The 144179-nt window shown below is 37.5% G+C and overlaps 4 protein-coding genes, 1 non-coding gene and 3 pseudogenes across 7 annotated transcripts; 4 read left to right on the forward strand and 4 right to left on the reverse strand.

Moving 5' to 3' along the window:
* The first annotated feature begins 839 nt into the window (after window positions 1-839).
* On the forward strand, window positions 840-8177 carry LOC149847229 (RNA binding (RRM/RBD/RNP motifs) family protein). The gene is made up of 4 exons (XM_089998348.1): window positions 840-1016; window positions 6718-6786; window positions 6876-6982; window positions 7861-8177. The coding sequence occupies exons 1-4, from the start codon at window positions 887-889 to the stop codon at window positions 7960-7962; spliced, it is 408 nt and encodes a 135-aa protein (XP_089854474.1). The 5' UTR covers window positions 840-886; the 3' UTR covers window positions 7963-8177.
* Window positions 8178-20244: 12067 nt separating this feature from the next.
* TRNAL-UAG (transfer RNA leucine (anticodon UAG)) lies at window positions 20245-20324 on the forward strand. The gene has a single exon. It is a non-coding gene; the product is annotated as a tRNA-Leu (tRNA).
* Window positions 20325-20467: 143 nt separating this feature from the next.
* On the forward strand, window positions 20468-52300 carry LOC149847231 (alpha/beta-Hydrolases superfamily protein). Its single transcript, XM_089993662.1, has 5 exons — window positions 20468-20729; window positions 23405-23643; window positions 50669-50781; window positions 50907-51056; window positions 51679-52300. Exons 1-5 carry the CDS (start codon window positions 20468-20470, stop codon window positions 51953-51955), a joined length of 1041 nt encoding a protein of 346 aa, XP_089849788.1. The 3' UTR covers window positions 51956-52300.
* A 3778-nt stretch (window positions 52301-56078) lies between these two features.
* Window positions 56079-58621, reverse strand: LOC149847232 (large ribosomal subunit protein eL42-like). The gene is made up of 4 exons (XM_089998349.1): window positions 58582-58621; window positions 56652-56831; window positions 56490-56564; window positions 56079-56397 (listed from the first exon to the last, which is right to left on the reverse strand). The coding sequence occupies exons 1-4, from the start codon at window positions 58582-58584 to the stop codon at window positions 56338-56340; spliced, it is 318 nt and encodes a 105-aa protein (XP_089854475.1). The 5' UTR covers window positions 58585-58621; the 3' UTR covers window positions 56079-56337.
* An 8610-nt stretch (window positions 58622-67231) lies between these two features.
* On the forward strand, window positions 67232-69778 carry LOC149847233 (senescence-specific cysteine protease SAG12 pseudogene; annotated as a pseudogene).
* A 27986-nt stretch (window positions 69779-97764) lies between these two features.
* LOC149847234 (alpha carbonic anhydrase 1, chloroplastic-like) lies at window positions 97765-104667 on the reverse strand. The gene is made up of 7 exons (XM_089993685.1): window positions 104604-104667; window positions 102687-102898; window positions 101473-101582; window positions 99846-99948; window positions 99303-99485; window positions 98916-99014; window positions 97765-97899 (listed from the first exon to the last, which is right to left on the reverse strand). Exons 1-7 carry the CDS (start codon window positions 104665-104667, stop codon window positions 97765-97767), a joined length of 906 nt encoding a protein of 301 aa, XP_089849811.1.
* A 23160-nt stretch (window positions 104668-127827) lies between these two features.
* On the reverse strand, window positions 127828-130347 carry LOC149847235 (subtilisin-like protease SBT3 pseudogene; annotated as a pseudogene). The gene has a single exon (XR_016430365.1). The product of XR_016430365.1 is annotated as a subtilisin-like protease SBT3 pseudogene (transcript).
* A 9471-nt stretch (window positions 130348-139818) lies between these two features.
* Window positions 139819-142575, reverse strand: LOC149847236 (subtilisin-like protease SBT3 pseudogene; annotated as a pseudogene). The gene has a single exon (XR_016430366.1). The product of XR_016430366.1 is annotated as a subtilisin-like protease SBT3 pseudogene (transcript).
* Between the last annotated feature and the right edge of the window lie 1604 nt (window positions 142576-144179).

Here is a 144179-nt window from a genome sequence, read left to right on the forward strand (position 1 = left end):
GATAATCCAACCTAATCTGATTCAAAGTTGGATAAGATTCAGATGGAAAAGGTGGTATCAAATCCGGATCGGTTAGCTTAAAACAGCTAATTGAATATACATCTACACATAATTGGATTTAGATGTAAAGCCCTAATCCAAATCTGATTGCTAATCGGTTGCCCTTTACTCTACCGAGTCAACTAAATGGATTTGGACTCAGTCAGGTATCTGTAGCAAATCTAAACCGTTGGCATCCCTACTTTTCATGACCGCAATGCATGGTCCAGTGGATCGATGGCTCCATGGACTGGACCCACTTCCAGAAACTCGCAAGTCCCTAACCTTGAGCATGGATAGAACAAACATGCAGAATTTGGATAAGGATCCAGATATACTCAGCACAGAACAAAGTCCAACAACCCATTCACAGGCCTTGTATCTACAAATACACCATCCTTGCTTTCATTTAAGGGTGCACACGGATCGGATATAGTAAGATATCTGATCCAATGTGCATTCAGATTGGATTCAAAGTCTCTTACTCAGATTATTTTCATATTCGAACCGATCTTCTAAGTGGGATATATTTCAGGTTCGGACCAAAACTTTTTCTGATTTCGTTTTTCACGTGTAAAAAACTAATTTTTAAATGATTTTTACCAGATTCAGTTTTATCAGGTTGAGGTTCAGCCCTACCCGATTGGATATGTTTCGGATCCGAACTCGATTCAAATCCAACTATTTGTTTTCCGGATATGGGTCTGGATATGATATGATCCACAACATATCCGATTCGTTTGCACCCAATAAGAAGTAAGAAGTCCTAGTGTCCTAGTAAACCCCCTTAACTTTGAAAGCCTCTCCCGGAGCAAAACGTGCAACGTTCTCCCGTCAAAGCGCGCCGATGGCGGCGGTACTGCGAGGATTTGGGCGTCTTCTTCGAAACCCATCTTCGTTTAACGCCTCCCACCGTCACCATTCGCCTCTGCAACTCAGTTTCCGCAGGGGGATTGCCTCCAAGTTGTTCGTTGGAGGTACACCATCCTCTTCTTTCTTTCTTCCTCTTTTCCTTTTCTTTTAGAGATGTGTTCTTTTGTTGTTCTGCTTTGGTCGTTTATATGGGGTGTTGTATGTTTTGTTATTGGATTTATGTGTAATGATCACTGGATTTGAATTGCTCCTTGAGTGGACCGAAAGGGTTGAATGAAAGTAGTGTGCTTCGGATTGTAGAACTAGAAAATTAATGGTGGTTGCTATTGATATCCAACGGCTTGTTTGTCTTGTTGTTTTTTCAAGAATTGGAAAGATTGGAGTTTGGTGATGCTTGTTCAATATTAGGATTTTTTTTTCTTTTCTGGTTCTTAATCATGAATTCAAGTGAATTTCCTTGTTTTGCTAGAAATTATTAGATGGGTGTCTTTTAAAATTCATCTTCATGGTTAATAAGTGTCATGCCTTTCAGTGTTTCTAGTGTTTTTTTTTTGGTAGACCTCCTGTGTTTAAAAGAAGCAATCCTGGTAGCGTTGAATATTGTTTGGATGGTTCAACTATGAACCGTCAAGATTGTAGCTTGGTGAACACTTGTGGTCCAGGCCTTTTGAGGTGATTGCTCACCTCCTGTTTTGTGTTGATATAGTAATATTTTTCCTTCATTACAAAAGATGAAAAAAAACTATGAACCGTCAAAGATTGTAGCTTTATTGCCGTTTGTCAATCTGGTCGGTATTGTCTTAAGAGTTTCTGTTTGAAACCTTAATGCCTTGTAATGTGAGAATCCTTATCTCATAAACCAAATGAATGTACATGGGAAATGTTACAGCTGGATGTAACAGTGGCACTATCGTAACCAAGAGATCACAGGTTCCGATCCAACAGGGGCTAACCCCCAGCTTGGTTAAAAGGGGAAAAAAGATGTATGTAGTCCTATTTAAGGTCGGATACTGTTGTTGGGAGATTGCTGGCATCGATTCAATAGTTGAGAAGATATTTGGATTTCAAGAAGGGTGTTTTTAGGAGTGGAAAGTAAGTGCCAGAGATGGCAAATTTTGATATAGAAGCTGGAAATTGCAAAGATTGTGTTAACCCAAAGGCTTCCTGTAAAAGTCTGAGATTTGTTAAGGTTTATTATTGCCTCTTTTGTAGGATGTTCGTTTGAGCTTATTACTCTACAATATGCATGACAGATGATGAGATATTGATTTGCATTGTTTCACCACTAAATGTGAGTTTGGAGCTTTTAAAGTGATTCTCTTGTGTGTTTTACTTACTTTGGTTTAGATATAGGAAAAAAAGATAGAAAAGTGGAGAGCAATTGGGCTATGATGCAAAAGCTGTCATTATCCCTACTTGTATTCATTCTTTCAGTAGGTGCTTATTCCTTGTTTCAGGATAGCAAATTCAGGTAGGGTAGTTATGTGCTTTCAAAAGGATCCATCATATTCTACTTGTGGTCATATTTTGATATTTCTAATTCTCCAAGAGAAAATAACCTAGAATGAGTTGGGAACTTGGGTGTCATATATCGTGAGGCCTGAGCAAGTAGGATGTTTGTATGTGTATGTATGCCAGTCCTCTTTAGTAGGTGAGCCACTTGAAAAGTGATTTGATTGACTTATGGCAGCTCATGTTGCTAAAAGAAAGCATCTTAAGTCTTTCTAATATGCCCACAACCTGGTTGCATACTGGGATTATGGGCCAATAGATGCAAAGTTGGGATATGTAAGATGGTGTTCTATGAAACTTATTATTTGTAGATCTCTGTTGAAATGAGATATAGGCATAAGACCTTCCATGTACCAACTTTATAAAACACATACGGATTTTAGAGGACTAATGTGTAGTATATTCAGTTTGGGGTGTAGTTCATGCAGTTTGTTATATATGCTTTGTGATGCCAAGGTTTTACAATTGTGATATTTGGCAAACTTTGATATGCTTGCACGAAAGTGAGGGTTATGTTCTTAAAAGGCTCTTCAGGATATATGTGTGTGTATTAAGCACAATAGTGAATGTGTAGTCATTACAGATAGTTTCTTAATATTTGAATAATAAAAGGAGAGATTATTGATTTTAGTTCCTATATTTATGATTTCAATCCATTGGTTTACAATTGTAATTGAAGCCAAGCTCCAAGTTGCTTTCACACATAAGATCTTAGTATGCTAGTGATGTCCATATAGTTTGTGTTTATTATCCCGTGAGAAATGGAATAAGATAAGGTGACTAAAATCACTGAATCTATTTTTAGGAAATAATTTGTCTTTTTCATTGTACCTTTCTTCCTTTTCTATCACAAGGGACAAGAGGATGTGCAGGTAAGAGAAGTGGGAGACTAGGGATGGCAGTGGACCGGGGCGGGGGACAAGGTCTCCACCCCTGCCCCGTCTCAAAATTCAGACCTCCATCCCCGCATAGGTTTGAATTTTAACCTCCATCCCTGTTTCGTGTCCTCCATCCCCGGTCCAAATAGGGCGAGGTGGGGCGGGGCAGGCATCGGGATGGGGACGCGGTGGGGCGGGGATCGGGATGGGGACGGGGTGAGGCGGGGGAAAGCGTAAGTCCATCCCCACCTTCATCCCTACACGGGTTTTTGATTTTAACCTTCATTCCCGCCTCCATCCCTACACGGGTTTTGATTTTAACCTTCATCCCCGCCACCATCCCTGTTTCATGTCCTCCATCCCCGATCCAAACGGGGCGAGGCGGGACAGGGCCCCATTTCCCCTTGGTCCATTGCCATCCCTATGGGAGACTTGTTACAAGAGAGAGAATTTGCCTAGCACGAGAGTGAGGAGTCTTAAATCAAGAAGGTTCTATTGGTTCAAGGTCTCAAATAACTACTAGGGTGAACTGAGGAGGTTCTACTAGTTTAAGTATCTCATTGCCTACCATTCCTTTTCATCTCCTGTGCTTGTGGGATTAGCAATAATTGGTTTTCTGTATCTATGGACCTATGATCTTTCACATATTTCAATAAAGCGTTGAGGCTGGGCTTAGTTATATCTTGAAGACAATGTTGGTGATCACCTTTACGTTTTATAGGTTCATAGCTTAAACTAAGGGCATATGTTGTCTTAAAGAACTATATAATCATGTCTTTTAACTTCTGTTGTGGAAGAATGCTTCATTGCATCATATTAACAAGGAGATCTTTGAATCCTCAATAGGGATGGTAGTGGACGGGGGTGGGGGCGGGGACGGGGGCAGGGGACAAGGTCTCCACCCCGGCCCCATCTCAAAATCCAGACCTCCATTCCCGCACGAGTTTGGATTTTAACCTCCATCCCCGTTTCATGTCCTCTATCTCCGGTCCAAACGGGGTGAGGCGGGACCCCATTTCCCCTCGGTCCATTGCCATCCCTTGAAGGATTTTGGATGGGGCGGGGCGGGGGAAGGCAAGGCAAGGATAGAGGGGGGGGGAAGCATAAGTCTATCCCTGCCTCCATCCTCGCACGGGTTTTGATTTTAACCTTCGTCCCCGCCTCCATTCCTGGTCCAAACGGGGTGAGGCGGGGCGGGGGCCCATTTCCCCCCGGTCCACTGCCATCCTTATTCTTCAAGAATGTATCTTCTCTAACACTTGTTTGTGTCTTGGACAAATCATTCTATTAACCTATTCAGTTTGTGCAGTATTTATAGAGGCTTTAGATGGTGTAGAGTACGAGATGGATTTTAGAATTTGAAGTTTAATCGGCTTCCTTTTTTCTGTTTTCCTCAGTTGAATGGTCATCACGGTGGCATATCCTAGATTTGGCAACAAGGAGTAAAGCTAGGTCAACATCTCTTCTGCGTTACATGCTAGATTTTCCATGGCATGGAGTGGATGCATGTTTGAGCTGACATAATCTCACAATCCTCTTTCCTTTTTTTTTTTTTGGTTTTTGTGATGGCTCAGGTTGTGCAATTTTTTCTCTGTTGTTAGATAAGGTGTTATGACATTTTTTGCCCAACATGATTTGGGTTAGGATTAGTATCCATAGAAGCACTTTCTGGCTGGAATAGGATATTTGGCAAACTATTAGCTTGGTTTGGTCTGATGAATTTAGGTGTCACATTTTAATGCATATTTTACTGTCCTTGGTTGTACAACACCATTGTATCTGCCAAAGCTTTATTTATTCCTTTAGCTGCCTTTGATGGTTTCGGTCATTTTGGTGTATGTTTCTTGTCACTGATGGCATCTTATGATGATGACTTGTTTGGGACTTTGGACCCTCTGGCCTGGTGATTGATGTAGATGATTGCTGGTAAGGCTATTGCATAAGTTGGTTTCCTTTTCGGGGATTCAAATCAAGGAGGTGGATTTTGGATCACTCAGTATTGAAAAAGGATCATTTGAATTAGATGGCTTGCTGTCATCATCTTTGTTATTCAGAAAGGGTCAAAGGGGCTTATCATCTCTCTTGTTCATAGAAAAGGGGATTTTTCCTTTCTTGTGGAATTAGACCTTCTTAGAATACACATGTTCATTGTATATCGTTCTTCAAGTAACTTGACAAAGAAACTTAGCGAATTGGAGGATATTGAATCACATCTGGGAGGAGGTAAACATCAGTATGGAGGGGGCTATCGTCAACTCCTTAGATTACTTGCTTAGGACTGAAGGTTGGCATGGATGAGCACTTGAGGTATGGAACAACTTTTCATAATCTGAGTGCAATTTGCCAGGAGGCATGTGCAGAGTAGGAAAGGACTGTTGGAGCTCCCATGCTCTAGGGAAGTCATGTTTTCACTTAAAGTGTCACATCAGGCATGTGGATGGAGAGTCTGGAGACCTCAATCATTTCTAGCATAGGGATTTTCCGTAGAACCTTAGTTGTTTATTATGGGGCATTAGTGAGGCTGTGGGCTATTTGGCTTTGCACAAGCTTTCTTCATGCATCAATTTGTTTGTTTGAAGTGAATGGGTATGTTATGGACCAATTTGTGTGCTACTAAAAGGATTCTTGTTCTTCTAATAATTTTATGGCACAAGTGCGAGAAATCCATTAGTGGCTTGGGCTTCTATAGATAATGTTATCTAAATGAGCAAGGAATGAATCTTGGTATCAGCTAGAGTAAGATGTTCCAATGTTTTGCTGTCGATATTCTCGTATATCAGTGCGCTATCAGTGCACTGTTGAATTTAGCCAAAATTGAAGGCATTGTGAATCTGGTGGAGAAGCATCGGGAGTAAGCATCAGAGAGTCATTGATACAACAAGATGAGGAATCAGGCAATTCTTACCTTCAAGCGCTATATTTGCAGTTTTGAGAACCAAAAGATTATTGGATGAAAGAACATTAATGATGAAGGTGATTCTAAAATTTTCCTGCATATTGTCAAAGTTAGGCCATCCCAATCTCTTCTTGGATTCATGTGTCTGTACTTCATTTCCCTACTCCCTTATATTTGCCTGAAAGTACTTCTATTGGCTGGACTTGCAGCATTATACAGATCATCTTATTAGGTCTTTGTCATCTTTTTGCCTTTTAAGTACTGTTTTTTTCTCTTAGAAAAGGAAATGACGTGAGTTTTATAAACCAAAATTCAATCTTAATGTACATAAATCAGTTTTTTTCCTGTTTGAGCACCGTACTAAATTCTGGGGAATTATTGAGTTAATAAAAAGGTAGAGGTGACGTTTGGGTGGCAGCAGTCAGCCATTGAGACTCTCTCTCTCTCTCTCCTGCAAACCTACAATTGGTGAAATAAACTATTATTCACTTTTATTTCCTTTGTTGGAATATTTTTCAGGGCTGTCTTTCTATACAACGGAGAAGACGTTATCTGAAGCTTTTTCACAGTTTGGTCAAGTTATAGAAGGTACTTATTTTCATTAATTTTTTTTCTAAATGTTTGTTTAGTCTTATATCTTAAACTCGGATTCACATAGTTAACATGTTGTATTGCAGCCAATATAATAATGGACAAGATATCTGACAGATCCAAAGGCTACGGGTTTGTAACATTTGCCTCAGAAGAGGAAGCCGAAAAAGCTGTCACAGAAATGAATGGCAAGGTGAATGACAACTCCATTATCTTTCTCCCTCATACACGGCAGTGGGCATTAGTCTTGAGTGCCCTGTCCTGGATGGACCAGGCTTGACCGCTGCACATGAGCCAAGCTTGAGTGAACCTGGGTTGTTCAAGCTCAACTCATTCTTAAAAAGAGTATGTTTGAGCTCAGCTCAAGCTCAAGCTCAAGCTCAATCAGGGCTTGAACAGCCTTGCTCAAGCTCGAAGTTCAAACTTCGCTTGTGTCAAGTTTGAGTAAACTGAGTCAGGCCCAGCCAGACTCGAGTTAGTTGACTTTATTTAAAAAAAAAGTGAACTGAGAATTCGAGGGGTTGGGATTCAAATTTCAAACCTGCCATCTCTCTAACAGCTGCCCAACGTCCTGATCTTTGAGGAAATTATTTATTTATTTATTTTACTTTCATGCAACAAAAGTTGCACAACTCATTAATATGCGGGTAATATGCGGGTATGCACATTTAATGAGCCTAAACTAGCCTACTTGAGCTTAATTGAGCTAATTAGGCTTGGCTTGTTTACATAAACGAGCTTGGACCTATGTTTGAGCTCAGCTTAGTTATATACACGAACTAGTGCAAGCCAAGCTCGGGTAGCTCGACTCTTTTGTGCACCCTTAGGCCTAACAAATAATAGTGTTGCGCTTGGACATGGAATCCACCTTTTTAAATGAGCTTGCTTAGCGTGGCTCAAGCTTGGTTAGTAGTCAAACCTAGCTAAACATGTTAATACCTAGCCAGCTCCAACTTTTTTCTGGTTTTCCTCCAAGCCTATTCGCTTGAATGAGTCCAAATGAAACCTGTAGGAAATAAGTCCTTACTCGTATACGTAAATCATTGTTTGACTCTGTATTTGGATTCGCAGATCTTGAGCGGTAGAGTGATCTTTGTGGATATTGCAAAACCCAAACCACGGTTCGATGATGCTATGCCAATAGCCCGAGGACCGCCATCAAGTGATGATTGATCGCTCCATACATATTTCGTTAGGTCGCAAAGATGATGCTGTTACACGTTACAGACAATTCTTACGAAACTCTGAATTCGTGATCTTATATTGCAAACATATTCCCCCCAAAAGTTATGTCCATCTTTGGCATTGGAACACATATTCCCCCCCCCCAAAAGTTATGTCCTAGTAGTAATTATTACCTAATTGAAGATTGGTATCAAAAGGACAAAGTATGATCTATTTGCAAGAGAGGGACATAAACTAGTACCTGATATATGTGAAGTTTGGCGATGATTAAGTCATACAAACAGAACATCCCATCAAGCAACTCGTGATGCATATTTACTTCAGTAGTGTGGTCTGAGAGTTCTTGGAAGGAAGGAAAAAAAAGTAATTGCCTCTTAATGAAGCATAAAAGCAGTATATAGATCACATAAAAAAACCAATATATTGTTTCAGTATGTCACAGAAACATAAAAGATGAGTCAGTTTACAAACAAATGAGCAGAAACTTTATGCAGTTTTTGCAGCTCCACAGCTTAACATCTTTGAATGCCCTAGTAAGAATTGGGGCAGGCATTGCTGAGATAGTAGACAGTTTCACCTATCCCTGTTCATCCAAGCTATTAACATATATCATGGCAAGCCAGTCAAAAGTTTGAAGTGAAGGAAGACAGAAACATAGATAAGTGGCCTTCTCTGAGATGGTTACACAGATTCTGGGAACCACCTCTGGTTCAGGTACCCCTGACCAATCGCGGGATGCTTTGCGTCTGACTGGTCTTCCTAAGTAGGAGTCTTGTGTCATCCAGTTGTAACTGGCTTCCCTTTGATAACCCAGCAGCAAGAGGACGAGGAGGTCGTGACCCAACCGTGCCAGTAGCACCCAAGGCAATTCTTACTGGGGCAACTCTAACTTATTCGTGAGCTCATTGGTTTATCAACATGTCTATCGTCAATTTCCTTGTCTACAATCATGCATAAGTAGATGTGTATCTCCCTTTGTATTTGTCTCAATGAGTTTTTTACAAAAAAAAAAAAACAGACATCAAAAATTAAAATGGACTTTCAAGGCAAAAATGAGAGCATTATACCTCTTGTGCTACCCTTGCCTTAAGCCCAACTTTTTTCAGCTTTTGTATAACTAAAAGGGTTAAGGTTGTAAGTTAATAATATAGATGAATCTTCATGAGACAATGCAACCTACATAACAACCTTCAAAGTCACTAGCTCCTTCTCTTTAGAAAAGTCAAGATCAATACCCAATTGTTTTCAAACTGACTTGACCTTGTTCGGCAATACCCAAATGGTCTCAACAATCCAGTTCTTTTTCAAAAGTTGACTTTACCTCATTTGACGAGAATCAAACGATTTTAACAACTCATTTTCTTTTCAAACTAGCTCGACCTCATTCAATGAGACCCAAACAATCTTGATAACCCAACTCTTGTTTTCAAATTGGTCTGATCTCATTCGGTGAGACCAAAATGGTATTGACAACCCAGTTCTCACTTTTAAATTGTCTTAACCTCATTCGCGAGATCCAAACGATCTAACAATCCAGTTTTCATTTTCAAACTGGTTTGACCTCATTCGGCGGGTCTTAGCAACCCATTTGTTTTCAAACTGGCCCAACTTTGTTTGATGGTACCCAAATGGTGTTGACAACTCAGACCTCATTTTTAAATTGGTTTGACCTAGTTCAGTGAGACTCAAATAGTCTCAACAAGTCAGATCTCATTTTCAAATTGGCCTAACCTCATTCGGTGAGACCTAAATGGTCTCAACAACCTAGTTCCTTTTTTCAAATTGGCTAAATCTTGTTCAGCGATACCCAAACGGTCTTGACATGTCAATTGTTTTCAAAATTGGGCTGACCTTGTTCAGTAAGACCCAAATGGTCTCGATAACCCAATTCCTCTTTTCAAATTGTCCTGACCATGTTTGTGAGACCCAAATGGTATCAACAAACAAGTTTTTATTTTCAAACTGGTCTGACCTTGTTCGACAAGATCCAAACGGCCATGACAACCCATTTGTGTTCAAATCGGCCTAACTTTGTTCAACTAGATCCAATCTATTGGTCCGATCTCATTTGGCAAAGATCTGGGTGTCTATTTCTTTGCCATAAATCTAATCATGTTTGATTAATGACAAAGAGGGGCATCTGTAGACACCCAATTTTTTATGATGTCTGAGTTCTAATATTTTATGTAAATAATGTTTTCCCAGGTTCGAAGAGATATCCCCAAAATCTTAGGTTATTTCACACACCCTAGCTTAGAAAAATTCTAGAATTTTAGAGAAAACCCATAATTCCCCCAAAACTTGACAAATTTTTAAACAACAAAATCATTTTTTCACTTATATCAGGATATAAAAACAATTTTGTTGTCCAGTCTTGAAATGGAAAAATGTTTTGTCATTCGGTCTTGGGACGACAAAATTACTTTGTTGTCTGATCTTTAGACGATAAACCACTTTACCATCCAGTTTTCGGACAACAAACCATTTTGTCATCCGACCTTAGGATGGCAAAACCACCACTTTTTTGTTCGGTCTTGAGAAGGCAAACTACTTTGTCATCTGGTCTTGGGTCGAAAAACCATTTTGCAGACCCACTTTAAGACAACAAAACCACTTTGCATTTGCTCTTGGGATGACAAAATATTTTGTCGTTCGGTCTTGTGAAGACAAAACTACTTCACAGCCCAGTGTTGGGATAGCAAAATCATCTTATTATCCGGATTTGGGATGGCTAATCTTTATGCCGTTCATAGCGGGATGACAACATACTTTTTCCATCCCCTTTGATTTTTCTTCTTTTAGTCTAGACAACAAAATATTTTGTCTTTCCAATGACAAAATATTTTGTTTTCTATTATGGGAAGGCAAAATCATTTTGCCGTCTAATACTCAAAATGTAGGGATAAGCCTATTCTTATCATATCCTAACAATCCTAAATGTGTTTCTTGTGCAAAACTCTCCATGGGATAAGCACAAATCCATTTGGGTTGGACCTAAATACAAAACTCCTTGTCTCGTATCTTATCCTCAACTCCTATAAATAGGGTTTGATCCCTAGAACTTGATTATCTAGAAATTTTTTGTCTGAGTGTTGTTCTTAGAGAGAACGAACCCCTGATCTTGCCCTCACTATATTCCTCTTTTGTCTTGAGTCTTAGGCTACCATACCTAAGTAAAGGTGTTGTTGGACCAAGAGGAAACTACTCTTAAGTCATCATACATGCCCCAAGAGGGGGCTTTGTCTGGGAGAAGTCTGCTAGTTAATGTCTAAATAACCAACAAACCTCTAAGTTTTAAAAAGGTAGTTTTTTGATCTATTTGATAATTTATTCATTTACATCAATTTTATATGTATTTTTTATTGTTTATTGTATAAGTGCTTATACATTTTCTTAATCTAAATTGCTTATTTTATTTTGTGGGTAGCTTGGATCTTGCACCTAGATTTTCCTGATAATGGACTTTTAACTACAAAAATCGAACTTGCTTCCGCTTCACTTTCTCGTAGAGAATGATGGTTGAGACTTGAAATAAATATCTCATATCTTTTAAATGATTTTTGAAAAGGGTTTTGAGAAATCAAGGTGAGTACATTTTTTTTGTCACAAATATATTTTTTAACATAAGCTGAAGCTTATGCTGAAGATTCAAGCTCCTTGTGTGGTTGATCCCTGCTCAACATAGGAGGAAAGACATACAACTTAAAGAGTGAAATTCACAAACTCTCAAGTTTGGGTTCAAATTTTTTTATCCAAATTAAAAATTTCTTTTGAAAAATCCTTTTTTGTTGTTTTCAAAATTTGGGATCCACAATAGTTGATATTTCAACCCTTGAAAAGAGAATCTTATATATCACATTGCATTGCTGAAAAAATTCTTTCAACAAGATTTTGAAATATTTTGAAAATGTTTTTAGAAAAAAAAATTTATAAACCTACCTCCACTTTCAAGTGATGGGATCAGGTTGCTCGATATGAGATCAAGTCGTTCATTTTCAAATGGCAAGATGTAACTTGATCAAGGTTGAGATCTTTACTTGAGAAAGTCTTTCACTTGGTTTTCTTGAATGCCTTTATGTACCTATGAGGTAAGCTTGGATGGTGGACCCACCCAAGCAAGACCCAAGACAAAAGAATGTATGTTTGACTTAGAGAAAGTTTGTAAATAATTAAGGTTTTTAAGAAAATTCACGAAGGCAAGATTTTTAAAGAAAATGCAAGAAAAAAAATGTGAAAGTAGGATAGAAAACTTACTAGGGTTTCTTGGAAACCCTAGCTCCTTCTTCTCATTGATCTAGCCTGGTGACTATGTCTTGAGCCTTAGATGATAATGATCTAGTGGGAAAATGGGCTTTCTCATGTAAAAAAATGAATATTGTGTTAAAGATTTCAAGAAAGAAGGTTTATTGGAAAAAAGAACCCCAAAAAACCCAAATCTTAGAAACAAAATTCCAACAAAGCAAAAAAATCAAATGAAAATTTGAAAAAAATTAGAGATTACCTCGAGGTCCCCTCGATAGTAAAGCTTGATATTCGATCCGGGCTTCAAAGGAGTTTCAAGGTAGTAAGATGGGGAGAGAAAACATTTTAAAGAGTGCGAGAGGTTTGGGAACCCAAGGAAAAAGTTCCCCCAAAAACCTCAAAAGGAACCCACAAGAGTGCTCTCAAGAGAGGAAGCTTGAGAGAGGAGATGAGATAGAGAAAATGGGGGAGAGGAGAACCTATTTATAGGCATGGGAGACCCCCTCTGCGGCAAGACCTAGTCTTGCTGCCGATGACTAGTGACAAGACCTAGTCTTGCAACCATATTGACTGGCGACAGACAAGGTCTTGCCACTAGTCCAACTAGCGGCGTGTGATCCATCCTTGATACTTTGGCCATATCTCTGCAACTGTTCAATGGATCAATGCATGGTTTGATGTATTGAAAATCTAACATCCTCCTATCGGAAAGCTTTTTTGGGTGCAAAATCAAATTCAAAAGTTTTGAGGATTAAAAATGCAATTGAATTAGGCCTTACTTTCCAGACAAATTTTTCTAAAAAAGACTAACTTGTTTCGGTTGGAAACCTTCAAACCTCTAATTTTTTATATAAATGTTGGAAGGATGTTGTTTTACAGCCAAATATGGCAAAAAAAAAACTAATTTTTGGTTGTAATATGCTGAAATACCTTTGAAATGTAGGTTGTATGGAAATGGTTTTGTGCTTCTTAAGGGTTTTGGAAAATGTAAAAGTCTCTCACAACTTTTCAAAACATTTTTAATGAAATTTATACCCTGATAATTGATTTTTAACCCATACAAGACATGCTTTTGTGTAAAAAACAGATGATTCAAAGGTCTATCCCTACTAATTTGATTGTGTAGAACAGATCTACATAAGCCAAAAAAAAAAAACATTAGCAAAAAATTGAGTGCATTTTGTGCTCTCACATATGGTCACACACACCTATAACTCTCTCCCTCCCTATATATATATATATAGTAATTTATAAGTGGACAAACACTTTGTCCAACGTTAGTCGTGATTGTAAAAACTACTTTTTCACCCAAAGAATTAGTAGTGTTAATTCCTATTTTTTGTGCAAAACCAACACGTGGAGTGCGTTCGACAATACACTGGTCCAATGTTACAGGTTTTCAAGTGTTTGCTATCCTCGTGGGTAAGGAAGCCTCTAGTTGTGGCCGTTGGGTAGTAAACAAGACTTACTAACGCCATTTATCCAGTGAGAGGTCATAGGCATGAGTTCTATTTGCTCCATGTGACCCTTAAATGTGTTCTCAATGGTTAATTTAGCAATCCTTATTATTGTATCATAAACTTTCAGTGTTTTTTTAGAGCCATTGATTTTTGAAGCTCTTCAAAAAGCCGTTTATGCATTGCCATCCCATGACTCAAAATATGTTTATCACTAAACAATGCGTAAGCAGTGGAGGCCTCTTTTCATATTCTTTGGTCCTGCCAGTTTTTCCAACGACTGTTCTGGCATGTCCTGGTGTTTGTGCAATATTAAGGTGCAAGAGCTTTTATTCTCAAGGGATCTCATTCTATGTCAAGGTTTTTCTCGGCTTCCTAAGCGTTGGTACTTTGTCTGGCAGTGTTGGCTCCTAAATGTTTGGTGGGCGATTTATAGGGAACATAATGCCAGAACATTCAAAGATACATCTTGTTAGGCCGTATCTTTGTAAGGATTCAATATGCATGGGACCAGTTTTGCAGCGAGATGAAGACTTCGCAGTTATGCTTGAAATCGCCAGGAAGTTCGAACTCTCCATTCATTCACAAAGCAAAATGCTTTCTCACTTTAACCGTGAATGCTTGTATGACTTCTTGTATTTCAACACACTGTTAATCATATCATTTTCACTGCATTTTATAGATTGTGAAGAGTTCAAGTCTTTGGACATAATCCCTGGGAGAAATCCCTTCATATCTCAAGAGACACGTCTCTTGCATTTCAATATTGTGATTGTTGGAAAGCCCCCAACAGTCACCTTATGGCCACACGATCTTACATCTCTCACTTGGCCATAAGGGATTTCTTATGTTTATATGCTTGTTCTCAACCAGAACCTTGCATACACACTTTTCGAGTAATCTTTACTCACCCTGTATTTATATACTTGTTCTTAACAGAAACCTTACATACACACTTTTTGAGTAATCTTTACTCACTCACCACTTAGACATATCTGAGTCCCATTTGACTCACATGTCTAGTGAAAACATCTTCAGTGATTGCCTTGGTTGGCGAATCTGCTACCATGTCACTTGAAAGTATATAGTCCACTGCTATTTCATTTTTCATAAGTATATCATGAATATATTGATATTTAACTTCAATATGCTTACTTTTAGAGCTATCAACTCCTGTTTGCATTATTCTTATAGCAGCTTTATTGTCATAATAAAGTTGAACTGAATCTTTTGAAACGTCTAATTTTAACTCATTTAAGAAATAATTTATCCACACTCCAAATATGACTGTCATGTTACAAGCAATATACTCAGCTTCCTGAGTATGTTGTGGTACACACCCTTACTTCTTGCATGACTATGCATTTGCCCCACCTCCTAATATAAATACATAACCAGAGGCGGACTTTGCTTCACCTTTATCACTAGCAAAGTCAGAATCTGAGTAGCCTACAAGCTTTAAACTATCTTACTGATAGCATAGCTTAAGTTCCTTAGTTTCCTTTAGATATCAACAAATTTTCTTCACTGCTTCCTAGTGAGAGAGCCCATGATTACTTTGATATCTACTTACTAGACTTACAACAAAACTTAAATCAGGTCAAGTACAAAGCATTGCATACATCAGACTTCCGATTGCCCGAGCATAGAGAACATTCAATTTTTCTTGTCCTTCTTTTTGATAGTCATTCTTACTTAGCTTTTGGCCTTTTACTACAGGAGTACCCTTTGCCTTGGTACTTTTCATTCTAAATTTCTTTAGATTTTGGTCAAGATATTTTCCTTGACTTAGACATAACAATCTTGAATTTTAATTCTAAAGATATATGAAGCTTCACTCATATCCTTCATTTTAAATCAAGAACTTAACCATGATTTAGTCATATTTATCATGTTTGTGTCATTACCTTTTATTAATATATTATTAATATAGAGGGATAGTATAGTAAACTTACTCCTACTATTCTTAGAATATACACAGTGATCCAGACTATTTTCCTCATAACCCAATTTGGTTATAACATTATGAAAAGTTAAATACCACTGTCTTGGTGATTGCTTAAGTCCATACAAGGATTTATTTAACTTGTATACTTTATCCTCTTAACCTTCAATTTCAAAAATCTTCTGGTTGCTGCATGAAAATAATTTTATTTAATTCTCCATTTAAGAATGTCATTTTCACATCCATTTGATGTAGGTCAATATCAAAATAAGCTACCAATGCCAATATAATATGAATAGATGTCAGTTTTGCTACAGGAGAGTAAGTTTCTTCATAATCAATCTCTTCTCATTGAGTATAACCTTTTGCTACTAATCTTACCTTGAATCTATCAATAGATCCATCTATCTTGAGTTTTTTCTTGAGAACTCACTTGCTATCAATTGCCCTACATCCATTAGACAAAGTAGCTAGTTCCGAAACTTCATTCTTTTCTATAGAGTCCAACTCATTTTTCATTGCTTCCTTCCATAGTTCAGACTCATTAAAAGCAATTGCATCTTCAAAACTTAAGTTACCAAGAGTTTCATCTAAATCAATGGAGTAACATAATTCCTCACTCAAGAATGTATAATAATCATTCAAATAAGATGAAGGAGTTCTTGTTCTTTTCTGTCTAATTACTGATTGTCAATTTTGTTCGTTATTCACAACTGAATCGTTATACGCTAACTCTTGAATGGGTATCCTAAGATCATTTATGATATTAAAAAAGACATCATCATCTTCAAGATAAAAAATGTTTTCTTGACTTTTGAAGAATTTCACCTCTCTATTCTCTATAAATCTTTTTTCAAGATTATATTGTCGATATTCTTTTGATCCCTTTGGGTATCCCATGAAGATACATTTGATAGTTTTGTTATCTAACTTATTTCTCATTTGACTAGGAATCAACGTATGAGCAGGTGACCCTCACTTTCGTAAATGACTCAAATCTAGTTTCTTACCAGTTCATAATCCATGGGGAGTAAGCTCTACAACCTTAGAAGGAACCTTATTCAAAATATACATCACAGTGCAAATTGCTTCTCTATAAAATTTCTTGAAAAGATTTGCATGTGCCAAAATGGATCTTATCATATTCATTAAGGTTCTATTCCTTCGTTCTAATATACCATTCTATTATGGTGTATAAGGCATAGTTGCATGAGGAGTTATATTATTATCAAAGTAGAAGGTCTTAAATTCATCAAAATTATATTCACCCCCTCTACCAGTTATAATAACTTGGATTTTTCTTCTTAATAATCCTTCAACTTCATGTTTGTATGCCTTAAACTTTTCTAGAGTTTCAATTTTTTTAGAAATTAGGTATATGTATTCATACCTTAAGTAATCATCTATAAATGTAATGAAGTTTAACCTTCATCCCTGCCTCCATCCCGGTTTCATGCCCTCCATCCCCGATCCAAACAGGGTGAGGAGGGGCCCCGCTTTCCCCCGGTCCACTACCATCCACTTTTATGTCTAATGCTATTAATCCTCATTTCTCTTCTCACAATGGGATGCACATTCAGAAGCATCTTGTTGGTGCACTATTGGGAGGAATCCTAGCCGCCACCATCACCTTGGAGGAGCGCAGGTGCATCTCCACAACTCAAAAGCATGACCCGCCTCCAGCCCTTGAGGTACACACTTACGATACTCCCAATGCCCTCTTTCCGATTCACATTTCTACATTTTTTTTGGATTCATGCTATAGATATTACTTTTTGGGCAAAACCAAGTTTCTCTACCAATACATCTGATTGCCGCGTAGTTTCAAGATGAAGAAATAAATTCCCTCCAAATTTGCAATGACATCACTATGTGTGTCCGTGCATCTTCTTCTTCTTCCATGGGAGCATTGTTCCCGTTGATCACGGTTATGCTAAAAAATTTGTGAAGACAATGGGCTTAGGAACGAGATTAGTTCTCCTCATGATGAGCCAGTTAATCACATAAAGAGGTTGAAAAAATTGCAACTTCTACCTAGCACATTGTTCTCTTTTGCTGTCTCTTAACGCTTTAAATAAAATGATCGTCCTCTGGGATGGGGACGGGGATGGGGGGGGCAAGGCTGGGATGAGGGACGAGGCGGGGGCAGGGGTGGGGACAGGGATTAGTATTTTGAGATGGTGAGGGGGTGGAGGTCCAAAGTCTCCCCCGCCACGGGGGTGGACCGGGGATGAAGGTTACATTTTAGAGACGGGGCAGGGGTGGAGACCTTGTCCCCCGCCCTGCCCCGGTCCACTGCCATCCCTAGGTTCTGTGTAAACAAAAATCACATAAACTTGTTTTTGCAACTTTTTGGGTTTATCAGAAAAGATAAACCTCTTTTCTGTAATTTTCAAAAAATAAAAGCCTTTTTAAGCAAAAACATAAACAAATACCTCAAATTTTTTTTTGAGTTAAATAGAAATATTTAACCCGATTTCTATAATTTCAAAAAAGATCAATGCCTTTCCATAATTATGATTTTTTTTGAGTTTAACAAAAAAAGAAAGGAACCACTTTTCTGTAATTTCAGAAAAGTTGGATACTATTTTCTGTTTTTCAAGAAAAATTAACACCTTTTCAAATTTGCAAGAAATTTAAGGTTTAATCTGTTTTTTTTAAGATTTATACGTTAAACGAAGGGGAAACCGATTATGGTTCCTTTTCGTTAAAAAAAATTCTTTTGTTTTGAGAAAAGAGGGGAGCCCACCACTGCCCACCAGAGCAGCGCTGGTTTTTCCGACAAGGGTTCCTCCAGCTCGTCCGTCGATACCCAGGTACCCAAAAGCCTTTCCTTTTTTTCATTTTTGTCTGCCACTGCAAACAGAACAAGGCATCAGTTAGGCGACAACTCACTATGCCCACCTCCGACGACTTGCTCCGACCTGTCCGACGATGCCCAGGTACGCAAAACCATTTTCCCCTTCTTCTTCCTTTTTTTTGGTTTTGTTGTCTGCCTATCATTGTAGGTGAAAAACTCGGTGTCAGTCTGATGACTACATACTACACCTGGCTATCAGTCAGCGACAGGATGCCATAACAGACTGGGTGATCGACAACGTGTTAGAACAACTTTTTATTATATTTTTATATTTTTGCAATTTTCTCTTAGTTTTATGTATGGTTTTATTTATTTTTAATTCTTTATATGTGCCAATGTTTTCTACGGATCCTCTCAAGAAAATTGACTTTTTTAATTTATCAAGAGATTTTTCCAAAAATGAGATTTGTGAAATGAGTCAAAATCTGTATTAGACCATGCAGTTTGGTCTTTGCGGTCGTGTTTTTGGAAAACATAAATGCAACGGATCCGGATTGCTCTAGTTGGATATGGAAGAAGGTATGGATCGAGTTAGATGTCAAAATCCAAACCGTTTATATCACTCTAAGTCTCAGCCTGATTTTTGTAAACCTAGTCATATCCACTCATTAGATTTTTCCAATATGATAGGTAAGTGGATAATAGCCCTTGGTCTCTAATGATCCAAAGTATGCAACATCATGAAAGGTGACTTGTAGTGATATGAAAGGTTTGGATTTGGTTCGGATATAAGCATTACTGGACATGGCACATCTGGATATTGCCTAACTGAATTTGGAGTTCGATTCAGATTCAAAATAAAAACGCTAATATTGAATTTGAATCAGATTCATAAGCATGAAGATGGTTATAACATGGCTCAAAACATCATATTTGAGTCAACTTTAACAAATTAAAATAGTAAATGGAGCATGCTAAACATGATCCAATGGTTAGTTTTTGCCTTTAGAGACCAAATTTATGTAAATCAAGTGGTTTAATACCACAATAGACGCACCATATCTTAAACAAAAAGGATCCCGTCCTTTGACATAGGATGCATTCCATCCTATGTTGATCCTAACCGTCCATCTGAAGCATCTATACAGCTGGGATCAGTCCACATTCAGGTGAAAATGTGGGATAATCCTAGCCATTGACTGGACGACTAAGATTGAATGTAGAATGGTACCATGTCAAAAGTTGGGATCCGTACTCTATCTTAAATAACCAAACACACCTTTTGCATGTAATTAGATTTGAATATCCCTTAGATTCAGATTCAAATTGATTTCAGATGCATTTGGGAAAATCTCATCTAGGGTCTTACCTTTTGCCCCTAATATAAAAAATGTGACACTTTTTTGAAATTCTTTATATAGTCACAGGTTTTCTGGAAAATGTCCAATAAAGCCTCATGTTAACATCCATCATCTTGCAAAATGTAATTTTTCTGTTGGTTTCTTGTATTGTCCTTTGATATTGAAAATTATTCGTTCATTCTCAAAAGAAAAAGGAAAAGGGCTAATCATTTTATTATGAAGGTTGTCATTGTAATTTCACTTAAAATTTAATGTGAGTCAATAGATAATAATAATAAAAGTAGGCTGTTGTTTTGCAGGTTTTAGGGAAATAGAGGCCCATATGAGGAAATTCAGAAATGCAAGGCTTATTTTTAAGATTCAAAGCAAAAAGTTGGCCCCGGAATGAAGTTTTCCTATGCTTGTGGAATCACGATATGATTACTAACCAGCTATTTAAATCGCTATGATCGATTTTTCACAAGTGACAGTTTGGCCGAGTGGTCTAAGGCGCCAGATTTAGGCTCTGGTCCGAAAGGGCGTGGGTTCAAATCCCACAGCTGTCATGTTACTGTATTTTCATTTTTTACGCATGCTACTCCTCTTCTCCCTTTTTTTCCTCCCACAAGAAGTCGGGAGACATCGATCGATCCGTTTTATTTTATTTTTTAACAGAAAAAAAAACGAAGAAGGAAGAGAAGGAAAAACCATGCGTGCAGCAGGGATGATGAGACTGTTGCTGAGGAGCACCAGATCCAAGCACCACCCCACTTCTCCACTGCTTTGGGGTGGTGTTGGAAGTAGAGGGTTGGGCACGCTTGCTTTTGAAGTGGTTGAGGCAGCAGCAGCAGAAGCATCACCACCCACCACCACCTCAACAGCGTTTATTCTGCATGGGCTGCTGGGCTCCGGCAGGAACTGGAGGGCCTTCTCACGCCAATTGGTTTCTTCTCTGCTCACCCCATCTTCTGGTAAGAGGTTTCTTCTCTTGGTTTCATATCTATTGAAATAATTCTTATGTTGGGTTTTGTTTCTGCAAATGGGGGTGGTCTGTTTGTATCGTTTAATGGCATTAGGCATCTAATCTTTTTCACTTTTTCCTCTTCTTTTCACTTGGGTGGTACTTTTTTTTCCTTTGTTGTTTTGTGTAATTATTTTTCTTTGGGGTCTTCAAATTCTTGCTTGAATTCTGATTTCTTATTTGGCCTTTTTTTATTTTTTTTATTTGCTTTTGAATGTAAACAAGAATTATGACTTTGACTTCTCTATGTTTGTAATAATGGGCATGACGTTTGTAGGTCTGTTTCGTGCTATTTTATCGAATTTTTGGCAATCCTGGGAAGAAGGGTGCAGCTAGATTGTTATTAGCTATGATGCTTTTTGTGTTGGATGAAGGATTTGCGTTGGTGGTATTTGAACCACTTGTGGGATTGAAGTTGATCTGCTATTGTTGAGTTGACTAGATGTAAGAAAGCATCTGCAGGCTTGATTTTCTGTGGATTGCATTTGAATTTCTGTACGAGGTCTAATTAAAAGTATAGTATTCGCATAAAAGGAAATGAAACAGGCATTTTTTAAGAGCTTTAAGAATCGCTCGTACGAGTCCTTTTGAATTAGAAAAACTAGTTATGAGAGCTCTCCAATACCGTGCAGCCTATGACTAACACCTCCCGAAAACCTTTCATGTCTTGACTTCATGAAGGCTTGCTTCTGAAAACGCATTGTTATTTGTGCAGATGACCCATTAATCCCCATCATTATGGTCCCAATGGAAACGAATTCCCAATTGCAGAGAGATGTGAAAACTAGACACTGCGTTAGATGAAATGGGGATACTCTTCTTTATTAAGGTTGTCAATCCTTCTTCCCTTCCTTGTTCTTAGTCATATTTTCTTCCCTTGCTTCCTTTATTTCTTCCCTTCCTTTTCCTTTCTTCCTACCTCTCCTCCTTTTCTTTCTTTTTCCCTTTCTTTCTTTTCTTTCCCCCTGTTCTCCTCCTTTTCTTTCTTCCTCTATTCCTACGACTGTGCACTGACATCATTACTGAGTCAACAATCAGTACTCTCTAATGTTAGCAGTCAACCTTTATTGACATCAACAATTCTTTATTGCCGACTTCAGGTCTGATCTATGTCCCTGTTGTGACTGGCTTATTAGTTTTATTTTTATATACTTTGTATTGGATTTCTTGATCAAAGGATTTCATTTATGGACCCAAATATGTCTTCTAATATACCATTTCCTAATTTCTTTATATAGGGGTTAAATCAATCCCATCTAATAATTTCAGATGGAAAATGATCATTGTCTCTTGCATTCAATACATGAAAGCTTTTTTATCGTATAGATGGTACAGGTCTTCCATTATAATTTATCCCAAAGGAAGAGACAATTCAAGGAAAACAACCAAAACAAGTACAAGTCTCAAGTCAAGTATACAAATGTTGGATAACGAAGGACCAAGGACTTATTGGTTAGATCAACTCAATGTTGCCAGGAAAGGTACTTACCTACCTGGGTGATAGATCATACATTTACCATAGATCTTTGGAAAGAAGTGAAAACTTATATAAAGTTTCCTTAGGGATGATTGCCAAAATCAAGAACATATGCAATCAATTGGATTTGATTCAACATCCTATTTAGAATGGTGATCAAGTTTAGTATATCCTTTGTAGTATGGATGATGGTTATGAAAAGTTTGTTACCAGTGTAACCATGAAACCTTCATATTGTGCAATATAGAAGCATTACTCACTAGTAATAATAACAAGAATTATTTAGGGTATGGAGGAAGAGGAAGAGGAAGAGGAAGAGGAAGAGGAAGAGGAAGAGGAAGAGGTAAAACCAATCTCGATGGTCAGTTCGAAAGTTAATAATTTTAATTGTTTGTGTGTCCAAGATGCTGGAAATAATTATATTAATGCTGGTTGCCAAATAGGCAATGCTGAAACAAGCTATGGTGGTGGCCCATACAATAATAATGTTGTTAAGCTTGAACAACCAAAATCAAGTTTGTCTCAATTGAGCTTAATAACAAAATGTACAGGCACGCACACACACACAAGTGCACATGTGTGCGCGTGCATGATGCATGCATGCACAAAGTTAACATGCTTGCCAAACTCTTAACCAACTCTGTTAAATGTTTGAGTTTGTGTCATTCAGCAAACAAGCTCCATTTTGAGTTCAAGACTTCAAGTTCGTTTGTATTTAATCTGGCGAGCTTGAACCAAACTAGGTCAGTTCACAAACTTCTTGATTCATTGCTCAACCTTTATATGTGCAGAGAATGTTAGTTATTTCTCTACCGTCCTTGGTAGTACGAAAGGCATTCTCTCTTGAAGTGGAACCTTGAATACTTCTGGTTGAATTGGTCTTTAGTTTGATCATGTTCATTTTTCTTTCCAACTTTTAATGTGCTTTGGGATCTTGAAATGTTTCTTTAATTGGTTTTGTTTGTGTGTATTTCTTTACTTGAATTTTTTTGTCATCATGATCATGAAACTTATAGGGTTTCTAAGTGTTTTTTTGTTTTACCGTTTAATAAATGACACTTGATTATGCTTTAGGGCTATTTTCTTGGCTCAAGGAAGTGTGGGTTTTGCTACTTCTTACTGGCCTCTGGATGTTTTATTTTATTTAGCTTGGAGAATTGTTCTTGTGGATTTAAGAAACCATGGGAAATCAGATGGAGTCCAAGGTTTGAATTCTCCCCATGATATGGTGAATTCTGCTAGAGATTTAGCTAATCTGGTGGAGGTTCATAAATGGGCTTGGCCAAATGTTGTGATTGGTCATTCCATGGGTGGGAAAGTTGGCTTAGACTTTGTGGCTAGCTGTGCTCGTGGTGATTATGGTGAATCGTCTGTCTTGCCCAAACAGGTACTGATCCAATTTATGGTTTCAACCAAAATTATCTTCTTGCATGTTTGTTTTGATTCTTGATCAGAATAGTAAAGTTCAGTTGTCTAAATAATAAATTGTTGTTCTGGGCATCTTGTTTTTTGAAAATGTCAAGTTATAGTTTTGTGGTTGTATTTCTTCTAATCATTGTGTACACGGTCCAATGAATGGACAAGCACAAACCCACGAAGGGGAATATAGACATAGTCCACTAAGGGACAACACAAGAAGCCTTCAAATAGGCAACACATAAAAAATATATAAAATTTATTGAATAAGGGCTTAAAAATCCATATGTTACATAGGGGATTACCCCTCTATTTATAAGCAAAGGAGTGAGTGAGAGAGTGAGAAAAGAGTGTGAGAGAGAGGGCATTGGGAGGCCCAACAAGGACTCGTTGGGCCCCCATTTGTGACCGTTGGGGGTCCAACGACTCTTAGTTGGGACCCCCAATGCAATGCATTTAATGCATTTACAATCAAGAAAAAGAAAAATAAAAAATAAGAAAAAAAGCGAAAAAGAAAATAAAAAAATAAAAAGACTAAAATGCCCCTATTTGACAGAATTACAGAAATACCCTTTATCAAGTATGATGTGATATATATGTTTATATATATACATGATTATATATATTTTAACACCTCCCCTCAAACTTTACGTGGGGATAACGAAAAGTTTGAAGATACAAAAGGAGGATTCCAAGTCTTCAAAAGTCTTCAATGGAAGCCATCATCTTTATAGCACATGAAAGAACTTTGCAAATGCCAGCCTTTAACTATCTTTAATGATCATCTCCAAGCTCCTTCCATGATGTATCATAGGTACTTCTTTCATCTCATCTTGAAAATCCTATGGAACAAGCAAAAAAGTTCCAAGTATCTCAATCAAATAAAAAATATCAAATAAAATGAATCAAGAGACCATAACATTGATCAAGAAGAACATATGATTCATACCACGCATTTTAATGAATTAAACTTAAATACAATATTGATAAAACTCACTATGTTCTTGAAGAAAGATATGTGCACAAATGCCCAATAAATACTTATAAAGGAATTTATCAATACTTGGAAGTAAGGAGTATGTGCACAAAAGAACACGGAGAACACTCACAAGTGCACAAAGACACACAAAATATGAAAGTTGTATTAAAATCAAGTAAGACTCTTTTAGAAAAGTTTCATGTATTAGAAATATCTTTAGGAAGACAATGTTCACACAAGAACTAATTGCTCCCAAGGGAATGCGTATAAGAGCACACGAAAGAAAGCATGTTTAACACACAAAAATCAATAATAGGGAGACATTTTATCAACAAAAGATGAGTTAATGATTTCTCACACATCTTAGAGAGAAGAAAGTCTATGCCAACAAATGTCATGTGTGAACTTGCAAGAACATGATTTGATTAAGTATAATAAAGATATCCACCCAAGAGTCAAGAATGAATGTTATTTGAGTAGAGAACTTTACACATCGAGGAATTTCTTACTCAAATATTTGCAAATACAAAGCTTACTAGGTGGCCGAAAACCATAAACACTTAATATGCAAAGTACCTGGATTCTCTATAGGGTAAATGCCAAAATGTAAAATTGATTTGCATTATCAATGATATGATCTTTTTATCGATAAATATTTTTCTTTGCAAGTAGTAAAGATTAAGGAAAAACTCATTTAGAAGGAAATCCCATATGATATATGTAAATAAAAAACAAATTAAGAATGAGATTTTGAAGATTTCAACAATAGTTCATCCACTACAAGCAACCACCTCATTAGTCCTCCAAAACCCATAAATCAAGTGTATAAGCTGCTAGAACAAGAACATAAACATAATGCTACTAAAGGACAAAGACACACAAATGTGTATATAAACATCTCTTGTCTACATATAATAATATTTGAAATGAGTGTATCAACGACTAGAACAAGAGTACAAAGCTAACCATGGGCTAAAACACACATAAAAATGTGAATAAACATCTCTTGTCTACATACAATAACACTCTAAATCAAGTATGTTCAGCTACTAGAACAAGAGTACAAAGCCAACCGTGGGCTAAAACACACACGAAGATGTGACTACACATCTCTTGTTTAAATACAATGACACTTGAAATAAGTGTATCAACGACTAGAACAAGGACACAAAAGCCAACCATGGGCTAACATCACACAATGATGTGAAACAACAAGCCTTGTTTACATATAATGACGCTCAAAACAAGTGTGTTCAGCTACTAGATCAAGAGAACAAAGTCAACAATGGGCTAACAACACACACGAAGGTGCGAACAACATTTCTTGTCTACATATGATGACACTTAGATAAAAGGCATAACAGGAGAAAACACTTGAGGCAAGAAAGCTCGTAATGAAAATAGAATTAAAAACAAATATCAATTTTTCAATATATCTAGAAACACTATGGTTTCAAAAAGTCAGACATCCATCACAAGTACACATAATTAAGAGCATCCATAACAAAATCAATGACCAAAGAACAAACGAGTGATGCCACACACTCATAATCAGAGATCACATAACATGTCATTTAGAGTCAAACTACAAGTTGACAATCTAAAATGACATAACACGAGGTGTACATAACTCACCTCAATAAACATCTCTGATTCAATAATAACAAAGCCAAGAAGATTGATGTATTATATAAAGTTTGTGATGGGCTATACAAATGCCATAAGAAGGCACCAAATATTTATGGAAGTTATTTTCCAAGCAAAATATCGATTTGAAGAAACATGGTTTCAAATCAAATAATGGTAGGTGGAAAAACTTGGAATTATATGCTCATGTAATTATAAGTATTGTTAATATAAGCAAGTTATAAACAACTAACTTGATCTAGTTTATAAAAGGAACCGATTGGTACATATAAAGTTCCAAAAAATTTCCTATGATAATTTTGGCAATGTAAGAAGATAGAACTTACAAACAAAAAGATTCTTCATCTCTCACAAGCACCATATAGGTTCACACACAAAGCTTTTTCACACAAACCACTAGCATTCACACATAAGAACAATAAAGAGAAAGCAAAATATAAAAGAGGAATGAGTTTCATTCAAGTGGGATAAAACTTCACAACTAATCAATTTTTAAGAACCCCAAACGGAACTTCAAAAAGAAGCTCACAAGAGATCTTTCTCAATGAACACAAAGATTCATTCAACACACTCACAAGAACCGAAACACTCAAAAGAGTGCACATACCAAGAGAGAAAAATATATCTCATTAAAGTGGGATGAACCCACACAAAAAAGTAAGTTTTAATAAGAATCATGCTTATTAGAAGCAATTCTTCAAAAAGAGTTCATGAGTACATCAATCAAGAGATAAATGCAATAAGGCATATCATATGCAAGGAATCCAATGATTCTAAAAATAATGTAAATGATATCGAAAAATACTATTTAGATTTTGCTCACAACATGATTATGAGACAATTAATATCATTAAAGAGAGTTAAATAAAAGAAATATAGAAATAATTAAGGCCACATATCTTACACAAAGGACATGTTTACAACCAACTAAATGCAAGTGATAGGATTTATATAAAATTTTACATTTTAAGCATATAATGAGTCAAAAAAGTTTTAAACATGAACACGCATGTCTATCAAGGATGAAATATAAATTGTATTTGACGATTATCATGTATATATATATATGTGAAATACAAGTTTATATTTATATAAAATAGGACATCATTATCAAATCATTAAGATAAGACAATGATTGACGAAACATTTAGAATTAATAATTCATTATTATATATATAAATATATTAGAGTTATTTTTCAAAAAAGGCTTCAAGATTCAAACATGATACATATATCTAGTTTCCTTAAAACACGTTCAATGATGGTTAAAATACTATTTTAGAATTTAAAAAAAAACATACATTTCGTTTTTATTTTAATCATGCAAAATATATGTATATATATATGTTTACATATATATATATATATATATATATATATATATATACTATGGTAAAGAAAAAACAAGTGCTTTTCTCATGCGTAATGCATGGGCTAAATACTTGAAAAGTGTAAGAATACATGCCAAGTAATTTCAAGCAGAAGAAAGAGAGAAAAGAGGTAACAAATACTTCACTACTTTTTTGAATTTTTGAATATCACGCTCCCCGATGCACTAAAGGACTAGCTTGATTATAACCGAGCTCTGATACCATGTAAGAAAGTATGCGAAAAAGAATAACAAGAATTATTAATGCATTTACATGGTCCAATGAATGGACTGTAATGAAATGGTGGTCTTCAACAAATGCACAAATAACTCACAAACAAGTGTCTATTGGAGACACTACAAGCATGACCCTTGAAAGGGTATAAAAGGAAGAATACTTGAAAAATAAATAATACTTTATTCATGAACAAAATGCTTAAGAAGCATGGTTATTTACATTGAAGGGGTTCACCCCTATATATAAAAAAAAGTGGGAGAGAGGAGAGCTCATTTTGAGCTCTCCAAAAGAGACGTTGGATTCCAACGTCTCTTAATATAGCTGTTGGACTACAGTCCAACAACATTTATTATTATAGCTGTTGGACTGTAGTCCAACAACATTTATTATAGCTGTTGGACTACAGTCCAACAGCTATTTGCACAGTCAAGTTCCAACAGGAACTTGACTGGATCAAATATCTAGTTTCTATTGAACTAGATGCTAAAAAAATAAAATAAAAAAAGAAAATAATAAAAGAAAATATAATAATATTAAATAATATATATATATATATATATATATATATATATATATATATATATATATTACAGATTACATTTTAACACTCCCCCCTCAAACTTACGGTACAATGAGCGAAAGTTTGTCTAAGAGGAAGTGAAATCTGGGAGCAGCGAGAGGCTTGGTGAAGAAGTCTGCTAATTGATATTCTGATGTAACATATGGCAGATCAATGGTTCCATGTAAGTATTCCTCTCTGACATAGTGACAGTCCATCTCAATGTGTTTAGTGCGCTCATGGAATGTCCGGTTGCTTGCATTGTAGATCGCACTTTTGTTGTCACAGCACATCTTTGAAGCTTGCGTTGCTTTAGCTCCCATATCCGCTAGCAATCGTCTGAGCCAAACAACCTCCATAGTGGTAGTTGCCATGGCTCTGTGGTTGATATTTTGGGATGCTCTTTTTAAAACAATTATTTTCAATAAAACTTTTGGAAAATCGTCAACCAAAAATTTAAAACCGACTTTCCACAAAGTGGTAAGTACGGGTCGAATCCACAGGGAACAGGAATTAAACACAATATTTCTATAAAATTCAATTTATTAATAACAAATGTCAACCTACAATTATAAAGTTAATACAACTGCAAATAATCACTAAAAGAAAAGTAATCAAGCAATCAGTCTTCTGCTCCACGCCAAGGGTATTTCCGTCTTTTTGCCACGTAAAGAATCTTCTCACTTGGTCAATAACCCTGGACACTAAATATGCTTTTCAACCTAAAAATGCAGAAAAATACAAAGTTAGTTTTCTATTCTAACAATTAAAACAATAACTAAAACTATTTCTAATTGTACGAAAATTACAAAACAAATGCTATTTATCAAACAAAAATTAAATAAAATACTAAATTAATTCTAAAATTAACCAATTTCACTCTACTAATGCTGTATGATGATGATGCAAATCCTAAAATGCAGAAATTATGGAAAACAAGTCTAAATTACCGAAACTACGAAAATTACGAAACTGCCCCTAACTAGTGTAAAATAGCATTCTGACAGGTTATCGGAAAACCACTGTTTGACAGAGCAAACGAAGTCCGATTTTTCCGAAATTTGTTCTGTTCTGCAACTGACAGATTAAACAATCTGACAGTTTTTACAGAATTGAAAAACAGTATCTGGAACTCCAGATATAAGCGTTTCAAATCTGGGAAAAATCAGGATATCGACAGTCCTGTAATTTGAAATCCAGAAAAAGCAGTTTTCGCAAAACGCTTAAAAATCAGACCAAATCAACTCCGAATGAGCTGAAATTTGGTCTGCAGTTAAATAACACGTCAATAAAGTGAATAGAAGAAAAAAAATTGGAAAACACAGAATTTTTGCACAGAAAATAATGCTGTTGCGACAGGGCAAAAATCTGGTTTTTATTTGAGTGCACTATTCACTTTATGAACCTATGTAAACACTATCAAATGCAATCTACACCTAATGCAATCTAAATGACACTGTATAACAGTGTATATGCAGATGATAATTATGAATACACTAAATGCACGACGAACAAAACACGACAAGCAATTTATGACTAGAACTAAGTTAACTAACAATGGAAATGCAACTATGCTAAATAATAAAATACAATCTAACTACTAAGTTAACTAATATCTAACTATCATTCAAACCACAATAAAACACGTTTCACACATACTAAACAAATACACTATACGTACACACACTTCTACACAAAAACTAAATTAGATAAATAAACTAATTAGGATAGAAATCAAAAGAAATAATACTAAATGAACTTACTTCACTAAAGAACGAAGGTTAAGGTTAGGGTTCACTCGGTTGACTCGACTATGATCGGTTTTGGCTTGAGTAGGTTCGGATTGAGTTTGGATGCACTCGGATGGGATTAGATAGGCTCGAGTTTGACTAGGTTGAAAGAGATAGGCTCGAGCTAAGGTTGACTCACTAATTGGGTTCGGTTTTGAGTTACCTTAGTCAACTAGGTTCGGTTGACTTAGGTGGACTCGGTTTGACCTTAGTTAAGGTTGGGTTGGGTTTGGCTAAGGTTGACTCGACCTCGGGTTGGGCTTGACTTTGACTTAGACTAGGTTAGGGTTTGACTTAGTCTTGACTAGGGCTAGGTCTAGGTCTTGGACTTAGGCTTATTAGGACTAGGTTGAACTCGGTTTATGGTTGACTTAGTCAACTAGGTTCGAGTTGACTTAGGTCCAACTAAGCTTGACTCAACTTAGATTTGACTAGGCTCGAATGGGGTAAGGTAAGCTCGGTTGACTCAAACTAAGGTTGACTTGACTAGGCTCAAGTGAGTTGAACTAGGTTCGACTCGATCTAGGGGTTGGGTTGACTCCACTAAGCTTGACTAACGTCGACCTAGGAGTGGTTTAGGCTTTGACTTAGGCTAGACTAGGTTTTGACTAGACTCAAAGGGAATGTAGACTAGGGTTTGACTCGACCTAGGTTCAGTTTGACTAGGTTAGGTCTAGACTAAAGTAGTAACCTATTAATTCCTACAATTAATTCAAGGTTAACGATTTTAATGGAGAGGGTTGGAAAAGGAATATAATAATTACCAAATTCCAAACTTTGAAATGCTTTGAATTCTCAAAAATCGCCCCATTTAAAGAGGAGGTTACACTCCTTAATTGCTTTTAAAGCTCCTTTTGGAAAATGGAAAGGTCTAATATAGAAATCCATGATTTTTGCTTTTCAAGATGGAATTGAATGCCTTTAATTCTTTATGAAAATCGTGGAGCCTAAATTAGAATTTTTATGTAAATTCAAAACACTTTCCAAAATGGAAGAGTAACTCCTTCTTTAATGCATATGCCAAATCCAAATCTCCATTAAATGCCTCACACGATTTTTGATGAACCTCCTATTTCCAAAAGATTTCCAAGTTTCAATTACTTTAATTATCTCCCTTCTCAAAAATCGCCAACTTCTAAAAATCCTACTTTCTAAATAAAAGAATTAAATTTACCTAGGGAATAAAAGGAACTAAATAAAAAAAAACGATTTCCTAGGAGTTAATGTTAACCTAATTCCCAAAACTTAACTTAAATAACCCCTAAAAACGGCTAAGACACTAAGCCCTAATACATTGAACCTAGACAACCTAATCACACCTACTTAACTCCATTAAAACTTACTAAAAATTCGACCAAGAGCTCAAGGAGAGCTCTAATGGCTGCCGCCCCACCTAGGGGAAGAAGAAGAACCACACGAAAATAAAAAAATAAAATTTGTAAACTAGCAAAAAACAATAAACGAAATAACCACTATTTTGATAAAACTAACTTAGAAAATAATTCAAATGATTCCTAATTACACAAAAGCTAACAAGAACAACACTATGCTGGAATTAAAAACATGAGAGAAAACAAAAACTTGATTTTTGTAATTTTCTACTATAGACTCAAAACATAAAAACGAAAAATGATTAATACAATTAATTAAACCAATCCTAAAACAATGAAATGACAAACACCAATTTGTACTATTGTTAACATACAAAAACACAGCAAACTCCACGGTGTATCCACATCAACACAAACATTTAACCAAGATACAAAGATCGGCTAGAATATCTCTAGCCGATTTTTTTGTTTTTTTCAAAAAAAAAAAAATAAAATCAAAACGAAACACCAACACAACCCACGACTTAGAATAAATTAAAATGAAATTTCCTAATGAGATTTTCAGCAACACAATACAAGACACATGCTGGACAAAACAAAAATATCAAAACAGAAAAATATTTTTGGTAAAAATCAAGAATCGGCTAGAATAAGTCTAGCCGATTTTTGAATTTTTATTTTCAATTAAAATCAAATGCAACCCACACACAAAACCGACTAAGATGAATCAAAATAAACACTTTCTTTATTGGATTTTCTGTAAAACAACACCAAGAACACTTATGACAAACTTGAAGAATCGGCTAGATGAAGATCTAGCCGATTTTTATAAAAAGGATGAAAAAGCAATAAAAACTGATTCCAACGAATCAACCAAACACATAAACCTAATCTAACGTGCTGGTCTATGCACGAATGCTACTCTAAGGTTGAAACAAAAAGAAAACTAAGAAACATACAGAAAATAACAAAACAAAATCCACACACACAAATCGGTTTTATCTAGAAGAGAATAAAGAAGAAGACCTACCTTTTGGAAGATCCGACGACCGGGGGGATGAAGAAGAGCGGACCGTGGCTGGAGATGGACGTCCTCTACAGTTCGAGGATGCTGTACTTCACCAAAAAACGACACCTATTGCAGCTGCTACACGTTGGAGATCCACCGACGATGGAGTGTGAGCCGATCCTTGATCGGAGGGTGTAGAAAGCCGGATGGAGGTAGGGCCGGCTCACCTTGGTGGTGTGTTGCGCACTCCCGCCCAAGGTTAATGGTCTCCACCTCTGCTACACCTGCAAAAGTACAGAAAAATGGTGAAAAGACAGCAAGGAACAAGAAAGAAATGAAAAGAAACAAAAGAAAGCTCGAAAATATGCTTGAAAATCAAGCATAGGTCGATCTTCAATGGCCAACACGTGGGGGAGATGGAGAGGAAGGAGCTGCTGCTGTAGAGTCACTGTAGGGGGCGTCCAAACACAGCCAAAGACGCCTAGGGCTTCTCTAAAAAGTATATTTATACTTTTTGGAATTTGCAAAAACAATGTTATAAAAAAAATATTTTCTAGGCGCCTCTTTCTGGGGGGTTTTTAGAAAAACTTTTTGAAATGGATCTGGATGGGCGTGTGGGTTGGGTTTTGGACTTTTAAAGAGTTGATCCAAGGTCCAATTAACCTAATTGGGTCGGATATGGATCCGACCCACCTCGAAATCCGTGCCCAAACACTGAAATAGCCATAACTCTCTCATTTTAACTCCGATTTGTCTGAAATTCGAACCATATCCCCTTACTATCAAAACACATCTAAACATGGGTTTAAAACCTTAAACTTGATACAAAATGCATGAAAAACTTGTTTACATGATGTGCATTTCATGCATCATCACTTTGTATTCAGCTTCGGTGGAGGAAAGAGAGACTTTCTGCTGCTTCTTACACCTCCACGAAATTAAGGTTTCACCTAGGAACACACAAAAACTAGTAGTTGAGTGTCTATTATTGGGATCACCTCCCCAGTCAGCATCAGTATATGCAATTAAATTTAATGAAGATGAAGCAGACAAGAAGAGTCCTCGTGAAATAGAGGATTTTAAGTATCTAATAATACGCAAAATCGCTCCCATGTGCACGGAGGTGGGAGCATGCTGAAACTGACTGACTGTATGAACCGCATGAGTTATATCTGGCCTAGTAATGGAAATATAAGAAAGAGCTCCAACAAGCTGTCTATAAGGAGTGGGATCATCAAGAAGTTCTCCATCATCAATTTTCATTTTAACATTGACAACTTCTGGAGTGTCTACTTTCTTATCATCTGTAATTCTAGACCTGAAAACGATATCAAGAGCAAATTTAGATTGAGATATCAAATACCCCCGAGGGGAATAAGCAACTTCAATGCCTAAAAAATATCTTAATAAACCTAAGTCAGTCATTTCAAAGTGAGTTTTAAGAAGAGATTTGATATTTGCAACTTCCTGTTTGTCGCCTCCGGTGATGATCATATCGTCCACATAGAGAAGAAGAATAATGATGCCTGCATCAGATTTCTTAACAAACAAAGCAGTATCAGTTAAACAAGGTTGAAAACCAATATCAAGCATAACATGACTAAATCGGTCATACCAGGCTTTTGGAGCCTGTTTAAGACCATAAAGAGCTTTTTCTAGACGAAGAGCTTTACCCTTAGGGATACTAATACCAGGTGGGGCTTTCATGTATACTTCTTCAACGAGATTCCCATTCAGGAAAGCATTTTTGACATCTAATTGAAAGATAGGCCATGTTCTAATGGAGGCCAAGGCTATTAAAGTTCTAACAGTGGTCATACGGGCCACAAGAGCAAATGTTTCTTCATAATCGATGCCATACTCTTGGGCATATCCTTTTGCTACTAAACGGGCCTTATATCTTTCAAGGGTCCCATCACTTTTGGTTTTGACTTTGTATACCCACCTACAACCTATAGGTTTCTTACTGTTAAAATGTACCCATCAATTGTTGTAATTAGATATATTTTATATATATAAAAGATGATACATATACATATATGGTATATATGTATATGTATCCTCCTATTTATATATATAAAATATATATTTTCCTTTTGTTTAGCCGTAGGGGTATTTTAGTCTTTTCCTCTGTTTTACGCACATTCACTTTATGAATGTGATTGTAATTTATTTTATTTTTCTTTTTCTTTTATTTTTTATTTCTTTTTCTCAAGTACCAAAAGGTACCTTGGGGGGCCCACTCAAATAGACGTTGGGCCCCTTCCAACGGTCACATTTGTGACCATTGGAGGGGCTCCAACGTCTATGAGTGGAGCCCCTCCAAGGCTCCTTTTTGTTGTTATAAATAGGGGCTCTCCCCTTTGTATTTCTTAATTCTTGAGGGAGCTTATGCTCCATTGTAATGGGGTTTTTACCCCTTGTCCATTGTTTCTTCAATTATATGCAACTTATGACTTTATGTCATATTTTTCCCTTTTTATGGGTTAGCACATTATGTGCTTGTGTTGTTTCCCTTTAATGGGTATATTTGCACTTCACGTGCATATGTATGGGTTCATTATTGAACCCAATGTATTCCAACTCACTTTCTAACATGGTATCAGAGCAAGGTTGAGATCGAGTTGCTCTTTGGTGCATCGGGAAGCGTGGTTTTCAAGAATTTGTTAAAGAAAAATGGTGAAGTATTCATTTCTCTCTATTGTCTTTCTTATAGTTATTCGGTATGCATTCTATTTCTTTGAGTATTGTATGAAGAATGTAATATGTTCTTTTCTTTATGTGTGCTTTTTGTCATTATGTCTTTTTTGAGTTTCTTGCTACTCCATTGAATCGTTTTCGTATGTTTTTCTTTGAAAAACTTTAAATGATAACTTCTTTGGCGAAAAATTAGATATATGATTGCTCAAAACTTGCTTTAATGGGTCGGTAAAAATTTATGACCGTTGGAACTTTGAATTTACATTTTAAACCTAACCTTGTTTATGAAAATACCTTTATATGAATGTTTAGTCTTTAAAGAAAGGTATGTTAAGATTAAAATGCTTGTGAAAAATGTTTGGCATATATGAAAAATTCCATATTATGTGTCCGTTTTATATGAGCAACATTTAATTAAGAAAGTTTTTTTTTAATACCGGTTGAATTAAGTTTTAAAATGGTCTTATGGAATATGGTGATTTTCTTTCCATCTTTACACTCTTAAGGATGTTTTCAACATTTAGAGAGTTCTCTCTCTTTTCAATAAGAGACATTTATATTTTTATGTTGTGATTGTCTCTTGTGGGTTTTGGTGTTTGCCCTTTTGTTTGTTCATTAGTGAATGTTGTAAGTGCTTAATGCACTCTTTTGCTTTTCCGCATATTTCATTACAAAAGTTATGGTCTTCACTAATGTTTATTGTGTACTTATTTCATTAGGAGTAGGTAATAATCTATTAAGTCATGTTTTTTGATAAAACTTAAGAATGTTAAATTTTTCCTCAATAAATGTTTACTTTTTATTTAAGCCATAGTACAATCTTATTTATCATAAGGTTTTGTTAATGAATCTATTTTGTTGGGATTTCTTCCACTTTAATGGAGTTTTCTCTTTCTTTGGGAGTTGTATATGTTTTTTGTTCAAACTCTCCTTAAGGAGCCTTTCGGTCCTTATAATCTTCTTGTGAGTATATACTCTTTTATGAAGATTTCATGATTGTTTATCATTTTTAAGTTGCAATAGTAGATTTCATAAGTTTTTCGAAATTCACCATCTTTATGAATGCCTATATTGGCCTAAGTTTGTTATTTTTGAACTTCACCAACTTCACCGTTTAATTGCACCTTATGTCTTTCATAGTTAAGGCTTGTTTGTTCCAAATCGGTTCATACACATGATGTTGCTTAATATTTCATGTTATGTTGCATAGTAAGCCTTTTTTGGTGTACAAGACTTCTTTTGAAGATTAAGCATAATTCGTGTTTATGCAAAATTGTTTTGATGGATTATATTGGACCTTTGATTCAATTTGTTAATCGGTCTTCTTTGTAAAAACTTTTTTTTGGAAAATGATTCCTTATGTGTTTATTGCTCTTTTGTGGCATTTATGTTTGTCCATCACATGTTATTTAATGCATCATTTATTTGGCCTTAGTATTGTTATATTAGAGATGTTTGTCGAGGTGAGTTATGGGCACCTCGTGTTGTATCATTTTTAGATTGTCCACCTTTCATATTATAGATGGTTGTTAAGGTGAGTTATGGGCACCTTGGGACTCTAAAATGATTTGTTATTTGATCTCTAATTATGAGTGTGACACTCATTTTTTCTCTTGTGCCATTGATATTATGGATGCTTCTATGTAAATGTGATGGACATATGGTATTTGAAACCTTAAATGTTTTAAGGTACATTTAAAATCAAGATGTTTTGGGATTATAGCCCAACCTTTTATTTGTTTATGAATCTTATGAGTGCATTTGCACATTTGTGATTCCGTATGTTGTGCTCGTTGTGCACATGTGTTCTTGTGTTTTTTCACAAGTGTTCTTGGTGTGTATGTTCACACATTTGTTCTAAAGAATATTATTTTATCGGTTGTAGTATCTTGTTGAAGATACGTTTTACTTGCATTTATTCCAAAATGTTATTATGAGTATTCTTTTTTTAAAAGGAATATTGTTTCATTCGAGGTTTATTTTCATTACAAGTTTATTGCCTCAAAAGTCTTTTCCTTTTATGCCCATTATCTAAGTGTCATCATATGTAGACAAGAATTTTATTACACCTTCGTGTATTTTTAGCCCTTTGTTGGCTTTTGCTCTCTTGGTCTAGTAGCTGAACACACTTGTCTTGAGTGATCTTATATGTAGACAAGACACGTTGATTCACACCATCGTGTGTGATCTTAGTCCATGTTGGCGTTTGTGTTCTTGTTCTAGTCGCTTAGATGTATGCCCATGGTTGGCTTATTTCACTCATTTCAAGTGCCATCTTATGTAGACAAGAGATGTATTTTGTTTTAGCCCATGGTTGACTTATTACTCTTGTTCTAGTAGCTGAACATACTTGGTTTTAAGTGTATTTTTACGTAGACAAGAGATACTTTTTAGTCCATGTTGGCATGTATTCTCTTGCTCTTGTCGTAGATGCACTTATTTCAAGTATTATTATATGTAGACAAGAGGTTCGTTTACACACCTTTGTGTGTGTCTTTGGCCTTTAATGGCTTTATATTCTTGATTTAGTAGCTTATACACTTGATTTATGGGTTTTGGAGGACTAATGAGGAAGTTGTTTGTAATGAATAAACTATTATTGAAATTTGCAAAATTCCATTCATGACTTGTATTTCTCAAGAAAATCATCTTTTTGATATGCATATCAAGTTGATTTCTTAGCATTTAATCTATATATTAAGTGCTTATGGTTTTTGCCACCCTTATATGTAAAATGTGTTTTTCAATTAAGTGTGACTTTCATAAATGTTAAAAAAAAAAAAAAAAAAACCTTGTGAACTCTTGGGTTTATTCTGCCTAATGTATGCTTGGAAACTTCGTTTCTCTTATTTGGAACTTCACTACATGTTTGAAGCATGTTTTAGTTCTTTGAGTATTAATTCATATAATGATTCGTATATGCATATGCTCTTTATGGCCTTTTTTTTTGGGCTCTCATTCAATAAAGCATATGTATGTTTTGCCTCTTCGTAGGCTTCTTGTGGTATCCCTTAGTGGATCATTTTGTTATTCCCCATTATGGGGTTATATTTGTCCAATGGTGGACCTTATGAATGCATTATGCATTCTTGCAATTTTTGCATAATTTGCTTCCGCTCATTTTGTTTTAACATAATGTATGATTTAGAAACTTCGGTTTTCTAAATTTTTTGTTTCATACTAAAGTAACTATCATATTATGCATAAATTTTGCACCTTGTTAGGAATGTTCCTTTTTGAGTAAAGTGCAAAGATATTGTTTACTTGTTCTTTGTTGTTTTCTTTTCTCAGGATCTTGGAGATAGGACAAAGGGAAGTACCCTGGATGGTTCGGGAAATGGGTTCATCATTTGAAGGCAATTGGAGGAAGGCTATTTCAAGTTTCATTGCATCCTTGCCGAAGCCTCGTGGAGTTTTGCCCTTTTTTCAATCTTTTCGTTTTCCTGCAAAGCTTGAGGGGGGGTGTTAAAATGTACCCATCAATTGTTGTAATTAGATATATTTTATATATATAAAAGATGATACATATACATATATGGTATATATGTATATGTATCCTCCTATTTATATATATAAAATATATATTTTCCTTTTGTTTAGCCGTAGGGGTAGTTTAGTCTTTTCCTCTGTTTTACGCACATTCACTTTATGAATGTGATTGTAATTTATTTTATTTTTCTTTTTCTTTTATTTTTTATTTCTTTTTCTCAAGTACCAAAAGGTACCTTGGGGGCCCCACTCAAATAGACGTTGGGCCCCTTCCAACGGTCACATTTGTGACCGTTGGAGGGGCTCCAACGTCTATGAGTGGAGCCCCTCCAAGGCTCCTTTTTGTTGTTATAAATAGGGGCTCTCTCCTTTGTATTTCTCAATTCTTGAGGGAGCTTATGCTCCATTGTAATGGGGTTTTTACCCCTTGTCCATTGTTTCTTCAATTATATGCAACTTATGACTTTATGTCATATTTTTCCCTTTTTATGGGTTAGCACATTATGTGCTTGTGTTGTTTCCCTTTAATGGGTATATTTGCACTTCACGTGCATATGTATGGGTTCATTATTGAACCCAATGTATTCCAACTCACTTTCTAACACTTACCCGGAGGAATATCTTGTATCGTCCAAGTATTGGCCTTTTCTAGTGCATCCAATTCTATTTTCATGGCTTCTATCCATTCTATATGATTTTTTGCTTGAGAATAGGATGATGGTTCAACATATGATTGTATTAATGTAATGGCGGCCCTATACGTGGGTGAAAAAGATTCATAAGACACAAATTTTTCTGGAGGTTTAGAGATTCTAGACGTTCTTCTAGGTGAGACTTCAGAGTATTTTTGTAATGCACATGGAAGATTTTGCTCTCTACGTCTTGAATATTGTAGACTAACATCCCTATGGATTTGCTCTTCATTATCATCATTTTCAACAGCAATAGGACTTTGATCATTGTCAAGGTCACATCCAACATCACATTCATTGGATTTTGAAATTTGATCAATTAAAAACGAGTATTCAGTGACATCCTTGGATTTTTCAAATTCAAAGAAGCTTTCTTTTTCCAAAAAAGATACATTTCTTGACACATATAATTTGTCATTTTGAAAATCGAAACACCTGTAGCCTTTTTGATTATCAGCATATCCTAAAAAGGCACATGGGATTGCACGAGGAGAGAGTTTGTCATTTCTGTTGGTGAAAACAAAACATTTGCATCCAAAGACTCTTAATCTAGAATAATCTGGAGTTAAGTTAACAAGCTTTTCTATTGGAGTTGTATTCTTTAATGAGGAAGATGGCATCCTATTAATGAGGTAGGTGGCAGTTAGGACCGCTTCAGCCAAAAAACTTTTTGGAACTTGATTTGCAATTAGCAATGTCCTAGTAGTTTCCATAATGTGCCGATGTTTGCGTTCGGCTAGGCCATTCTGTTGTGGAGTGTGTGGACATGATCTTTGATGTGTAATACCATGTAAATTGAGATAGTCTTTGAATTCGTTGGACATAAATTCTCCTCCTGAATCAGTGCGAAAAATAGAAATATCATTTTGAAACTTATTTTTAACCATTTTATGAAATATTTGGAAGTTAGCAAAGACATCAGATTTATGTTTAAGAAAATAAATCCAAGTATGTCTAGAAAAGTCATCAACAAAAATGACATAATATGTATAACCACCTTTGGAAATTACTGGTGCGGGGCCCCAAACATCCGAATGTATTAACTCAAGTGGTCGTGAGGAAACAAAAGTTCTACTAAGAAATGGTAACCTTTTCATTTTGCCAAGAATGCAGTCTTTACAAGAAAAATTTTCAGAATTACAAAATTTTTCCAAACTTGGAAAATATTGAATTTTAGACATATGAGGATGGCCAAGCCTTTTGTGCCATAAATCCAATTCTAATTTCTGAATATTATAACAAAATGCATTCTTGGGTAATTCCAAAAAGTCCATGTAATAAAGTCCTCCTTCTCTATGGCCTTCCCCAATCAGCTTCCCTGACTGGCGATCCTGTACCCAACAACCATGAGAAGAGAAGGGGATATTACATCCATAATCAGATATTTGCGAGACAGATAAGAGATTCAAATTAAGTTTAGGGATATATCTAACTTCTCGGATAAAAAATCTTTTGGATTTTTGAAGATTTTCAAAACATCCTATTCCTTTTACTTCGAGAGATGTGCCATCGGCTGTAAAAACCTTTGACACACTTGAGTTATTTTTAAGACATTCGGATAGACTATTAATATTTGGGGTCATATGAAAAGAAGCACCAGAATCTAAAAGCCAAGGAAAGTTACCTGGATCGGAGAAAGATGCAACTGCCGCTCCAGTTGAGGCTTCGGTTGAGGAGGATACCCCTTTGAGAAGAGGTTGAAGGATTTCCATCAGTTGAGCCATAGACACAGGTGCATCTTGATCTTTTGACTCAGATTCAACATATGCAACTCTTTTTTCTTCTCTTCTTTTTAACTTTGGACATTGAGGCCTATAGTGCCCCGGTTCATGACAATGATGACAAATAACTTTTCTTTTATCAAAGTCGCCGTTTTGCCTTCCAAAATGAGGCGGCTTGTAAGTACGAGTATGATTCCCCGGTCTAGATACAGCTAAAACGGAGTCATCATCAACTTTTGGAGTACCTTTTCTAAGTCTATTTTCCTCCATAGTGAGCTCTTCTATAGTATCAACAATAGAAGGAATTTTTCCACGATGTAAAAGGGCCGATTTGGTGGATTCAAACTCCTTAGACCATTCACAAATTGATAGAAATGTTCCATATCGAGTTGCTTTTGGCGAAGCTCGATGTCTTCGGCACAATGCCATTTGGGCTCAAGAAGAGCCAACTCTTCCCAAAGTTCGGACAACTCATTATAATATTCTCGAATAGTTTTATCTTTTTGAGTCATTGTCCGAACTTTATCTTGTAAATTGCATACATGTGCAATATCTTTAAGGGAATACATGTTTTTGAGGTATTCCCAAGCCTTATCGGCATGCTCAAACTTAGCTAGACTAGAGCATTTTTTAATGTCTATGATATTGATGAGCCATGACATAATTTTTGCATGCCCTATCCTCCATTCTTTCCATTTCTTTTCATAAGTGGCTAACGCCTTACTCTTCTCTTCTTCCGTTAGAGGAACCTCTTTATCACCCTCTTTCTTGGTAAGAGATAGTTTAGGTTCCAAATCGGAACCTCTTTATCACCCTGATACCATGTAATGAAATGGTGGTCTTCAACAAATGCACAAATAACTCACAAACAAGTGTATTGGAGACACTACAAGCATGACCCTTGAAAGGGTATAAAAGGAAGAACACTTGAAAAATAAATAATACTTTATTCATGAACAAAATGCTTAAGAAGCATGGTTATTTACATTGAAGGGGTTCACCCCTATATATACAAAAAAGTGGGAGAGAGGAGAGCTCATTTTGAGCTCTCCAAAAGAGACGTTGGATTCCAACGTCTCTTAATATAGCTGTTGGACTACAGTCCAACAACATTTATTATTATAGCTGTTGGACTGTAGTCCAACAGCATTTATTATAGCTGTTGGACTACAGTCCAACAGCTATTTGCACAGTCAAGTTCCAACAGGAACTTGACTGGATCAAATATCTAGTTTCTATTGAACTAGATGCTAAAAAAATAAAATAAAAAAAGAAAATAATAAAAGAAAATATAATAATATTAAATAATATATATATATATATATATATATTACAGATTACATTTTAACATGGACAAGCATAAACCCACGAAGGGGAATATAAAAATAGTCCACTAAGGGACAACACAAGAAGCCTCCAAGAGGCAACACATACAAAATATATGAAATTTATTGAATAAGGGCTTAAAAAGCCATATGTTACAGAGGGGATTACCCCTCTATTTATAAGCAAAGGAGTGAGTGAGAGAGTGAGAAAAGAGTGAGAGAGAGAGAGGGCATTGGGAGGCCCAACAAGGACTCGTTGGGGCCCTAACGGTCACATTTGTGACCGTTGGGGGTCCATCGACTCTTTGTTGGGACCCCCAATGCAATGCATTTACAATCAAGAAAAAGGAAAATAAAAAATAAGAAAAAGAGAAAATAAAAATAAAAAGACTAAAATGCCCCTATTTGACAAAATTACAGAAATACCCTTTATCAGGTATGATGTGATATATATATATATATATATGTTTAATTATATACATGATTACATATATTTTAACAGAAATAACAAAAACATCTCTAGCAAATGAAGAATAGCATGAGATATGTATGTTCAAGGTGACCAAGTATTTTTTGGAACAGAACATCCGGGCATGCCTGCATAAATATTACCTAACAAACATCATATATCATATTACAAATATTGTTATCAGCAATTCCTTGTGAATGTAATCTGTCGAGAGTAATTAAAAAATAGATCACAAACCAAATTAGTGGTAACATTTATATCAGGTTGTGTTTTTCTAGAACCCACCAGTTGCACACCCAGGGGTGCCACTGGCACATCCCGCGCTGGCGTGTTATAATGCGTCACATGGGACACTGTTTGTTCGGCGTCCCAGCATTTGTCTTGTGTGTATCAAACACAGGACACCCCCTGCAGGGCTGCTTTATCCCAGCAGCAGGATTTGTCAAACACACCCTTAAGGTTTCTTTGAATACCAAATAATTTATGTAAATTTACTACATGATCTGGAATTTACTTTAGTAGTTCTAACTCGTACGATACGTATATTACTTTTGAGTTTTGCGATCGTGATATGAGTGTGTATCGTACGATACACACTCGACACGCTTTAAAAAGGCTGAAAATTATTTTTTTCATTTTGGGTTTTAAATACCTTTTGAGGGCCGACTTTTTCATTTGTCTAGAGGTCATTAGATGCACATTTCTACTGTTTTTTCACTTAAGAAAATGAGTTAAGGTAAAAGATCTTTATTATGAGTAAAATTACAAAATTACTTAAAAAAAATCAAGGTATAAATTAGGTTTCACTCTCCTCCAACAAAGATGGCATAAGATGATCCAGCATGGTAATGGGGCACTCAAGTAATGAGTGGAAAGCGATTGAAAATCGAGTGCAACGATTGCCATAATATTTTTGTTTATGTAAATTAAAGTATGAGTCTTGTGACATGTTCTTAATTGCAAGATATTTAATATTTTGTATTGTTCTTGTGAGATAGTTGACGTTTGATGATGTTATGGTTATATTATGTGCAATTCATCATTGTTTCATGTGATGATTTTTTAGAATTTTTGCTGTTTTTTCTGATTTTTCATGATTTATTTGGATTTTTTGAATTTTTTTATTAAAAATTTCTGATATTTTACGATACGGTGTTACTTTGGGTCGGACCGATACAGGTAACGATACGATACTTACAACCTTCGTTTCAACGTCATCACACCTATAGCCTTTTGTTGGGGACTAATAACATTGCTATATCCATATCTCCTATCCATCCAAGACAGAATTGCTGAACTCACGGCAGATATGTGCATATTAATGAGACAACTATTCTAATGTTCCATAGGATGACGTGAATGAGTTTCGGCTGGTGAGATGTTTGTTTGTATTGTATGCATTGTGACAAATATCGGCTATATTTTGAAAATATCACAAAAAAGGATATATTATTTCACCATTTTAAACTTCAAAATACCGTGATAATTTCAAAATATCATGGTATTTTCGTCAAAATCTAAATATCACTATTTGTCTTGATATTTACGTTTACGTTTTAGTCGCGAGATCTAAAAAAACATAGTTAACTGCTTTAAATTTAAATTTTTTGAAGAAAGATTACTTTAAATTTAATAAAAATGCACTAACAGCGTTATCTTTGGGTGAATAAAATCTCATTAAACTGTTGTTTAATGCATCTCTCTCTCATTCAGTACTGTTAAACTGTCCTCTCATCTACCAATAACACCAAGCGAGTTTTCAAACATGCATGCATGAAAATTAAAAGTATTGAATTATTTTAACTAGAAGCTTGAATTTTCAGGCTGACTGGACGCCGATCTGAGTGAGCCATTGAAAAAAATTCAAATTAGTGTGACCCTCAGATCACTGTAATGAGATATTGCGGAAATATAAAGAGTGCATACAAGCACATACAACAATGAATAAAAGAGAAAATATCACAAGTCCACGAAGGGACAATACAAGCACAAGCCTTTAAGAAGGCAACAATATACAAAGCCTCTTATTGAAAAGAGAGAGGAGCTCTCCAAGATGAAAATACACAAGGGGATCACCCCTATTTATACAAGAGAAGGAGGAGGAAAAAGGAGGGCCAAAGGGCCTCAAAAGGAGAGCCAAAAGGGGGCTCCCATAGAGTCGTTGGGAGCCCCCAACGGTCACATTTGTGACCGTTGGGGGCTCCAACGACTTCTATGTTGGAGCCCCTTTTGGTCCTCAAAAATAATAAAAATAAAAATAAAAAAATAAATAATAAAATTACATTTGATCAAAAAAGGAAAAAATAGTTGTTTTCTAAAACAACTGTGAAATTACAAAAATACCCCTATCGGGTATTGATGTAATAAACAGAATATATATATATATATGTATATATATATATATATAATAGGTACATTTTAACACCCCCCCTCAAACTTTACGGGGGAAGGACGGAAAGTTTGCCGAGAAGAAACATGAACCGAGGAGCTGGAAGAGCTTTGGTGAAGAAGTCTGCCAACTGATATTCTGAAGTGACATATGGCAGAGCAATAGTTCCTCGTAAAAATTCATCACGAACATAGTGGCAATCCATTTCGATATGCTTCGTACGTTCATGAAAAGTATGATTGCTTGCGATATAGATGGCACTCTTATTGTCGCAACACAGCTTGGAGGCTTCAGTAATATCAACTCCCATATCTTTAAGCAAACTGCGAAGCCATACAAGTTCCATTGTTGTGGTTGCCATTGCCCGGTACTCAGCTTCAGTGGATGAGAGTGAAACTTTCTGCTGCTTCTTGCATCGCCAGGCAATCAATGAGTCCCCTAAAAAGACACAAAAACCAGTAGTTGAGACTCGATCATTGGGATTACCTCCCCAATCTGCATCAGTATAAGCAAGAAGATTCAAAGGTGAAGAGGAGGATAGAAATAGCCCTTTATTGATGGTATTCCGAATGTAGCGAATGATTCGGAGAACCGCACTCATATGCACGGTTGTAGGAGCATGCTGAAATTGACTGACTGAGTGAACCGCATGAGTGATATCTGGTCTGGTGATGGTTAAATATGTAAGAGACCCAATGAGTTGTCGGTACGGTGTAGGATCTTCCAGAAGAACCCCATCTTCTAACCGTAACTTGGCATTAATAACCTCGGGAGTCTCTACCTTCTTATCATCAGAAATCCCAGACTTAGAACATATATCTGCAGCAAGCTTCATCTGTGACAAAATATATCCTCTAGGAGAATATGCAACCTCAATTCCAAGAAAATATCTGAGAAAACCTAAATCAGACATATCAAAATTATCTTTTAACATATTTTTAACATTAATAATACTACTTTGATCATTTCCAGTGATAATCATATCATCAACATAAAGCAACAAAATTACGATACTAGAACCTGCATTTTTAACAAAAAGAGCAGTGTCAGTATAACAAGAATGAAATCCTAATTTTATCATGATATCACTAAAACGATCATACCAAGCCTTAGGAGCTTGTTTAAGACCATATAATGCCTTTAAAAGCCGAAGTGTTTGACCTTGCTTAATATTTATTCCGGGTGGTGGATCCATATAAACTTCTTCACTTAAACTTCCATTTAAAAAAGCATTTTTTACGTCAAGTTGATAAATAGGCCATTTTTTTGTTGATGCGACAGCTATTAAGGTTCTGACACTTGTCATACGAGCTACGGGGGCGAATGTTTCTTCGTAATCAATACCATATTCTTGGGAGTAGCCCTTAGCAACCAATCTTGCTTTATATCGTTCCAACGAGCCATCGCTTTTAGTTTTAACTTTAAAGACCCAGCGACAACCAATAGGTTTTTTGTGTGAGGGTAGATCAACTACTTCCCAAGTATTGGCCTTTTTTAAAGCATTTAGTTCAACTTGCATTGCTTCAACCCAATGAGGTATAGATTTAGCTTGATTATAGTGGGTTGGTTCAAAATAAGAGTGTAGAGTTATCAAACATGCCCGATAGTTGGGAGTTAAAGAGTCATAGGAGACAAACCTATTTGGGGGTATTGATATTCTAGAAGAATGCCTAACTTGTGGTTCCTCAATGGATTCGGAAATTTGAGAGTATTTTTCGAGGGCACTAATAGGTTTTTCTTGATTTCTTCTTGAGTAAACATTTATATTGGCATTGCTATCATGAACATTTGTATTGGCATTATTATCATTTGAGAGTGTTATGTCAAGAGGGGATACCTCGTGAGTGTCATCTATGTTTTCAAGAGAATCTTCTTGTATGTCATCAATAAGATCATATAAGAATACATAATCAATTTCATTTGTCTCTTCTATTTTATCAAAACCGTTTTCGTCTTCGAGAAATGTTACATCTTTTGAAACATATAGTTTATCATTCTTAAAATCATAACATCTATACCCTTTTTGATTTTCACCATATCCAAAAAATACACATTCAATTGCTTTGGGAGATAACTTATCCCTTTTATGTAGTAGGACAAAACATTTGCAACAAAAAATACGAAGTCGATTAAAATCGGGTGAAAACTTAAAGAGTTTCTTATAGGGAGAAGCATTTTTTAACTTAGAAGAGGGCATTCTATTGATTAGATAGGTTGAGGTAAGAATGGCTTCCGCCCAAAATTTTTTTGGAATATTTCTAGACACAAGCAATGTTCTAGCGGTTTCTATAATGTGCCTATGTTTCCTTTCCGCTAGGCCATTTTGTTGAGGAGTCCTAGGACATGACTTTTGATGACAAATGCCATTTTGGCTTAAATAGTTTTGGAATTCGTGAGATAAGTATTCACCACCAGAATCGGATCTTAAAATAGATATGTTACTTTGAAATTGATTTTGAACCTTTTTATGAAAATCTTTAAAGAAAGTAAATACTTCCGACTTATGACTAAGGAAATAAATCCAAACATACCGAGTAAAGTCATCAACAAACGTAACATAATATGAATAACCCCCTTTAGACATAACCGAAGAAGGACCCCAAACATCCGAATGCACCAATTCAAAAGGCCTTGATGAGAAAAAAGATCTAGTTGGAAAAGGAATAGACTTCATTTTTCCAAAAATGCAATCTTTGCAATTAATTTCTTTTTCCTTACAAAAATTGTTTCCAAAAGGAAAGAGATACATTTTGGAATAACTTGGATGACCAAGTCTTTTATGCCAAGTTTCCATTTTTTTTTCTTGGACATAAGAACAAAAAAAGTTTGTAGGGAGATCAAGATGGTCCATATAATAGAGGTCTCCCTTTCTATGGCCTTGCCCAATCCGCTTCCCGGACCGGAGATCCTGCACAAAGCAACCATTAGATGAGAAAGATATTTCACATCCATGGTCGGCAATTTGAGAAACCGAAAAAAGGTTTAAATTTAATTTGGGAACAACTCTTACTTTTGAAACACAAAAATTTTGAGAATCTTTAAAAGAGCCAATACTTGAAATTTTCAAAAAAGTTCCATCGGCCGTTGAGACACAAGAGTCCTTTGAATTGATGCAAACATCACTAAGTGCATTCTCATGAGGGGTCATATGAAAAGAAGCTCCGGAATCAAGGATCCAAGAATACGTACCGGGTGATGATGTCGAAGCAATGGCCGCACCCGATGTGGAGGAAGAAACTTTAAGCATTTGTTGGAGAGCCATAGATATTTGTCCAAGAGTTTCTTTAATGTCATTGTTTTTGCCTTCATCTTCTTTGGAGGTGGTTTCTTCAAGAGAGGCTACTTTAGGCTTGAAGGCTCCCATAAGCTTTGGACAAACGGGTCTAATGTGACCCGGCTCATTGCAATAATGACAAACAATAATTTTTCTTCCTCCATTGTAGTTCCCTTGTTTCCCAAAATGAGGAGGCTTATAGGTTCTAACATTGTTACCCGGTTTGGATACGGCAAGGACTTCATCAACATGCTTACTCATGCCAAGCCTTGTCTCCTCTTGAGTGATTTCGGCAATAGCATCCTCAATAGGAGGAAAAATAGATCTATGGAGAAGTGAGGATCTCACTTGCTCAAATTCGGGGCGTAGCCCAAAAAGAAATTGAAACAATCGCTCTTGTTCCATTTGTTTTTGTCTTAAATCAACATCTTCCATAGAAACCCACTTTGGCTCTAAAAGAGCCAATTCATCCCATAGTGGGTTAAGGGCACTATAGTAGTCTTGAATGCTAGAATCACCTTGCTTGGTGGTTCTAACTTTTTCTTGCAAGAAGTATGCTCTTGCAAGATCCTTTTGGGTATACATACCCCTCATAAAGGACCAAGCCTCATTGGCTCGACGAAATTTAGCTATATTAGCACATACCTTAAGCTCCACATTGTTCATAAACCACGCAAGGATTTTTGCGTGATTGCTTTCCCAATCTTCTACTTCCTTTTGATGATTTTCAATGGCCTTGAGACGAGCATCTCCCTCAAGAGCTTTTTCTTGATCTTCTTCCATTTTTGTGAGCATAAGCTTCGGTTCCGGAACGGTCCCCATGACATAACCCCAAAGCTTCTTCCCTTTGAGATTATTCTCCATTGCCGATGCCCACATCATATAGTTCTTTCCATTGAGTTTGAAAGAAAGATCAATCTTTGTCTCCATGATGTTGCCAAGAAGTGAGAAGATGTCCACCAAAATAAGAGATACACGAACCACACCTTTCCTTCAAGAATCGAGTGGCTCTGATACCATGTAATGAGATATTGCGGAAATATAAAGAGTGCATACAAGCACATACAACAATGAATAAAAGAGAAAATATCACAAGTCCACGAAGGGACAATACAAGCACAAGCCTTTAAGAAGGCAACAATATACAAAGCCTCTTATTGAAAAGAGAGAGAAGCTCTCCAAGATGAAAATACACAAGGGGATCACCCCTATTTATACAAGAGAAGGAGGAGGAAAAAGGAGGGCCAAAGGGCCTCAAAAGGAGAGCCAAAAGGGGGCTCCCATAGAGTCGTTGGGAGCCCCCAACGGTCACATTTGTGACCGTTGGGGGCTCCAACGACTTCTATGTTGGAGCCCCTTTTGGTCCTCAAAAATAATAAAAAGAAAAATAAAAAAATAAATAATAAAAATTACATTTGATCAAAAAAAGAAAAAATAGTTGTTTTCTAAAACAACTGTGAAATTACAAAAATACCCCTATCGGGTATTGATGTAATAAACAGAATATATATATATATATATGTATATATATATATATATATATAATAGGTACATTTTAACAATCACGCCCGTAGTTTCTGCATAATTTTGTTACAGATCTGGCGCTAAGTTGACCTGATCATAATCCTTCACTAACGTGATTTGCGTGATTCTTAAATCACGAAGATCAGCATGAAGTGCTGATCTCACACAAACAAAATATTTATTTTTGCAAGACCGACTTTAGAATCCAGTATGTGCTGCAGCGTGTAGTTAGACTTAAATTCTTAAGGTATAGCGTCAATTAGTTCTTGTCTTTCTTTTTCATTCACGTCGATTTCCAAGTAGAAATCATATTAATTATTATTTTTACATTCATGCCAAAAAATCCGAGATAAATAATTTCTTTTTCAAAATCATGAGAAAAATAAATTGCCGTTTTAAACTTTTTCACCATAATTGTATGGTCATGGAACCATGCATCAATATTGGATCACACTGTCCTTGAGCATCAGTAATTTCTTGATGCAGAGCAGTTGTGGGTGCTGGATTCTGTTCCTGGAGAGGTGAACTCAGATAACAGCGATGGAGAAGTAGAAAAAGTCCTTTGTACTCTCCAAAGCCTATCCACTCCAGTGCCTTCAAGAAGGTACTTTACTGAACTGAATTTCAGTTTGGTATTGCCTTTTTTTTTCCCTTCGTCCTGTTCATGCTATCTGGAATCGCCATATGATGAGAGCAAGCATAGGAAAATTAATGCTTTTGGAACATCAGGTGGCTTGTTGAATACATGACTAAGCAGGGATTTTCCAAATCATTGTCTGAATGGATTGGAAGCAATTTAAAGAAGACGAATACCACAGGAGAGCAAATGACATGGGCTTTTAATCTAAGTGGCTGCGTGGAAATGTTTGAGTCTTACAGGTATACTCTCTCTCTCTCTCTCGTGCACTCACTCACCCGCACACATGCAAGGAAAGTCCTTCAGGCTTTTTATCGCTTCATGGACCTCAAAAGACAGAATTCTTGGGACATGCTTGATCTTCTTGTTACTTTCATGAAACTTAGATTGAAGTAACAGCATGCACATGTGTATACCACATGTAGTGGCCATGACCATGAGATATAATCTTCATCATAGTTTTAACACATGGCTAGACTTTTTTTTTTATTGAAAGCCAAGCTGGAGTTAGGCAGACCCCTACCAGATATCTCTTAAGATCCATGTGGCAGAGGGATTCGAACCTGGGCCTTCAGCTTGGCACAGGACCCCGCTTACCACATGGGATACCACCTCCGTGGTATGGCTAGACTTTTGAACTAATGGTATTATGCCTCAATTTCTCTGTAAAGTTGGTTTGGAGAAATCAGTGCCATTTTCTATTAGTTTTATTTCAGCCAGGATTTTTTGGTTTGCATGGCCGATATTGAAAAAGAATAGCTTAAAACATTTATAGAATTGTTGAGTTTCAAAATAAAAAAACTGCTATCATGCTGAAGGCACTTCTATTTATACCTATTCTTCATTGACCGGAAAATGTTGTAGGCAGACGAATTACTGGCCCATTTTGGAGAAACCACCAAAAGGCTTAGATGTTGCAGTTGTTCGCGCAGAGAAGAGTGACAGATGGACGCTGCAGGTTTTACAAAAGCTTGAAAGTCTAGCAAGCAAGCAGGGGACAGGAGAGGCTGATCAGGGGAGAGTGCTATATCGCCTGCTCCCAAATGCAGGACATTGGGTGCATGTTGACAATCCAAAAGGGTTGCTTGATATAATGGTCCCTCATATGAAGTCTCTGTCTCCTTCCAATCCTCCAAGATAAGCATGGTCTCAGCAGCTAATTGATCTACATTCCTATGACATCCTACACAGTTCACACATTGAAGGTGAGCTTAAAATAAGCAGTCATGTTTGGATACAACAATTTGGTTTGTCATACATGTGTACATGTTTTCCTTTTCTTGTTTTTTCTCAAATTACCCAAATTTTAAACATTTTTTGGTTTTTAGATTCAACCGGAGATCCATATCCGGAGCTAAAATCCATAATAAACATGTTAAAACACTCATGTGGTGGGGATTGATAAAGCATGATTCTGTTGTATACTGCTTTTAAACTCTTAAACCTGCAATATAATTTGCAAATGACAGAACTGATTAAGATTCCAGATGACATCACCAAGAAATAGTGGGTGAATAATGTTTCCACATAATAATGTGGGAAAAAACAGAAAAAATGACTTGTCTTATCATGTTGAGTTCTTTGTTCCTGAATATCATTTGCAGATACTTTGGATAGATTTAAGGCCAAAAGTTCCCTAATTGATATTAAAAATTAATTCATTCACAATAGATGCCATATATTTTTGCAAACTGCAAAATTTCTGATGCATACCATTTATTAGGAAGCATTCGCAATTTACATATCCTAGTCTATATGACACAGTCTAGATTCTTGATCTTATAACCTCATTAGAAAGAGCAGAATATGTTATTCAGGGTTCTTATTGATGGTTGAAGTAGAGTGGAATAAGTCCCAGCTCAAGTGTCAACACCTCTTTTGACAAGAATTGAAATTTTTAGGCATGTGAGGACAGGTTTTACATGGCATCATGATGCCTTGCTAGGATCTATAATAATTGTTCAATATGTTACTAACAGCCTATAAAATGTCATGGGTTTGTATTTCAAAATGTGGACCTTACCAAGAAAATGGTGACCACTGATTGCTGTAATCAGCCTCATCTCTCTACCAAGTTAGATTAATAAGCTGCCTGCCTGCCACTCGTATCCTTTTCTAATGAGAGTTTTTAAGTTCTTGAAGATTCTATATGCAATTCTATGATGCAAAACCAAGCAAAATGCTTGATTAAAAATGAATTGGAAATATCGTGGATATGATCATACCATTTAACAACAAAATTGCACTATCGAAAGGTGTACAAGCTGTGGATCTTGCAGTATGCGTATGATGTAATTGGGGACTGCCAAATTCAAAACTGCAGTTCCTTTTCTTGAATCAATAGGGGAACTTGTATTATTGAAGAGGACAACATTAAGAATAGGATGTCTCAGGCATTTTTGTCTAAGCCTGATCTGCTCCGATCTGGTTCTTGAAAATGCCAGCCCAGGCCCTGGCCAAACGGGCTGAGCTACAGGTGGCTCTGCTGGATCCCCCACCAATACCAACTTTGATTATGTTTGTGTCTAAATATTGTGTTTTTGTGTAATTCTTGTTGATGACTATAGTAGGCCACCTGAGTTTTCTTTCCTAAACCTAAAGATCAAGTCCTTTCTACCTTTCAAATGTTCAAAACTATGTAGAAACTTAATTTTCCTGTCAAATATTTAACTCTATGTAATGGTGTGGTGAATACATATTTGATGCATTCACTCGCAACAAGTTGCAAGTGGCTGTCTAATAGTAGGATCTCTTTCCCTTTTGACATTTGAAATGTCACAACCGCTAGAGGATTTTTTTATCTATGCACCATGGATCTTGTACATATAAGGTCATTTGTAACCCTTGCATATTCAAAATATTCTTTTAATGCCTTACATATGCTTTACAACCAGAAGAACTCATACTAATAACATGTTGAAAAACAAAACTTCATTTATATAGAACGAAATTTCACAAGAAAAAAGAATTTTGCAATACCCCTATAATACTAGTTTGAAATTTCGCAATACCCCTTGTGATACTCGTCACAGTTTTTACTAGTGTTTTAGAATCTTGCAATTTCTTTTTGGAATATCGCAACCTCCGATGCGATCTTGTTGACAAGTTTCGTGGGTCTCTCCACTTTCAACATCGTGACATGCAAAAATAAAAAATTCAAAAGGGTTTAAAAAAAGTGAACCTACATAATTATTCATTTAATGGATTTGGTAAATCATGGGCATTTTTTTAAATGCATCATTTTTGTCATACAATTAACTCTTGATTGAGCAATCTGAAGACTTGCATGAAATTGTACACATCTATGCGCAGCTCTTCAAAGCACACCAACAACCAACTTTTTTTTATATTTACAAGGAGAAACTGCCTACAGGATCAGAGACCTAATTGTGCGCCATACTTACGGTCAATGTCCTGGCAGCATAAAACCCCTTGCCACCATAGAGTCATGCTTCAACTTGTGCAAGTGGAGATGCCCATGAGATTGAGATTTGAACACAACAACCAACTTGACGTGTAAGTTTCAGGAGTTATCAGCTTGAGGTCAGCTGCACCTGCCCAAGTCTACAACGACCTGGATATTGTGAGAAATCACAAACGGGTGATCAGCAACTACTCTCAATACTCAAACCAAACCGGCCAAATATACCAATTGCCAAGTGGGGTGGGGGGGCTCCGCATAGTTGGAAGGAGCTGTTAGTGCACGTCTCCTTGTGGTGGGATGTTGCAAGTTCAAAACCTAATGGTACATTGAATAGCAACTGGTGGGGGTCTGCCTAACCCCAGCTTGCCTTTTAAAAAAAGAATTTTGGGAGGCTGGTGTTGGAGAGGAGACAAAAAAGGTGATGAGAGAGGAGGAAAATGGAAAATGAGGTCGGAGCCTTTTTTATGATGTTGAAAATGACCCATCTCCACTCAATTCCTTCTCATCTCCCAAAATAAGGTTTCCAAACACCATGGTTGTAGTATTAATTACACCCTCGTTAAATACCATCTTCACAGCCATATAGGCCGTGTAATTTGACACTAAGGGTACCGGCTGGTCCTTTCAAAAAACAAAGAATCACATGAGGTCTCATGTGATTCTGAATCTCAAGCAAATTAAAAAGTAACTCATTTGCGAAGGCAAATGGGATTAACTACATCACAGCTTTACTTTTTATCTTCTGCTGCTTACGCAAATCAGATTCACTTTCTCATTCAAACGAGAAAGTAAATCAGAATGATCCAACCGAAAAGGCTCTGATGAAAATTTATACAATTGGTAAAAACTTGGTCAAACTACCTTCGTGGTGGACGTTAGAAACTGGTAGCTGGGATAGGCATTTATGCATTTGAGATGGAATTTATCTTTTGTATTTACACTAATTGATAGCTACTAGCAAAAATCTGTAGAACACCACGGTGAAGGTCCCTGTACATGAGAGATTAGCTGCAAGGATCGTGAATCAAGAGACCAGTAACCCCCCACCAAGGATCGTGAATCAAGTAAGAGATCAGAATAGTAAAGTAACCTCCAACCGTGACCCAGTTGGCAACCTAACCGAAGTGAAAGAGAAAGAAAGACCCCTTAAGCCAGAACACAGGCACCGACCTCTCCGCCACCAGAACAAGTGAATAAGAACAGATCCCATCTCTTAAGGCGGCGGTATCACCGTCTACAGGTTGAGTCATGAGATCTCAAGTACGATGCCATGAATCAAGAAATTTGGGTGATAGACGCGGTGCCTGGGGGGCAATCATCTGCACCAGTGTATAAAAAGACAGCCTAATCCAGGATTTGGCACCTGCCATTTCTCCAAATGCATAATCCCCATCAGACCACCAGTTTCCAGAACCTAAAATGTTTCTCATAAGACCACAATAAAAAAGCCAAGTCCAAAACTCAAGGTATTAGTCTAAAAAACCAATCAGCCACCAGGTTGCACCAGGGAGAGTTTTTGCAGCACACGAGCATGCACGCACCAATGCAATTAGGTGCACGGGTGGACCACAGGCGGGTGTGACATGTACCAGTATTTTCTCAATCTTGGGTTAACAGCCCTAGTTATTGCCATAAAATTAAAATACCTGGAAATGGTACTAAAACTTGAAGACAACAGTTTCAAAGCAAAGCGACCAATGATGATAAGCCAATTACACGAGGAATGAAACATGCAAGCCAAGGAGATCCGTCAATGCCCCTATTTATCTAGCATAGTCCGCCAGACACCAATCTGAACTAAGAGAAACATTAACACTAATACTAAACCAAGTTCAACATGGCCAGAAAAAAAATATGATAAAGAAAATCATAGTGAACAAAAATTCACATAAGTGGGCATTCCACTATGTTTAGTTCATGAGGTCAAACACAAAAAGAAAAGCCCCTGAAATGCTTTTCTTTGGTACTTGCATCAAAAACAATTAACACAGGATTAAAATCCTACGTAACCATGATAATTCTAAGTCCTACTCCCATCATTGACCAGAACCACAATGTCCAGGACAATGCCTATCTTCAATCTAAAGCAAACAATCCAACTAGAAGAGAGAGGTTCCTTTTCCCTTCTTATCTCCACCAATTTCAAAGTGCTTGCAGCGCTGCAGAAAAAACATCCCAAATCAAATGTTAAAGAATATGGATAGCTAAGTAGGGAAGACAGACCAAACAGAAACATAGACAAATGATACACCTTAATTGGATGCTGTGATACATGCTTGCAGCTTTGGCATTGCAACCTCAACACGATTTTCTTTGTTGTTTTGGCCTGCAAGAATCAAACACATCTAGTGAATGAAGAGGGGCTGTAACTTTAATTTTCTAAAATTCTCCTTAGCTGGGGGGGATGACATACCTTCTTGTGAAATACAGGTTTGGTTTGGCCACCATATCCAGACTGCTTCCGATCATAACGTCGCTTCCCTTGAACAGCCAAACTATCCTTGCCCTTCTTGTACTGAGTAACTTTATGCAAGGTATGCTTCCTGCATTCCTTGCGCTTGCAATAAGTTTTCTTAGTTTTGGGGACGTTAACCTGCGTATACCAGAAAATGGATGATAAATCCTCCAATAGATATGAACGTTAAAGCATAATAAGCACATCATTTTGACTGTTACATTAAATTAGATTAGAAGTGACCATAAAATGTGATGTGTAGTCAACTTGAGAACTGTATCAGAATTTAACTTAGGATCAAGATCATTTTCTCAGAGTAATAGTTGCACGACTATAACTGGATAAAAAATATGTAATACCAACATAGAAGAATTATTGGAAAGACTCCATTAATTTCTGAACCACTTTAATGATTTGTCAATGGATTTGTCCAGATTAGAGAACACACACACACAACAGAAGCAAAGAGCCTATTTTGAAGCAAAAGCCATCATGAATAACTAACCAAATCACTACAATTATCTCAAAAATCAAGGCAACGCAGTGTTATATCAGGTTATCTGTTTCAGCAAAGAAACCAACAGTCTGAAACATATACTTGAGGGTTCAGAAGATAAAACATGGCATCATTTCAGTTATTTTGAACAACAATGTTAAGAATCCACGCATAAAAAAGTAAGCGATCAAGGTACAAGTCATCCCGGAATTGCAATAATGAAACTCATTCGTAACCAACCCACTTCCTGAATGTCAACCACACCATGCTAAAGCCAACAGGTAAAGAAGTATCACCACATACGGCAGTATACTACATAACATGATTCTGCCCACGAAGCTTCCAGGCATCATAAATGTCATTTTTTTCAGAAAAACAGAGGACTACAGTACTTCGAGAGTTCGTTTGTACAGGTAAAGAGGCATCATCACATATGGCAGTATGGCACATAGAACAATTTTGACCACCAATCTTCCAGTCATCATAAATGCCATTTTCTCCCAGCAAAACAAAGATTGGCTTCGGTAATTCTAGAGTCCAGTTGTTGTTATCATACACAATGTGTCTAATGGCCCTAAAAGATTGCAACAAGGAAAAAGATATACGATGGATGAAAAGGGGACGCCAACATGATTGGTAAGAAATTAGGAATCCAAAGGGAAGTTGCCATCTTCAAAAAAAAATTCGACAAGACTACCACGCTCAATTTGGTTTACATTAACTAAATCACTTGCGTTATAACATGATCTCATAAACAGATCAACCGAAAATATCATGTAATCTTCGTCTTAGGTCCCAAGGACGAGCCATGTTCTTCCCAAATACTTGCACAATGACATTTGCATCAATATCCATCTCTTATTTATCACCATTAATTAGCATAGAATGACACTCAACAATCAAACTAAAGGGAGGAAAGTACAGTTTTTGCATGTCATCCGCAACAGACGAACTGCGGAAGGGACAAAGGCGAAGATACCCAAACGAAAGATCACCTCTCTCTCTCTCTGAACAAGCACAAACCGTTTCTACTCAACCGTTTGATCCGACAAACGTACAGACCCTACAGATCTATCCCTACCCCAACAAAAGTAACAAGCCAAACACCGAACAAAAGACCAAACGAACGAAAGTACCAAAAAGGAAAAACGATATCCAGTCATTCACCAAGTGAAGGAAAAGCGGTGACCATTGCTTCAACCAGCAACACTCGAATCCAAAAAGAAGAAAATCTCAGGTAACACCAGCAGCATATAGCAAAATAACGGCCTCCAATTCCAGATTTTCAAGAGCGAAAGCGCTAATTTAGGAACCATTCATTCAAGCACAGGATTTAACATTTCAAATCGATCGATGGAGCATGAAGAAAGAGAGAGAGAGAGAGAGACGTACCATGGCGGCGGGTGAGGCGAACACAGTAAACTTTAGGGTTTTGGCAGGGCGGTAGGGGGAAAAGGAAGCCCTAAAATAAGGTGTCAATGGATCGGGTTTGACCTGGATCCAATCCGTACCATATCAGACCTGGGCCCGACCCGAGTTCTGATTAAGATCTGTAATTTTTCAATGTAAAAAAGATAACAAATATTATTTTATCGGGTATGGTGCTGATCTGTTTCATGGAATCCTGAATCCGGGTATGCTTTATCTTATGGTGAGTCTGATAAGACTTGGGTCTAGACTCAGTACCATCATCTGGATTTGATTTCACGTGTCTGAACAAATTCGATCCCTGGACACCCCCTATTTTTAAGGAATCGTAAAAATATCATACAAGTCCCTCATGTACTTTTTTCTGTAGACCTACGAAATTTTTGATTTAGCAATCAACACCTTAAAATTTTTTTTTTTACGATTAACCTTCGCTAAGTACCGGATCACTTAATGGGCTCACCAATACCCAAACCCTTACGGACTCACTAGTTAAAGTCGTCTGAGAGTCGAACTAAGGACAAAGGGGTCAGTGCTTTCTCCTCATACTCGTTGCTGCTTGGGTGAATTAATACATCAAATTTAATCATCTATATTCTTGGTTTTAGAGGGCCTGACTCTTGAATCATCTAATTGTGATGCATAAGTCACATTTTTTAAACATTGAAAATCAAAACTTTAGAATTTTGATAAATATTTAAGTATCCAAAAATCATGTTTTTTAGTTGAAAAGGTATGGTCTAACAATTGATTTATAGCAAATGAACCATGTTGAACACATCAAAAATATTGGATATGCAAAAAAATATCTGAACCGCCTAACTCACACTTTAGTTTCTGATTCTCATATTCTACTTCGTAACATTGGAGTTATGTGAGCTTTGCATGAGCTCATCATTTACCATGGCCGTAGATATGGCTGCTCTCAGGAAACGATGATGCCACCAAGTGTGTTTAGGGTTTTGGTAGTGCGGTGGAGGGAGAAGTGGAGCCATGAAATAGGGGTGTCAATGGATTGGGTTTGGCCCGGACCCGACCTGTACCATACCTTATAGGGTAAAGGTTTGGTGATAAGTAAATTAAGGTTCCATTAGAATATAAGTCGGACCCCAAGGATCGGATTAATATATAGAGCTAAGTATGGTTTGTAGAATTTTATACCAGACTTGGGCCTGACCAGAGTTTTGACTAAGATCTGCAAAATTTCAATGTAAAAAAGATAAGAAGTATTATTTTACTATACAAAATTTTAGAATTTTAAATAAAAACTATATATTGTGAGCAATGTGAAAAAAAATCACTATTCCCTGTGTTATTAACCTATGTGTTTGATTGTTTTTAACTTCAGCTTAATATTGACACAATGGCAATTAGGAGCTAACTGATAAATAAAGTAAGAAAGTTGATTAGTTAACAACTAAACTAAGCTATTAAATTATTTGATTGAATTAATTAACTCGATGTTTAATTTTTCTCATAAACCATAACTAAGTCTGAAATAAATAAAACTATTAATTATTCTTTTGGATGGCAAATTAAATTGGTACTTAGCTAACAATATTAGTAACTTAGTAAGAGTTTTTGGTAATTAGGATTTATTAGTATATAATTGTTATATATTAAGCATTTATTCATTAAATTATGAGTTAGTGATGGTTTGCTAATTAACAAGTATAAAATGTAAATTATGCTTAAGATATTAAGTAAATTCCTAAATTTGATTTATAAACATAATTATTTTGAAATTATGTCCTAAGATGTAGATGATTAACAAAAAAAAATAAAGAAAATTAAAAAATTAAAAATGTTAATATCCTTGTGGGTTTGAACTCACATCAGTTTTGGATTTGGACCCAAACTGGTTGAAAAATCCTAGGAGGGAACTTAGGAGAATTTGAATTTTTGTGGAAATATGTGCGGTCCACACGATGGGGACATCCCATCTCTCCCCCCTCCCAAGCCTTAGGCTTTACTAGGAGGTCGCAAGCTTGCCTTTCAAGGATAGATAAGGGTGACATGGGAGTTTACCTTTTCTCTTTTTAACATTTTTGTGAAAGAAGGGAAAAGGGTCTTGGAAGAGGGAAAATTAAGTGGTTGTTGACTTTTGTCAACCCTCAATCTCCCTTTAACCTCTCTCAACCCTCCATCCTCACATTGTAACATTTGCAATTTTTCTCTAATTCTTAATAGAATAAATCAGTACTTTTATATTAAATTAATGTGTGATCGTATTACATCGTATGTGTAATTAGGTCTTAGATATAATAAATAGTGAATTTCAGACATGACAAATACATATCTAAACTTCAATGTTTAGATCCAATAGATATTTGAATTTAACTTATGGATTTTTGGATATATCGGAGACGGATCTAAATTCAAGTATTTGGATCCAATATGGATCTTGGATTAATTAATGGGTTTGAACCCTTAATAAAGGTTAATTGGATCCAACCTAATTGGAATTGGATATGACATGATATTTGGATCCAATCTTATTAGATTAGACCATAGAGTGGGACACTACCTATATGGGCCCACATGAATTCTATTGCCTTGGTGGCAATTGACATTAAATTAATTAATAAGAAACTATAAGAATGTGGATGTCTCCACCTCTCCCTCTTAATTATAGAAACAAAAAAATAAAAGGCTAATAAGAAGGAAACTTTGTGATGTTTTTTGTTTAAAAAGAAGGCTCTCTAGGGTGGGACGTCCCATCCTAGTTAGCCCTCCTTGTGTGGCTGGAATTCTATCTCTCAAAAATAAATACAAAATTTAAAAGTTCCTAAATAAATCAATATAGGCTAGTGTCTTAAAAGCTAAGGTTTCTAAATTGTATTTTTTTTGGAAAGTATGGGGAACAAGAGGGGACGTCCCATGTTAGGGTGCCCTCTTGTGCTGGTTGAAACCTCTCTAAGAGGTAAGTCGATATGCTACATAATTCTGTTATATACAGTGGCGTAGCTAGGATTCATGTGAGGGGGGGCAAACAGGGGTGTAGGAAAAAAAATGGTGTGATAGTCGGGGGTTGGGGGCAGCGGCCCTGAAAAAAATTTGTTTGAGACAAAATAAAAAATGGCTACAATTATTAATAAAAATCTATTTCATATAGACAAATCAAACTATTTGCTGCAGTCAGGGCTGTGCTAGGACTGAGCTAAAAAAATGGATAAAAATCTATTTCATATGGAATCAGGGCTGGGCTAGGACTGGGCTTTAAAAAAAAAAATTAACTGTTTCGAGAGGCAGGACTGCCCCCCCCCCGCTCTGCCTCTGATTATATAGTTTACATAAAATATGTTTTAAAACTTAGATAAAACCATAGCTAGTTGAAATAAGAGATTTACAAAGGATTTAATTTTGGAGTTTACAAAATGGGTTTTAGAAACATTGTGCTAGAATTGAGAAAGATTTTGAAAGGTTAAGAGGTTGAAAGAAAAAAAAATGCCTAACGAGGAGCTCATGCCTCCATATTCTACCCACTTCTCTCTCTCTCTCTTTACCTTTTTCCTTAGGTTTTGTTTAAGTGTCTTCTCTCTTCCTTCCTCCTCACTCATGTTCATTGGGAGAGGGTCAGATTCGGTAATGTGACAACCATTGTAGCCGCAACATGAAGGGGGAGGAGAAACAACCCGAAGCCCGATGTTTTTTCAAAAATTTTGCAAATTTTCAAGGTCTATTCGATACTCGTAGATCATGACTTGTATGTACAAGCATACTCCGAGGTTGAATAGATTTGAATTCATACATCAATTAATATTAAGTGTGAATGTTGATGTCGGTTCAGACCTATATTGAGCATCGAATCAATTGCAAAACCGTTAATCGTATGCATGAACTGATCCATACTTGGATCAGTCATGCACATGAGCAAACAATCAAATCCAGATAAGCCCCTGGCTAGGTCGAGATTGATCAATGGCTTTAAAATAAAATTGTTTTTTTTATAATCTGGACATCCCATGTATTTGTAAGGGAGTCGGGTAGGTGTGTTAGTTGGATCTTCTTGATATCGATAATGAGAAGGTTCATAGAACTGATCCACATGTGGATTAGTTCTGAACCATCCTGGATGTAGACCAGACCAATCCCTAATTGGGCTGAGTCTAATACGTTTCAGGGTAAAAATAATAATAATAATAAAAATAAAAGTGTGTGTATATGGGGACATGAGTTCATTTATCTCCATCATAGGCTAACATAAACTAACAAATTGGATAGCTATATATTGCACTCATGTATTATGAATGAATCATTACATTAATGGATTTTTGCTCAATAGAAGAAGGTTCTAAAATCTTTGTTGGACGTCTGATCATATTTGGAGGATTAGGCTATTATAGTTGCTGTCATGTATGAATCTTTTGAACTTATTTGTGTATATACTTTTGAGGTCCACCATATTTCTGGTGCAATATGTGAAGCGGTATGTTAGATGCATTTTCAGGTATCTGCATTCATTTTAGCACGTACGTGATATTGTAGATGGGTAATCAACTTATGAGAAAGGTTCCTATGTCTTATTTTCGACATCTCTATCAAGTACAAGTAATTGTTCTTTGAGAAAAATGACTGAAAAAAATATAGGAATTACAGTTCAGCCCTAAACAGGCTGGGCCTGTATATGATTTGAAAAAAATTGCAGAAACCATTGGGCTTTTGAAATTATGGGTCAGATGGGTTTTTTTGGTCGAGTAGGTGTCCTACGTGCTTCAGCTCATTGAGCACATGTGACTATTTTTGGAGTCTTCAAATCTGAAGGTATTAATTCTAGTCAAATACTTAACATTGTTTAGGAAATAAGCTTGTTAATATAATTCACCAACTTTTTCACCTTTCTATGGGGGCATAGAAGAAAAGAAATCTTGCATGTGTCCTTTTTGGGTGTCGGTTTTAGAAAGTTCTTTTGCTGGCTTCTAATCGATTTATATGTTTTTTTTTCACAATAAACTCTGTTGTCTATGTTGCCTTAAATTTTCATGTGTCACATATTTTTGCAATGGAATAAAAATATTTTAAATGTTTAAACTAAAAATAAAATAACCCTAATAGTTCAAAAATGGAATTTCAGACTCCTCACCATGGCGTGAGCTGGGATCGGGTGACCGGATCTCGAGTCTGCCCCGATGTAGCATCAATCCGACTGCTTTTACTGTTCCTCTCATTTCACTCAATTCACCCATATCATCTCCTACTGCTTTTACTGCTCCTCTCAATTCACCCATATCATATCCAATTTCCAAGTAAAATTAAGGGACAAAAGAATATGCCTGCTGAGGTTAGATGGTCACAGCTAGTTAGCTCTAGACCAGATCCATACTCATCCCCATCACATGCAGTTCAATGTGGACCATATCTAGGTTTTGGTAAGCAACAGTAAAGGTGCGTAGAGTATGATTTGCCTAGACCGCATGTACAGACCAAGCATGGCTGACCCGCAAATCTGATCTGGACCTCAGCATGATCCAGCCCTAGGTAGATGACCAAGGTTAGAATCAGATCCTGATAAGGTAGGGTACAATAAGGGCTGGTAAACAAGCCGAACAAGCAGGGCTTGAAGTGTTTAAGCTTGGTTCATTCTTGTGACAAGCCGAGACCAGTTCAAGCACATAATTATGAGCTTAGATTAAACAAGATGAGCAACTCACCAAAACACACACACATTGTTACAGAGCTGGAAGCAATATTATTGAAAGAAATACAATATTTCAGAACTAGAATCTAGCGCTAATATTTTATATCTATTGCTTTCAAACTAAATACTTCAATAATTTATTATAGACAATATGATGATTTAAACTAAAAACATATTTATTACGACTTGATAATCTTATACAAGTCAATCCAATCCGTGTACCTAATGTTTATGTTCGGCTTGCTGAGCCTATTTTACAAGTTCAAATAAACTGTTTATGAGCATAACACATGGCTTATTTCTGAGTCCTAGGTACAGTAAGTTTGGTGTTTGTCACATTAAAGGCCAAGTAGAGTTGGACTTGACACCATGTCCATATGGAAAAGCCTACAGTAGGTAAAACCCTTGAGGCCCTATTAGGGATGGCAGTGGACGGGAGGGGGGGGGGGGCAGGGGACAAGGTCTCCACCCCCACTCTGTCTCAAAATTCTGCCCTCTATCTCTGCATGGGCTTTGATTTTAACCTCCATCCCTGCCTCTATTTCTGTTTCATGTACTTCAACCCATATTCAAATGGGGCAAGGCGGGGTAGGGCCCCGTTACTCCCCGATCCACTGCCATCCTTAAAGGCATTTTAGTTATTTTACTAACAAGGATCGGGGGCGGGGAGGGGGAAAGCATAAGTCCATCCCGGCCTCCATCCTTGCATGGGTTTTGATTTTAACCTTCATCCCCGTTTCATGTCCTCCACCCCCGATCCAAACGAGGCGAGGCGGGGTGGGGCCCTGTTTTCCCCTGGTCCACTGCCATCCCTAGGCCCTATCCATTGGTTAGTACATTCAGTTTTGACTTTGCCTCCACTGTATCGAGCAGCGGTCATTCCATCTTAGGTGACAAACTACAACGGCCTCCAACCAGGAAGGTAGAGCCTTTGTGGGTTATTCTTTATCACATTTGAACTCCATTTAGATCAACATTATGGATGCAACGGCTATGCAAAATCTTTAAGAAAGTGCCAGAGGCAGCAAATGTTAGTCCATTTGGGCTTGATTCATTTACAGACCTAGTTAGTTCCACCCTTCCAATTTTGGTGTGAATCATTCTTACATTATATTTTTTTAGAAGGCAAACTGTTTTTTATTTATTTACTTTCAGTTTACATTGGTTGATATTACAATCATTCATCGTTCACACATTGTTGACTTTTGAGCTTTTTAAAATGCAAATCGGATGGCCACGATGTCAGCATGAGCAAAAACCCTCATGTTCAGCATGACCATGCTTCCATTTTCTCTTGCCTTACCGCCCATACCTCTACAAATTCGAAACTGGTCCGGGTATCTTTGCTTCAGAAGTAGGGATGGCAGTGGACCGGGGCAGGGGTGGGGGACAAGGTCTCTACCCCCGCCCCATTTCAAAATCCAAACCTTCATCCTCGCCTCCATCCCCGCACGAGGATGGATTTCAACCTCCACCCTCGCCTCCATACCCGGTCCAAACGGGAGTGAGGTGGGGCGGAGCCCCCTTTCCCCTTAGTCTATAGTCATCCCTTAAAGGATTGGGACGGGGCGGGGCAGGGAAAAACTTAACTCCATCCCCCCCTCCATCCCCGTTTCATGCCCTTCATCCCCGGTCCAAACGGGGCGAGGTGGGGAAGAGCCCCGTTGTCCCCCGGTCCACTGCCATCCCTACTCAGAAGAACCTCATGAAGTCATACATCTCTCCAAAAAGAGGTCTTGCTACCATCTCCCACCTTCACCTTAATACTGGATATAAAAATGTCCAAGACCTTTAATATCCCATTCCAAAAACCTGACCTGAACTTCCACTTCAAATTTTCCACCCAACTCTATGGCCAATCATGCAGCGCATATTCCCACCCCCTCTCCTCATTGGTTATCACAATGTATTATTGAAGCACATTAAGTCTTTAATTCTCAAGCCACCCTGCAACGTATGAGCTCCAATGCCTTCTTATCACATTTTCCTCCCAATAAGAATACTCTAAGAACCTTGTTTATCCTTTCAAGAACCAACTTGGGCATAGAGAAAAGTCCCATGATAGAATATTACTTAGTGTACTTATTATTCATGTTCGGTTTGACGAGCCTATTTTATGAGTTGAACAAGCTTTCTATGCGCCAAACATGCGGCTCAGCATGGCTTATTCCCAGCCTTAGCTACACAAAAGTCCAGGGTTCGGCACATTAAAGTCCATCTGGGCTCAACCCATTTTCAGACCTAGCTAATTTCATCTGCATGTCAGCTGTTCTTTGCTACTTCTTTTGTGGCTAGGCCAAGGGAAAAGACCCTCATCCCGGACCACAAATTGGCAGGAATTTAACTGGTAAACTCCTTGAGGTCCCCTTTGCCCATCGGAGAGTGCACCCAGCTTCTACCTTGCGGCACGAGACGCCCTCTGGCCTCTCCATGTCAGGTGACAACCACCGTCATTCCCAGCTGGCAGGACTGCAAAGACTTTCTTGGCATTCTTTCATCACTCTTGAACTCCATTTGGCCCTGCATTATACTCCCCAATGTATTGGGGGGTGGGGGTTGTGCTCACTGTGGAGGGAAGGACGGTTACAACATTTATATTGGTTAATTGGACTATTCCAAACTATTGTTACACTTGGCACATAACATATCCATCCTCACAAGCTGTAAACAGCTGCATCCAACTGGACCTGCAAGCAAGGAACCACGAGTGGAATATGGACTATTAGTTACTGCATTTACACTAGGCAATTTCCTCAATATCCTGAAAGTAATGAATGGCTGCACTAGCAGTGAGCAACAAGTGGAACCTAGACTGTTTCAAGCTACGGTTACACTTCTCGTGTTGCCAACGATGGACAATAAGTCAAGTCAATTGACTGCATGGCGGGGCCCAATGAAAGCTATAAGTAGATACCAAGGGCTAGGTTTCATGGGCACAGCAAAATTCAGTATTGTGCTAGCTCACCAGAGAGTAGAATGGCTTCAAGGAGCTACATGGTGTTGATGGCATTCTTCATTGTAGCTCTATGGGTCCCTTCGGTCACGTCTGGCTTGCTTGATGCAACTGCCATGGATGACAATGCGATGCTTGAGAGGTATCACCAGTGGTTGAATAAGTATAATCGAGCAGACGAGAACCCTAAAGAAGTGTTGCGCCGCTTCCCAATCTTCAAAAAGAAGGTCGAATACATCGATTTCGTTAACAGCCAGAACCGGTCGTATAAGCTTAGTGCAAACCGGTTCGCGGACCAGACAATTGAGGAGTTCATGGCTACACATGGTGGATATAAACCCTCCAAGGCAGCTAGGCCGGCTTCGGCACCCTTCATATATGCCAATGTACAAAATGTGTCTGTGAGTGTCGATTGGAGGAAGAAGGGAGCAGTCACTCCCGTTCATAATCAAGGTCAATGTGGTGAGTCTCTCACTCTCTCTCTCTAGGTGAGAAATCTGTTGTGTACATCCAGATCTAAGTATGGTTTGTTATTGGGAGACATAACTATAAGATCCGGAACTCATTGCTTCTAAAAACATTAGAGTTCCATGATCATGGTTGCAATTCATAAGGTGCAACTCATTTGGAGTTGAAAATTGGACTGCATGAGAACAAGAAACGAAAAATCGGAAGGTCTAGTGTTGTTTTAGTATGCGATATTTTTCCATGCATAGTGATCAATGTTGGTGATATTTCAAAAATACTACAAAAAAATTTTAGCCGTAATCTTAGATTACCTAAATATCATGATATTTCCAAAATATCGTGACATTATCATTTAACAAAAATATTGCAATTTTACTGCAATATATATATATATATATATATATATATATATATATATATATATATATATATATATATATATAAAATCGGCTGTATATCAGTAAAAGACGAGTTGCACACATTTATGTATTTATAGTTTGCAGTTTTTTACATATTTTTGTTCCTAAAATTTTTAAATTTACTTATTCATGCTGATATCTTTTATAAAGTGCAAGAAAAAAATTAATTTCTCATGAGAAATTGGCTGGTGTGTTTTTTGCCGTTTTAAACATTTGTCAGTTTGCTTACTTGCATGCATGTATTGTAAAAACCAGAAATAGCCTTGTTTTCAATAGTGTAAGATACACATGGGCACATATTTTTTCGTCCATAAGGGCTCCGACTTCTTGGCTAGGGATGGTTGTGATTTGTCATCTGACATGCTACAGCCATGGTACGAAACCCACGGTAGACATACCTTTCCATAAGGTTGGAGCCGGTTGTAATCCCCTATATATGTGCCGGGAGGATTGCAAGAGTTCTACTAACTAGACGTTTACCAATGTGCGGCAAGTGACAGGAGGTTTTTAATTAGCCTAGCTTATTTTTTCTTTTTTATTTGAAAGAAATATAAGCTAAAAACATATACTTTGAATTAAGTTTTTAGAAACTCATACGGATTGTTTTATAAATCCTATCAATGTCTATTAGAAGCTCATATCTGTATTTTTCAGAACCGTATAAATATGCGTTTCAAATAAAAAATGCACCCAAACCTTTTTAAGCTCTCAAGCAATCAGAATCATCAGTCCCTGCGTTTGGGTAGGGAGTACACGCAAGATTGGTTCCTGCTGGGCGTTTCTTTTACCTGACTGTGTTTACATATGGGTTTTATCTGTAGTTTTTATGTCGTTCTTTCTGCTTTTTTTTCTTCTTTCTTAGTTCCTGCAGATTTATTCTTGCAGCAGTTACTTTCTCTTGTTCTGTTATCATGTACTGTTTTGACATTCAAATGATACCTCATCATTTGGTTGCTTCTTAATGAGAATATTTTTCTTTGGAAAAAAGCCTTTTTTAATCTTTCATGCACCCGTACCCGTACCTGTTTCTGGCAACTATGAGTTAAAATAACTTGAGATCTTACTAAGTTGATGTTGCGGGTAGGTTGCTGCTGGGCCTTCTCTGCTGTAGCAGCCATGGAGGGCATCATCCAGATCAAGCAAGGTGTACTGTTTGATCTATCAGAGCAGCAACTGGTGGACTGCGACTCCTTTGATTACGGCTGCAATGGTGGGGAAATGACCAACGCCTTCAAGTTCATCAAATTGCACCGTGGCTTGGCCTCAGAGAAAGCCTATCCTTACGTGGGCGTTAATAACTCATGCAACAAAGTCAAGATGATCAATGGGACTATATCTGGATACGAGTCTGTGCCGACTAACGACGAGAAGGCACTGCTCCAGGCCGTCGTGAACCAGCCGGTCTCTGTTGCCATCGATGCCTCGTCACAAGACTTCCAGTTCTACATGTCTGGCATCTTCACCGGCGACTGCGACACTAGTCTTAACCATGGAGTTACAGCTGTAGGCTATGGGGTTGGTGAGGATGGCACCAAGTACTGGATAGTGAAGAACTCATGGGGCACAGACTGGGGTGAGGATGGATACATTAGAATGAAACGTGATGTAGACCAGGTTGAAGGCCTATGTGGTATTGCTATGGATGCATCCTACCCTACTATTAGCAAGGGGTCACTTGTCTAAGGGGTTGGGATCAGTTTATTTATTTGAATTTCCAGTAACATTGAATTTGTGCACCTTCTTACTGTCCTAATACATTGTTCTAGTTGTTTGAATCATTGTTACAAATCTCGTTCAAATCTCTTGGAAGACAAGCCCCATAATAATTTAAATGAGTTTTCTCGGGAAAATCATGAGAAAAAACATCATATATAAAAGTATAAATTATACATAAAATATAACTAAATTTCCATCATATCTCAAATAGGACATTTGAGAATTTATTAATCAACTTTTTCTTTCTTCTGTTCAGAAGTTTATTCTCTCTTTCCCACGAGTTGAAACAATTTGTTATGGCATGGGGACAATGGTCATTTAAAGCTGAATACATTTTACGGATAAATGAAGACTGTGAAATGTAAAATTGAAAGAGGAAAATATCAAATCGATATCCTCCAAATTCATCAGCCTCCCAAACCAAGGTTGGCTTATAAACCAAGGGTATCCTAATTGTTGGATGGTTAAAAGTTTGGTATAATTTAACTAACACAAGATATGTTAGTAGTAGCTGCAATTAATTTTAGATTAGTTTGTTTCTATGTCACATAGGTGTTAGGTGTGGGTGCGAGTGCGGGTGCAGCGATGTGGCACTTAAAAAAACTTAGGTGCAGGGGTGTGGGAGTGTGTGTATATATATATTTTAACAGTTAATATAACACTAATGAAATAAAAAATAATTATCATATCATAAATTCATCTTGTATGCAATAAATCAAATTAACAATCTATAATTCTATTATTCATTGTAAAAACTAACACCACAATTAAATCAACCTAAATATATTATCAAAACAATCAAACAAGTAAAATATAAAAGAAGTAAATTATACAGTATACTAATACAAGAAGCATACAATGCATAATTATATACCAAAAGTATATTCTACATAATATATATGACAATGAGGTAATGATCATAATAATTTTTTGCTTCATTATCAAATTCATCATAAAAAGAAAGAGTAGGCTCAGATAAATTCATGTTTATAATGTTGAAATCGTACTCTTCCTCTAAGTCACACACTTTTTGGGTTTACATCCCAAAATTTGGATGATCTTTGTCTGCATTACAAACCTAATTTGCAAATATTAAATACTTGCATATTTAATTAAATAAAAAATTAAAAAATAGTCAAATAACTAAGAGAGCAATTAGTACTTGTATTTCTCATTAGTTCGCAAAAGTAATAGAAGATTAGAATGAACATAAACTAAATCCTCTTCATGCTTGCTAAAGTTTATTTATCTTCATGTTGTAGATTTAAGAATATGTGCTCCAATTTCTTTCACAACAAGATGAACTAGTAGGTTGTGATAACAATCTCAATACAAGATGTTGAAAAATAAGTATTTTTGATCCATATAATGACCACCATGTGATAGAATCTATATTCTCTTCCTCTCTCACTATTAATACATATCCATATAACCACGAAGATGAATTTTTTTTAAACTCGTGTGTGACTTGATTTAGAATATGCAATTCTTGATAAAGTTTTACCAGACACATATTTTAATGCCTTGATAGCTCTGAGTCTAAATTTGGAGAGACATGACCAATGCTACATTTCTGTCACTTCTTTGCATAATGTTTGGGATTGAGAGAATGTGTCATGCAATGCACATGAGTGTTGCTCTTATCCCATCTTCTAACTAAAATTAAATGAATATGATTAAAAAAATTTTAGCAGGATTTTTTCTCTCACGCTTGAAAACTACTTGTATTTTTTCAATCATATTATCTCATATTTCATAAACTTTGTGAAGTATAAACTCATCCTTATCAACTTCTCTCAGCATTTTTCAAATAGGTTGCATAAACTTAAGAAAGTATATGACTCTATCCCAAAACTCATCATCAACAATGAATTTCTTAATTTCTTGAGCCTTGACAATATTATCAACATGATAGAATGCCTAATTCTCATCAGTCGCCATGTTAACTAAAGCATTCTTGACTTTCTTAATTCTTTTCACCATTACAATGATGAACACAACATGTATTTCAACAACCTTCAATAATTTCATATCAGAATGCCTATTAAATATGACATTACCATGATGGTGGTTGATAACAAATTTCCTAATGCTTTTGACATTTTTTTTAATTCATCAATTCATGAACATAGAGCATATGCTAGTATTTTTTCTTCTTCTTTAGAGTTACAGATGCTCTTGAGGGTCATATTCAACCTGTGTGCTACACAAGGAATCTAAAAAATATGAGAATACTCACTATCTAAACTCAATGCTACACTTTTCCAAACTAGAGTATTTCTATGATGATTTACACTACTTTCTGATCACCCACTTCTTTTATTACTTCTACAAACAACCCCTTCAAATACTCAGTATTTTTATATTGCCCAGATGCATCAACTGCTTTCAAGAATACTGACCCACTAAGCAAAGAAACAATGAAATTAATCAGTGAACAACCTTTGAATATCTGTCCATTCATTAAAAACAATGAAAACTTTATTTTTTTCTCATAAAAAATTCTTAATCTCTAACAATCTCTCAATATTTGCCCTCTCTTCTGCAAAAATTATTGTTTGTAGTTTTTCTGTGTTTGGAGGTACATAATCACTTAAGTTACAATTTGCCAATGAAGTAACTAAATCCTTTCAATAAAAATTTTTAGCTGCATTAAATGAAAGTGAACTAGAATAAAAATACCTCCTTATTTTTTTATCCATCTTTTCACTTACATATCTATTGAATAATGCTTGTATCGTTCCTCTTCTTGTACCTCCTACACCCACATTTTTTTTTGCATCTTCTTGGTGGCTTAAAAAGAGTACACTAATTGCACAAGAATCACTCATTGTCTTTCTCTTCTCATATTCATCTTGTATTTTTTGTATTGCCTCATCAACTCTTTTGCATCCTGAAATGCTATGTCCGGATATCTTCAACAAATGAGTCTTAACTCTTGTGTAAGATCCAACATAATCTCTCTCACAAAGCTTGCATCAAAATCTCTTATTTTTACCACCTCCTCAAGCTTTTTCAAGCTTATCTACATATGCCCATAGTGGTCCCCTATCATAACTGGGGATGAGGATGATACAATCCCTTTCTCTTCATTCATCCTTAAAAAAAATATTATATTAAAATAAAATTAATATCAAAAGGGCAAAGTTCGACAACCTAGGGATAAGAGCCAAACCTAGCCTAGGGTGCTTAGAGCTGAACCTAGCCTAGGGTGCTGAGAGCTGAACCTAGCCTAACAAGGCTAGGTTCAACAACCCAGGGTGTTGGAAGCCAAACCCAGCCCAACAGAACTGGGTTCGAGAGTGCATATCCCACCCTTGCAGGGTTGGGTTCCACAGCGCAGAACCCACCCCTACAGGGTTGGGTTCCACAATGCAGAACCAAGATGGGTTCGACAACAAGCAAAACCTAGTTGGGCTACGTTTGTCGGCGTATAACCTAGCCTGTTGGGCTAGGTTGCCGACTTGCGCAGAACCTAGAGAGAGAGATTGAAAAAGAAATTGAAGGAGAGATTGAGAGAGAGACATACCTTGCATGTGCAGTTGCCGGTAGCAACCAGGATTATGCGATAGACACTTTTCATCGCTAAACACGTTAGCGACAGATGAGCAATGAAAAGTGTCGGTCGCTAATCCGCATTTTTCTTGTAGTGGTCGATCGAGAAATAAGTATAGAACTTAGTAATTAAAATACAAATTATGTGTTAATCTACCATTGAGAATTGCCTTGAACCTCAGAAACTTTACCTATTTTTTAGTATGTGTGGGTTTTTAAGAAAATAAAAATAAAAATTTGTGTGCATTAAATAGGGACATGCATGAAAAAAAATATTGATAATTGAACTTAAAATGTTATTTATGCATGTTGCATTGATTCATGCATCTTTAGATGTTTGATTTAGCATGAAAATTATTAGTTATTTGCATGAACTACTTAAATTATAAGTTGTTTCGAATATGTGTTGTTTGTAAAGCTCTTTTAAACTTATGTTTGATTTAATCTATGTTAAATTCTTTACTGTTAGATTTCAAAAGGTTCTCGTACGATAACTTCTTTACCCAGTTTTTAAAAATCTTTTTCAGATACTGAGGCATCATGATAGAGAGATTAGCTGGCTGGAGGGTACAAGTGTTATGATTTGCTAGCCCAGGTTCTAACGTGTATGAGATAGTTTGTTTTTGTTTTGGAAAGTCTGTGAACCTTCATTGAGATTATTTGATTAAGTCAATTCAATTTTAGTTCATGGATTAAATTTTTATTTTATGTCTAAATGCTTGTTAGGATTGTGTATATTAAATCTGTAATGTGCCCTGGATCCTTGGAATGTTTTCCGCAATGTTTAAAAAAAAATTGCATTTTTTGAGGATCAGTTTGAGGTCACTACACTTCTCGTCATCACTATGTTTGTTGCACTATGCTTCATAATTTTTCCATGCTTTAATGAATTAGTCCTTCTCTAAAAAACAAGTATAAATTATACATAAACTTTAGGTAAGAACCAAATAATATAAAAGGTAGCTTAAAAAAGTGTTTTCTCACGTTAATGTCTTGAGTGTAGCCAATGTTTTCTCTATATATTCGGCGTACTGCCTCGCTCAATTAGGCCTAGGGCCAACTAGTTGCCTACTCCTACCTTGTTTTTATGAAAACTACAAGGGGGTGTGATGCCGTCCTTTGCAGACCTAATATGCTCTCTAAACAACATAATTAAACAAAAACTCAACACTCACATTCAAGTTTAATAGTAAACCAGGGATGTTAACACAAATAAATTTTGTTCAAGTTCAAGCGTAACATGTTACATTTGTCACAAAAAATATTCAGTCTATGTTTCTACAGACACAACATTGTTCAGCGTAAAAAGAACCAACATGGATAGGCAGTGAATAGAGTGAATAACAGAGCTTGTGAAGAATAGGAAACATGCACAGATTCATTGTCAACTTAAGAATTTGTTGCACAACTAAGGTAAACAAACAACATTCACAAAAGCCCAACTGACAGGCATCAAACTGAACCCAAGTGGGTTAGCTTGGACGTTTGCTCCAAATGCTCAATCATGCAATAGTAAATATCTAAACATAATAGGGATTTTGAAATTGTATTAATTTCTAGAGTTGCAATGAAGAGCAGGACTCCAATGACTAACAAATGAAGATAACGAAAGTGAGAACATAATAGTTCAATGATATTTATCTAGTTGGGACGACAACATCAGTCTGGCAAGTGATTCAAAGGACATCAAAGCTGAACCAGAGATGGGTTTGACGTCAAATTGCAGGGGACGATGAAGAATGTGCAATCCTGTTTTTAAAAGGTGGAAAATCAAAGAGGGGAAATAATTCAGATTCAACTCAAATGTCATTTAAACAGGGTCCAAACACAAATACAAAATTTTGCTCTTAAGATTCAGTTTTAGCAACATAGAAATATATATTTCAACCAAGAAAATAATTTAGCAGATTTCACTGATAAATCAAATCACAGAGCAAATGGTTTATTTATGCACATAAATCAATTCTAGCCTAAACACCCAATAATAGAATTGTCCTTATCTTACTTCAATCAAATAAACAATTATAAATTTGTGCTTTCTTCAAACAAATAAATAAATTTAGAACTAAATCATGTAGCACCCAACAAGAAAAAAAACATAGAAGGGGGGTTCAAATCTCTTAGCTCTGACAAGAAGTTGGCCAACGTTGAATGCACTGTTAGTGAAAGAGCCACTTACTGGATGCGGCCATGGACGATCCAAACGACGCTTTGGTAGATGCAGGTTGTTAGTCAGCATTCTCCTCAACCAGTTGACACTCACAATGAACCCAAACCAGAATGTCGAAAGGTGAGTAGTACCCATGAACCCAGAGTGAGAAATCACACAAGAATGTGACACTAATGTAATACTCAACAACCACATATGCCCTTATCAAGCATCCAAGAAGGTCTCCTATTTATAGGGAGATTTGTTGAAGGTCCATAATGAGCACTAGTGGAGGTCTCTAATGGGCATAAATGGACAATTATGAGACTTCATAATTGTCTTGTAACCTCTAAAACCCAAGAGCCACACCCATATATGTCCCTTGATGTGCCCATGTTAATATGAGTCATATCTAGGTTGGATTCGATCTGATCCAAAATCCAACATGCATGTCCTTCCGCTGGGTCTTAGAACACACACAAACCCTCCATGGTTGATGTCCGGACAAGGTGCACTCCATGAAACACATGCCCCTTGACGACCACAATTAGAGCACATTAGAGAAAGGAGGAGGTCTCCATGCTCCACCACAATTCTTCTTCTTTTCTCCAAACAAAACTTCCTTTCCTTTGGTTTAGGGTTTCTTTTCGAAAAGAAGACCCCAATGTTTATCAAGGAAGAAGGAGTCTAGGGTTGCCGTCTCCTAGACCTAATGGGTATGATCCACAATTCATTGGCTCAATAGCAGGACACTAGACCCAAGCACCTCCATTTTGGGATAATGGGTCTCCTTGGTTCCTAATAGCTACATTTGGGAACTCAAGAAGATCCAGTTTTTTAAATTTAAAAGCTCCAAATTTAAATTTAAATTTAAAAGATTCAGACCCAAATAACAAAACTACCCAAAAAATCCCATACACCCTCTAAGAGCCTTAAAGAGGCCTTAACAGGTTATCAAACCAAAATCTGGATATGATTATATAATCAAATTAAGAAAATCCTAAAAATAAAAATAAAAAACAGAATAATTCTTACATTCTCATGAATCACATTTTTGGGTAAAAATTAAAACCAATTTTTTTTCTTAAGCTCAAAAATACCAAAATTGTCCATCTGATATATGAGATGAACTGATTTTGCATATTCGGGTTTGATAAAATATTTTCCCTCAACACGTCCTCTAGATGCGTTGCATAAGTTTTTTCGAAGGTCAAAAGACTTCATCTTTTAGCCTTGCCATGTTAGTTGAATTACCATAATACCTAGAAAATATTTAACAATACATAATTTAGATGGCAAATTCAACTTGGAAGCAAATTCATTAAAACTATAAGGGGAACAAAATAACAATGATTCAACATTTTTTTGAGATAATATAACTTTTAATGAAATAATCCAAAACCTTGTTGTACCTTCATAAAAGTTTAGAGTTACCTGTTCTAAAATTTCAAGAGAATTTGGGATTCACAAAAGTTTTTTTTTACACAATATGTCATCAAGAAGAGATTATTTAGCACTTTTACCTTGTGATAATGCTATCAAAACCTTAGAAAAATCCAGATCATCAACAGGTAAGAGTTATTAACTAACATAACAAGTAGACAAAACAAGTCTTGTGGAGAACATTGCATGATAATTCAATTTTTATCTCAATAAAACACAATATAAAAATTAACATTTCAAAATATTTATTTGCCAAGAATATGTACTTATCAGGGGTAGAATCATACTCAGGAGAGAAGGGAGTTTCACCACTCATGAGGGGCTTGTCATACCGGGCTTTCCCTTGGTCCTCACCATCTTTGAACTCATCAAAGATTGGTTCACCATGGATCTTGTGGAGAGGTTAATCATGAGGCCCTTTCACAAAGATCATAGGAGCTTAATCAACCATTTTTTAATTGCCATATTCATCAAAGATGGGTTCACCTTTAATTTCATACAGGAGTTCTTCGTGAACCACATCTATAAATAGGGCATCGATGACATGCTTAACATTTTCTATGCATTCAATGTGCAGATCACATCTACATTACTCTCTAGACATCCTAATTCATCAACTTGTATCAAATTAAGAAACCCAACAAGTCATGCACTGATACCAAATTGACAAAAACTACAAGGGGTGTGATGTCATATCCTTTGTGGACATAATATCTTGTCCAAACAACGTATGTAAACAAGAACTTAGCATTTGCATTCAACTCTAATAGTAAACCAAAGATGTTAACATGAGTAAATTTTGTTCGGGTTCAGGCGATAACATGTTATATTTGTCACACAAAAAATATTCAGCATGTGTTTCAGCAGACACAACGTTGTTCAATGTTGAAAGAACCAACATGGACATGCAATAAACAAGGTGAATAACAAATCTTGTGCATAACAGAAAATGTACATAGATTCATTGTCAGCCCGAGAATTCGTCGCAAGCTAAGGTAAACAAACAACATTCACAATGGCCCAACCGATGGGCATCAAACAAAACCTAGTTGGGTCAGCTTGGATGTCTGCTGTAAATAATCAATCATACAACAATAAATATCTAAACACAATAGGGATTATGAAACTGTATTAATTTCTAGAGTGGCTATGAGGTGAAAGACTCCAATGATTAACAAAAATGAAGATAACGAAAATGAGAACAAAATAGTTCAATGATATTTATCCTGTTGGGGCAGCAACATCAGTCTCGCAAGTGATTAAGAGGGCGTCAAAGCTGAACCAGAGAAGGTCCGTTTTGAGGCCAAAATTGTAGGGGATGATGAAGAACGTCTAATCCTATTTTTTAAATGATGGCAAATTGAACAAGGAAAACAATGCAAATTCAACTCAAATATCATTTAAATAAGGTTCATATGCAAATACAAATTTCTGCTCTTAAGATTTATTTTTTAGCAACATAGAAATATATATATTACAACCAAGAAAATGATTTAGCATATTTCAATAATAAACCAAGTCATAGCAAATGGTTCATTTATGCACATGAATCAATTCTAGCCTAAACACCCAATAAGAGAATCATCCTTATCTTCCTTCAATCAAACAGTCTATAGTAAAATTGTGCTTCCTTCAAACAAATAAACAGTTTCAGAACTAATTCATGCAACACCCAACAAGAAAAAAAACATAGAAGGGGGGTTCAAATATGTTAACTTCAGCAAGAAGCTGCCCAACTGAGAGCACGTCCTTCCACTGGGTCTTAGCACACACGCAATCCCTCCAGGGCAACATATGCCCATTGATGACCACAATTAGAGCATAGTAGAAAGGGGATCGGAGGGCTCCATGCTCTACCATGGTTCTTCTTTTCTCCAAACAAAACTTTCTTTCCTTTGGTTAAGGGTTTTCTTTTGAGAAGGAGACCCCAACGTTTATCAAGGGGGGAGGGGTCTAGGGTTGCCACACCCTAGGCCTAATGGGTAGGATCCACCGTCCATTGGCTCATTAGCAGCACACTAGACCCATGCCTAATGGGCTATCAAATCTAAATCTAGATCTAATTATATAATCAGATTAGGGAAATCCTAAAAAATCAAAATCAAAATCAAAATAATTCTTGCATTCTAATGAATCACATTTTTGATTAAAAATTAATACCAAAAATTTTCTAAATGCTCAAAAATATGAAAATTGTCCATTTGATATCTGAGAAGGATCGAGTTTGCTCATTCAGGTCGGATGAAATATTTTTTTGAATGCATCCTCTAGATATGCTGCATCATTTTTTTCAAGATGAAAGAAAAATTAGTTTTTATATATATATATATATATATATATATATATATATATGTGTGTGTGTGTGTGTGTGTGTGTGTGTGTGTGTGTGTTATAGAGCTTTCAAAGTACATAGTGAGAAAATACATTGTGATAATTGTTATAGGCCCAAAACAGATGACGAGTTCCCTCGGGGCCCATGAATTTATTCCTGCTAAAACTACATAACCTAAGGCAAGACACTGTCTTGGCTGGTTCTGGATTTTAGCAGCTTTCACTCACTACACTTTCAACTGATTTTGAGTTGGACAAGATCCAGGTTTGGGGCATTGCCATCGAAGATAACTTTATTCCTATGCCGCCTATATCTGCCTCCACATGGTGATGACCCAACACCTCCATTCATAGTTGCCTTCACCCTTTTCTCTGCATTGTCGAACATATAGGAATAGATAAGTGGGTTGCAAATGTGCGTAGACAGGTCATGGTTCCAAAACACCCTATGTAGTTCCTTAATCTACTTACATTCAATGAACACTACAAGAAAATTGTTAATTAGCGACGGAAATTTGCGACGGATTTTTTCCGTCGCTAATTAGCGACAGATTAGCTAGAGAAACCTTTCTTCATGAATCTGTCGCTAATTCGCGACGGATTAGCGAGGAAACAACTTTCATCGCTAATTTGTCGCTAATTAGCAACGGATTAGCGACATCAATTTTTGTCGCTAATTCTTAATACAAGAAAACCATTTTAGCGAAGGATTTAGAGAGGGAATTTCGCCGTCGCTAATCCGTCCCTAATTAGCGACGGCTTAGCGACAGAATATATTTCGTCGCTATTTTGGTATTTTGATTTACGATGGCTTAGCGACGGAATTATTCCGTCGCTAAGCCGTCACTAAATGTCGCGTAAATCCCTAATCCCATCCCTCTTTCTCTTTTCCTGTTTTGCTGTCTTGCTCCCGCCCGCCGCCCTCTCCCTCCTGCTGCCCGTCGGCCTCTATCCGGCCCCCACCGTCCACTGCTCGCCAGCCGTCGCTCCCCGTCAGCCTCCCGCCACCGCCCGACGATGCGTAGGTAATCGCTTCTGTCGGCAGGGGGTCGACCCCCCCGCGTTTCCGGAAGGGGGTCGACCCCCTTACATTTCCGGCAGGCAGGGGGTCACCCCCCCTGCGTTTTCGGCAGGCAGAGGGTCGCCCCCCCTGTGTTTTCGGCAGAGGGTCGCCCCCCCTGCATTTCTAGCAGCAGGGGGACGACCCCCCTGCATTTTCGACAGCAGAGGGTCGACCCCCCTGCGTTTTCGGCAGGGGGTCGACCCCCCTGCATGTCCGACAGCAGGGGGTCGACCCCCCTGCGTTTCCGGCAGCAGGGGGTCGCCCCCCCTGTGTTTTCGGCAGGGGGTCGACCCCCTGCATTTTCGGTAGGGGGTCGCCCCCTCTGCATTTTTGATAGAGGGTCGACCCCTTGCATTTCCGGCAGCAGGGCGCAGGGGGTCGCTCCCCCTACATTTCCGGCAGGGGGTCGACCCCCTGTGTTTTCGGCAGCAGGGGGTCGCATCGCCCCCCTGCATTTCTGATAGGGGGTCGCCCGTCTGCGTTTTCGGTAGCACGTCGCAGGGGGTCGGCCCCTCTGCATTTCCGACAGGCAGAGGGTTGCCCCCTCTGCATTTCCGGCAGGGGGTCGCCCCCCTGCGTTTTCGGCAAAGGGGTCGCCCCCTGCGTTCTGTGAAACTGCATCTGCCTCTTGTTTTTTTTCGGCAGGTGGTGACTTCATTTTAACACAATGTTTTCGCTTGTGCCCCGCCACCCGTGGTAAGTAAGTGACAAAAACAATGCAAATCGGGTAAATACCCGTGGTGAGTAAGTGATGCAAGCGCATCACATGTTATTTAATTTTTTGAATGTAACACTTTATTGTTCACACACTCACTTTGTTGTTGATATCTAGGACTGCTTTGTTGGAGTTCGGAGATCATGCTGAGCATGATTTTAATGTATGAATATAGAAGTGTTCTTATTTTGGAGTACGAAGTCCATGCTAGGCATGGTAGTAGTTAGTGGGATATTGAAGTGAGTTTGCTGCAGGTACATGTTTGACATTTGTTTGATATGAATGATTTCGATGTATTGCAATGTTTGATGTGATTGTATCCATGCTTGCATGTAGTTACTTTCAATTTGATTATGTCTTCCATGTGAAATTGTATACTGAAAGCATGCTTCAAATGAATGTATCGTGTCATGAATAGTTTACACATGAAAATATTAAGTTATCAATGTATGCATCATAATTCTTGTGATTGTATGACATCATATATTGCATGATAAATTTGATATTTTCTTCATCATAGCATTCTGATGGTTCTCTTTTAACTGGTTAGGATACTATTCGTAACATCATACGACAAAATGACTGCAAACCGTGAATGGATGTATCGTAGGATAGTGGACAATGAGTTATCGCATGAATATATGGATGGTGTTGACAGTTTTATTGAATTTGCAACGGCAAGTGTCAGTACAGTGGATCCCACAGGTCGGATTAGGTGTCTCTGCAAGATTTGTAAGAATAATCGATTTGTAGAACCTCATGGCGTTAGACATCACTTATACAGGAAGGGTTTTGTGAGTGATTATCAGAACTGGACGTTTCATGAAGAAGAATTTAGAAACGATTTTGATGCACGGGTGAATGTGGTGCACAATAATCCATATACGAATTTGATATTTGATACCGCAGGAACAGAACTGGGTTCTGCTATGAGTTCTAGTGATGTAAGAACTGCCGTAGATGAAGAATCACCAAACGATGCAGCTAGTAGATTTTATGATTTACTTAGAGATGCTGATGAGCCACTTTGGAACGGTTGTGAGAGTCACACTATCTTGTCTGCAGTTCTTTGACTAATGAATTTGAAGTCCGAGTATAATTTGAGTCAATCATGTTTTGACCGTTTGTGCATGATTGTGAAGAGTATGTTGCCCAAAGATGAGAAATTGCCAAAAAATTTCTATCGTGCGAAAGTTATGGTCAACACTCTAGGTATGGGTTACAAAAAGATTGATGCTTGTCCAAATCACTACATGTTGTATTTCAATGAGCAAGAAAACAACATATCATGCCCGTCAAGTGGTCTTCCTCGGTTCAAGCCAAAGACAAGAGGCAATGGTAGCACGAGATCAAAGGAAATTTCATACAAGTCGCTCCGCTACTTTCCTATCACTCCTAGATTGCAGCGATTGTATATGTCTTCAAGGACAACTAAACACATAAGATGACATGCTAATAAAGTTCGACACGATGAAAACAAGATCACACATCCTATTGATGCTGAAGCTTGGAAACACTTTGATCGTACTCATCAAAACTTCGCAATGGAAGTAAGAAATGTTAGACTCGGTCTATGTACAGATGGATTTAATCCATTTGGAGGTAGATCAACTTCATACTCATGCTGGCCAGTATTTGTAACTCCATACAACCTTCCACCAAGCTTGTGTATGAAACGTCCAAATCTTTTCTTGTCTCTGTTGATCCCTGGTCCGACCTCACCTGGCCAAAATCTTGATGTATATCTAAGGTCACTGATTGATGAACTAAAAGTACTGTGGGATGACGGTGTTACTACATATGATGCCCACAAAAAACAAAATTTCAACATGAAGGCCGTTAATCTATGGGCAATAAGTGACTTTCCTGTATATGGTATGCTATCTGGTTGGAGCACACATGGGAGGTTGGCTTGTCTGTACTGCATGAAGGATTCCAAAGCTTTTAGATTGAGGCATGGAAGGAAGCCTTGCTGGTTTGAGTGCCATCGTCGATTTCTACCCAGCGATCATCCGTTCCGACGACAAAAGAATGCGTTTAAAGCAGGCACAACTGAAACGGAAGGTCCATCCTCAAGATTGTCCGGCATAGAGATTCTAAGAAGATTGCGATACTTTCCAGATGTATTAACAAATGTCTGCAGTCCTACACCCTTCCGTGGATTTGGGAAGGATCATAATTGGACGAAGAAATCTATTTTTTGGGAACTACCGTATTGGCCGACCCTATTGATACGACATAATTTGGATGTGATGCATGTAGAGAAAAATGTGTTTGATAATGTGTTAAATACAGTAATGAATATTAAAGGAAAAACGAAGGATAATCTGAAGGCTCGTATGGATTTAAAATTAATATGTAAAAGACCAGAATTGAAACTCAAAGAGTATGACAAAGTACTGAAACCAAAGGCAAAGTACGTGCTCAGACCTGATCAAATAAAACATGTATGTCAATGGTTGAGACAACTAAGATTTCTAGATGGATATGTCTCTAACATTGCTCGGGCTGTGAAGATTGACGATGAACAGTTATATGGGTTGAAGAGCCATGATTGTCATATCTTTATGCAACGATTGATATCCCTAGCATTCCATGATATGTTAGACAAACCCATATGGGGGGTATTGTCTGAGTTGAGCGGATTTTTCAGAACGTTGTGCGCATCGGAGGTCGTTGTATCAGATATAAAGAATCTCGAGGACTCTGTCATCACCACTGTTTGTCTGCTAGAAAAGATATTTCCGCCAGCATTTTTCGATGTTATGGAACATTTGATCATACATTTGCCATATGAACTAAGGGTTGGTGGCCCTGTGCAATATCGATGGATGTACCCATTTGAAAGGTATATGTTTTTTTATATTTGTATCTTTAATGACAGATATTTAAAATTTGAAATATATATTCTTGTCAGATGCATGTTCGATCTAAAAAAAAAAGGTTCGTAATAAAGCAAGAGTAGAAGACTCTATTTGTGAGGCGTACACTTTAGAAGAGATTTCAAATTTCTCATCTATGTACTTCAAACCTCATATTCCAACACGTTACACATGCCCGTCCCGTAACGATGATGGAGAACAAGTAACTGTAGCTGACAAGCTGTCGATATTTCAACCACTTGGGCATGCATTTGGTAGTTGCCGATCAAGGCTATTGACAGATCGAGAGAAAGATGTAGCACACATCTATATTCTTTTTAATTGCTCAGCGATCGACCCATACATCGAGTAAGTATATGTATATGCAACTCAATTATAAATCCTTTTATGTTCTATATGTGGATACATGGCTCGGTAATATAAGTATTTGTGGTTTGCAGATGATTTGATCTAGAGTTGCAAAGCGAAGTTTCACATCTCACTGATGCAGAAGTACAAAAAGAATGTGAAACTAAGTTTGTGGAGTGGTTGAAACAGTTGGTAAAGAAGCTAACATAAATTTTGTACTTATAAACAACACTAAGTTACTTAATTGATCGTGATCACAATCATTGTTTATGTCTGTGCGTAGGTTCGCCATGGTGATGTTAAAGATCAAGGAACATGTGATTTAGAAAATGGTCCGACCAAAGTTGTGCAATGCTATAACAGGTATATCGTAAATGGTTATCGATTCCATACAAAAGACTACGGTATAAATAATTCAACGATAAATAGTGGCGTGTGTGTCAAGGGTAGCAGCTACGGTGAAAATGAACATGATTACTACGGTGTTATAGAGGAAATAATAGAGTTGACTTACTTATGTAAACACCCCAAATTTTCACCCTCATCCAATGTTTGTCTATTTCATGTGTCATTGCATATCATTGCATGCATTCAGCATATCATTTCATGGCATTGCATAGCATTGCATGCCATTACATCTCATTCTCGAGATCCAGCACTCCTGTTTTCAAAACATTCAATCCAGATTTGAATTTTAAAAGCTTTTATTTCAAAATCAATTTCAAAACCTGAGTTTTTTCCAACCCCAGGACTTTATATTTCGAAATATTTTCTCAAGGAAACAATCTGGATTCATTTCAAATTCAAATTTGAATCAATTTCAATTCACAGATGAGACCCATTGAGGTGGCGTCGCTTCTGAATTCCTCTATTCATCAAATTTCTCAAAATTTTGAAAGTTTCAGTCCGATCAGGACTCTGTCTCAGAGTCCTGATCCGGTCAGGAGTCTGTTTTGAAGTCTGTTTTACTTCCATTTTCAATCTTTTCCGTTTGTTTTCGAAATTTAGGTCATTTTACAGAGTCCAGTTAGTTCAGGATTCTATTTTAGAGTTCGGTCGAGTTAGGAGTTTAACCCTGACTGTGTTTTTTGACTTATTTCATCGTTTCTTGATAAAATCTTTTGGAAAATTCTTTCATTTGGCTTTTAAAATCTAAAATCTCAGAGTCCTAAGAGTTCAGGACTCTAACTCGGAGTTCCAGTTCGCTTGAGACCCTATTTTCAAAGATCTTGAATTTCAAATGTCGATTTTAACCCTTTTTCAAAGTCATTTTCAGTGTTTATTTCAAAATTTCTAAAACTCGATGTGGGCCCACTCAGTTGGCACCATATCCAGAGGGATTCTAATTCAGTTAGAACCCTATGCCATTTCAAAAATTCTAATTTTAAAATTGCTTTTGAAAATCCTTTTGAAAACTCCTTCAATTTCAAGTTTTAAAATCACTTTTTGAAAAAAAATCAAGTAGGGCCCACTCGGGGTGGCGCCACATTTGAGAAAGTCAGGGTTAGCTTAGGTTTAGTCAGTGTCTTGTTTAGTTTTAGGAGTTTAGAAGAGTCAAAATCTATTTTGAAAACTCATTTTTAAAGTTTGGTTTTTAAATTGTTGTTTTTAAAAGTTTTAGTTAAAACTTTAAAAACCCAATGTGAGAAAACGCCAAGTGGCGCCACATTTGGGGGATTCTTAGGTTTAGTTAGGGGTTAATTAGGGATTAATTAGGATAATTTAGGTCAAGGGCATATAGGTAACTCCACCCAAAAATCGCCCCCCCTTAGAGAGTCCAAAGTTTTCAAAATTGTCAATTTTTAAACCTAATTTTTTATTATAAATAGATGCATAAGGGGGGTCGATTTTCCCATCTCTCTCCTATTGGATTCTTGGAGCTTCTCTCTCTTCTCCAGCCCTTCCTCCATTGCAGCAACCTCAAGGTAATTATTTTCTTTAATTTTTAGTTTTTATTTAATATTTTTCATTGTTTTAAGCATGATTTAGCCATTGGCACCATCACCTTCATGGATTAAACCATGGATTCAACCTCAAGAACCATCAAGAATCAGAAAGAACGATCCAAGAAGGTGATCTAACCCTGTTTTGGGTGATTTACAGGGATTTTAATCCATTAGAATTAATTTTAATATGATTCTTTACATTATTAACCAATAAAATATATGATTTACCCTTTTTAATGGGTTAAATCTATGTTTTAAAGATGATATCAAATTCCAGCCATTGATTCCCTGTTTTTATTTTATTTTCATGGTTTATTCATGTTTGTTTTACGTTCTATAGCATAAAATAAGTTTTATTTACTGTTTTATGGTTTATTTTATTTATTTACATTAGTTAATGCATGGTTTGTCAAGTTTCTTAAATTTCTGTGTGTTCTAGGTTTAGAACAGTAAAGATAATGTTATTTCGGGTTGAAGTTCTCATTGTTTATTTCTGATTTTTTTATATGTGATGCATGCATGATCTATTGAGTTACTGTAGAAAAATCAGAGGTTTTGGATCTCGGGAACCCTGTCAAAAAAATCAGACATCAAATCGGGGTTTTAAAGCTTTAAAATCATGGTTAAAATCAAGAAGGTAACTTGTTGTGATGATATTTCTCTCATCTTATATCCGATTTTAGATCTGTAAAGTGCTATGGATTCACATTGAGTAGATCTGTCTGAGGTAAAATTTTCGGATTTTTTGATCACTGTTTATTATTTTTCCCCATTTAGAGAATCTGTTTTTAAATTTAAAACTCGTTAGGGTTTACCAAAACCCTAATCAGACTTGTGTTAGTCATAAATCCCAAACCACAGATCCGATTCATGATCTGTAAAAAGTGAGTATTGTTATTTTTCTGTCTACTGTTCACCACTAAAATTTCAGAGATTTTTGTTTAGGATTTCTATTTATTTATGTATTTTAAATCTGGAATATCTGTTTTAATCCCTGTTAAGAGTGATATATTTTAGCTCAGATTGCCGGAAGGGTTTCTCCCTAACCAGAGATGATTTTTCCTATCTGTAAATTGGGAAATTTCTGTTTTTTTTCTTAGTTAGTCTCTGTAAAATTTCATAAATTTCCATGGAGATTTGACCTCTGGTTCAGGTCTTGGATTGAAATTGGTTGGTGAATTAGGTCAAAAATAGCATATTTTAGGGTTTAATGCAATTTTCGGATTAATTTAATGTCAAAAAATTATTTTTATAATTCCAATTCGACATTAGGGTTATAACAAGTGCAGGTACCAATTTTTATGGATTTTGGAATCCATTTGATGGCTGAATTAAGCAAATTGCAAAACCGGGTTCCTGAAAGATCCAAAAACACTGCTAAAATCACAGTTTTTGTGATATTGTTGGATTTTCGTGCATAAGCATATATTTTTATGGTTTAATCATGTTCATAATCATATTAGGATGCTTTAGGTTTAATTTTGTGCTCATTTGATTTCATTTAGTGCATAAAACCTAAGTTTTTACCAAAATCTATTTCTAAAAACCCTGATTTCAAGGCCATAGTCTTGCTATCGGGGGCAATTTGGTCATTTGACCTAAATTTCGAAATCCCTAACCCTAATTTCATATTTTTAATCATGTCATAGCATATTTGGTTTGAGTTTATTCCATTCAAATTTCAAAATTTGCATTTTATCAAAATATCTTTCTAAAAACCCTAATTTCAAGGCCATAGTCTTGTTATTAGGGGTATTTTGGTCATTTTGACCCCAATTTCGAAATTTCATATCTTCTCTTTCATATTTATTCAATTTTATTTCATACTTTATCATTTTGATTTAAGGGAATCATGAAAAAGGCTTATATCTAGCAAAATCCAACAATTTCCTGATATTGTTGGATAAATCTAGAAAAGCCAACATATTTTCATTAACAAAGTTTTCTAGTTTTGCAGGTACATTGAAGACTTTATTTTTTTCATGTATTTAAATTTCAATAGTGATGTAACTTGTAATTAAACTTTGGAATAAGAATTTACATTTCCTGCTTAGCTTAGGCAGCATTGCATATAGTTTATTTTTTTTAATAATGTTAATGTGTGATGGATGATGATTCATGCATATTCAAACTCACTATGGTCTACACGAATGGCACATGCACTAGCTTTTATGAAGTTTATAAACTTGGTGGAATTCGTATTTATGGCCATAGTCAGAATATGAATGATACCCAGATTTATGATCTTCACATTAGCCACAGTCAGCCTACACTCTTAGGCTAACTTCAAAATGCACTGCATTTCTCAAAAATACAAAAAGTATTTCTCAATTCCTCAAATCCATATTCATTCATTTCATGTATTTGCCAATTCCAATTCAAATTCTAAGTCAAGGAAATTGAATTCCTCAAAATCTCCTAAGTCTTATAGCAAAATCGATTTTCCCAAAAGCATTGAATTTCAAAGAATATTTCAAGTATTTCCCAAGTTCCAAATTCAAATTTTCTAAGTTAGAATTTCAATTTCAAAGTTTGAATTCAGAGAAACCAAGTCTCAGAATCGATTTTCACCAAATGTCAAGGATTTCTCAAAATCGATTTTTGTTTCTCTCAGAAGTATATTTCAAATCCCATTTCATGATTTCTCATGTGATATCATTTCCAAGATTTACATTTTCTAAATATTTCAATCATTCAAAGCAAACATCATGTTTTCAAAATGTGCATTTTCTGAAAATTCATAGCACATGCCTGATTCTATGTGCATTTAGAAATTAAGATATGATTTGGATAAGTTGAATAGAGTAGAGCATAAGATTGATCCTTGGTTCAATTACCCCTGTTAAAGGTGGCAGGAACGGTTGAACCTCGTACCGACAGGCGAGTCCCATTCTTCGGAATTTTCCCGCATTTGAAAAACGGAGGCGAGTTATTTTCAAAAACTTTTTCAAAGGTCAGTTTGATTCGCAAAAGTTAAAAATTTTGCGATGATAACACTTATGCATGAATAACAGGGTTACGATATTCAAGTGTCATTGGTTTGATCCAACTGCAACAAGACTCGACAAAGCTTCAGGCATTGTGGAGGTGAATCATAAATCTAGGTTTGGAACATATGAACCATTCATATTAGCCTCGCAAGCTCAACAAGTTTATTATACTTCATATCCGAGTATAAAAAAGTCAGATAGAAATGAATGGTGAGCAGTTTGCAAGGTGAAGTCCAAACTATACCCCGAGTATGATCAGTTACAGGAAGATGAGTTAGCTGAAGACAGTGATTACTATCAATCAGATGATGTCTATGACTTCGCTTATGGTCACGATGTTGCGCATGATATGCATGTCATATCTCCATTAGCCGATGAAACATTCATAGAGGAATGCGATCCAAATGATGTACCAAGTGGATGGGCAAACAATGAAGAAGAAGAAGAAGAAAGTCAAACTAGTGACGAGAAAGAATTCTCAAGCTAGTGAGCAAAATCTTATACTACAAACCTCTATTTAAATGCATTGCAGTATTTGATGTGAGTTGTATTGCAATACTTGGTGTGAATGATTAAAATTTTTATTTGAATGTATTGTAATACTTGATACGAATGATTCGAATGCATTGCAATACTTGGTGTGAATGATTAAAAATTTTATTTGAATGTATTGTAATACTTGATACGAATGATTCGAATGCATTGCAATACTTGATGTGAATGATTTGAATTATTTGAATGTATTGTAATACTTGATGCAAATGCATGAGTTGTATTGCAACACTTGATGTGAATGATTAAAAATTTTATTTGAATATATTATGATACTTAATACGAATGATTTGAATGCATTGTAATACTTGATGTGAATGATTTGAATGTATTGTAATACTTGATACAAATGATTTGAATTATTGCAATACTTGATGTGAATGATTTTAATTATTTGAATGTATTATAATTTATGCAACGAATGATTTGAATTATTGCAATACTTGATGTGAATGATTTGAATTATTTGAATGCATTGTAATACTTGATGCGAATGATTTGAATGCATTGCAATGCTTGATGTGAATGACTTGAATGCATTATAATACTTGATGTGAATTATTTGAATGTATTGTATGACATATGTTATTTGTTAGAATATGGTTCGTGGAGGTTATAGTGGTCGCTCATCCAGTAGTAGCCAGGCTCAGCCGTCATCTTCACAGGCTCCTGTGATAGGTATATCATATAACTAATTGGATGCTTGATTAGTTCAAATGCGCATTCTGAGAATTTCTAACGTATTTTTTTACAGATGATGTTGCGCCTGTACACGACCCACCTACACCAGTTGATCACACAAGTTAAGAACCAACACAGGAAACAGGGTCTTCTCAGGCTGGCACAAAAAGACTCATTCGAATAGTGTATATCGATAATCGACCGTAAGTATTTTGTTTTCAATTATTGCATATCTTATAAATATTTTATATTGATATTTACTGTGTAACAATTCATGTGCAACACGAGGTTTGAGCCACAAGAAGTAGTACGGGAGATTAGGAATTCACTTCTTCAACATCTACCAGGACCGGTTGCTCAATGGAAAGAGTACCCAAAGGAGGTGTTAGACAGATTGTGATCCTCATTCATGGTATACAGTTGTTCCTCATAGTTAATGTGTTTCATATTTAATTTATTTAAGTAATGTCTACTAACTTTCTGAAAATATTTGTAGGCTTCGAATCGCTTTGCAACTACGGTGAAAGAAAATGATGCAAGGAAGGTGTGGCAGAAGGTGGCTGCCAATCGATTTTCAGACATGCTGCACACTATGAAGACTGCAACAAAAAAAGCATCTGGTGTAGTAGATGATCCATTACTGTGGAAGGGTCATGACCCTATTACTATCAGGAGAGATTACTGGGATGAAATATGCGATAAGTGGGCGGGAGATGCATTTAGAAATCGCTCTGCGAAAGCTGCACAAAATCGATCGAAGATGCCCGAAGCCCATCTACACATAGGTGGATCTAAGACATTTGGGAGCCACCTGAAGAAAATGGTAACTCATTAATATATAATATTAATTTTATAAGTATTGTTGCAAACTTGTGTACTAAATCTTTTGTCATTTAACTTCGCAGGAAGCAGAAAAAGGAGGCAGTGTACCATATAAGGATGTGTTTGTTGAAACACATAAACGGAAGACCACAGAAGTCTTCGTATCAGAGAAGGCGAGAACGACAACGATATGTATTTATTCTATTAATAATCATTGCAATATATATGCAAGTTATCATAATGTTATCATTAATTATTAATGAATACTTTAAACATTATTTTGTAGGAGGCATATGATCAACAGATGGTAGAGCGATATGGCGATGACGCTACTCAACATCCATCATTTGATCCTACAGCATGGGTGACTGCAGCAAATGAACCCAAAAAAGGTCGCGTGTTCGGGTTTGGGAGTAATATGAACACTTCGCCAGTTATTGCTTCTTCCAGTTACGGCTCATCGACTTCTTGCGCCGACATAAGCTCCAAGCAGCAGACTATTCTTTCAGGTGATGATGTATGCCAGATCGTTACGGAATCACTGAATAACTACTTCCATGACACCGTCGCCCCCTTTCTCCGAAATGAGATCAACAATCTTGTTCTGAACAGGGGATCTTCGATTCCAGGTCCCTCTCAGGTATAATCACATATTCAGTTTTTTGTCTGCCTTAGAACACATATGATCATAATCAAATCACATATATAACTTTTTGCCTGCCTTAGAGCACATATGAGCATGATAGAATCAGATATAGAGTTTTTTGCCTGCCTTAGAGCACATATGAGCATGCTATAATAACATATAGAGTTTTTTTATTGCCTTAGAGCACATATGAGCATGCTATAATCACATATAAATTTTTTTGCCTGCCTTAGAGCACATATGAGCATGCTATAATCTCATATTCAGTTTTTTGATTGCCTAAGAACACATATGAGCATGATAGAATCACATATAAAGTTTTTTTTACTGCCTTAGAACACATATGAGCATGCTATAATTACATATAAAGTTTTTTTGACTGCCTTAGAACACATATGAGCATGCTATAATCACATATTCAGTTTTTTGACTGCCTAAGAACACATATGAGCATGTTATAATCACATATTCAGTTTTTTGACTGCCTTAGCACACATATGAGCATGATAGAATCACATATAGAGTTTTTTATTGCCTTAGAGCACATATGAGCATGCTATAATCACATATAAAGTTTTTTTGCCTGCCTTAGAGCACATATGAGCATGTTATAATCACATATTCTGTTTTTTGACTGCCTAAGAACACATATGAGCATGTTATAATCACATATTCAGTTTTTTGACTACCTTAAAACACATATGAGCATGCACAAATCACATATAGAGTTTTTTTACTGCCTTAGAACATATATAATTTATGATAGAATCACATATAAAAATTTTTGCTTTGCCTGCCTTAGAGCACATATGAGCATGCTATAATCACATATTCAATTTTTTGACTGCCTTAACACACATACGAGCATTATCGAATCACATATATAGTTTTTTGCCTGCCTTAAAGCACATCTGAGCATGGTAGAATCACATATAGAGTTTTTCTAGATGCCTTAGAACACATATGAACATGCTATAATCACATATTCAATTTTTTGACTGCCTTAGCACACATATGAGCATGATAGAATCACATATATAACTTTTTGCCTGCCTTAGAGTACATATGAGCATGATAGAATCACATATAGAGTTTTTTTATTGCCTTAGATCACACATGAGCACATGATAGAATCACATATAGTGTGTAATTTATTTCATTATATTTTGTTTATCAATACTGACTGTTCTTTTCTTGTGTAGGCTGCTAGCGATAATCAACGTAGTGGAGCTGAAGGGACAGATAAAGACAATGAACAAGAAGACGCACAAAATCTTGGCGATGATTAGAGAACTGTGTTGAAGAAGTTCTATTTTTTTATGTTTTCTAATTGTAATTGTTGAATTGTAAATAATTAAACTTGTTAATTTTAAGGTTGAACGATTAATTGTTGTAGATTCTTGTTATATGGAATTTTTTGTGTGGTTTGTTTTTTATTTACAGGAAATATAAATTGTACAGTTCTCGGTATTTAATTTTCAAATAATTTTTTTTAATTTTTTTTTGTGTTTGCGACGGAACCATTCGTCACTATTCATATAAATCTAGCGACGGCATAACGACGGAAGTAAATCCGTCGCCAAACCGTGGTCACCGTTTAGTACCGGCGGATTGGCGACGGAATACAGCGCTCGTTAGTCCGTTGCAATTAGCGACGGACCTGGCGACAGAATAAATCCGTCGCCAGTTAGAGTCGAAAAATGTGCGATGTAAGCATACCGTCGCCTCGTTGTCGCTAATCCGTCGCTACGCCTGTTAGCGACGGATTAGCGGTGAAATGTGGTCGTCGCTAATCTGCTGCTTTGTTGTAGTGGAAAAGGTGTCTTGTAGCCTCAATAGTATGTTGACACATTCGTCACCTTCTTGCCAAGCAAATGCCAAACTGCTGGAGATTAGAAGGCCAATTATATAGTTCATACTTGTCACTCTTTCATGTAGCACCACTTATCCTAAAAATGCTGACCTTGGAGACAAGTCAGCCCCGCAAAGACTGCGGTTAGGGAACCAAGTATATGAGCAGGGTCTCTGCACTTGGTAGCAGGACACCACCATAAAGACCCCATCTTTTTTGTGTTCTCAACATAGGTGGTCTTCCCCATTTGAGAGTTGCACTCTTGCCAAAACACTCATTAGCATATGCAATTGTTGTGCAGTTCCGCTTGTAATTGTCTCATATTGAGTCACCAATGATTCACGATGGACCAGTTCTCCCTTACCCTGCCGCCAAAGGTGGAGCTGGGGGGGCCAGTCTTGCCTCCCGACCCAGTTAAAAACAATTTTTTTTTAAAAGCCCAGTCCTAGCCCAATCCTGATTCCAAAGGCGGAGCTGGGGGAGGGATAGGACTGGGCTGTAGTCCTGCCTCCCGGCCCAGTTAATTTTTTTTTTTAAAAGCCCAGTCTTAGCCCAACCTTGCTTCTCGGGTCAGATCCAGCACCTGGCGAGGGCGGGCACCCGCCCATGCTGGATCCAACCTGTTTAACTTATTACCCCTTAGCCCCTCTTCTTCTTCGATCTTGATTTTGAGTGACCTAGCCCTTGCCCTCGTCTTCCCCAAATCCCCTGACTCTCGATGATCGATCCAACGTCGCCCAACCGCCCAACTTCTTCTCCGACGTCGCCCGCCCACGCTTCTCCTCCAAGCCTCCAATGCTGCTCCCGTGCTCCTGAGTGAGCGAGATGACGAGACACCGACCGAGCATGATGATGAGACACCAATCTTTTGGGTAATTTGACTAATCAAATATGTGCTAATTTGATTTAATCAAATTATAGGTGGATTAGAGTGGATTTAATCAAATCAACTCCGAAGTAGGGTTGATCCTGACCTGAAACAATTCACTACATTTATTTTTGATCAAATTTTATTTAAAATAAAAAAATAATTTATCCATTTTGGAGATAAATCCTATTTTTTGTTTCTGAATGAGCTCCTATGCATATATGTATATATTATATACACATACACAGATGTCTTCCAGTCTTTTATCTCATGTTAATTGTTTGACTCACAAATTAAATTAAAGTGAAAGATGAATGTTGACTGTTGATGGTAATTTATGTTTTTTGTTGCAATAATTCTACTTTATCTACTCATTTTAGTTGGAACAAAGCTAGGAGAAAGTTGTGAATCAATGACTTCTGAATTTTAGAATAAGTCCGAATTTCTGAATTATAGAATCAATTATCTACTTTATCTACTCAAATTATATAGAATTATAGAAAAGTCCAGACTTCTAACTTGTGTCTTAATGTTCTGATATCCAAAATATATTTTACTTGAAAGCAGAGTTACAACATTATAAGATTGATGTGATTTTTGATCCTCGATTTCAAGTACCTACTCTACCTGATTTGTATCAAAAGTTGGTTGCAAGTGGAAGGTCAGAAAGTTATGTCATGCTAACTAGATTATTTCGTCTTGTATTGACATTACCAGTTTCTACAACCACTACAGAATGCACATTTCAGTGATAAAGCATGTGAAGACAGAAATTCGTTACAAAATGGATGATGATTTTCTTGTTGATTGTATGACATTACATCGAACGAGAATATACTATGACTTTAGTTATAGATTCTCTTATAGATGAGTTTTATGCTGAGGGTAACCATCGGGGTTCATTTTAGTTGGTACTTTTGTATTTTGATTTATTTTGTCATAAATAAAATTTATGCATTGTTATGAACTTCAAATTATCACACCAATGTTGTATATTGCCATTAGATAATGTTTAAGAACTTTTCGTTGAGGTTGAGAAAGACTGCAGCAGATAGTTTGATTTGTCCATATGAAATAAATTTTTATTAATAATTGTAGCCATTTTTTATTTTATCTCAATTTTTTTTTCGGGGACGCTGCCCCCAAACCCCCGACTATCACACCAATTTTTTTTCTACACCCTTGTTTGCCCCCCCCCCCCCCCCCCTCACATGAATCCTAGCTACGCCCCCACCTGCCGCCTATACCTCTATAGATTCAGAAGAGGTTTGGGTACCATTGCGACAAAGGTACCTCAACGAGACACACATCCCTCCAAAAATAGATCTTGCTCTTATCTCTCACCTTCACCGTAATGCTGGATATAAAAATCTCAAAGTCCTTCAACAACCCCTACTGAAAGTCCGACCTCATCTTCCATTTCAAATTTTCAACCCAATTCCAAGGCCAATCATGTAATCCATATTTGTCCCTCATGACTCCCCCAACCCCCCTCCTTATTTGCTATCACCCATTACCATTTAACAAATAAAGCGCTATTAAAACACCTTAGGTCCTTAATTCCCAAGCTTCCTCGAGAGAGTAGTAACGTAACAACCACCCAACTTATGGGTGTCAAGACTTTCTTTTCTTCTTGTACTTACCCTCTATAAGAACCTTTTAGGTACCTTGTTGATTTTCTTAAGAACCAATTTGGGCATGAAGAATAGCCCCATAAAGTATTATGCGACATGTTTAACCAAAATAATATTCTAGCTTTTGATAACACCTTAGACTTCTACCATTTCACCTTAATAGGAATTTTGTCCTCCATCGATGACCAAAAACTATCTTTTGTCACCCCTCTATGCAATGGTATCTCCAAGTATTTCATAGAAAACTCCTTCCTCTCACACTAAAAGACCCTTTAAGCAATGACCTCTAGGCTTTCACTCTCATCATTGAATAATACAAAGCTACTTTTTTCCAAATTTACTTTCAAAGCAGAAATTTCAGATTTTTTTTTTTGAGAATAAGCCTCAAACAACGCATATTTTCCTCAGAATATCTACAAAAAATTAATACATCATCCTTAAAAAGAATGTGTGAGAAGAGTTTCATACTTGGTAAGTTCACTCCTATGTAGATCCCACAATTCTTGGCTTGCTGCAGGAGGTAACTAAGCACCTCTATAGCTATAATGGAAAGAAGGGGGAAAATCATGTTCCCTTGCCTCATTAAAGAAAGGCTCCTACTGGCCATTTATACAAATTGAAAATGAAGAGAACTCTAATATTGTTCTTATCCATCTTACTCATCTATCCACTGCCCTCACATTTTGTAAAACTTGGAGTAGAAAGTCTCAACTTAAAAGAGTTAAAAGGCTTTATGCAAGTTATTTTGAGGGGATTGGGGTGCGCCTTGATGGGCCAGATACCCCATCTGTTGGCAGCCCTAGATATAGTCAGATTCCATTTCGGGTTCAAGTATTTTGGGTCAAATATTTGGCAGCTCATATCTTTGAATAACAAATCCATTGGGAGGATTGTGGTGCCTTTTTTGGCATCGGTGTTGACAGATCAAAACCATATCCAAATCCGATTATGATCAGATATGGTTTTAGCTAGCTTACCAACGGGTGGGGGGCAACTAGTGCACGTCACCCTGTGTTCGAATCCCAAACTGGTACGGGTCTGCCTAATCCCAGCTTGCCTATAAAAAAAAACTTTACCGAATCTGACTAAACAGTCAGATTATGTGAAATAGATAAAATCTGATCTGTTGGCATCACTAATTTTTTCTAATCGTGCAATATTGGTGGAAATGGACCGGACCATCAAGATCTAACTAGAACAGAACCTATTAGATATTTAGGAATTGATAGAATTTATTTTCATTATTATTATATATAGTACAATATTATGCCACATCCGGCATGTGTGCTCACACATCACATAACAAATGTTTTGGAGGATTTGGGAATTATTTTTCACATATGTGACCAAGAAAAATAAAACTTCCATACAGCTTCATTATAGGAGATTACATGATGATTGATTATGATAATGATGATCCATAAGACGGGATTAGTAAGGGGCTTATGCGCGCATCATGGCGCATAAACAGTGCACTCATTGTTCACCAGCTTCATCGTAGATCTGCACTGTCCTTCCATTGAGTGGTTGCAGGGGCCTTGAGTTGTGCTTATATGCCACGCTTAAGGGTGATTTGATCATCCTCACCTGAGCTCTAGAGAGCTGCCTCACCTGCATGCACTCCCAATATTCATCAGAACTAGTCATGAGATATAATGCACTCATTGTTCGCGCCGATAGGGGGCATTTTTAATGCCCCCTTGGATCAACGGTTAGGGATTGAGATCAGATCTGATGTGGGGCACATGCCGGATCTGACCATAGGTAATCGGGGGATCCGATTTGAGATTCCTCAAAACCCCTTGAAAATTCTGGATATGTTGCCGGGGTATATCAAACTGGAGAGATAGCAGAGATCCTTGGATTTGAGATCTGAGGCTCTTCGTCCTAAGCCTAAAGGGTCCCAATGGACCGGCCTGGCGGATCATGATCAATCTACCTGACCCAGCGTGTACTGCAGCTGCATGTGGGGCCTACCATGAAATAGACCCAACTTAGCCAGAAGTTCAAGCCAGCACAAGGAATAGACATGGTTTCTGGTAAGGAGCAGTACCATGAGCCCCGATGGGTCTGCTCATGTAATACCAGGCCGAATAGATGAACAAGCCTGCCTGAATTTATGTCTTATAGGCCTGAAGTTGGTCTAGCCCAAAAGACAGATGGATGGGTTCATTTGGTGTGTGAGCAGGATTTGACCAGCGCGTAGGCCCGGGCCTATAACTTAACTGACCAAGATGACTGAGACCTGGCTTCCAATGTAGATCGGATCAGGTGATATGTCAACACATAAATTTTTTATGTTTTGAAGTCCATGGCCTTTATCACCACCAATCATTGTGCAAATAGTGGGGCCAACCACAAAAACACCGATGTCATCACTGCACAACGATGAAGGCCACAGATGGTGGTGATTTGAAAACACAAAGAATTTGTGTTTTAGTATATCACCTGATGGGCAACCTTTCGATGCCCCGGCAAAGTCCAACCTGAAACAAGAACGGGTCAGGTGATATTCTAAATCACTGATCCTTGTTGTTTTGGCTTTGCCACTGGCCGTCGCATTCATCATGCTATCCATTGTACAAAAAACAGGAAGGATCAGGTGCAATATGATTGATTGGACACACTTGCAGTGTGCTGCTGCACTTGATCATGATCTCCATCTTTGGAGTACTGTAGTTGTAGGACCTAACCAAGGATGGTGAGTGATCAAGTACAGCAGCACACTAAAAGTATGCAATCACATTGCACCTTATCTGCCCTAGTCCAAATAGCGGAGCCAACCTTGATGGCCCACATGACATGAACATTCCTTGAATGGATGATGATGATGCCAAAGTACAAAGGATAGGTGATTTGGCATATCACCTGTTCCATAAATAGGCACAATTTCTGCTCCGGCCTTTTTTGTTCTTTTTTTTTTAGGACGAAGGAACAGCCCCACCCTGAACCAGGTCACAAATTTCACCCTTTGGCCATTTTTATGAGGGTGAAATTTCTAGTAGGATTCTCACCTTTCCGAGGACATTCCAGATGACATTCCCAGTGCAGGGAGGAGTTGTAAGTGACCCCACATATCTGTAGTACTTGCGAGTTTCGCGGGTTATGCTCCGCATGTTAATCACTCCCATTGGAACCTCTACATCATCATCTTCTGTGCAGGTCTCATTTGCCATTAGACCAAACGAATTCACAAACTGCGAAAACAGGAAATCATTCATGAGGATTTTGGTTTTTCCTAGTTTTATTTTTTATATTTAATGTGGAGAAACTCCACTTCAGGTGGTGGAAATCAGAGAGCAGAGATCCAGTGAGAGGCTATGTGCCATGGTTAAGTGCCATAGCCAATCACATGACACCATTTCATGTGGGGCCTGCACTCTAATGCTGTCATGTGATTGGCTATGGCACTTAGCCATGTCACTTTATTTTTAAATTTTTTTCCTGACATTTTTTATTGGATTCTTTTATCAAAGGTTCCACCAATTGATACGATTCAAATTCCATTTTTTGATCTACATCATCAATGTTTGAAAATTGATGAAGAGCACTCATACCTGGTTGTGGAATGGGTCGGCATCTCCACGATCATACAGGATCGCCACGACTGCTAAACTGCCATCCTTGCTCTGATGAATAAGTTGAAGCTCCGCAGGGTACCTACATAACTCATGGTTAAGTTTTTTTTTTTTTTAAGGTGGGGTTAGTTAGACCCCCACCAGTTATTATTCAACGTACCACTGGGTTTTGAAACTGCAACGTCCCACCACAAGGAGACATGCCAGCTCCTACCAACCACTCGGAGGTCTCTGTTGGTATCGTTAACTTTAGTTTTGTTTTCCTCTGAAGGGCAAGCTGCGGTTAGGCAGACCGCAACCATATATCTCTAAAGTCCCATGTGACAGAGGGATTCGAACCTGGGCCTTAAGCGTTAACCCCACGAAAGTATTTGACAATTTCAGTAAAAAGTTGGATCCTAAGAGGTCTCTGTAAAAGCACAAGACTTTTTTGAAATATCAGATAGATGTGCCAGCAAACAGTTTTTACTGGTTCAGTTTTGCGCCAGTAAAAGATCCTTCCATTTTTTTTAAAGATCTTTACTGGTGCAGTTTTGTGCCAGTATTAACTTTTTGCTGACGCAAATATACGCTAGCAAAAATATATTTTTCCTGTCAATGTAAAGTTGCAAATGCATTGACGACGGTACATTTCTTAGTGCAACTGTCGGCACATTCTTGCGCCAGCAAAGGTTTTTGCTGTCACTATTAGTGCGCCGGTAAAACCCATATTTCCTCTAATGGGCAGGGGGTGTGAATTTTCAGGTATGACAATATTTTACCAATGGGGGCTTCGCTTGTCTGGCAGGAGCAGTTAGTAACTGTCACCTCGTTGGGACGTTGCAAGTTCGAATTACAATGATATATTATTGTATAACTGGTAGGGGTCTGCCTAACCCTATCTTTCTCTATCGAAAAATATTTTTTAATATTTAAAAAAATTACATTTTTCAAATATCCCCAAATTTTCCCTTGCCAATATTTTTTCGGGAATGAGATTTGTTGAATTGTTATTAGTCTGCCTTAAAACATAGTCACAAATATCGTCCTTAGGAATTTTTCGGCAAGGAAAAATCTCAAGAGATTTTAAAAAAATGGCCATTTTTCTTGGAAAAAAAATGGCAACTTACAAAATAAAAACTAATAAAACAAAAAAAAATAGAAGAGCACCTAATTTCACCCTCAACAACCTCTTCCCTTTTCATTTTGTTATAGACAAGTAGAAGGGGTCACTAACTCACCGCTAGTTACCCCTTCTCATTCTAGTTTTGAGAGATCTAGATGGGAAGAGGGTTACTATGGATGATAATAGCCTTAATATATGATGGGATTGCTTTCAAAAAAGTGTATATATTGTTGATGGATGCCAATATAACGTTATTTTGTTTCAACAGCCATGGGAATAGTCCCATATGGAGATGGCGTGGGGAGAAGATCGAGTCCTCTCCCTACGCCTATAAATAATCCCCTAAAGTTGGCTTTCATACAACAGAACGCTGTGTGGGCTCGCCAGTTTTGCCCATTGGCGGCAATTTTTGGGGCGTTTTTGTCGAGCCATCTTAAAGAAACATGCGATATGGGCACGAGATATTCAATTTAAGCGATTTTTTGAAAATATAGCGTATACCTTACACCATCAAGAGTGTGCTCGGAAGGCGTGTGCCAATGCAAACTTTGCAGTGTGTAATTCTTCTCATCACCAATGCACAAGGCTCCGGCATCCTCCTTCCACCGTACCTACAATGAAAAAGGAAATAAGTAAAATAAAATCTTATAATATCAAATAATTGCATTGGTGCCCCCAAAGGGGTTTGGCGTTGTGGGATGGGGGGTAGCTAGGCCGCTAGGCAGGCGGTCTAGGTTCAAATCTCATGGGCATTACCTCTTGCACAAGCCGAAGCATGGTGATTCCCTGGGGGCAAGGGGTAAGTCCACAGAGTTTTATGCTACCAAGACAGTGACCGCAAGCATGGCAGGCAGAGCCAGTATGTGCATCTAGGTCTCCGTTCCCGGGGGCGTTTTTTTCCATGTAAATATCAAAAAAGTAATTATATTGGAGCAAGATAAAAATGGTGTTTAGGCATCTCATTCTGTTGATTCAAACTAGGGCTGGACAATGGGCTAGGTGGCCAGTGGCCGGGCTTGAATGGGTCAAACATGGACCAATTAAAGGTCTGAAATCCTTGCCGGATGAATCCCTATCAAACTGATCCATTGAAGGAAAAAGTAAATACAAAGAATATCCTCATCACCCAAGGAGAGAGGATTGGGTCCAAGGAACCTTGGGCAGAAAAGCTACCAAATTTTATTTGGATGTCAATTCATTGTCAAGATGAAGAACACCCAAAGTCCATAAAAAAGAATGTCACCATGTAGATGGACCTCTTAAGGATTTGTGATTAAGGTTCGGTTTTTAGATAAACAGTGCCAGTGACTGAAAAAATGAAAGGATAAGATCCAATCAAAACACAGCTTTTGGCGGGTTTTTGGTGTCGTTCATCTTGCGGATCAACTGTGCCTTGGACAGTATTCTCTTCGAAGTTCCTTGGACCTGATCTGCTTGCTTTACTGTGACACTCTGACCTACAAATGGACACGATGCAGGCCATAGTGATCACCCAATAAAATAGAGAAAACTTGGAAGCAATTAACTCATGCCCAAGTCCACATAATAGTTCTACATGAGAGATCCAGTGATCAGGCCGAATACATTGCAAGGTACTCTGTCCAATAACTAGATGCCACGCCTCCATTCATTGGGAGAGGGGTCCCAATGAATGAATGCACGGCAACTCGTTCTTCACGAGACATATGGAAGTATATAAGCAAGCACATAAGCACCGCAATATTGAAGCCAAGGTCGACTAAGGAAGCATTGGCGTGCTTGTAGTCCCTGATCAGAGGTTTCAATCCAGTGCCGTCCACCACTTCGCTCCTGTTAATGTTGATGGGGGACTGTAACTTGCCGGTGGAACACGCCTGAAACTCGGGCCTTAGGCTCCCCCATCGGTCAGGCCCTTTCGCAGCCTGATAGCCGAACACCACATGTGCATCTGCAGAAACTCATGCAAAAGCATAAGCTTGTTGGTTCATTGCTCAATATAACTCAAATTCCATAAAAAATATATAAACTTTTTTGAAAGAAAACCCATAAGGCTATTATGATGATCATCATCATTTATGAGAAGGGTAACACCCACTGGATACTAATAAATTATGGAACTAACAGCATCAGCCAAATATTTTGTTCCACAAGTGATGTTGATCTTTCTCTTGATGTGTATAGTTGCCTAATATGTAATTACATTGAGGCACACACAAACACAGTGACGAGAACATGCAAAATAGGTCTAAATGGTTTTTCCTTCACTTCTTTTCGCAATTCTAACCTCCTGAATATGTTTGGCATGGTCGATTTGATAGGAATTGGCAACTAAGTCATGTTTTTTTTTTTATGAAAAATGGCTTTTTGAGCCTCAAAATTTTACCAAAATTTTGACTCATTGATTTTCAAACTCTATAAAAACCTACCCGTGTTAGAATCAGATGTTCTAAAAGCTGATCCTTATGAAATCAAGCATGTAGATCACATCTTTATGTTCATGAAAGACTAAAAATTAAGAAAAACAAAATGAAACACCCATTTTGAATATTTGTTTTGCTGTCTCTCTCTCTCTCTCTCTATATATATATATATATATACCAGAAATATAGGCATTTCCGAAAAACAAAATGAAACACCCATTTTGAATATTTGTTTTGCTGTCTCTCTCTCTCTCTCTCTCTCTCTCTCTATATATATATATATATATACCAGAAATATAGGCATTTCCAGTACTATTTTTGCAAATCCGACCATGTAGATGTATTTGCCATGGTACATTTGCTAAGAATCAACAGTTTCATCTTGTATTTTCGTGAAAATGTGATTTTTGAATGCTTAAATATTTATGTTTATGAGCTGTTGATTTTAAAGCCTTAAAATAAATCTCGTTTATGCATCATAATCGGATGATTCAAGAGTTGGTCCTTATAAAACCAAGCATGTAGATCAAATCTTGAAACTTAGATTTAAGAGAAAAGAACAAAAAATTCATGAAAATCATGGTTCAGATGGTAGTTTTCATATTCTAGTAACTCTCTCTCTCTCTCTCTCTCTCTCTCTCTCTCTCTCTCTCTATATATATATATATATATATATATATATATATATATATATATATATATATATATATATATATATATATATATATATATATCATTAACCCTCAGTCCCTCACTCATAAGCCTTACTCATGCTTCAGGAACCAAGAAAAAAAAAACTGTTGATGCCATTGGCATGGTTGGTGCTCCCCATTTTCAAGATTATGGGAATTGTCTGAAATTTTAATTAAATGGCGACAAACAAACCTAATAAGCTTATTGTGTCCCTAGTCAGATATGCATCATGCATTCTATCCATAACGATCGTAGTAGAAGAACACCTGGTTAAGAATGTAGTTTCTGATGTGAAATCTGGCTTTAGAAATTAAATCAAGAACAAAGGTCTCATCAAAGACAAAAAAAAAGCTACTAAAAATGAAATTTCATGGATTTTATTATGGTTTGAGAGCAGAAATCCTAGTTTGTACCAGGTATGGATCAGACCGATCGAGTCCTCGATTAGGGAACACCAAACGACACAAAAAGCAAACAAACACAAGACACAAGAATTTACATGGTTCACAAAAAAATAAAGCCATGGAGGGAAGTGATCACCATGAGCATTGGCACTAACAGCGATAAGAGAGACAAATCCGGCGATGAGAATGGTGGCTGACATTTCTTCTCGTTACTGGGAGGGTTTCTCCGGCAAGGAACTAGCAGTGAGAGTTATGTGGAGGCATTCTTTGGTTATATGCGTCCGTGGTGCATGTTGCTATTCTGGGATCACATTTTTCTGTCAAACCATTTAGCGACAATCATGGTGAAGCCTAGCAATGTATGGTCATGAATTTTGGGCCGTCTGTTTTAAGGAGTTGGTACAAATCTTTTGAGTAAGCAGTTGCTTTATCTGAACAACCTTATGCCTAATTTAAGACAATGGGAGTTTTGGATTTATGGATCTCGTTTTTCTTCTCAAACTTGATTTGTGAGTTCATTGAAGGGAGTCGAATTGGTGAGCTAAATAGTGTATATGGGCTCAGGTTTTCTAGCCATTCCTTGACTAAATTTGGTCCATGAAATTCGGCCTAAAGAGTCGATTGAGAAATATCACAAACTATATCACCCAAAAAATCCAAGAAAAAAAAAGGACAAGAGGGTGGTGCCAATCCAACCAGGAAAATCAAGAGCATAAGGGTAGAATTAGGACATACAGATTATTAAAATATTAGAAGTAGGAAATCTTCTTTTATTTTTATTTTTCTTTTTCTTTTTCGCTTTTTTTGTTGCTGTTGGTCTAGACTCTAGGCCAAGGGAGAAACCCCCCCCCATCACCCACTGCGCACCGGCAGGCCTTCCGTTGGTAAACCCTCGAGTCCCATTGCCAGCCAGAGAGTAGTGCACTCAGCTTTCACCTTGTAGCAAACGGCTATCTCATGTTAGGTACCAACAACGATTGTCCCTAGCCAAGAATGCAAAGAACTTGTGAGTTAAAATTATCTTTTTGTTTCTAAAATAATAATTTTATTATTTTAATAAGATTACCTAATTAATGGCATTATATGATTGTGAGTGTTTGTTGCTTTACTTCTGCCTCTTAATAAGGTGTCTGCCTATACCAAATCCTTATGGCAAATATGATAATTATAATGTCAATGGCTCGTCCATCTTTATCCAAGATCAGGTCATAATTAGGGGTGTCAACCGGTCGGGTTTGATTTGGACCCAGGTAGAATCATACTTGAACCAGATTTTTGGGCATGGTATCGAGTCCGGACCTGGCTCTAATAGAGTCTACTATAAGAGAAACCATACTTGGACCCGATAAAAACTACATGAACCAGACCAGACCATACTCGGTAAAATAATATTTTTTAGCATTTTTATATTAAAAATTTGCAGGTCGTAATCGGAACTCGGGTCAGGCCTGGGTCTGGTATATATAAAATTTTACAAACTATACCTGAATCCATGTATTAATTGGACCTTCGGGTCTGGACCCGGGTCTTAATCAGGTCTTCTTATTTGTCACCATACCCGGACCCTATAGGGTTCGGTCTGCCGACCGATTGACACCCCTAGTCATAATGCTAATGGCATATTTTGGAGAGAGAGGGAGAGAGCATTTATTTTTCTTGGTTTTTCTTTTTGTTAACTTATTGGTTAGGGATTGGACTGCATCAAAAGTTCAAGATTGCCTAGACACTACATCAAATAGCGGAGGGAATGATGGTGGTTTTTTGTTTGTACCTTTTTTGGCTCCCTTACTGCAATGTAGAAAGGGAACTTGATGCAAGAGAGCCTCGGGTCCAAAAGAAAGAGGGTTCAACTGTATCCATTTTGGTTATTTAGAAATTTTGTATTTATTTAATTTGGATCTTAGTTTAGGATCTTGTTTTGGATTTTATTTCATATCGGATCTATCTCAGATCCACATTGATTCTTGAGACATGTTTGGGTTATGCTTTCGGATTGGATCTAGGGCCTGACCTGCTAGAACTAGGTCGGTAGCCCCTGAACAAGAAAAATGTTAAGTATCAACGAAAATTTGCGACGAAAATAATCTGTCGCAATTTTGCGACAAATTAGCAAGAGAAAATTAGTCATCCCTAAAATTGGAATTAGTTGCAGAATTTACGACGGAAAAATTATGTTTCAAACTCCGTCGCTAATTAGAGACAGGAATGTTTTGTCTCAAACTCTGTCGCAATGTAGCGACAGATGAGAGACAAAAAAAATTTGACGCTAATCTGTCACTAATTGGCAATAGATTTTGAGACAAAAAATTGTCATCGCTAATTTCCCGTAAAACCTTAATGTGAGCCCCCTTCTTTTCCTTTTTGTTTCATTCATCGCACACCCTCGCCCTTTCTCTAGCCCTGTTGCTCGCCCTCCCTTCTCCCCCTTCCGACGACTGCCTCCCTCTCCGATAGCATCACCGACACCACCTCACCGAGCATCCAACCTCGACTGGCATCACCTACTCTCGCTACTCCCTTCTCTCTCCCTGAGTTCCCTCTTTTTTCCTACCACCAACAACATCGACGCCGTCGACGCACCCGTCGACCCCCTCTCAGGTGATCCCCCTCTCATCTTTCTCTCTCTATCATTTCTCCGCTACCTATTTTCCTCTCAAAGGACGGAGAGGAGCTCAACCCCCACCCTTTCTCTCGTCCCCTCGCACCTTCATTGCTCTTTTTCTTCTTCCCTGCTCACCCGTCTCTTTGTACCACCGAGGTGGTATCCCATGTGGTAAGCAGGGGCCTGTGTCAAGCTGGGGGACTAGGATCAAACCCCTCTGCCATATGGGGTGGTGTCGGCGTAACCCCAGCCCCTGCCTCCTGATTTTAACGGGAGGGGTGCTGCCCCTCCCTGCTCGCTCGCTCTCTGTCCTCTCTTTTCGATAGGGGAGGGGGAGGCCCTCCATGCTACTCTCTCTCTCTCTCTCTCTCTCTCTCTCTCTGTTCTGATGGGGTCAGGCTCGACCAGGTATCCGAGTCCACCTCCCTCTCGGACGAGGTTGGGGTCAGGCTCGGCCTGGCAACTGAACCCACCCCTCTCCCTGCTTCCTCTTTTCGCAGTGGAGGGGGCAGGCCCCACCCTGTTTCCTTTGATAGCAAGGGAGGGACTTGCTTCCTTTTCAGGCAGACAAGCAAACAGGGGAGGGGGGCGACACCCCCTGCCCCTTCCTCTCTTCTTTTCCTTTTGACAGGAAGGCAGGGGTTGCACCCTTGCCCCCTTTTTCTGTCAGGTTATTGGGGCAGAGAAGAGAGGAGACATTTTTTGCAAATATCAGCCATTTTTTAAAAATCTCCTATGACCCACACCGATGACCTTGTCGTCCTCCTATTCTGGTAGCCTCGCTCTGCAGCCAACCTGCAACTAGATCTCCTTCGTCGGTGAGTCTGCAGGTATACCACCTCTCTCTCTCTGCTAGGCGGTGGCGGAGCCCCTGCCACATCTTGATGGGTTGCTGCCCTTGTTATATATTAATGTGCTTTGCATGTACGTAACTGAGTTAATTGTGTGATGCTTAGTGCTAAGCATTGCATGCGGCTATAAATGCAATGCAAAAAGAAATAAGAAAAAAATGCAAAGGCAGTAGCATGCAAATCGGGTAAATACCTGTGGTGAATAAGTGATGCGAGCGCATCACATGTTATTTACTTTCTTGGATGCAACACTTTTCTATTCACACACTCACTTAGTTGTGGATATCTATGACTGTTTTGCTGGAGTTCGGAGATCATACTAAGCATGATTTAAATGTATGAAAATAGAAGTGCTCTTATTTTTGTAGTTCGGAGTCCATGCTAGTCATGATAGTAGTTAGCGAGATATTGGAGTGTGTTTGTTGTATGTACATGTTTGACATTATTGTGATATGAATGATTGAATGTATTGCAATATTTGACATGACAGTATCCATGCTTGCATGAAGTTATTTTTGAATTAATTATACCCTCCATGTGAAATTGTATTATGAAAACATGCTTAAATTAAATGTATCATGTTTATGAATGTGATTTCATCTTTCTAAATATTTTTGTGATATATATATATATATATATGTGTGTGTGTGTGTGTGTGTGTGTGTGTGTGTGTGTGTGTGTGTGTGTGTTGTGTGTATTGTGTATTCATGCTTGCATGAAGTTATTTTTGAATTAAATATGCCCTTCATGTAAAATTATATTATAAAAATATGCTTAAATTGAATGTATCGTGTTTATGAATGTGATTTCATCTTTCTTAATATCTTTGTGATATATGTATCCAACAATGCATGATAAATTAGATATTTTCTTCATCGATGTATTATTATGATTCTCTTTTAATTGGTGAAGATAATATCCATAACATTATAGGATAAAATGGTTGCAAACTGTGAATGGATGTATCGTAGGGTAGTTGATAATAAGGTATCGCTAGAATATATGGATGGTGTTGACAGTTTTATTGAATTTGCAACGGCAATTGTCAGTACAGTAGATCCCATCGGTCGAATTAGGTGTCCATGCAGATATATAAGAACAATCGATTTATAAAACCTCATGGTGTTAGACATCACCTATACAAAAAGGGTTTTGTGACTGATTATCAGAATCGAATGCTTCATGGTAAAGAATTTTAGAATAATTTTGACGTACGGGTGGATATAGTGCACGATAATCTATATGTGGATTTGATATTTGATGTCGCAGGACCAGAACTGGGTTCTGCTATGGGTCCTAGTAATGTATTAACTGGGGTAGATGAAGAAACACCAAACGATGCAGCTAGTAGATTTTATAACCTACTTAGAGATGCTGATGAATCACTGTGAAATGGTTGCAAGAGTCACACTATCTTGTCTGCAGTTCTTCAACTACTGAATTTGAAGTCAAAGTATAATTTGAGTCAATCATGTTTTGACTGTCTGTGCTCTATTATGAAGACTATGTTGCCCAAAGATGAGAAATTGCCACAAAATTTCTATCGTGTGAAGGTTATGGTCAACGCTCTAGATATGGGGTATCATAAGATAGATGTTTGTCCAAATCACTGCATGTTGTATTTCAAAGATCAAAAAAATAAAAGATCATGTCTGTCATGTGAGCATCCTCGGTTCAAGCTAAAGACAAGGAAAAATGGTAGCACGAGGTCAAAAGAAGTGTCATACAAGTCACTCCGCTACTTTCCTCTCACCCCTAGATTGAAATGACTATATATGTCTTCGAGGATAGCTAAACATATGAGATGACATGCAAATAAAGTTCGACATGATGAAGACAAGATCACGCATCTTCTTTGATCGTACTCATCAGACCTTCGTAATGGAAGTGAGAAATGTTAGGATCAATTTATATACAGATGGATTCAATCCATTTGAGGGTAGATCAACCTCATACTCATGTTATCTAGTATTTGTCACCCCATACAACCTTCCTCCAAGCTTGTGTATGAAGCATCAAAATATTTTTTTGTCTCTATTGATCCCTGGTCTGACCTCTCAGGGCCAAAATCTTGATGTATATTTAAAGTCATTGATTGATGAGTTGAAAATACTGTGAGATGACGGTGTGCCCACAAAAAGCAAAACTTTAATATGAAAGTTGTTGTTCTATGGACAATTAGTGACTTTCCTGCATATGGTATGTTATCTGGTTGGAGCACACATGGGAGGTTAGCATGTCCGTACTGCATGGAGGATACAAAATCTTTTAGATTGACGCATGGAAGAAAGCTGTGTTGGTTTGATTGTCACCGTCGATTTTTACAACCATTTGTTCTGACGACAAAGGAATGTGTTCTGAGCATGCACAACTGAAATAAAAGGTCCACCTACACGGTTGTCTGGCATAAAGATTTTAAGACGATTACGATACTTTCCATATAGACTGACATATGCCCGTAGTCCGATGTCCTTCCTTGGATTTGGGAAGGATCACAATTGGATAAAGAAATCTATATTTTGGGAACTATCATATTGCCCGACCTTATTGATATGACATAATTTCACTACAACAAAGCAGTAGATTAGCGATGACCACATTCCGTCGCTAATCCGTCGCTAACATGGTTAGCGACGGATTAGCGACAACGAGGCGACAATATGCTTACGTCGCGAATATTTCGACGCTAACTGGCGACAGAATTATTCCGTCGCCAGGTCCGTCGCTAATTGCGACAGAATAACGAGCGCTATATTCCGTCGCCAATCCGCCGGTACTAAACGACGACCACGGCTTGGCGACGGATTTAATTCCGTCGCTATGCCGTCGCTAGATTAATATGAATAGCGACGGATGGTTCCGTCGCTATGCCGTCGCTAGATTAATATGAATAGCGACAGAATCATTAGTCGCTAATCCGTCGCAAACACGAAAAAAAATTTATTTAAAAATTAATTACCGAGAACTGTACAATTTCTATTTCCTGTACAATTTATATTTCCTGTAAATAAAAAACAAACCACACAAAAAAATTCATATAACAAGTATCTACAATAATTAATCGTTCCACCTTAAAATTAAGAAGTTTAATTATTTACAATTCAACAATTACATTTAGGAAAAATAAAAAAAATAGAACTTCTTCAACATAGTCCTCTAATCATCGCCAAGATTTTGTGCGTCTTCTTGTTCATTGTCTTTATCTGTCCCTTCAGCTCCACTACCCTGATTATCGCTAGCAGCCTACACAAGAAAAGAACAGTCAGTATTGATAGACAAAATATAATGAAATAAATTACACACTATATGTGATTCTATCATGTGCTCATGTGTGATCTAAGGCAATAAAAAAACTCTATATGTGATTCTATCATGCTCATATGTGTGCTAAGGCAGTCAAAAAATTGAATATGTGATTATAGCATGTTCATATGTGTTCTAAGGCATCTAAAAAAACTCTATATGTGATTCTACCATGCTCAGATGTGCTTTAAGGCAGGCAAAAAACTATATATGTGATTCGATCATGCTCGTATGTGTGCTAAGGCAGTAAAAAAATTGAATATGTGAATATAGCATGCTCATATGTGCTCTAAGGCAGGCAAAGCCAAAAATTTTATATGTGATTCTATCATAAATGATATATAACATGTTCATATGTGTTCTAAGGCAGTTAAAAAACTCTATATGTTATTATAGCATGCTCATATGTGTGCTAAGGTAGTAAAAAAACTGAATATGTGATTATAATATGCTCATATGTGTTCTTAGGCAGTCAAAAAACTGAATATGTGATTATAGCATGCTCATATGTGTTCTAATGCAATAAAAAAAACTTTATATGTGATTCTATCATGCTCATATGTGCTCTAAGGCAGACAAAAAGTTATATATATATATATATATATGTGTGTGATTCTATCATGCTCATATGTGTGCTAAGGCAGTCAAAAAATTGAATATGTGATTATAGCATGTTCATATGTGTTCTAAGGCATATAAAAAAACTCTATATGTGATTCTACCATGCTCAGATGTGATTTAAGGCAAGCAAAAAACTATATATGTGATTCGATCATGCTCGTATGTGTGCTAAGGCAGTAAAAAAATTGAATATGTGAATATAGTATGCTCATATGTGCTCTAAGGCAGGCAAAACAACTTTATATGTGATTCTATCATGCTCATATGTGTGCTAAGGCAGTAAAAAAATTGAATATGTGATTATAGCATGTTCATATGTGTTCTAAGGCATCTAGAAAAACTCTATATGTGATTCTACCATGCTCAGATGTGCTTTAAGACAGTAAAAAAAACTATATATGTGATTATACCTGAGAGGGACCTGGAATCGAAGATCCCCTATCCTGAACAGCGGCCTTGATCTCATTTCGGAGAAAGGGGGCGACGGTGTATTGGAAGTAGTTATTCAGTGATTCATTAATGATCTCGCCTACATCATCACCGGAAAGAATAGTCGGCTGCTTGGAGCTTATGTCGGCGCAAGAAGTCGGTGAGCCGTAACTGAAAGAACCAATAACTGGTGAAGTGTTCATATTACTCCCAAACCCGAACACGCGACCTTTTTTGGGTTCACCTGCTGCAGTCACCCATGCTGTAGGATCAAATGATGGATGCTGAGTAGCGTCTTCGCCATATCGCTCTACCATCTGTTGCTCATAGGCCTCCTACAAAATAATGTTTAAAGTATTCATTAATAATTAATGATAACATTATGATAACTTGCATATATATTGCAATGATTATTAATAGAATTAATACATACCGTTGTCGTTCTCGCCTTCTCTGATACGAAGACTCCCGTGGTCTTCCGTTTATATGTTTCTACAAACACATCCTTATATGGTACACTGCCTCCTTTTTCTGCTTTCTGCGAAGTTAAATGACAAAAGATTTAGTACACAAGTTTGCAACAATACTTATAAAATTAATATTATATATTGATGAGTTACCATTTTCTTTAGGTGACTCCCAAATGTCTTAGATCCATTTGTGTGTAGATGGGCTTCGGGCATCTTCGATCGATTTTGTGAAGCCTTCGCAGAGCGATTTTTAAATGCATCTCCCGCCCACTTATCGCACATTTCATCCCAGTAATCTCTCCTGATAGTAATAGGACCATGGCCCTTCCACAGTAATGGATCATCTACTACGCCAGATGCTTTTTTTGCTGCAGTCTTCATAGTGTGCAGCATGTCTGCAAATCGATTGACAGCCACCTTCTGCCACACCTTCCTTGCATCATTTTCTTCCACCGTAGTTGCAAAGCGATTCGAAGCCTACAAATATTTTCAGAAAGTTAGTAGACATTGCTTAAATAAATTAAATATGAAACACATTAACTATGAGGAACAACTGTATACCATGAATGAGGACCACAATCTGTCTAACACCTCCTTTGGGTACTCTTTCCATTGAGCAATCGGTCCTGGTAGATGTTGAAGAAGTGAATTCCTAATCTCCCGTACTACTTCTTGTGGCTCAAACCTCGTGCTGCACATGAATTGTTACACAGTAAATATCAATATAAAATATTTATAAGATATGCAATAATTGAAAACAAAATACTTACGGTCGATTATCGATATACACTATTCGAATGAGTCTTCTTGTGCCAGCCTGAGAAGACCCTGTTTCCTGTGTTGGTTCTTGACTTGTGCGATCAACTGGTGTAGGTGGGTCGTGTACAGGCGCAACATCATCTGTAAAAAAATATGTTAGAAATTCTCAGAATGCGCATTTGAACTAATCAAGCATCCAATTAGTTATATGATATACCTAGAAGATGACAGCTGATCCTGGCTACTACTGGATGAACGACCACTATAACCTCCACGAACCATATTCTAACAAATAACATATGTCATACAATACATTCAAATAATTCACATCAAGTATTACAATGCATTCAAGTCATTCACATCAAGCATTGCAATGCATTCAAATAATTCAAATCATTGACATCAAGTATTGCACTAATTCAAATCATTCGTTAATTGCATAAATTATAATACATTCAGATAATTGAAATCATTCACATCAAGTATTACAATGCTATTGAGTCATTCACATCAAGCATTGCAATGCATTCAAATAATTCAAATCATTGACATCAAGTATTGCACTAATTCAAATCATTCGTTAATTGCATAAATTATAATACATTCAGATAATTGAAATTATTCACATCAAGTATTACAATGCATTCGAGTCATTCATATCAAGCATTGCAATGCATTCAAATAATTCAAATCATTGACATCAAGTATTGCACTAATTCAAATCATTCGTTAATTGCATAAATTATAATACATTCAGATAATTGAAATCATTCACATCAAGTATTACAATGCATTCGAATCATTCGTATCAAGTATTACAATACATTCAAATAAAATTTTTAATCATTCACACCAAGTATTGCAATACAACTCACATCAAGTATTACAATGCATTTAAATAGAAGTTTGTAGTATAAGATTTTGCTCACTAGCTTGAGAATTCTTCCTCGTCACTAGTTTGACTTTCTTCTTCTTCTTCTTCTTCTTCTTCATTGTTTGCCCATCCACTTGGTACATCATTTGGATCACATTCCTCTATGAATGTTTCATCAGCCAATGGAGATATGACATGCATATCATGCGCAACATCGTGACCATAAGCGAAGTCACAGACATCATCTGATTGATAGTAATCACTGTCTTCAGCTAACTCATCTTCCTGTAACTGATCATACTCGGGGTATAGTTTGGATTTCACCTTGCAAACTGCCCACCATTCATTTCTATCTGACTTTTTGATACTCGGATATGAAGTATAATAAACTTGTTGAGCTTGCGAGGCTAATATGAATGGTTCATATGTTCCAAACCTGGATTTATGATTCACCTCCACAATGCCTGAAGCTTTGTCGAGTCTTGTTGCAGTTGGATCAAACCAATGACACTTGAATATCGTAACCCTGTTATTCATGACTAAGTAAGTCAACTCCATTATTTCCTCTATAACACCGTAGTAATCATGTTCATTTTCACCGTAGCTGCTACCCTTGACACACACGCCACTATTTATCGTTGATTTGTTTATACCGTAGTCTTTTGTATGGAATCGATAACCATTTACGATATACCCGTTGTAGCATTGTACAACTTTGGTCGGACCATTTTCTAAATCACATATTCCTTGATCTTTAACATCACCATTGCGAACCTACGCACAAACATAAACAATGATTGTGATCACGATCAATTAAGTAACTTAGTGTTGTTTATAAGTACAAAATTTATGTTAGCTTCTTTACCAACTGTTTCAACCACTCCACAAACTTAGTTTCACGTTCTTTTTGTACTTCTGCATCAGTGAGATGTGAAACTTCGTTTCGCAACTCCAGATCAAATCATCTGCAAACCACAAATACTTATATTACCGAGTCATGTATCCACATATAGAACATAAAAGGATTTATAATTGAGTTGCATATACATATACTTACTCGATGTATGGGTCGATTGCTGAGCAATTAAAAAGAATATAGATGTGTGCTGCATCTTGCTCTCGATCTGTCAATAGCCTTGATCGGCAACTACCAAATGCATGCCCAAGTGGTTGAAATATCGACAGCTTGTCAGCTACAGTTACTTGTTCTCCATCATCGTTACGGGGCGGGCATGTGTAACGTGTTGGAATATGAGGTTCGAAGTACATAGATGAGAAATTTGAAATCTCTTCTAAAGTGTACGCCTCACAAATAGAGCCATCTACTCTTGCTTTATTACGAACCTTTTTTTTTAGGTCGAACATGCATCTGACAAGAATATACATTTCAAATTTTAAATATCTGTCATTAAAGAGACAAATATAAAAAAAACATATACCTTTTAAATGGGTACATCCATCGATATTGCACAGGGCCACCAACCCTTAGTTCATATGGCAAATGTATGATCAAATGTTCCATAACATCGAAAAATGCTGGCGGAAATATATTTTCTAACAGACAAACAGTGGTGATGACAGAGTCCTCGAGATTCTTTACATCTGATACAACGACCTCCGATGCGCACAATGTTCTGAAAAATCCGCTCAACTCAGACAATACCCCCCATATACGTTTGTCTAACATATCATGGAATGCTAGGGTATCAATCGTTGCATAAAGATATGACAATCATGGCTCTTTAACCCATATAACTGTCCATCGTCAATCTTCACAACTCGAGCAATGTTAGAGACATATCCATCTGGAAATCTCAGTTGTCTCAACCATTGACATACATGTTTTATTTGATCAGGTCCGAGCACGTACTTCGCCTTTGGTTTCAATACTTTGCCATTATACTCTTTGAGTTCCAATTCTGGTCTTTTACATATTAATTTTAAATCCATATGGGCCTTCGGATTATCCTTCGTTTTTCCTTTAATATTCATTACTGTATTTAACACATTATCAAACACATTTTTCTCTACATGCATCACATCCAAATTATGTCGTATCAATAGGGTCGGCCAATACGGTAGTTCCCAAAAAATAGATTTCTTCGTCCAATTATGATCCTTCCCAAATCCACGGAAGGGTGTAGGACTGCAGACATTTGTTAATACATCTGGAAAGTATCGCAATCTTCTTAGAATCTCTATGCCGGACAATCTTGAGGATGGACCTTCTGTTTCAGTTGTGCCTGCTTTAAACGCATTCTTTTGTCGTCGGAACGGATGATCGCTGGGTAGAAATCGACGATGGCACTCAAACCAGCAAGGCTTCCTTCCATGCCTCAATCTAAAAGCTTTGGAATCCTTCATGCAGTACAGACAAGCCAACCTCCCATGTGTGCTCCAACCAGATAGCATACCATATACAGGAAAGTCACTTATTGCCCATAGATTAACGGCCTTCATGTTGAAATTTTGTTTTTTGTGGGCATCATATGTAGTAACACCGTCATCCCACAGTACTTTTAGTTCATCAATCAGTGACCTTAGATATACATCAAGATTTTGGCCAGGTGAGGTCGGACCAGGGATCAACAGAGACAAGAAAAGATTTGGACGTTTCATACACAAGCTTGGTGGAAGGTTGTATGGAGTTACAAATACTGGCCAGCATGAGTATGGAGTTGATCTATCCCCAAATGGATTAAATCCATCTGTACATAGACCGAGTCTAACATTTTGCACTTCCATTGCGAAGTTCTAATGAGTACGATCAAAGTGCTTCCAAGCTTCAGCGTCAACAGGATGCGTGATCTTGTTTTCATCGTGTCGAACTTTATTTGCATGCCATCTCATGTGTTTAGCTGTCTTTGAAGACATATACAATCGCTGCAATCTAGGAGTGATAGGAAAGTACCGGAGCGACTTGTATGAAACTTCCTTTGATCTCATGCTACCATTGCCTCTTGTCTTTGGCTTGAACCGAGGATGCCCACATGACGAACATGATATGTCATTTTCCTGCTCCTTGAAATACAACATGCAGTGATTTGGACAAGCATCAATCTTTTTGTAACCCATACCTAGAGCGTTGACCATAACTTTTGCACGATAGAAATTTTGTGGCAATTTCTCATCTTTAGGCAACATACTCTTCACAATCATGCACAAACGGTCAAAACATGATTGACTCAAATTATACTCGGACTTCAAATTCATTAGTTGAAGAACTGCAGACAAGATAGTGTGACTCTCACAACCGTTCCAAAGTGGCTCATCAGCATCTTTAAGTAAATCATAAAATCTACTAGCTGCATCGTTTGGTGATTCTTCATCTACGGCAATTCTTACATCACTAGAACTCATAGCAGAACCTAGTTCTGTTCCTGCAGCATCAAATATCAAATTCGTATATGGATTATCGTGCACCACATTCACCCGTGCATCAAAATCGTTTCTAAATTCTTCTCCATGAAACGTTCAGTTCTGATAATCACTCACAAAACCCTTCCTATATAGGTGATGTCTAACGCCATGAGGTTCTACAAATCGATTATTCTTACAAATCTTACAGAGACACCTAATCCGACCTGTGGGATCTACCGTACTGACACTTGCCGTTGCAAATTCAATAAAACTATCGACACCATCCATATATTCATGTGATAACTCATTGTCCACTAACCTACGGTACATCCATTCACGGTTTGCAGTCATTCTGTCGTATGATGTTACGAATAGTATCCTAACCAGTTAAAAGAGAACCATCAGAATGCTATGATGAACAAAATATCAAATTTATCATGCAATATATGATGTCATACAATCACAAGAATTATGATGCATGCATTGATAACTTAATATTTTCATGTGCAAACTATTCATGACACGATACATTCATTTGAAGCATGCTTTCAGTATACAATTTCACATGGAAGACATAATCAAATTGAAAGTAACAACATGTAAGCATGGATACAATCACATCAAACATTGCAATACATCGAAATAATTCATATCAAACAAATGTCAAACATGTACCTGCAGCAAACACACTTCAATATCCCACTAACTACTACCATGCATAGCATGGACTCCGCACTCCAAGAATAAGAACACTTCTATTCTCATACATTAAAATCATGCTCAGCATGATCTCCGAACTCCAACAAAGCAGTCCTAGATATCAACAACTAAGTGAGTGTGTGAACAATAAAGTGTTACATTCAATAAATTAAATAACATGTGATGCGCTTGCATCACTTACTCACCACGGGTATTTACCCGATTTGCATTGTTTTTGTCACTTACTTACCACGGGTGGTGGGGCACAAGCGAGTTCCGTTGAGAAATCTGCAAAAAACACCGTGTTAAAATGAATATTGAAGCTAATTAGGGAAACACAAACACTTATGCAATGCAAAAAACAACTAAACTGTTGATGATATATCTAATGATGAAATGCGATGAAATAAAGTGAAAAAGAAGCATTGATGATATATTTTTTTAAACTAGCGTCTTCCCCTAAAAAAAGGGAGAAAAATTATAAGTGCACTCCGAACCTTGTTTTTGAAGCTTGAACATCAAATTGTAATGAGAACTCGATGAAAAAACTAAAGGCTAATTTTTCAAATTGCTCCCATGTTTTCAGTATAATTCAAAATTGCACCAATGTTACAAAACTTTTGGTCATTTTATGGTGTTCTTTTCTAATGCCTAACGGCATCCTTTTTACTTTTTTTTTCCTATTCTTCTCAAACAGATAGAAAGTAGTGATATACTGATCAAGAGAGCACTCTAATATCACGTCTACAAAATCTCATAATGGCAACTGTTCAAAATGTCGTTTGCTGTTAACAGAAAAAGTGAAACTATATCGGGGCAAAACTTTCAATGCATTGAACGTGACAACAGCTTGGCTTTTCAAACAAACCAACAACCAAGTCAGGAAAAGAGGAAGTAGCTATGCAATCAATTACTATATCCACTGCTATTCTAGTTTATATCATATGTGAAGGGCTGATTGCTACACTTTTTCGAACACACAAATTGCATCTAACAAAATCAGTCCCATGAAGAAACATAGTTAGTACTTAGCTATAAAACATAATGCAGTCCCATGTCTGAAGAAACATAGTAGTTGGCTATAAAACACAAGCACGGTCTCCAGCTCACTAATTTATTGGACAATGCCATGTTTCAAAACATACCTAATATTTTCATATCCTTTTGATCAAAATATGATTTGTGCATACTTCTGCAAAATTCCCATGACATGTCATGACTGAATGAGGTCGATGCGTTGCAAACAAGTCCTTTTCATAATTACGTTGAACAATATGGGCTGCCAACTTTTACATTCTTTAGGATACCTATGTTGAATATCAAATAAGGTAGCAAGCACAAGTATCTAATCACCACTCTACGCTTATCATCACTTATACCAAATCGGGACCCCTAATCAGATTCGCAAGATACATTCTTTTAATGTCCCTTACATTCGATATATATATACCCTGCAGGCAAGGAATCAAATTTCATGAATGATTTTAGTGTGTCCTTCTAAGGGTTCAATTTCATTGTCTCTACTTAACTGATATAATATGCCAAAATAAAATAATATACTTTGAAAAAGGTTCTTGAATTATTATGCTATTATGCCCCATTGATCATGGGCACAACGAATTCTGCGCTATTAATTGTGTAGTACGCAAGGCCATATGGTTGATCCATACAAACATGTGAACCATGATCTTGAACGAAGAGTATGAGGCTAGGCATGTTCTGTTTGCTCTTGAATATAGCTTATACTTACACATGATTATTAGGTGACCCTGAGGTTGGAGCCACTCTTCAAAAGGTCTGTCACAAATGTGGTGAAAGGCGACTCAGATTTAGAGAGCATGGCGGTGGCCTTCGGAGGACAGCACGAATTTGCTGACATAACGTGGTTTCCAGCCCAACAGAAGGCTATTTACAGGGTTGATGATCGTGTTTCCTCAAACGCTTCAGGGAACGGCCTCATGGATTTCATACCCTTCCGCTCTACACCAACTGTAGCAGTGGGTCTCACAAGAATTGCAGGTGAGAGAGAGAGAGAGAGTATGCAGCTGAATCTCAATTTTTATAAGAATTAAATCATACAAGGAGGCCTCTAAAAGGTTCGGTTCATTCTGTATCGAGATCCAGATTAATATGCGCAATCACTTAGGTCTAAGATCTTAATATGAGCATATTTGGAACGAATTTGTACATTTTACATGTGAAAAGGTTCTTCGAAGAAGAAGAAGAAGAAGAAGAAGAAGAAGAAGAAGAAGAAGAAGATTACCTGCGCGTCGCCGGGCGGTGGCGGGAGGTTGACGGGGAGCGGCAGCTGGCGAGCGCCGGCTGGCGAGCGGTGGGCGGGGAGCGGCGGCTGGCGAGCAGCGGCGGTCGGACGGTGGCGAGAGCCGACGGGCGGCGGGAGGGAGAGGGTGGCGGGCGGGAGCAATACAGCGAAACAGGAAAAAGAGAAAGAGGGATGGGATTAGGGATTTACGCGACGTTTAGCGACGGCTTAGCGACGGAAACATTCCGTCGCTAAGCCGTCGCTAAATCAAAATACAAAAAAAGCGACGGAATATATTCTGTAGCTACGCCGTCGCTAATTAGCGACGGATTAGCGACGACAGAGTTCCCTCTCTAAATCCATCGCTAAAATGGTGTTCTTGTAATAAAAAGTAGCGACAAAAAATGCAGTCGCTAATCCGTCGCTAAGTAGCGACAGATTAGCGATAAAATTTGTTTCCTCGCTAATCCGTCGCTAATTAGCGACAGATTCTATCTCTAGCTAATCTATCGCTAATTAGCGACGGAAAAAAATCGTCGCTAATTTCCGTCGCTAATTAACAATTTTCTTGTAGTGTTTGAATGTGATGCATGTGAAGAAAAATATGTTTGATAACGTATTCAATACGGTAATGAATGTCAAAGGAAAAATAAAGGATAATCCAAAGTCTCGTATGGATTTAAAAGTAATATGTAAAAGACCAGAATTGGAACTCTAAGAGTACAATGGCAAAGTACTGAAACCAAAGACAATGTATGTGCTTGGACCAAATCAAGTAAAGCAGGTATGTCAGTGGTTGAGACAATTGAGATTTTTAAATGGATACGTCTGTAATATTGCTCGGGATATGAAGATAGATGATGGACAATTTTATGGGTTGAAGAGCCATGATTGTCATGTCATTATGCAACGATTGATTCTCCTAGCATTCCATGATATGTTAGACAAACCTAGTGGCCGGTCGGATAGACTATAAGGCTATAACATTGAGTCTTAACATGACCAAACATCCCACAATGATCACATCGAGGGCATCCATGACCTCTTTCAATACCTCGATTATCATTTTGGCAACTAGTGCATTGGCCAATGCCTTTGGGTATTAATACGGTCGAGTTGAAGACGTTATTTATGGATTGTGTCAAGAGTTGTTGAGTCTCCTCTTGGCTTACCAACGAGTAAACACGGCTCACATTGGGCAAAGAATTCATGGCTAAAATATTACTACGAATCTCAAAGAGTGATTCATTAAGGCTCATGAGAAAGTCAAATACCTTCTCCCTCTGTTTGCATTCATTGCACTTCTTAAATGCTTCACATATGCAAATTGGGATTATAGAATATGAGTTTAATTCCTCCCAATAGGTTTTTAAGGTATTAAAATATGTGGCCAAGAACTCCGCCTGTGTAGTTATACACTGCCGGTCCCAAGCCCGGATAAAGGAGGAGGGTTGCGGTAGGCCTGTGACAGCCAGCATAAAAACTTTGTCATATCCTATGAAAATGAACCAATATGAGAATTTCGTTGGGGCGTTCCCTACTGAGCGACGCGCTGTACTCTCTAGGCCCGGAGGCAGTGATAAATGTGCAAGGGTTGCTAGGTCGTCGCCCAGAAGCGACGCGTCACACCGGCGCCCGGGTGTGGTGTCAAATAGGCAAGGGTTCCCTCACTTTGTTGGACGGGTGGGGGTAAAGAAGTTAGTCCAAGACCATAAAATTAGGTTAGCCACTTGGAACATAGGGTCTTTAACTGGTAAGTTGGTAGAGTTAGTAGATGTTATGTGTAGGAGAAAGATTGATATTTTATATCTTCAAGAGACCAAATGGGTAGGTGAGAAAGCTAAAGTGATAGAACCTTGGGGATATAAGATTTGGTATACAGGAATAAATAGGAATAGGAATGGAGTAGGGATTGTTATGAGTCGTCAGTTTATAGATAATGTAGTTGAGGTCCGTAGGAAGGGTGATAGAATTTTACTTATTAAATTAGTATTAGGTACGGATATTATTAATATTATTAGTGTTTATGCACCTCAAGTAGGTTTAGATGATTCCATTAAGCATCAATTTTGGGAAGATTTAGATGGAGTAGTACAAGAGACATCTTATGGAGAAAAGCTTTTCATCGGCGGTGACCTTAATGGACATGTAGGCATTAGTAGGGATGGATTTGAGAATATCCATGGAGGCTATGGTATAGGAAAAAGAAATGAAAGTGGAGAAAGGATTTTAGATTTTTGTTTGTCCTATGATATGATCTTAGCAAACACTTGGTTTAGGAAGAGGGAGTCTCACCTAGTAACATTTAAAAGTGGGGTTAATACGAGTCAGATAGATTTTTTCCTACTTAGAAAGAGAGATAGGGGTTGTTGCATCGATTGTAAGGTTATACCAGAAGAAAGTGTAGCTACACAACATAGAGTCTTAATTTTAGATCTTAGAATTAGACAATGCCGCAAAAGGGATAGACATAGGATAGATCCTAGAATTAAGTGGTGGGCACTGAAAGGAGCTAAACAAGGAATGTTTGTAGAGCAGGTAGTTAAGGAAGTTGATTGGTGTCTCGAGGAGGATTCAGAATCAATGTGGAATAAGATAGCGGGTGGTATGAGAAAAGTAGCTAAGGAGGTATTGGGTGAGTCTAAAGGCGGTGCACCACTAGGTAAGGATACATCATGGTGGAACGAGGATGTCAAATTAGCTATTAAGGTTAAAAGAGAGTGTTATAGAAATCTAAGTAAGAGTCGTGATAATGAGAATTTGGAGAAGTATATGATAGCAAAGAAGGAAGCTAAAAAAGTTGTTCGAAACGCGAGGGCTAAGGTATATAAGGAGGTTTATGACAAGTTGGATACCAAAGAAGGCGAGAAGGATATTTATAGGCTTGCAAAGATGAGAGATAGGAAATCGAAGGATTTGGGTATGGTTAGATGTATCAAAGATGAAACGCAAAGGGTTTTAGTCAAAGATGAGGAGATTAAGGAGAGATGGAAAGATTATTTTGATAAGCTATTTAATGATAGTCATGCTCAAGATCTTGGAGACTTCTCCATTCCTTTTCATGAGATAAATCGTGACTTCATGCGCAAGATTCAAAAGAAAGAAATTGCAGAGGCTTTGAAGAAAATGAAATCAAGAAGGGCAGTTGGCCCAGATAGTATACCTATCGAGGCTTGGAAATGCTTGGGAGAGAAAGGTTTAGAATGGTTGACAAATCTTTTTAACTTGATTTGGCGAACAAATAAGATGCCTAATGAGTGGAGGAAGAGTACTTTGGTGCCTTTATATAAGAATAAGGGTGATATACAAGATTGCACAAACTATCGTGGTATAAAACTCATGAGTCATACTATGAAACTTTGGGAGAGGGTGATTGAGTCTAGGTTGAGGAAGGTTGTCATGATATCGGAGAATCAATTTGGTTTTATGCCTGGAAGATCAACTATGGAAGCTATACATCTTCTTAGACAACTTATTGAAAGATATAGAGAGAGGAACAAAGATTTGCATATGGTTTTTATTGATTTAGAGAAGGCATACGATAGAGTACCTAGGGACGTTCTCTGGTGGACAATGATGAAGAAAGGTGTTTCTCTCAAGTACATTAGTATAATTAAAGATATGTATGAAGGAGTAGTAACCAATGTCCGCACTTGTGGAGGGGTGACAACCAATTTTCCGATAACGGTTGGGTTACATCAAGGATCTGCTTTAAGCCCTTTCCTATTTGCGATAGTGATGGATGAGCTTACGAGAACAATTCAAGAAAATGTACCGTGGTGTATGTTGTTTGCTGATGATATTGTTTTGATTGATGAGTCTAGAGCTGGGGTTAATGCTAAGTTAGAATTATGGAGACAGACATTGGAAGCTAGAGGTTTTAAGTTGAGTAAGAGTAAGACTGAATATATGGAATGTCGGTTTAGTAAGCAACGAAGTAGTGATGGGAGTGTAGTGAAACTTGGTGAGCAAGATATACCGGTGAATGATTATTTCAAATATTTGGGATCCATCATTCAAAAGTATGGAGAAATTGATGGAGATGTAAATCATAGGATAAAGGTTGGGTGGATGAAATGGAAAAGTGCTACTGGAGTGCTGTGCGATCGTAGAATGCCATTGCGGTTGAAGGGAAAGTTTTATAGGACGACTATTAGACCCGCTTTACTATATGGTACGGAATGTTGGGCTGCCAAGAGACATCATATTCAAAAATGAGTGTAGCTGAGATGCGGATGCTTAGATGGATGTGTGGAAATACAATAAAAGATAAGATTCGGAACGAAGAGATACGTAAGAAGGTAGGTGTTGCACCCATTGAAAATAAGATGCGAGAGAATCGTTTACGGTGGTTTGGACATATTCGGCGAAGGCCTAATGATGCTCCAGTTAGAAGGTTGGAGAAATGGGAAAATATATTAGTTAAAAGAGGTCGGGGTAGGCCTAGGAAGACTTGGATGGAGATGATAGGAAAGGTTATGAATGCTTTGAACCTCACCGAGGACATGGCGTTGGATAGAAATGATTGGAGGAAAAGGATTCATGTGGAAGACCCAAAATGAATTTCTTTTTTGGTTCATATCGCTGACCCCAATTGTTTTGGGATGAAGGCGTAGTTGTTGTTGTTGTCGTTGTAAAATATGTGGCCAAGGGAGATTGGTCTTGGCGTAGATCACATGTCATTTTTTTAAGTTAATAAATACGAGTAGAATTTCCTTGAGAAAATTGTTCTACGAGATCTTTTCATGCTTCACTTGCAAGATCCACATAGATAATACTATTTGTGATATCTTTGGAAACGACATTGAGAATCCATGACAGTATCATGTCATTGCATCGATTTCATAGAGGATACTCGGTTGAGGTAGGTTCTGGTTGCGATAATGAGCCATCTACGAAAGTGAGTTTATTTTTCACGTTTAGCGCCTTTCTCACTACTCATTTTCAGGTAGAATAGTTGTCACCTATGAGAGGGGTGGATACGATAACCATGTTTGAATTATCTGAATGGTGAAGTTGATATGGGGATGTAGAAGACGTGGATTCCTTGCTGGGTATCTCTACTGCCATGATACCAAGTATGATTAGAAAACTCATACCTTCGAACGTTGCACTGCAGCAGAAGCAACAATGATTTTCACGTTATGAACCAGTAGTGAAGTTTTGCTGAAATAAGAATTAGTACAACAAGACTCAAAAGATTTTTGCTGAGCAATGAGGACTGACAGAGTAGGGGTGGTACTCGACAGTAGTAGAACAAGTCGAAAAAAAAAATTGACCAACAGAAAAGTGTTGAAGAGGGGATCAACGCAGCAGAAGACTTGGCCAAAGGTACGTTCTACTGTGGTATTATGTGACAGCAAAATTGACAATGACTTGCAAGAGATACCAACAGTCTGAAATGCAACATAGACAATGGTGTTGCAGAACAGACGATGAGGTTCTTCAGCTGACGATCACAAAGGCTCATTTGAACAGACGATAGGGTTATGCTCTGATACCATGTGAAAGTAGATTCACGTGAGAATTGATTCATGACTTTATTGAATATGAGGTGATATTTATATACAATTGATGTACAAGAAAATCTCTTGATAATAGAGGATAAATACGACAGTTTCAACAACTTATAAAATAGGAATTTGATTATGTGTGATCTAGAAGACTCTTATCTTATCATATGAGATCCTTATCTCTTGGACAATACTTGCAAGTTGAAAACCTTGCCACTTCAAGAATGCATGCCATTGCTCGATTCATCAATAGCAACCGTGCAAAAAATGAACCCCATAGTGGCAGAACATGGGCCCAAAGGGTTCTCCTTTTGAAGGATTTCCATTGCAGCCGGACATAGTGCCCAGTAGCAAGATTTCACTGAAAAACATCCATCCGAAAAGAGATTCCAAATAATCATGTCTTCCCTATCCCGCAAAACAAAATGAGAGGAGAGAGAAGTGAATGACTGTAGTTCCTCAAGTGCAACATAAGAGGAAAATCGAGCAATTTTTGCCTGACATGACTCTATAGAGGTTAGGGAAACACTCTCTCAAGGTTTGTTTTTCTAACCAAACCTGCATCCCACTAGAAGGTCATAGAGCCTCCATCTCCTACCTCTAATGAAGTCCATAAAAATTGGTAAAACCTAGATGAGGCCTTCCAAAAACTAGAGTCATTTTTCCACCTTGTGTAATGAACCCATTGCCAAGGCTACCCACATAAGTTGTAATTCGCCCTTAAGCAATTGGCCACCATGCCTTCTTCCTTACATGTCACCCTCCACCACTTAATAAGAACAGCTATGTTTGTCCGGTGAATCTCCCTTATTCCAAGCTAGCTAATTTTCGTGGGCAGCCAGGTCATTTGCCAACTCACTAGGCGTTTTGAGTTTCCCTCCTTTTTCCCAGCCCATAAGAATTGTTGGAATGTTTTTTGCAATCTTTTGACTATTTTCTTAGGCATCACAAGCATAATCAAGAGGTGTTGCACAATGAAAGTAAGAACATGTTTAATAAGAACATGTTTAATTAGTGTAGTTCTTAAACTAATTCGGAAGCCAACGATAAAAAGAAAAATGATAGGATAGAATGAGAGAGAGAGACACTAGATATACGTGGTTTGCCAATAACGCCTACATCCATATGCTGGCAATATAATCTTCCTTACTTTTTCTCAACGTTTTTACACGTTATATACATTACATTTGTGGCTTGATGAGCCTTTCTATGAGATAAGATAAACTTCTTATCTTTTCTAACTTTCTCCTTATTATCGGAATATTCTCTCTCTTCTAGTTTATCGCTTTGGCAAATGGGATTATCCATATCATTGAGGGACCGATTGGGCTCTAGCAGTTCACAACAAATGTGGTTAGCATTATCGTGAATAGATTGGCCATATGGTTGTCGATCTCTATCTTAATCACATTGTTCACACCAAATATGGATAACAGATCTGGATTCGCTAGGTCCGATAATACTCCCCTTCAAACTGAGCAGTGGTGTGGTCCACAAACCGAGTTTGGGTCTGAAAGAATGGAAGGCGGCATTCGTCAGTGGCTTGGTAATTCTGCTTTTTGAGATCAAGAATCACAGGTATTTGAGAAAGTTCAAGAATCAGGGCAACTCAAACAGAAGAAAATCGTAGTCCCACCAACTTTATTCATATAACTAGCATCTTCAACTAGATGATACACTTGTTCAACAAGTAGTCCCACCAACTCCATTAATTTAATTACTAGCAGCCTCAATGAGATGCTACACTTATTCTACAATAGTAGTTGTTTCTTAATCTCCATTTTCTGTGATTGTGGTAGCCACAATTGGGCTCCTTACAAAATGCTTTCTTTGATCATCCACCCAAGTCAAGAACCCATAAGTTACTGAACCATTCACTGGTTTCTTCACCTCCAATGTAAGAGTGAAAGATGTCTTTTCGTACCTCCTTTGGAATGCAAGCTTTGCTGGAGACACTCTCACTCTAAAACCACTCATTGTTGTCAAGTTGGCTCTGTAAATTGTAGTTCCATCATGTCCTACATTGGTCACAATCCTCTTAAACCTTTGCACACCTGAAGACTGACCATAGTTTACAAAACTAATGAAAGACGGGTAATTCAGATCGAGATTACCGCCTGCACATTGATCGTAGTCCGATGAGTTCCTGGCAATTGTCTGGAACTCTTCTCTTGTGAAATTCATAGCACAGAGGAATTTCACGTAGTCGTGGCGTTCGGCATCATAGACCAGACCAGGGTCCATAGCCTTATTTGGATTGATCTCACCTGAACCCATTCCCAAAGGGGACATAATTGGTTCTCCGGTACTATCTAAAATATCAGCAGTTGTCATCATCGCCGAGCGAATCGCAGATGGGCTCCAATCCGGGTGAACCGACTTCAGTAGCGCTGCTAGTGCGGAGGCATGAGGACATGACATAGAGGTTCCAGACAGGAGGGCGAAGTTACTAAATAGTGATTTCTCTTGCAAAGTTGCAGCACTGGAGTTGGGAGAATAAGCTGCCAAGATGAGAGTACCAGGTGCCACAATGTCTGGCTTCAATATAGCTTGCGAGCCAAATGATGGTCCTCTTGAGCTGAATTCTGCTATGGTAGGTACTGGTTTTATGCCAGTAAATGTCCTGCGGAACAGCAGGCTAACAGTTGGATGCTTACTGGTTCTTACATACTTCCTTATTGCTTCTGAATCTTTAGGATCCAGTACAGATGCTGGGCACTCAAAGTTTTTTGCTCTCACCACAAGTGAGACATTGGTTAGGAGTAGGGCACCAGCTCCCTTCACATCAGCAACATACGAGGTCTGGAATACCGTTGATTCATCGCCGTTGAATTCACATACAACAACCTTCTTTCTTACCACATTCTTGAGCTCATCACGATCATCGCAGCCTGCAATAGTCTCATTGTAGTACAGAGGCAAATTTTTCACTGATTTGTTACCAACATATAAGGTTGTACCAATGAAAGAGGCTCCATTACCCAAAGTGACAACCCCGGAAAATCGCCGATCGATAGTGGTAGCACCAACTGTTAACATCCAGGGCGCGCCATTGCGAATCGACGCGGAATCAGGTCCCCTGTTTCCAGCAGATACAGAGACTACAATGCCTTTCTCCATTGCTGCAAAGGCTGCTATAGCAATGGGATTTTCATAGAGAGGACTTTTTCGGAAGCTCATGGAGAGTGAGATCACATCCACACCATCAGCAATTGCCTGGTCAATTGCAGCAATGGTATCCGAAGCAACAAGTCCTTCTTCCCAAATGACCTTATAGATCGCTAGCCGAGCACGCGGGGCTATGCCTCTTGCAGTACCTGCAGCATAACCGAAATAAGCAGCATTTTTGGCATAGTTGCCAGCAGCAGTTGATGCAGTGTGCGTTCCATGACCATCAGTATCTCTAGCAGAGTTCATAGATATTGTGCGATTGGGGTCCTCTGCTAGAAGGCCCTTGTTGAAGTAGCGTGCACCAATGAGCTTGCGGTTGCACATGGAGGCATTGAAGGCTGCACCAGATTCACATTGGCCCTTCCACTTCTTCGGAATGTTGGGGATGCCATCGTCTCTGAAACTAGAGCTTTCCGGCCAGATGCCGGTGTCAACCACTCCAATGATGATGTCCTTGCCATATTTCGATGCAGGCCAGATCCCAGATACAGGGTTTAGGCCTAGATACTTGTAAGTATGGGTGGTGTCCTTGGTGCCTGCAATATCAGGATAAGCAGAGACAAAACCAGGGTATTTCTTGAGCAGTTTAAGTTGAGATTTGGAGAGTACAGCACTGAAACCATGGATGGCATTGCTGTAACTGTAGATGAGGCTTGATTGTGGAGGAGCGGTGGCATCATCAGCAGCAGCAATGAAGCTTTCAGATGAAAGGAGGGAGCTGTGCCAATGGTAGTGGCTGCTGAAGGCCGTCGGCATGGCCGACGCATCCATATGCACTATGTATGCATCTCTTGTTCCTGAAACACTGGTCACTGATTGGAATATGAACAAGATTAAGGATGCAATGATCAGCAAAGTAGCAGGAGAAACCATTGGCACTCGTTGTGGAGGTCTCCTCTGCAGTTTTAGCACAGATTGCTAACCATAAAAGCAGAGAGAGAGAGAGAGAGAGGTGTTGATGGTCTGTATATTAAGAAGCCATGTGCATAAAGTAGTTAAAATTCATAATTAGCAAGGGCCGGCCGGCTCTCTTGTCTGACTTGTTTACTGCTTTTTTCTTTTTTACTCGAGAGATGTGAGAGAAGTAAAAGCGCGTGTTTGAGAAACGAGTTGTGGCAGCTTTTGTTCTCATTCATTCAAATTTCAAAATTTTTTCCTGCCTACAGGCTCAAAGAGGGAACCACTTATCTTGTAGGTGCCAACGTCATGAGTTCGAAACCCATAGATGTGCCGAAGTTGGCTGTACTCTGTAGTGAGGATTTTCTGGAATTTTCTGCCAATGAAAGTGAATTCGGCAGTTTAAAGCTTGATGAGCGAAAATTTTTAACTGAGGAACTTTTCCACAGATAACTTTTGGAGAAAAAGTAGCACGTTGCAGGAGTGCTACTTTTTGTTCAGTTTCTAGTTTTATGCAGATCCAATTTCAAGGTAAGTTAGCAGTTGCATGAGGGTCACGTCCTCCTACTCGTAAAGTGGGGGTTCGAAAGGTGGTAGTTTTTTTGGATTTTTTTTTTTTGCATAAGCTTTGAGGGTGTTTTTATAATTTTACCTTAAACTCTTATAGGATCAAAGTACAACGCTTACATTTTTATTGTTTACTACATGTAAAATATGTAGACTCCTCCTATTTAAGAATGTATCTCAATCCAATATAGAAGAAGGCTCAATGCCATCATAGACATAGGCATAGGCAGTTTTTGCCAAACCATGTAAAATTCTTGTTTTCTCGTAACTGTTTTTACTCCTTTTGCTTTTTCATGTTTGTTTCTTCGAAAGAAATTAATTGAAACCATTTAGGCATGGAGAAATGACACTTTTGCGATTATTTTGAGATAAACAATAAGGTAAAGATGATTTTGAAAAAAATATTAAAACAAACTACGAACTACTCCTTCCCCTTGCTATCACAACAAACAGCACATTCCTTGGATCTTAGCGTCTGTTCAAGATAGAGATCACCTTTACATAAGAAGCTTTCCAAATATAACACAAAGGCATCATTATGCCATCATAATCCAATAATATGGTATTATTTTTTATCCTCCTATATGCAAAGGCTACATGCTCAATGGCAACTTCATAAAATTAGGATCAAGACTTACCACTATAAAGTGCAACCCAAAACCAATCTGGCAAGAGAAGGGTTAGGGGCGATGGAATGTCATGTGGGTAATTTTTAAACAAAATAAGTTTATTGTTATGATAACATAACTATGGTAAGCTGCTAACCATGATTAAATGAACACTTAACAAAAGGATAGATTTGACTTGAGGGAGCAAAAGCTAGGGATGAATTTGGGATTCAATATAAGGCAGGGATGCATTTGAGATTAGCCCATAAGTAGGGACAGTTTTGAAAAAAGAACCAAAGAAATATGAAGCGCAGACAGAGGCGAATAAGAAACACATGAACACAAGTATAAAACCTACATGTAATGTAAGCTTGTATAAAAACTCAAGGGGAAGCGACGAGTGAGAATTGACAAGTGAGAAGAGAATGTTAAGAAAGGCAAAGGGAATCGATTTTGGAAATGAGGAGGAAGTGGACTTCCTACAAAAGGAAATCGAGTTTCCCAATGTTTTTTGCTCCTTTTGAGGAAGTAAAGAGTTTTTGGCTTCCAAAGCGAGCTTTTCCATATATCAAGAAGCTTTTGGTAACTATGGATTGGACACAATGTCACAAAGATATAGGTATGGATCCACACAAGACTTAATTTTGATTTGCAAGTTTGAAATGTTTTTGAAAAATAGATTGCACTGAATTTTTAATTTTTAAATTAATAAAATTTTGTTATATATAGCGAAATATTATTAGAAATATTAAACAATATTAAAATAATATCAATATGTGTCAAAGTCTTGTGATGTCAAAGTATATAGCATTGGCACTTTGTTTGGCACTGTCGGATTATTACTATTACTACATAGTTGGTTCTTCCTTAATTTGTTCTAAATTGGTCATAGCTTCTAAACTATGTAGTAGAGACATGCCATTTTTTGTTGTTGCTGAGGTCTATAAGAATCTCGAGTCTAAAGTGGGGGCTTTGCTCTCTTTACTTGCTAAAGAGAACTTTCTTGACTAATATATGCATATAATCATCTCATTGCAATAATCTCATGCATATCATGCTCACACTCAAGAGCTACTTTTATACACATGCTAATATACAACATCAATAATAACGTGCAATGCAATATGGTTTGTTCACAACTAAAATTACTTATAATATTCCTTACCTCGAATATGAATATTGTACTCTGGTCGCAATCGAGTCTCGGGAGGCTCTAACAACATAATCTAATCATCACACAAGCATGTTCATATTAATACACATACCTTCTTTATATTTTTACAAAATTACCAAAATACCCTTCTCAAATTGATTCATCAGACCTTGATTTTTGTGCCCCTAATTTAACCAAAACTAGAAGATAAGGAGATTTTTATCTACAATACAAGTTCAATGCACCAAACCTCACTCAATTCTGAGTTAAGAGTATAAAGTTATCCCTATTTTACTTAATCGAATATTGAATACATATAAGGGTAATTTGGTCATTTTAACTCTTATGATTTGACCTGACTCATTCTAAGTCAAAATAGGTTCGGTCTAAGTTTAGAGTACTAGGTTTACTAAACCTAGTCTTGACCCATTTGAGCTTGGTATAAAAACTCAATTGGATTCTCAAAATTCATATTAATCACAAACTAGATCCAGATCCAGTTATGATCTGAATCCAAAACTTAGACTGGATCTAGACCTAGTTATGATTTGGATCCAGAACTGATCCATCTAGCTATGAGTTAGATCCAAATTCAACTCTTATATAAATTCAGACTCAGTTCTGATCTAGATTCAGAATTAATCCATCCAGCTATGAATTGGATCTGAATTCAACTCTGACCAGGATCCAAAATTGTTAGATTGGATCCAAACCATGTTTTGATCTTGATCTAGAACTGATCCATCTAGTTGGATTCAGATCCAACACTGATCTGAACTAGATCCAGTTCTAACATGGATCTAACACTGATCCAAACCAGATCCAGTTCTAATCTGGATCCAATACTGATCTGAACCAGATCCAACTCTAATCTGGATCCATATTTGTCAAACAGGATCCAGTCCCAAATTTGTCTAGATCCAATTCAATTAGGATCGTTCCAAACTGACTGGATCGAACTGTAGATTTGGTCTAGTCTATATCATACTAGATCTAAATAGAGAACCAAGACTCAATTAGACCCGACTCGGTTTGGTTTACACCTAGACCAGTTTGATCTGATTTGGTACGGTTAAGCCACTTTGCGCCCTAGCATCTCCATGATTATTGTGCTCACTAGCCATTTCTAATCATAGAACAATCTAGTCACTATCATGTTTTTAGAAAGCAAAGGCTTATACTATATTCTATGTCATTAAACTCGTTACAAACAATACATTTTTTTGTGTGAATCTGGCTCTGATACCATTTTGTAACAACCCGATTTTGGACCTTGAGAGTCCAAGTCTAGTTGGTATCACTTCATAGAGGGAAAACATACAGAGTTCACACAAAGAAAATATGGTTAATTTTTTTTCTAATAACTCAATTTTTTTCACAAAGTTTATTATATCACTCCTCAATTCATCCGTAACTTGTTTCTCTTTCTGAATCCCTTTGCGTCTACTAAGGGTGAGTTGTATGGAGGCAAAACAGAAGTGTAAGTAGGTGAGGCGGGAGGCAACAAAGGGATCTACAGGCATAGGAAGGGCACCCATATTATATGGGGGCGAAGCGAAAGTCTAGGTAGGTAAGGTGGGCGTAAGAGTAGGATCTTTATCCCCGCATTCTTCTCATGAATTTCGCGATGTTGCTCATCCTTGTGCTAGTCCTAAGCCGCTTTTATTCACTTATGCAACATATCATGCTGCCTCCGCAGCCTAAATTGTCATCCTTCTGGTTTCTTCAGCAAGAAAGGCCATGGTCGGATTTGAAACTCCTTGATTGGCTATACTCATGGCAGTTGCATAGCTGGTTCAGGATATATGTCATTCTCATGCACTAGCCATTATAGACCCTCTCTAAGATGCAAAGTTCGCTCTAGGAGATGCTCTTTTTTTTACTCCAACTCGAATAGTCATCCACTCCCTCACTATTCGCCCACGCACTGATCAAGCTGTCTGACAGTGGGACTGGTGAGTCCCTCAACCATAGAGTTGCGGTTGTCGCCCGTAGGACTGTGGTCATCACCCATGATTAGTGTCGGGGTCATTCTATTGGTATGCCTCTTTTTCTTCGTCTATAATATAGATCAACAGGGGTTGTGGTGTCAACTCTCACTTTTTTTGAGCTATGCGCACCAAGACTCCGATAGTCATCGCCATTGCAATGACGAATTCTTCTCTACCTATAATCGATGACTCAAAAAGTATTTACACCCTAGGGTCTTCGTGATTATCGCACCCGCTAATTATTCTTAATCATAGAACAACCTAGCCACTATCATGTTTTTTAGCGAGTAAAGACTTTTACTATATTCTATGTCATTGAACTTGTTATGAATGATGAACTTTTTATGTAAACCTTGCACTAATACCATTTTGTAACAAGTTCAATGACATAGAATATAGTATAAGTCTCTGCTCGCTAATGACACAATAATGACTGGGTTGTTTTGTGATTAGGAATGGTTAATGAGCACAATATTCACGGAGACCTTAGGAAGCAAGAACCTTCTGAGTCGTTGGTCGTAGGAAGAGAAGAATTTGTTGCTGCAATGGCGATAACTATCAGAGTCTTGGCGAGCATGGCTCAAATAGTGCGAGAGTTAACATCACAACCCCCATCGATCTATATTATAGCTAGAGAAAGAGAGATGTACTGACAGAACAACCCCAACACTACTCAAAGGCGACGACCATAGTCTTACGGGCAACATTTTTTTTCTTTTGTCCTCACGCTCTCGCTTGCTCTGTGTAACAATGGGTTGGAGGGCTCACTGTGAGGGGTGAGATTTATCCTTATCTCCCCTACAATGAAATAGGGAAGGCGGTTCCGCAAATGGGGAAATCGTCTTTCTCTTATCTCATTTTTTTTATCTTCTCCACCCGATGATCGTCGAATGGTTTTATAATTCTACCCTTCTTAAAAGAATATTTGTCTTAATCTTACCTGAAAATAATTGTGTAAATTATGCACGCATGTATGATTCACGCTCCCATGTGACCTCATTTTTGTTGTAATGACCCCATCTAACCAACACCAACGATATTTCTTTGTTTCACAACTTCTGCACTTTCACATCTAAGATTTCTATGGGTTTCTCACTCATGCTCTAATAGTTTTGGATTTTCAATACTGATTCTAATGCATCCAATATGTGGGATGAATCAGGCACATACTTTTGCAACATTGAGACATGAAATATGTTATGTTTTTTGGAGAAAGAAGCTAGCAAAGCTAGTCGATACGTTGTTTGAACAACTCTCGCAAGTATCTCAAAGAGTCCAATATATCTTGGGCTCAATTTTTTTCTCCGATCAAAGCACATTACTCTCTTAAAGGGAGATATCTTTAAAAATACATAATCACCTTGCTTAAATTCTAACTCGCGATGCCTTTGGTCCGCATAACTTTTATGTCAATTTTGCGTTGCCAGAAGACATTTTTGAATGAATCTGACTTGGTCTGTTATATATTGTACCAATTCTGTCCCTAGCAATCTTCTTTCTCCGATGTCATCCCAACACAAGGGTGTTCGGCACCGTCAACCATACAGTACCCCAAATAGAGTCATGCCTATCTTTGCCTGAAAGCTATTATTTTAGGCAAACTCCATCAGAGGTAGGATGTCATTTCATGAGTCACTATACTCTAAAGTGCATGCTCACAACATGTCTTTTAGGGTTTAAATGGTTCGCTCTAACTGTCCATCTGTGTGAGGGTGGAATGTTGTGCTCATTTTTAACTGTGTCTTCATTGCCTCTTAGAAACTCTGTTAGAATCGTGAGGTAAACTTAGAGTCTGTAAACACCCCAAATTTTTCACCTTTACTCATAAACCCTTCTCCCTTGCCACTGTGACCCACTCTCTAAATTCTTCAGGGAACTAGTTGGTTAATATCTGAGTCAGGGCCATTCAGAGCCTGAATTTTGCCCCAAATTCAAATATTTCAAAAGACAATTTCCATTATGGCTCGATTTCAATCATCAATCTTTACCTCTGAATAGAAATGTTCAATTCTTTATCTCTGCCAGGGGTCCAGGACTTCGAATCCCTCATCCAGGGTTTGTCTTTTGCATCTCATTTTGTATTATTTCATATCATTTCATGTCATTGTATCACATTACATGTCATTTTCGAGATCCAACACTTCTGTTTTTTAAAATATTCAATCCAGATTCGAGTTTTAAAACTTTTCTTTCGAAATTAATTTCAAAACCTGCCATTTATTAACTCCCGAGATTTTATATTCCCTTATTTCAAAAATATTTTCTTTAGAAAATGATCTGGATTCATTTTAAACTCAATTTTAACTGATCCCAATTCTCGGATGAGACCCATCTAGGTGGTGTCACTTTCGGATTGCTTCTTTCATCGAGATTTCTCAAATTTTCAGAGTTCTAGTCGGATTGGGACTCTATCTTTTTACCTTTTTGAACCTCTTCAAAATTTTATTTTTGATTTTAAACTAGAAAAAGTCTTATCCCTTGTCCGCTCTATTCATTTTGGACAAAATCTCAGAGTCCCAGTTGGACTAGGACTCTTTTTCAGAGTTTCAGTCGGATTAGAGAGAGAGAGGAATTAAAACCTCCCCAACGAAAACAATCCCAAACCTACTAAATGAAATTTTTTTGCTATTTTTTTTTCAAAATTTTGACCATGTGTTCAGCATGATTGATTTACTAGAAATCCACACTTGGATCATGAATTTTGGATAGAAAAAAATGGTATTTGGAGCCTCTAAAATTTATAAAAATTGTGCGTTGTTTATTTTTGAAACTTATAAAAACCTATATATGCATCAGAATCAAATGCTCCAAGAATTGATTCTTATAAAAACAAACATATAGATCACATCTCTACAGTCTAAATTAAAAAAAAACACACCAAAGAATCTAATAAAATGTTCATTTGGTAGGTTTGGAAGCGTTTTCCATTGAGGAGATTTTCAAAATCCTATATATATATATTCATCCCGGCCCATTTAAGCCCATGAGCCTAATGAGTGGGTTGTGGGCTGGGGTTTTCCCAATGGGCTTGCTTAAACTGGACCAGGCCCGGCCGCCCAGTCAGCGGCCTGGTCTCCATTAGCGAGCCGAGCCAGCTTGTTTCCGACCAGTAATGGTGGGTGTGCAGCGACCTGCTTGACAGCCCAGCTTGGCTAGGGCTGTCAATGAGTCGAGTACCCGACCCTTGAGGGTGGTGTACCTGAATCCCCCTAATAACAAAGTATCTGGTTTCGACTTAGGTCTTGTCCAGTTACAAAAATGAAATCTTAAATCCAAATCCGTATTAAGTTTACTTTAACTTAAAATACATATAAAATACTCAGGTCAGGTGTAGTACCGGGCAAAAAAGCTAAAACGGTTCAGGTACTTGTCAGAAGTTATAACCCAAACCCTGCCTGCATATTGCTCAAGTTCAGTTTCGGTCGACCCGAATATTACTCGAGTCAGCACTTTTTATACTGATACCTGAAAATTCTCATCGGGGTAAGATCCGGTACCCTGTTCAAGATCGACCTGTTGACAACCCTAATCTAGGTAATTCTTGAAATAGGTGTGGTCTCCATCTTGATAAATGTTGATATGGATGGACAGCAGCAAGTAGCTGCATAAAAAATGACAACTTTAATTATTTTTGTTCTTTTCCTTTTTACTCGTGGATAACCACGGGTGGCAGGTTGAGCCCTTAATATCATCTTCTGTATTTGTGAAAACGAGTGGCATTAAATCATGCAGGTGGCAGTGTTTTGTCTGGTCATCACCGCCACACTTTGTGGCACTATCTTTCTTTGCTGGTCACAAACCGTGTGCTCCAACGGAGACATGGCTGTGAATGGGTTGGATTTCAGTGGGATCAGCCAAGTTTTTTAATTGAAGAAATCTAAATATATCTCAATCAAAACAGATAGAGTTGAAAAAAATAAGCCAGGGGGGCCGTTAGACTTTATCTGCTTATCAAGCCCTTCGTTCATTGAGAATGCTGGAGGTGTGAATAAAATCATGCATAAAATAAGATATCATTGTCTTGTAGTGTGGTAAGAGACAAGCCACTCATGGCCCGGCTCTTAAAAGGCTCTTTCAAACTCGTGAAATAGGCTTGGCCAGACAAGTATGAACAGTGAGTATTCAGTTCGGCTCGTTGCCATGAACTTCAGTTTGGCTTGGCTCGTCACAAGGACAAGTCGTGCTTAAACAACTTCTGTTTCTGCTCATTTACCAGCCCTAGCTGCGACCATTTCATTGCCTTGGTTTTTTATATTTTTTGGATTTACACATGTTTCAATCTCAAAATGATTTTCCAAATCTAAGGAGCACTTTTCTTTTCTTTTATTTCTTTTTTCTTCTTATAGATAACACTTGTGGGATTTGATCCCTCTTGGGTCTGGCGCCATCGGTCCTTATGCTACTAATTATGACTGTAATCTCTAAGAGCAAGAATTCAACTTCTAAAGAATTGTAATGCCGTAAACTACGACAACAACAATCGATGGGTGCATTTGTTTTCGTTCTCAGCTGTGATTCCTCAGCCCAAGCTTGTTGGTAAGAGGTTCACACTTGTGACCAACATTCACGGCTTAAAAATTCTCAACTTTCACAGTTGAGATTTCATAATCATAGGCTACACATTTTAATGTTTGTGTTGTTGAAACAAACGGTGACAAAAAACAGGATTTAAAAAAATTGAGATCTCAAGCTTAGGCACGCTCTTAAGATCACTATATTTAGAACTTCAATCACCTTTAGAATTGTGGACGATGCAAATAAGATTTGTAAGTGACTAAGTTCCCAGGATACAATTAGGTTTGAACCTCAAGAGGGTCATTGATTTGCAAGATCAATTGACCTCTGCCACACGTTAAACGTTGCATGCCAAATGAGAGCAAACAAATAGAAAAGAAGAAACAAATCTGCTGATTTGAAAGACAGAAATAAAGAGTTTTATAGACCTTTTGAAGACCAGTCAGTTTTTTGTGATAAATAATATTAAAGGTCATGAATCTAACAGCTTGAAAATTAAACAAAAATGACTTTGAATGGTTACCCACCGTTTTAAAGCATTCTTACATAAAAGCACCAAAACTTCAAAAAGAATTTAAACTTTTTCGTCATAAAAAAAATTTATTTTGAAATTTTTTCCTTGCATAACTTGTGATTATAAAGGTTTTTGAGACCAAGAATCACAGGTATACGAGAAAGTTCAAGAATCACAGGGCAACTCAAACCGAAGAAAATCAGTCCCAACAACTTTATTCATATAACTAGCATCCTTAATGAGATGGTATACTTGTTCTACAAGTAGTCCCACTAACTTTATTTATGTAATTACCTGCAACCTCAATGAGATGCTACACTTATTCTACAATAGTAGTTTCTTAATCCTCTATTTCTATGATTGTGGTAGCCACAATTGGGCTCCTTACAAAATGCTTTCTTTGATCATCTACCCAAGTCAAGAACCCATGTGTTATGGAATCATTCACTGGTTTCTTCACCTCCAATGTAAGAGTGAAAGACGCCTTTTCGTACCTCCTTTGGAATGCAAGCTTTGCTGGAGACACAGTCACTCTAAAACCACTCATTGTTGTCAAGTTGGCTCTGTAAGTTGTCGGACTATCATGTCCTACATTGGTCACAATCCTCTTAAACCTCTGCACGCCTGAAGACTGATCAAAGTTCACAAAACTAATGAAAGACGGGTAATTCAGATCGAGATTCCCGCCTGCGCATTGATCGTAGTCCGATGAGTTCCTGGCAATTGTCTGGAATTCTTGTCTTGTGTAATTCATAGCACAGAGGAATTTCACGTAGTCTTGGCGTTCGGCATCATAGACCAGACCAGGGTCCATAGCCTTATTTGGATTGATCTCACCTGAACCCATTACCAAAGGAGATATGCCACTCTCGATCGGTTCTCCGGTATTATCTAAAATATCAGCAGTTGTCATCATGGCCGAGCGAATCGCAGCTGGGCTCCAATCCGGGTGAATAGACTTCAGTAGTGCTGCTAGTGCGGAGGCATGAGGGCATGACATAGAGGTTCCAGACATGAGGGTGAAGTTACTAAACAGTGATTTCTCCCGCAAAGTTGCAGCTCTGGAGTTAGGAGAATAAGCTGCCAAGATAAGAGTACCAGGTGCCACAATGTCTGGCTTCATTATGGCTGGCGAGCCAAATGATGGTCCTCTTGAGCTGAATTCTGCTGCGGTAGGTGCTGGTTTTATGCCAATAAATGTCCTGCGGAACGTCAGGCTAACAGTTGGACGCTTACTGGTCCTTACATACTTCCTTATTGCTTCTGAATCTGAGGGATCCAATACAGATGCTGGGCACTCAAAGTTTTCTGCTCTCACCACAAGTGAGACATTGGTTAGGAGTAGGGCACCAGCTCCCTTCGCATCAGCAACATACGAGGTCTGGAATACCGTTGATTCATCGCCGTTGAATTCACATACAACAACCTTCTTTCTTACCACATTCCTGAGTTCATCACGAAAACCGCAGCCTGCAATGGTCTCATTGTAGTACAGAGGTAAATTTTTCACTGATTTGTTACCAACATATAAGGTTGTACCAATGAAAGAAGCTCCATTGCCCAAAGTGACAATCCCGGAGAATCGTCGATCGATCGTGGTAGCGCCAACTGTTACCATCCACGGCGCGCCATTGCGAACCGACCTGAAATCAGGTCCCCTGTTTCCAGCAGATCCAGAGACTACAATGCCTTTCTCCATTGCTGCAAAGGCTGCTATAGCAATGGGATTTTCATAGAGAGGACTTTTTCGGAAGCTCATGGAGAGTGAGATCACATCCACACCATCAGCAATTGCCTGGTCAATTGCAGCAATGGTATCCGAAGCAACAAGTCCTTCTTCCCAAATGACCTTATAGATCGCTAGCCGAGCACGCGGGGCTATGCCTCTTGCAGTACCTGCAGCATAACCGAAATAAGCAGCATTTTTGGCATAGTTGCCAGCAGCAGTTGATGCAGTGTGCGTTCCATGACCATCAGTATCTCTAGCAGAGTTCATAGATATTGTGCGATTGGGGTCCTCTGCTAGAAGGCCCTTGTTGAAGTAGCGTGCACCAATGAGCTTGCGGTTGCACATGGAGGCATTGAAGGCTGCACCAGATTCACATTGGCCCTTCCACTTCTTCGGAATGTTGGGGATGCCATCGTCTCTGAAACTAGAGCTTTCCGGCCAGATGCCGGTGTCAACCACTCCAATGATGATGTCCTTGCCATATTTCGATGCAGGCCAGATCCCAGATACAGGGTTTAGGCCTAGATACTTGTAAGTATGGGTGGTGTCCTTGGTGCCTGCAATATCAGGATAAGCAGAGACAAAACCAGGGTATTTCTTGAGCAGTTTAAGTTGAGATTTGGAGAGTACAGCACTGAAACCATGGATGGCATTGCTGTAACTGTAGATGAGGCTTGATTGTGGAGGAGCGGTGGCATCATCAGCAGCAGCAATGAAGCTTTCAGATGAAAGGAGGGAGCTGTGCCAATGGTAGTGGCTGCTGAAGGCCGTCGGCATGGCCGACGCATCCATATGCACTATGTATGCATCTCTTGTTCCTGAAACACTGGTCACTGATTGGAATATGAACAAGATTAAGGATGCAATGATCAGCAAAGTAGCAGGAGAAACCATTGACACTCGTTATAGAGTTCTCCTCTGCAGTTTAAGAACAGATTGCTAACCATATAAGCAGTGTAGAGAGAGAGAGGGAGGTTGATGGTCTCTATATTAAGAAAACATGTGCAGAAAGTCTTCCTTTCTGTCCTCTCTTGGACTGTATATTAAGATTTCACAATCAGCAAGGGCCGGCCGACTATCTTGGTTGACGTTTTAATTGCACTTTTTTCTTTTTTACACCGGAGACGAGAGAGAAGTAAATGGTCTGTATAAAGTTTTCACAATCACCATCTCATATCCAGATGTGCACGGGCCGCACTGTTACACCTCTCGGCAAGAGTGTGATGGGGATTCAAGATAACTAGCGATAGGTTATATATAATACAATTCTTAACAAAGGGCAGTGTTTTAGGAACGAGTTGTGTCAGCTATTTGCTCTCATTTTCATTCAAATTTCAAAGAGAAGTTTTGTAACACCTCTACGTGGTACCTCGAGAGTCCAAGTTTGGTTGATATTACTTTTCTGAGGAAAAGCATACCAAGTTCACATAGAGAAAACATGGTTATTTTTTTTTCTAATAACTTAATTTCTTTCTCAAAGTTTATCATTCATAACATGCGAAAATAATAATTACATAAGTATTCAATGACAAAAAAATAAACAAACAAGACTCTGCTGCAAAGTCAGAGTAGTCGATAACGTCCTCGCGACACTAGTATACCTGAATCCTATAATTGTAATTATACAGGGGATGAGTCTACAATTCATTAAAAAATATTTATAAGCAAATAATGACTTTAACTTAGAACTGTTGTGGGCTCTAAGCCTCTAGTCTGAGTTTAATTTTTGACATATCATACAAGGTTTGTATGTTTTAATTTTTCTCTCTTAACTCTCTCACACACCAAACTATAATACTAGGGGTCTATACCGATCATAGACGTTTATGGGCATAACAACCCACGTAGAACACCTCAATTCTACAATATTGGTTAGACTATAAACCATACACTCCCAGTGATCCTCAGATCACTAGCCACTACAGTGAAACAACAAGGGAGACCCCACCGGTAGCTAGCTAGAAGGTCAGGCACAAACTCAATCTCAGCATGGTTCATGATACATCCTAACTGCAATGACTTTCAACCATCCATGATTGTCTAGAGTCTCAAATACTGTATGAATATAACCTTAAGTCATATTTTATGTTCATTACATTGAACCTTACTCTCAAACTCATGTTTCACTCATTCTCTCATGAGTCATCTCATGAAATAATCACGACGGATCTCACTCTCAATCTCAGAATGATATTAGGGTTCACACTTTGTATCATATTAAGCATGCAACGAAGCAGAGTCTCTATGTCGTTAAATCACCAACGACCCACTCTCTATGGTGGTTATACTCTAGTCGCGAATCAAGTAGCTCTTTCCACAGGTTGCCACTTCCGAGATTTAAGGGGTTATGCATGCTAATTTCAATATAAAATTTATATGACATGATTAGATTAAATGGACTAAGTCTAATCAAAATCTCATCACAATACCTGTTATTTGCAGATTATAACATAGATATACTATCACAAAAATAATCTCTTTCTAATATGCATAACATATCACGACTAACATGTGCATATAATCATCTCATTTCAATAATCTCATGCATATCATGTTCACATTAAAGAGTTATATTTTTAAACATGCTAATATGCAACATCAATAATAACATGCAACTCAATATGGTTTGTTCACAACTAAGGTTACTTATAATATCTCTTACCTCAAATACAAACATTATACTCTAGTCATAATCAAGTCTCAAGATGCTCTAACAACATAATCTGATCATCACACAAGTATTTTCATATTAATACACATACCTTCTTTATATTTTAAAAAATTACCAAAATACCCCTTTCAAGTTGACTCATCAGTTCTCAA

The sequence above is a fragment of the Nuphar pumila genome, chromosome 2, assembly GCF_984573655.1.
Source record: "Nuphar pumila chromosome 2, dmNupPumi1.hap1.1, whole genome shotgun sequence".
Lineage (NCBI taxonomy): Eukaryota > Viridiplantae > Streptophyta > Magnoliopsida > Nymphaeales > Nymphaeaceae > Nuphar > Nuphar pumila.

Excerpts from the sequence above, each read along its gene's own strand:
- LOC149847231 (XM_089993662.1), top strand. The coding sequence starts at position 20,468 with ATGCGTGCAGCAGGGATGATGAGACTGTTGCTGAGGAGCACCAGATCC. Across the intron at positions 20,730-23,404 it reads TCTGCTCACCCCATCTTCTG|CTTGGAGAATTGTTCTTGTG; the intron begins GTAAGAGGTTTC and ends TATTTTATTTAG. Across the intron at positions 51,057-51,678 it reads GAAATGTTTGAGTCTTACAG|GCAGACGAATTACTGGCCCA; the intron begins GTATACTCTCTC and ends AAAATGTTGTAG.
- LOC149847229 (XM_089998348.1), top strand. The coding sequence starts at position 887 with ATGGCGGCGGTACTGCGAGGATTTGGGCGTCTTCTTCGAAACCCATCT. Across the intron at positions 1,017-6,717 it reads CTCCAAGTTGTTCGTTGGAG|GGCTGTCTTTCTATACAACG; the intron begins GTACACCATCCT and ends AATATTTTTCAG. Across the intron at positions 6,787-6,875 it reads GTTTGGTCAAGTTATAGAAG|CCAATATAATAATGGACAAG; the intron begins GTACTTATTTTC and ends GTTGTATTGCAG.
- LOC149847232 (XM_089998349.1), bottom strand. Across the intron at positions 56,565-56,651 it reads AACCTGTATTTCACAAGAAG|GCCAAAACAACAAAGAAAAT; the intron begins GTATGTCATCCC and ends TGATTCTTGCAG. Across the intron at positions 56,398-56,489 it reads TATCACAGCATCCAATTAAG|CGCTGCAAGCACTTTGAAAT; the intron begins GTGTATCATTTG and ends TTTTTTCTGCAG.
- LOC149847234 (XM_089993685.1), bottom strand. The coding sequence starts at position 104,667 with ATGTCAGCCACCATTCTCATCGCCGGATTTGTCTCTCTTATCGCTGTT. Across the intron at positions 99,015-99,302 it reads TCTGGAATGTCCTCGGAAAG|TGTGCTGCTGTACTTGATCA; the intron begins GTGAGAATCCTA and ends GCATACTTTTAG. Across the intron at positions 97,900-98,915 it reads AGTGCAGCAGCACACTGCAA|GTGAGGCAGCTCTCTAGAGC; the intron begins GTGTGTCCAATC and ends GAGTGCATGCAG.